Raw genomic sequence first — 107,735 nt, 5'->3', positions numbered from 1 at the left:
AATGGCCCACTCGACCCTGTGAGTCACAGCTGCCCCCATACATGTACTAAGGTTCCCTGTGTATGTCAATATAGACCTTTTTATGGTTTGCACAGGGATCCAACATGTTTCTGGATGCACTTGTGTACATTCTGTGTGTTTTGTCTTAATTGACTTGTAAAATATTGTGAATTTCAGAGGAGCACATAAAATCAAGTAGTGAAGGAATCTGCAGTTTATGTGGGTGTGACAGTTTTCTTGAGCAAGTAGAGCGTGTTCATATTTGTATTTACTGTCCTTGGCCTCATATTACTTTCAACCCATCTGCACATCTGGCAGTGACATCTGTCGTTTTTTTCGGTCAGGCAGAATCTCTGATGGTTTACATCAGCTGAGCCCCTTCTTAACCTCGGTCAAACCCAAAGACAGAAAGAAAGAGAGAGAGAGAGCGAGGGGGGGGGGTGACCCAGATATATAGGCTGCACACATCAGTGAAATAAATTATAGGTAACGTGTGTGGGGTCAGGGTGGATTACCCACACTTTATGCACATGATGTACACACACATTGGGTGTCATTCAAAATGCCTGTAGTTGTTCCAGGTCATATTTGGAGTGTGTTGATCCTCTTCTCATCTGTCATTGCATCAGTTATGACGTGCACTCCTCTGCCCTGTCTGGTTCAAAGGACATGCAGTCTTGTGATCAACAGATAGGAAGATGGTGTGGCCAGTGATTAATTTAACTTCGAACACTTCGTCACTGACTGGGTTAAAACAGCTCAATACACTTTTGAGTTTATACACTTAAACATTCCGTCTTTTCTCCCAGTATGTAAATAAGTCCTTCATTATACTACACTGACAATGTGATCTCTGTCACTCTCGGTCACAGGAACGCCACATGAGCACACCTCAGCTGTCCACGCAGCTGCTGCTGTGACGCCATCTGTGCACGCACTCAGTCCAGAAGCTCCCAACAGGAGTGTGAGAAAACACATTGTCTCTGAAACACACACACACACACACACACACACACACACACACACACACACACACACACACACACACACACACACACACACACACACACACACTAGCCCTACATGTCGTGTGTGAGCCTTTCAAGAGTAGAAGGGCTGCTTTCTGCAGGTTCAAAGGATTTACACATCTTATGTGACCCCAGACAAGGTTTGGACAAGAGTCTCTCGAGCGAGGTTTAAAGTCTGTGCTGCCAACGCTCAGTATTAACATGACGATGCTTAAAGAGGCTGGGTTAGTCAGGGTATAATTACAGGGTAATGCTGGAACTCCTGACATGTGTCTCCTTCACTATTCTGTTCCTGAGTGAAAAGAAGCCTCACAATGTTTACTCATAACTACCTTGTGCTGATTCATCACATGTACTTTTTATTCACTACTCAATGTTTAATGAACCAGGTTTTCTCATATATATATATTTTTTTAAAGCTGCCTTTCTTCCCTGAGCAGCTTAATAAGGCTTTAAAATGTGTTACACTACTGTCAAAAGCATCTTACACACACAACTGAGATTACATTTGAAAGTGAACACACAACAAAGCTTGGTAATGTCTCTCTGTACAGTTTTATTTACATGATACTATTCTGTTGTAATGCTGGATAGCAAGATTATATGTAATACATAAATAACAACACGGTTTGTTGTTTTTTCTTTTTTGTACAAATTTGCATATAACTAAGAATCAGAAAGGAAAAAAAAAACTCCAACGGATACATACAGTTGTCTTTTAAATGAAAAACACATCCTTACAGGGGGGACAAAAAAGAGGGAGTAACACAAGTCACAAACATACGTGGTTGAATGTGTCAGGCAGCCATGAAAACACACTTCTGCACAGGAATGTGCACACACACACTTCTCTACATTGCTCTAAAGCAGACACACAGACCAATAGCTGTTTAACTGATGAGAAGTTACATCTAATCTTGGTATCTATTATTTTTCATAAATCTAGCTCTGGCATGCTCCTGTAGTTCTGTAAACATGTGCTGATAAACCGGGTAGCTCCACAGACAACAGGGTGGGGCAACAACACACCCACTCACTCACACACACACACACATACACTGTGCTCAAATCAACGGTCAGTTAGCGCATAAAAAAAAAAAAAATCATGGTTCACATACCCTAGTTCCACAAATGCACTGAATACATGCGCCAACATCAGTACAATATCTATGGAAGAGGAAAAAAAAGCTAATAAAATATTACATAATTGTCTCTCAGCAAATAAAATGTCTGATACCCTAAGTTGAGTGATGCCAAATATTTCTGAAACACTAATGCAGATGAAAAGTATCTCATGCATTTATCCCATTCATTCATTCATGCTCCTACAATATTGTTGCTTGAATTCACCTACCAGGCCGGGCCAGTGAAGGGTGCCATCCTCCCTCTTAGGCCACACACAGTCCTGCACCAGGCGTCTGTGATTACAATATGGGCGCAGAGCTCCTTTACCCATAACCACCATTAAAAATGTTAAGAATTCAGTGAAACGTGGAGTAATTTGTTTGTCCCTGTCTAGCATGATACCTCCAGCCGTAATGGAGCAGCCTCATCACAATCAAACCGATCAAAGTCAACACAGACATGCTGATCAGAGGGGTCATTGAGGCTGCCTATCAAGATGATCTGCTGGGCTGGAAGCTAATGAAAACTAAGTAAAAGGGAAGACGAGAAAGCTTAACACAGCAGCTGTGAGGTAGGTAAAGCTAGGAGAGACAGAGACAAAGTAACAAAGCCCCTTGTGCGTGGCTGGGGACAGTTGTACGGTTCTCCAAAACGTGGACTGACTCCGGTACCAACGGAGCACAGGTCATGAATTCAAAAAAGGTTGAGGGAGATAACTAGTGTGGACTGTAACTGTGTGGTCTGAATGTTTAAAAAGACCCGCCAGTGTCTGACACATGACAGGCTCTGAGTAAAATTGTTTTTCGGTTTGGCACAAAATGGCGCCTGGTTTGGGTGAGAGGAGCACAGCATATCCTGGACATTTAGCCTGGATGCTTTTAATAAGACAATACATATTCTTAAAAAAAAAAAAAAAAAAAGGACTGAACAGCGGCAAAGTCACACCACAGAAAACAGAATAAAACAAACTAATGAATTAATCAAAAAAAGAGAAAGTGATCATTCATGCATCTCCCTCAGACAGGGTCTTTTTTTCTTCTTTTTTCCCCCATCTTTTTCTTGAGGTTGTAATTCTGTAAATCAAGTCCATTCAATCCTCACTTCTCCACTCATGTCGGTGCTCGTTTTTTAAGGTTCACACTCATACTCAAGTCTTTGTCAAAGTTGTTATCATCGATGCCGCCAAAGCTGTTGTTTTTTCACATCTATATTCTCTGGATCTTGTCAGCTACCACCACAGGGTTCTCTTTGCGGATCTTGGCAGCAGCCTCAGCCTTGTAATCATAGGGGCAGTTGTGCTTGTCCGAGTACCGGTGGATGCCACAGAAAAGGTTGCCACAGCGACAGTCGAACCCTGGTAGGACAAAGGTCAGTGGTCAAAGACTGAACAGGAGTGTTGATGAGAAGTTCAATCACTGCAATAAATTCATAGTGTTGCAACAGATGCCCCTTTCTGTCCCCCCTTCTTACCTGTAAGGCCCACCCTTTTGCGGCACATGAAGCACCTATTCTTCTTGGGTTTGGGGGTGTCACCCTTGCTTTCTTCACTGCTGGAAGAAGCTACAGGAGAAGGGCTAGTAGCAGCAGGCTGGCTAATAACTACACATAAGGAAAGAGAACAAGGAGAAAACATTGTTTTAATCATGCAGCTCTGGTATCTTTAACTTGCAATATTAGCAGAAAAATTACTTTTGTTTTTGTTCCTTGAATTGATGCAGACATATTTACAACTGGAAATTGTGTACTTTTATCCGAATGGATAGTAATAATTGTGATGCTTGTCTCTAAATTATTTTTGGCTACTACTAGAGAAAGCCTGCAGCAGGCAGCATCAATGCTGAGGAAGCCCTCTGGTGAAGAGGTATCTTTAAAAGGTCTATTTTTAGGCCTCCCCTTCTTCCTGGAGGCTGAAAATAAAACCAACAGTTTGGTTTAAGGTATTCAGCGAAGCATCAAAAATACAGTGTGGCTGCACTGGGCTTTGCAGGGCAATGTTTCCTGAAGAAGTCTGTCAGTGAGAAAACACCTACATCCCTGTCAAATACCTGCTTATTTATGTCTGCTTTTCTATTTTGTATGTCTTACCAGGCTCTAGGGATTCTGGCTTGTCCTCTCTCGAAATGCTCATCTCTGTCATTTGTTGAGTCACAGGAAGAGATCCTTGAATATTTCTGCAGGTTTAAATAAAAGGGGGAAACAGGGTTAAAAGTAGGAAAAGGACCAGTCGGGCAACAGTAAGCACATTTATCAATTTCAAGAAAGAAGGTTACCAATCAATAACAGTCAATACTGACCTAGACATGTCTGGTGAAGAGGCAGGGGAGGCTTCAACCTTGGCTAGACTGGCTTCTAGTATTTGGATGGCTGATGCCTCTGAGGATGGACTACCAGCGGAGCCTGGACATGAACAGAGTGAACGTTATTAGATTTATTTCAAAGGGCATGAATAACATTTCAAATCAGGAGTAGACAGTACAAAACATCTATAGTCACATGTGGATTCGGTGTATTTCACACATGTAGCTAAAAACAACTGTAGCGAATGCCAACATTTAACCATTTAAAAATCCCCTCATATACTGAACAAAATAAATAATGACAATGTCTTCAGTTGACATAGGTGTGTTGATATGTGTCAAACAGGTGCCAGTGTCACATTGCGAATGTTTGACCTTAATAATGTCTTAAGGGGTGAACACCCCCCTAACTGTGAACACTGTTATAAAGAAAACAGCTGTCTTTCATTACACAGAGTGGAAAAACAAAGAGGGAGGGCGGGGGAGGAAGGCTGGGAAAGAAACACTGGCTGGTCCAGAACTTGTATGTCAAAACAATGTCAACACTTTCTCAAGCCACACTTCTCTGGCTGTAAATTCATGGGTTGGAATACGATTACTTGTTTATGTTAAATACTCAGGGTCTCTGTTTTCTAACAAAACAAAACAATTTAAAGAATTGACTTACCCATAGGGCTGAGGGGGCTCATGCGGTCGCTGCTCTGCTGCCGTGACAGGTTTTCCTTGTAGCATACAGAGCACATACCATTGGTTCTAGGGTTGCCATAGAAACCACAGCCCATGGCACAAAGCATGGGCACCGGGCTCTGGTTCGTCTCTTGGGCCATTGCTGGACAGAATGAGAGAGGGACAGAGAGAATTCTTATTAGACTAAAGGACTAACATGCACATGCAAAAGCGTTCTTCAACATGAATAATCAATGTAAAATACAACCCAACATGTGAGACACAGGACACACATGTGCCTGTGAAGAGACACTGATGCCCTGCCAATCTGCTTCCAAAGAAGCGGGTTGTGCAAACAGATAAGAGAAGTCATAATATTAAAATGTGAGAACAACACATCCATCTGTGCCCTGCCATTTAGCCTGAATGCATTAATGAACTCCTCTCCACAGGAAGACCAGAGAACAAACAACAATCGCTGTGTTCTGCTCAGCACCTTGGCAGAAGCTCCCCTCTGTTCTTTCACACAGCTTTGTTCGCTGTTGTGTCCCCCTTTTCTTCCCCGTCAATACCCTCTTTTCACTACTCTGAGATCAGTTTTTTTTTTTTCCTAAGATGTGACCCAGCTTCTCTCATTTTTACGTCAACTTTTTGATTGAGGAAAACGCTTTCATTGTTCCCCTGTCTCTAAGCTGGCTATAATTACAAAGTTATATTCTATTTCTAAGAGTAAATGGTAATTCATGTTGTGTTGGAAAAGTATGACAAACTAATGCATCATCTTTGAGCATGATTGACACATGACGGCAAATGACGACTCACAATAACCAACACCCTCATCGCTGACTCACAAGCAGAAACTGGGTCACACAAAGAACAAACTGGCACTAAAAGAATACTCTGTCCTTATCAAAAGACTTGAGATTATGAATAAAAGAAGAACAAGGCAGGCCGACATCAGTCCTCCCCTTCCTCCTTGAGCCTTGCCACAAACAGATTTCAAAACTTCCAGAATCATGCGACAACAAGCGTGTATGTGCGTAACTTGGCCAAGTGTGAAACCCTATGACGTAGTAGACGCTCTGCTTTGTTGCCATGTCATCAGCAGGAACTTCTTTTACGGGAGGTGCTGACTTTGAGGCAACAGATCACAACCACCTTAATGAATGAACAAACAGACAGACAGGAAGTCCCAGATTAGTTGGGAAAAAGGATTCCTGACTGCTAGTCCGGCCCTAACTGGTTTTTACAAATCATCAGCTGAAACCAGACTGGTTTCTGTAAAAAAAAAAAAAAAAAAAGAAAACAACACACAGCCAGAATCTGTCACACGCACAGTCAGAATACCATATTTCCCTCTGTAAACAACCTTTAGCCCTTTGTCCTGCAACATGGCAGCTGCTTCCTTATGTTGGAATTAAGTACGTCTTTATTCTGGTCACAGACAGAGGAACAAGCAGGCTTAATGTTCCAGGAGAGGCTGCCAGTTGTTTCAGAACGTCCTGACGGTTCACTCAAGGTATCCCGACCTCACCAACAGACTTGTAAGTGCTATTAAATCCTGAGCCACCCCCTCCCAGGTCCCCCGCATGCTATCTCTGTCGTGTCAACAAAGGGTTTCCTTGGAAAAGCCCACAAAGACCTTCTCTCCCTCGACGTCACGTGTTAAACTGCTGAGTGCTCAAAAGGACCAGACAGGAGGACTGAGCAAGAGGCTGGGATCTGCTGAGAAGCTCGAAAGTAATTTTTCTCTACATGGGATAAAAACCGCTTCCATAAACTCAACAACCCCAGTTAAAGTAGACAGCTACACATGAACTGTAGGGCTCGAGCTAAACATGTACTTGACAGCTCCTCGTCGTTTAAAACAGCACAACTGACAAGATAAACAAGGCAAAGAAAGCACAAAGAACGACATAAAGAACGAATGACAAGGCCTATGTTAACTTACAGATTAACTGTAACAGTGGGCTTTGTGACACAAAGAAACAATGGACAGTGTTGCTCAGCTATCACGTTTAGGACAAGCCATCAGACAAACGGTAGGCATGTTTACCAAAACCTTAACTAAGACTGATCACAATCAGAAGATCAAATCCCTCAAGGAAACCCACATGACTTGAGGAGCATACTTCAGGAGTTTTAAATATCTTGCGATTAATTGGGCCTTTTAGAGAGAAAAGGAAAACATCTTGTTCAAGACATTTAACGGTTGGTTGCTAATGTTGTTAAATCAAAATTAAGGTTAATTTAAAGCTACTAAACTGCCCATTAAGGAAACAATTGTTTGTACCTTGCTATATGAAATTGTCAGAGGATTAAAATGTCCATATTTCTGCCTTTTACAATGTCTTGTCTATTGTAAAAGGCATCCTACGGGGGAAGTCAGGGGGTTTCCAGCACAGGGTAGATTGTGAGTCTCAATCATTACCAACAACTTCCTCCCACAAGTAATAAACTAAAAAAATGTGGAACTGGCCAAACTTGAATCTGTACAGTTTTGTTCCAGATAAGTGAGTGTATTTTGAAGAACATGTGTGAAAATGTCGTGCAAACAAAGGGGAGGACTGAGCTCCTGTATCAGCTGCAGGCTCAGCTCATATTTCAGGCCCTGTTGGGCTGAAAACTACTGAGTCACACTCAGGGACAGAAGAGAAAAAGCCCACTGATGTTTTAACAGACTGTAAATTGTTCTTTTTTTAAAAAGTGAAATAAGGTGTGTAATAATGACCAGAGGCCGACAGGACGGCTACAGCAGTCATGTTTTCTGTATTAAACCACAGTCTAGACAGAGTGGTCTCTGCTCCCTTTGTTTCTTCCTTTGTCTACAATCTCTCTACTTCCTGTTTAAGACATCATTTTGTAGCTCCTCTTTCTAGCCACTTTTCTAATAAGTAACCATTTTGTGTTTTCGACGATGCACTGTGTTCAACCTCGATTATACAATGACTCTTAAGTACTCAGAAACGACTTGGTGTTGCCACATAGCTCTTAACACCAAGCAAACCTCGTTTTCTTCAAAGCTGAAACTACTGCAAACTGAGCAAAGCTCTCCTGGCAGGTCATTTAATATTTAACCAAAAGCTCTGTAGTAATTTCAGAGGAACTCTCTCGCTCTAGTTGCCTATTCGGCTTATGAATTTTCTATTTCTAGACAGGAATTAGCTGGCTTTGGTTCCCCATCCCCCAGCTCGGGGCAAATAGAAAAACAAGAGACAGCTACCAGCAGTATCTAGCTCCCTCCCTTGTTTTTCTCCTGAACCAGACGGAGTCACGTTTGAGGGCTTGTGATATTCCCAGTCATGATGGCGGTGTTGGTTGTGACAACTTCCAACGAACAAAAGGCAAAGAATAAGCTTGTTTATCGTCACGCACACACCACCTGACCTTTCAATCCAGCGTTAAAGGTCGCCATGACCGACAACGAGCCTAGGTAAAGACCCCTCTTTTTTATGTTTATCTCATAAATTGAACTCACTTCAATTTTCATCCTTGATAAGAAGAAAAATAAAAATAATCCAAGATCATCACCTGCTAAAAATCGATGAAGTGTCTCGCGAGACGACAGGGAAAGTATCCTGGCAGAGGAAAAAGGTGGATTTCAGGTGTTGGTAATGTCCTTTTTCTTTTACTGGTGTGTATGTGGCGTTGTCCTCCGTTTCAGGCAGGTTTAAGTGGGTTATTTCTCCCTTCCTCACCCTCCTTCCTCTCTTCCTACCTCTCTCTATCTCCCGTTCCTTCTGGATGGATGTTTGTTTCCTTCTTTAGTAAGAGGAGTGGCGGATGATGTCACAGTCAGAACAACGTGTCGCCATTGGCTGCCCGCGGAGCCCCCGAGCGCTGTGTACAGTTCTGCGAGGGGGTAGTCTGGAGTGCGCATGCGCCAGAGTTGCATTATTACACATCCATTCGTCATCCTCCTACAAGGCCACGCATCTTTTTTTATTGAGCAATCCACCTAAATGGATGGAGCAATGAACAGTGTTGCTGACATGACTGAATAAAAAAAAATAAAAAAATAAAAAACAGATGAATGATTAAGAGGGAAGGTGATGTCCCGAGAATGTCTTTTTTTCCACAAATGTCCCATTTGAAATGGATATTTTTGTCCTGCCCACCCTGTATGATTATTTTTGCCAGAGGAGCAAAAGAGGTGCAGATTTATCACTTTAAAAAATAAACAAGCCAGTTTGTTGTAGCAGAGCTCAATAGTTGACAATGGGTTGCCCACTCAACAACCCACCCGAACTCAGACACACACACTTTAAGTGTTGAATTTAAGAGTGTAAACATGTTGTTTGGGGTGAAACACATCCGATAGGTAGGGTTAATTGACTATGGTGCGATGATTTAATAGGTAACATAATTTTTGGCTACTTATTACATTTATAATTCTGTATTTCATCATTTAATCTTTTATTTATTTCAACTCTAACTTTATCATAACCTGATCCCAGACATTTCTGTATTCCTAATCTGATCAAATCTCAAACAGCTCTTAGTATAGTTCTATGTTATATGTACACACACACACACACACACACACACACACACACACACACACACACACACACACACACACACACACACACACACACACACACACACACACACACACACACACACACACGTCGTTTAGAGTGTAAACATGTCATGAGGGAGTGGGAGTAGAGATCGGGACAGTTTCAGGATGTACATTGGTTGTAGGCACCACTGAAGACACTTTGTTTTATTTTAGAGTTTAAAAAAAAAAAATTCTAATAAAATTCATTGGCAGTTTAACAGCAAGCACAACATTATATAAATATTTAAGCCAATAAAATGATCCACATTTCTGTTTGGGAATAACACTGTGGCATTGGGGGAAAGGCTTTGTAATGGTATTAATAGGCGATACATTTTAATGTACCTTTATTTCAACTGTTAAGCCTTATGGTTCTACACACAACCATATGTCGTTGCCTGCACAGGTAGACTACTTAGTTTTGAGTATATACACTTGTGTGCCTGCTGTGAGCTTAAATGCTTTGCATAGGAAATATGAAAACGTTTCCCTTCTCTCACACATACTTACTGTCATATGTGCTGTTTAGTTTACCCTGCAGGTCTAACAAGTCCTGGCATATTCTTCCACCTCGTCAGGATAACGTCACACACATCCCCAGGCATTGCCGGGCACGCTCAGCAGAAAACAAATACTTGGGGTAGGGCGGCTGGGTGTTTTTGTGTGAGTGAGTTTCAGGGAACATAATGTCATATATCAGTGAGTGGATTCTTGGAAACTTAGTACCCTAGTACAGTTTGGAAACAGCATACACAGTCTGCTTGCTCCAGTTTAAACCAGAACTGAAACTAAAGTTGCAGCTGAGTGAAAGCAAAAGTAGGTCCTGCTGTCAAAGATCCCCTAGCCTTCTTAACACACAAACACAGATCTTTACCAACTGTACTTAGTTTGTATTTTCCTTGTTAAGCAACATGAAAAGGAACAGATGACATGTTTATTTATTTACCTCAAGAGTCTGAAACATTGAGCAACAAGTTTTTAAAATACATGTTCAAACCAATGTGTAGTAAACAAAGTGTAAAATGATGCTTTCATTTGCCAAATATGAAATAACTTGTCTTCAAGTAGCTCTATCAAGAAGCTTCTGTTTTAAAAAGAAATCATGTTTTACTTTAGTATTTTATTCTTGTATGTATTTCTTAATCTACAGATTTTTCTTTTGGGGGCTTGTTTTCAGGATTAATAAAAAAAAAGATATAAAGATTTAAACAAATTAGAAAATTAAACTTTTTCTATGAGAAACAGGACAAGAGTTAAGTAGACCTGGGAACTGTGAATTGATCCATGGCGATACTAATATTTGTGGGACAACCAAACCAGTCAGATTGTTTATCTCTGATAAAAACCAGATAAACAAAGCTGGTGATTATCTGAGCTGCGCTTCGTCGTAGGAAGGGCAGTCAATCTTAAATGTAGTTCTTTGTTCCCAAGTGGAGCAAATAACAATAAAAGAAGACATATTATTACTACAAGGGCTTGAGCAGCTCATTCACATTTACAGTGAATAAATCAGAGAGTTATTCAGTACCACATAATGTTAATGTCTTTCAAGGCTTCATTCAAAGAGACAGTTTGATTACAGCGATTTAATTTGCCTACACAACCAGTATGAGGGGAGGATCCTGGAACATTAATCAAAGATAACAGGGACAGTGTAATCAAATAACGCAATCAAATGATGGGAAAGAAATTCACAGATACAATTGGTGGTCATGGTTTGGATTTAAAGTCCTGCTTGAAGAGTGGTTAGTCAGCTGTGATAAACACTCCTAATGTTGTATTTTGATGCAAATTGTCCTAAATGTATCAGACACAGTAGTGTGGTTCTCTTATTGTCCAGATATAAGCTTTTCATATATGAGTAAGGAAAGCACAGTGAGGCAGGGGGAAGGCGTTCTGTGTTTTACACTGAGGTCTTTGTAAGTGTGTGTGTGAGTGTTTTGTTTTGTTAACACAGCCCTGTACAGAGGAGCAGAAAAGAAGGAGTGTGTGTAGTGTATATGTCTGTTTAGTATGTGAAGGTTCATGGGTTTCAGTGATGGGAGGGAGCAGTTGAGGAGAGAGTGGGAGGTATTGAGTATCATAACCCATCCCCCTCGCTGTCATAGCTCAGCTTCTACATGTGTGTTTGTAGGTTTCAGTACCCCTGTGTGTATGTTTTTATGTTTGTGTGTGATTGTGTGTGTGGGCTTTTTGGTATTATGGTGCATGGCTGTATAGAAAGGAGAAAAAGCGGGGTGATAATTCACCTCCACAACCATGATGTGTGCACGTGCGGGGCTGAGAGTGACAATGTTGCCATGACAACAGATGCATACAATTTGCAGCGATGCTTTTTGTTTTGTTTCAGTCTGCCCCTGTTTGTGTGTGTGTGTGTGTGTATGTGAGGATTACTTATGTGAATCTGTGCCAACAGCCTGTCTGTAGTTACCAGGCAGATATTGGCCAATCCAACACACACACACACACACACACACAGAGGCACGGTTTGCCTGTGGCGTCGGCGTGGTGAGACATTGTTGATAAAGGGGCTGGTGGTGGAAATGGCAGCTTATCCATTTACATAAGCTGTGTGCAGGGCTTGATAAGCTTTGCACACAGGCTTTTTAAAACCATTGCTCCAAAACCTGATTCCCCACCCTGCACCATCCACACATTCAACTTCATGCAGCCCCTCAAGAAGGGGTTGACGACGTACGTGTATGTGCTATGTCTGTCTGTCTGTGTGTGTGTGTGTGTGTGTGTGTTAAGGTAAGTAAAGAAAAACATTACTTGAACAGAGGGGGCCTGTCTGTATGATTCAGGGAGATCAGGGGTAGCTTTGTTGTAAATCCTAGGTACTTTCAGCTCCATTCACAATGTGGTTGATGTAATCGTTGGGAAAACACAGGAGGAAACATGTGAGGTTGAATACACTGGGGTCACATATGAGTTTAAATGTAAAAAGGAGGATACAAGGTATTATGACAGAAAAATAAAGAGACAAAGCATTACAGAGATAAAGAGAGAAATAACGAAAGAACAACAAAAATGGTATCAAATGAATGTAAACTGCTGATTCAGCGCCTATACTGACCATTCAGTCCCTCACTAGTGCTGCTACACAATTCCTCTGTCTATGAATGTGTTTCTTGTTATTTCTCACCAGGGAGGAGTCCCCCACAAACTTTCCCAGCAAACTTAACTCTGCCCTTCTTCCTTTCTCCCCCATTCCTCTTCCCACACACACAAACCTCACCATATGGGTATATCTAATGCTGGAATAATATGCATTTAAATGTGTGTTAGTGAAAGTGTGTGTGTTGGAAACTTACAGAAATGCTGGCATATTTGCATTAAACAGTGTGTCCATACTGCTGTGGGCTACATGAAATAGTTGCCATTTAAAGTTACCAGCATGCTCTGAGAGGGTTTGCAGTTGATGTATGACTCTATGTACAACCACATGCCTGTGCTGAACAAATGTGGACCCCTGCATGTGTGAGTGTGTGTTTACATGTGTGTGCAGCAGATGTCCTGTGTTCTGTTCTGTTCCCCAGACTGGTTGGTCTTTGTTGCTGCTCCCTCGTGCAGACGGGGCTGGCCACGTGCTTCTCTGTCTGCAAAGACAAGTCACGCCCACCCAGCTTTAATCTGTCAATCGCAGCAGCCAAGCCCCGCCCCTGAGTCTGACAGTGACCGCCCCCGGTGTTGATGACGCTGTTTTACTCACGCATACTTACCATGCTCTCTTTTTCTCTCTTACTCACTCCCCCACATCGGTTTATCTGTCAATGTGCCGCGGACACAGTGTAAAGTTGAGCAACACACTTTCTGCTGTTTATCTTTTGTTTTGTCTAGCTTTCTCTATTGCTCTCTTTGTGATAAGAGCCGAAATGTCCTTCCTGAAAGTGTTTCTGTCTTCCTTTACTTCCATACTTGGAAACAAATTCAGTTCTCTGCAGAAACAGGAAGAAGGAATTTGGTGGAGAAGGAAAGAAGGGAGGGAGATCTGGGCAAGGGCTAGCTTTTGAAGAAAAGGCACGTGGCCTGGGGATGGGATAATGTTTCAGTAATTACCTATGTTTATTATTTTCCCCCTTTTATGGATGTTTTGATAGCTTTGTAAAAAAAAAAACAGGCCAAAATCCCAGGAGCATATTCAAAGTGGTGTGCTTTTGAAGTATCTCTGAAACTGAAAAACGAGTCAAACCTTCTGTCGAAAACCAATAAATTGTTTGTAGACATAGTTCCAGGTAAACACCCTGTATCACATAGAGGCTTCACATGATACTGTCTGCTTTAGATGTTTATAATGACTAGTCTCTGTATGCAGTGCTTGTCTCATATTGAATCCCTTTGGCAGAAATGTGACTGTGACCTGAGGCACACCTGATTAACCTGTACTCCCCTCTCAGCTCCCCTCCCTCTCTGACAAAAACAACCAGGTTTAACCCTCGGGGGGCAAAACTCCCTGCTGCTTTACATTTAGTGTCAACAGTTGTGCAGCTGAGGAGACTTTATTGCTTTACAAAGTTCACATGGGTTGTTCGTTATCGGCAGAGAAAGGTTCAGGATCTCTACAGACGGTTTTTGAAGGTCACAATACTCTGAAGTGAGTTAAAGCAGCAAAATAGGACTTTAAGATGTATCACGTATCCTTCTAGTTTCCTTCATATGATCAAACTTCCACATCTGTGTCTATTTGTTTTTTAACCTTGAAGCATTTTATAAAGAATGTATATATGGTTTGTAAACACAGGCGTCCACTGACATGGTCCTGTTTTTGCTGCCTCTCTCACCTGCAGCACTGGAGCAAAGGGGATTTGTGACAAACAACTCATCTGTTACAGAGTTTGTTTGACACATACTGAACATGCAGGCCATTTTTGAACCCTGTCATCATGCCATCTGTGAAAAGCCTTCAGGGTGATCGCGGCTTCACTGAACATAATAGCACACGCACACAAACAAATTGTTTGCACAGAAACACACTCTCACACACCTCCTGCTCAAAAATAAACAGAAGAACACAAGGTAACAAAGAGTAAAGACAAAGACACCGACATGATGAACTGTAGATAACATTTTATCGCCTTTTTACTCATCATAAAGACAGCTGCTAACTACCATTACACATATATTGTCTTCTGTAGGCCTATGTCATACATAGATTATGTTTCCGAAACTCCAGTTTTTCATGGACCTTCAATGATTCTGTTATAGGCCTATACAAACCAAAGAAACCCAGGTTTTATTAGATAAAATACAACCGCATACTCTGCTTGAAATAGTTTGACTTAAGTGTGTATTCATACTGCATGTTAAAACTGCTATAGAGCTTTAGGGACTTTGTTTTTTTTAAATGACTACTGATATGTGTAACACTGTGAGCAACTTAAACAACGTTTCTCCTCCACATTTTGGTAGTTAAGGCAGAAATCTCAGAGACCTGGACAAAATTAGCAAAAGCTAAATATCACAGGAGGTAATTTGTATTGTTCTATATATTCTCACGGAACAACCCTTTAAATAAAAAAATAAAAAACATGTTAAGCCTCCCATTTTACCAATTTTAGTTTAAAAGAAAGATAGTATAAATCCACAACATCCATTAAGCCTTGTGTGGCTTCTATGTGAAGTCTGTAGGTTATTATTCCCCAGGCTAACATCACAGCTGTAGGCTACCGCAGCGTTTTACAGTCAGATGTATCTTACAGTGTGTTTTGATGACTCTCTGCTCATGTGGCCTTGTTGACCTCCCTCACCTCTCCGCTCAGAGTTCCGCTTAAAGCTGCAGCTAACTTTAGCAAGAGGAACCTGATTCTGCTAACAGGCCAACCCTCCCTGCCCCCATATCTCACAGCAGTCGATGAACATCCACACAAACATGTTAACATGCAGTCTGTGATGCTCGGGGCTTTCTCCACACGTGAACTAACCCCACAAACATACATGCAGGAGAACACAAGGCAGTTGAAGATAGAAAAAAAATCATCTTTCGGGAGGCATAGATGTCTCTTCCTATACTTTCCAGTGCAGAGCAACATCGCCCTCTGTAGGTGAAAAGAATTTGAACTCACCTCTGCCCCCAAAGTATCCTCTTGCCATGGTTATCATCAGTGTACCTCTCAAAGTAGTGAGATATTTAGCCCCCCTGTCTTTGAACTTTGACAGATTCTGACAGTAGACTTGAGGTCTTCGGACACTTTGGAAAAATGTACATATTTAATCTTAAATTTCCTTTCTTTTTCCTCGTTATTTGATTTGATGTTGAAGCACCTTTGTGACTTTGTCCATGAAAGGTGCTCCCCTGTTTCTATTCCATTTTCTCAAGTTTTGTACCTATGTACATTTTTGAAAAGACCTTTCATTGTACATCATGCTCATACGTGCTCTCTTTGAAGTATTAACTTCCAAGAATTTTAACGACATAAAAAAGCTGATATCTAAGTTTGTTCTGTACACTTTTCATTTCTTCCAAATACATTTATTAAATTGTATTACATATTATATCACATATTGTCTCCTGTCAAACAAAGTGATAGAATTATAATTGTAATTTTTTTTTTTTTTTAAAGATTTATTTTTGGGCTTTTTGTGCCTTTAATGAAGAGATAGGACAGTGGATAGAGTAGGAAATATGGGAGACAATATAGGGAATGACATGCGGGAAAGGAACCACAGGCTGGATTTGAACCCGGGCGGCCCGCTTGGAAGACTATAGCCTCCATACATGGGGCGCACACACTAACCACTGCGCCACCAGCACATTATAATTGTAATTTTATGAATTTATTTTTACCAGTGCCAAAACAGACCAAGTGAGAAGTACATTGCATACCTAACCCTTATACTTATACCTATCTTAATACAACAAAACAAATAAATGTAATAGTTTTCTATGTGGGGATATTTTTTGTGCTCCTAGTGAGTCTCCTTAATGTGACGGTAATTTCCACCACAAATTTATGCATCCATGAATTCATTAAGATGACTCAGATGGTTAGAAATATTTCAGCAACTCACCCAGACACGCAAGACTGAAACAAAATCTGTGACCCACTTTACCAGCCAGGATCCAAACCCCTTTGTGAAATGTCAGACTTGGCCTTCAGTTTAATTTAGAGAAAAACACAGCAATATAGCTATAATTTCAGAGCCCAGTGCACTGATAGAATACATATTTTTCACAAACCTGTAAGACACATAATCAAAGACAAAACTAGTTCATTTAAAGACAGGAATAAAGAAAGATGAAGAAGTGCGTTAAGAGAAACCTTTAGAAGTTACTGATATGTCCGTCTGTACAAAATCTATAATCTGTGTTTAAACTGATAAAACAGAATACAACTGAATAAATAATATCAAACATACATTCAGATACATGAAGTGTGCAGGATTTTTAATGTCTACGATGAACACACACACACACACACACACACACACACACACACACACACACACACCTGCATAAAGGCAGTCATAACTGTTTTGAATAATTGATCACTAGTGAAATTGTGTGGCTCTAGGGTTTCCATGGTGTCATTGTTCCTGTTTCGGGTCGATTGGTTGCGAGGAAAATGTGAACTTCTCATGCGGGCTACTCATCATTTACATGCCCTTCAATAACACACACACATGCACACACAAACATACACACACACACACACACACACACACACACACACACACACACACACACACACACACACACACACACACACACACACACACACAGACACACGCCTATTTCCCATGGCAGTGTGGATAACCTGTGTCCTTCCCTATGAGGATGCAGAAGAGGAGAGACTTTCTGAAACTCTGCAACTTTATTTACGCGCAGTCTACTGAAAGCTGGGGAGAATTTTTTTTAGGAGGACGCAGGATCACGAGAATGTCTCGGAGCAGTCTCATCACCTCTGAGAACGACAGTAAGAATATTTTCATGGCTAAATTGCTCTGTAAATTTTAACATTTGATGACTCTATTTTTATGTGCAGTACATTCAATTACAATTAGTTATATATATTAGGAGAATTATTGTTAGTCATATGAAGAAAGTTCCCTTAAGTCTTCTGGTTTCTGGTGTGTCATGATAAAGTTGGCAGCAGATTCAAATTTTTACAGACACATCATTTTTTTTATTAAACATTCAGTAAAATTAAGGAACAGAAAAGTAAAAAGTGCACCAATTAATTCTGGATTTCTAGTTTGAATCATCCATTAAAAGACCACCAACAAACTACCCTAAACAAACACATTTATCTACCTTAACTTTGCATCCTCATCACTCAGTAGCATATTTGGGATCTGGCCTCTGGCCTCTGGCTGTCTGTGTCCTTGTGAGCTCAGCCTTATCCCTTCATTAGGCCTTTGTTTGTCTCCTTTGTGCCCCTCTGCTGCACATGACCGTAATGACCCATGTGCTGGCCACTCCGGTTACATTAAGGACACACATCAAAGGGTGGACTACATAAATATCGGTTCAATTTGTCAGTGGTCCCCTTTGTTTCACTCTTTACTGCAGGACAATAGTGCCAGGTACACAAAGAGGAAGGCCTGGGCTCTATCAGTGAAAGGGGTCAGTGTTTTATTGAAGCTATAAAAGAAATGGACTGGATTTATAAAGCCGAGGTCATCAGAGGAGAAGGGTATTTGTTATCTTATAGACAAACAACACTTTAACTAATCACACACGATAAACATAGAAAAAACATAATCAATAACCTTATCATTTCTAATTCAAACAACATCACACAGTGAGCTGGGCTTCAGTAAAATGGAATGTGACTGGTGAGGAGAGACAGAGACTGAGACTTATCTTTGTCATGAAAATGAAAACAATGCAAACCGTCAAGAAAATAGATTTGCACATCCGTCACTCCCTCAGAGATACTTCAGTGAGAGAGAGATATCAAATCCAACTCTACTCTTTTTTGATTTGATTGCCTGCAATCATGCTGACAGGATTTAAAGCATTGTCAAACAATGTCTCATAATCCCCAATCGTTAGCGCGACAGTGTATCAGATATCAAATTGAAAGATTTATAAATGTTGATCTGATGAACGGGGGAGTAATTTGAACTTGGTGTAAATAAAAAAAAAAGAAATGGCAAAATTTAACAATCTGAAATAAAAAGTTTTCATAGATATAAAACAGATGAAAATGTTCAGTTTGATAACCTTTTTTAAGATTTGTATTTTTTAAACTTTGGCCATTTGTACAGATACATTTTTTCTCTCCCACAGTTGACATAGGACTGGAATTAACAGGTGAGTATCTAACTAATACATGAATCACTACAGGTTCTTTTGTTCAGGCAACAACTACTTATTATGTGATGTGGAAGAATTTAAAACTTAAATATCAGAATCGCAGATTGTTGAACTCTTAAATATATTTTGTGTGTGTTCCTAGGGTATGTAGGGGTAGTCAACAATACACATCTATCCCTTAAGCTCCCCCAGTTCCATCTCCTATAGCCAGTATAAAACCTACAAGCCATTTCCCCTTCTTTCATGAAATGCTTTCCTACATTCTAATTAGAGCTTGATAAAAAAATATCTGTTATATCCGTTGAGAAATATAATATGGTTTGCATACTCAGAAATAATTACTCAACTCAGAGAAACAAAGCTGGACCACTAATGCAACGATTTGAATGGTGTTCATGTGTATTGCAGCATCAAAATAATAGAACATGCTAAACCTTACAGGGGACGAGGATGATGTTTCCACTTTGCAAGAGGGACAGGAGAGAAAAAGACACAGAGGAAGAAGAAAGGCTGGTGAAAGAGAGAAGAAGAAGAGACCACGAAGGAACAGAGAAGCATCTGCAGCAGGAGAGGCCAAAGAGGAGGAATCACAGGCCCAGCCTCAAAAAGGAAAGAGGGGCAGGAGAAGGAGAGAAAGGACTGAAGCAGAAGAAGCAGAAGGTAACCAGAGGGGTGAGGAGAAGCATGCTAAAATAAAAAGTGGTAAGGCAGAAAAAACGAGGAAGAATGTAAGAAATGAGAAAACACAAAAAAAAGATCAGGAGGAGGAGGAGGAGGAGGAGGAGGAGGAGGAAGCTGGTAGTAGAAATTCCAAGAGAAAAAAGAGACGTGCAAGCGCCAAAGAAGAAGAGAAGGAAGAGGTTGAAAGTAAACATAAAGTTAAGGAGCAGACACAAGAAGTAAAGGAGAAGAAGAAGAAGAAGAAGAAGAAACACAAGAAAGTTGAAACAAGGTGAAGTTTCATCCTAAAAATCTCTCCTGCTGGCGTAATCTGTGTAGTCTTCTCATTCTGTCAGATCTTCTGTGGGTCTTTGCTGCTATTGTTTCATGCACAAACACATTAAACACTGCACTATTTCTCAGTTCAGAGCAGGACACAAGCGAGGAAGAAGACAAAGATGAAGCGGACAACGAGGAGATAGGGGTGAGGCCAGAGTCTCTGACACCGGAGGAGCTGGAGAAACTGAAGGAGGCGGTGGACGAGAGGAAGAAACTGATCCAGGGACTGAGGGGGAAACCGTGGCCCATGAAGAAGAAACTTGTGACTTTACGGTAAATCTATATTGATATGCACTCGCAAGGATAATCTGCAGTACATCAAGAGACCGTTGTTTCAATTCATATCAATTCATTGTCTTTCTCTTAGGGAGTCTCAGGAGTTTGTGGAGAAATATGAAGGAGCTTTGGGAAAAGGAAAAGGAAGGAAACTCTATGCTTACAAGGTCATGATGAACAAGGTTAGGAATCACAATCTGATTTAACATCTGTATTAGAAGAATTTGAACAATTCTGGACCTATTATATGATGCAGTTTATTTGATCAAGTTTCTTTTGCAGAAATGGATGAAGTTCCAACGAGACTTTGAGAACTTCAAAACTGCCTGCATACCGTGGGAGATGAAAATCAAGGAGATTGAAAGTAAATGTTGACATTTACTGTTCAGAGATATTTTGCACATTGTCTTAAGTATCCTTGACTTCATTTTTAGGAGATAAGAATGATGTCGCTCTTACTGTACGTCTAGCTCCAACTGGTCTGATCTCTCATAGTTATTGCAGGTGTACCATTTCTTCTTTTGCTTCTGCCTGCAGGTCACTTTGGCTCCTCGGTTGCGTCTTATTTCCTCTTCCTGAGGTGGATGTATGGCATCAACATGATCTTGTTTGGTCTGACCTTTGGCCTTGTTATGGTGCCAGAGGTACAGTACATGACTTTTATTCATCGGAAACAAGTCATAACTTCTTTGTATTGTATCTGTATGTAATTACCTTCTCTGACCCCCCCTTGCTTGCTAACAGGCACTGATGGGCCGGCCGTATGGCAGCATCCCAAGAAAGACTGTCCCCAGGGCAGAAGAGGCCAGTGCCATGGACTTTGCTGTCTTATGGGACTTTGGAGTCAGTTCATTTAATCACACTTACCTCAGGCTCTTTAACTATCATTCTGTTGTATTATTGTAGTGATATATTCAAAATATTTTGAAAACTTCCTTGTTGAAGATCACCTAAACTGGTGTTTCTGTATGAACAGGGTTATGCTCAGTATTCAGTCCTTTTCTATGGTTACTATAACAACCAGCGTGCCATTGGCTGGCTCAAGTTCCGTATGCCTCTATCGTACTTCCTGGTTGGTGTGGGAACAGTGGCCTACAGCTACATGGTGGTCATAAGAACGTATGTTGATTATGACTACGTACAATGAATATGTCTCTCTCTTTCAGGGACAGTTATATACTGAATCTGTATTTCTGTTTAAAGGATGGCCCGTAATGCTAACGACTCAGGGGTTGGTGACGATAACAGCTTTAATTTCAGCTGGAAAATGTTCACAAGTTGGGACTACCTGATTGGAAACCCTGAAACTGCAGATAATAAGTTTGCCTCCATTACCACAAGTTTCAAGGTCTGACAACCGACTGTTTGTGAACCAGTGTAGCATTTGATCCTATTACCAGGATATCACATGTACCTTTATCATGTATATTCTGCATATACCTCTACAGGAAGCAATCTTAGAGGAGCAAGAGAGCAGAAAGGACGACAACATCCACCTGACTCGTTTTCTTCGTGTACTGGCAAACTTCCTGGTCTTGTGCTGTTTAGCAGGAAGTGGATACCTCATCTACTTTGTTGTCCGGCGCTCCCAGAAGTTTGCCCTTGATGGACTGGATACTCACAGCTGGTGGGAGAGGAATGAGGTAGCAATTAGTTATGAGTCACAGAGTATCAAAGAGGAAGTGTATGAATCAGTTTAGTAGTGGACAAGACTTACAGAAGAAGTTCACAATAGAGTGGCGTGGTTATCATCATTTGAAGAATTTAGCCAATGGATGATTGACTTGGAACATTGTCATTAGAGGGAACTTTGAGTTGTTTTGGTTCCTTACTGTCACTCTGCATGCTCAAACACTGTGTTGGCTTCTTAGGACGGCAAAGTGGAATATTGTCAATGTCCATAGATAGAGCAGAACTCATGGCTTACCTGGTCGAAGCACATGCCCCATGTATACAAAATCAGTCCACACCTCAAAACCCCCCAAAATTAACATCAGATTGAAAAAAACAATTGCATAGCTACACCATAGTTTTTCCACCTAGTTTCTGTCACTAGATGAGTCTCAAAAGCTGTTTTAATTCCATATACAATTATTTTATATTATTGCGTATCAGCCCCTCTCCTTATCTTTGTGGATTACTTTGTGGAAGACCGGTGCAACACAAAATCAAAAACAAATGTTTTGTACATTTTGAGTGTTTGTGTTAACTCTATTCTAGTCACTTTTCAGTAGAAAACATTATACTCATCAAGATATACCCTCAAGAATAATGTACATGCACACTTTATGTCACCATACAAAGAAACAGACACGATTTGACAGTCAGTCCAACTTTGACAAAAAGCTATCCTCATTTAATGCAGATCTTCAGTCATCTCACATGTCATTGGAGGTTACATCCGTGCATTGTATGTTCCTCAGGTTAACATGGTGATGTCATTACTGGGGATGTTCTGCCCCATGTTGTTTGACGTCATCAGCACCCTAGAAAACTACCACCCTCGGGTGGCCCTGCAGTGGCAGCTGGGTCGCATCTTTGCTCTCTTCTTAGGGAATCTTTACACCTTCATCATCGCACTCATGGATGAGATCAACCTCAAAGTGAGAGCCAGAGCATGCAGATGAGTGAGATACTTTTGAGTTTACCTGATGCCTAATTTGTGGTGTGTATTTTTTGCAGAGGGAGGAGGAAAAGATAGTGAAATTTAATATAACCATGTGGGAAGCCAGTCTTTACAATGGTACAGTGTCAGAAAATAGTACAGCGTTGCCCATCACTATCCAGCCTGCTGATGTTCCCAGAGGGCCGTGCTGGGAGACCATGGTGGGACAGGTTAGTGTGCATGTATGTGTTTTGTGTGTATTACTATTGTGTATAGGATGATATAACATAACGCACAGACATTATGAAATATAATTGAATAGAAACAGAATATTTTATTGAACTATGCAGGATATTGGATTATGTTTTGATTAATTAAATAAAGTTTTTAGTTCACAAGTCCCTCTAAACTCCAGGAGGTTGCTTAGAGTATCTTAGTTTTTAGAGAGAGCCACAGAAGGTGAAGGGTTTAGTTGTTCATATCATATATTGAAATATATGCTAATAAACTCTAAATATACGCTAATAAACTTTTATGAGTGAAATTAAATATCATGCTAGTGACCAATCTGGATCATTGATTTTAATTCATTGCAAATAGCAGCAAGGAAGAGTACAATCAGATTGACAAAAACATTTTTGATGAATTGAAGACCAAACATGCAGCACTGCCAAGGGCACTACTGTTCTCATGGCAAAAGTCCACTACTGTCTTATCTGAACAAGGAGCTGACTCAGTCAGATAGAAACAGATTTTTCTGATGTGTGAAGCATTAGAGCAAAGTGACAAGACAGAGTGACAGATGTAACATGAAAGTTGTTTGGTCTTTAGTCACTATCTATGACTTGATCTCTTTTTCAAGCAGGGTTTCTGTTGGGTGTCATGCAGGGCTGCACCACATACAAACATTCTGATGCATGCAGGTAGTGGCTGGGATCAACTCGAGGCTCAGATAAATTGTGCCCAAGGTTTTTCCACCATTAGTTTGAGAAAAAACTGAGTCTGTGCTGAGAGAGTCTGGTTGTCTTGCATGAAGAACATGAATAGGGGTATCATCAGCATAGCATTGTTTGAGAAGCCACAGTAGCAGGGAATCAGAACAAAGGAGATTATAGAGAAGAGAATGGAAACAATCATGGATCCTTGTTTTACACCGGTGATAAAAGACTCCTGGACATGAATGGTCGCTCTGTGAGGATCGACTCAAGCAAGAGTCCCGCTGTTACAGAGATGTCTACTTCAGATACGGTAGGGTGGACAGGAGGATTTGATTGTTAACCATGTATGGACTATATATTCTTCTTCTTACCTCAGGTTTTCATCAGAAACAGCAGTGCAGTGTCTAATTTTACAGACTGGATTGGATCAAGTAGCCTAGATTATTTTGAAGAGACTGCTTTGGACTGGCTGAAAAAATAGTATTTATCATGTGCATCATCAAAGATATTGTAATTGCGATGGCTTGAAGAGGTTAGGGTAGATGCACTGTGGGTGATTCAGGTGCTCTCGTCGATGGCCTTTATCTTTTTTATTAAAGCGTAACTTTGAAAAACTTAGCTGATAAAGAATGCAAAGGGAACAGAGGACTTTTAAAGTAGGGAAACCATTTCTTTATGTCTGTATCTTGTTATTCTAAAATGCACTTTTTGCAGCAGTTAAACTTGAGGTAAACAACATAGAAAAATTGTTTATGAATGCAAAATTGTCTTTTATTAAAGCAGTTTATATAACACAACCCATTTTCCTCCTGTGACAATCTTACCACTAAATCTTTCTCAATGAACACAAACATGGCAGAGACAGCCTATTAATGACTAACATGGACATGCATGTTAAAAATGTGTTGACTTAGGGATAAAATGTTAAGTAACAAAATGTGAATTCTGCAAGGTGATGATTATAAATGATTACTTTATGCTTTGCAGGAGTTTGTCAGACTGATCATATCTGATACCATGACAACCTACATCACGCTGTTGATTGGGGATTTTCTGAGAGCCGTGCTTGTTCGTTTCCTAAACTACTGCTGGTGTTGGGACCTTGAGGCCGGATTTGTGAGTCATCTGTTCCTACTGATTACATTTACCGTTCTGCTGAGATTTCAAGTGCGTAAATTATGTTTTTATTGCATATTAGAATTCTGCATCTTTCTCTAGAGTGGAATTTAAATGTTGCTTCTGAAAAAAGGAGTCACAGCAGAGTCATTTTTGTCTTTTATGAAGCCATCTTACTCTGAGTTTGATGTCAGTGGTAATGTTCTGGGCCTAATCTTCAATCAAGGAATGATATGGTAGGAAAAAATACTTTTGTTTTTCAATATATAAGTTGAAAAACACATGTTAAGCGTGCTGTAAATTTACAAGTTTTCATTAACCATCTTCTGTAGCTTATATGTTTGATGGGAAACCATATATAATGATGAAAAGCACCTGTATTGTGTGTTCCCTTAACAGACTTTTTGTTTAACATTTTCCTGCAGGATGGGAGCTTTCTACGCCCCCTGCCTGCCTGCCCTGAACGTCCTTCGCCTCCACGTGTCCATGTACCTACAGTGCTGGGCTGTCATGTGCTGTAATGTGCCGCAGGAAAGAGTCTTCAAGGCCTCTGGCTCCAACAACTTCTACATGGCCATGCTCCTGGTCATCCTCTTCCTGTCCACACTGCCTGCCATCTACACCATCGTCACCATCCCCCCATCCTTTGATTGTGGACCTTTCAGGTAACAATGCCTGTTCAAAAGTATGATTATTATTATTATTATTCATATAACTTGAGTGGGATCATTCCTCTCTTGTCCTTAGTGGGAAAAAGCGTATGTTTGATGTGATCCAAGAGACCCTTGAGTCGGACTTCCCTGCGTGGTTTAGCAAAGTGTTCAGCTACGCCTCTAACCCTGGACTGGTGCTGCCCTTTATGTTGCTGATGGTGTAAGTAACATTGAGCGTCACACTGCAACAATATGCACTTTATGCACAACTCAGGATATTTTGCATAAAAAACAAAAACAATTTCCTTTTAGTGGAAAAAATAAAATGAAGAAATTACTTTGTTCTTGTATTTTTCAGATTGGCCATTTATTACTTGCAATCCACATCCAAAAGCTACAAAGAAGCTAATGTGGAACTGAAGAAAAAACTACAAACGGTAACTCAAAATCAGATTGCAGTTTTTCCTGTTCTCCTGAGCCCATTAACAACCACTTTAATTGCTTTGTTGGAAAAAAATAATGAATCATTTTCACATATATAACACTCAGAGTCAAGTACTCTCAAAATTGAGGAGGTTTCAAATATGTGTCCTCCATATTTGAATACCTTTAAGCTACTTTGAAACTCCCCAACATTGTATAGTTTTACAAATAGACTGACTGGCCATTCCAGTGCCTGTCTGTAGCTACAGTATAGTTGTATTTGTATCATGATTCCAGCAGAGAGCAGCAGAGTAACATCTCATATTCATCCAAAAGCAGTGGGTCGGTGATGAACAGGTCATCTGTGTTGTTGGTTAAAAGCAGATGATAAATAAAAGGAAATGTGGCAATGATGTGCATCCCAATATGCCTACACAAAAAATTAAAATGTATTTGTTAATTTCTCAGCTTGGAAATTGTGCTCTGTGTGGATGGAACAGTTTTTTACAATCAGTTCTATATTTTTCTTCCGTGTATACTTGTGTATAGCAAAATGAGGAGAACAAGAAGAAGAACAAACGAGCAGCATTGAAAGCACAGATGGATCTAGAGGAGGCCAAAAAAGCCACATCACACGGTGATGGTCCAGAGCATCAAAAGAACAACAATGCCTCACTAAAAGACCAGGAAGGTGAGACTTCTTAAAGTCAACATTCAATTAGATATAAAGAATGATGTTAGACAAACATAATCTTTATACTAATTTAAAAGATAAGATTAGATTTAAAATACTTATTTACTTAATTTTTTTTGTCTTAGTTGTGAGTTACAAAGAACAATTGTCATTTTTGTGAACATATAGGGATGCTTAGCCACAAAGTAATTGCTCCAGTAGACTTTCACAGATTGAATACCTTAAGATTTATTTATTTTATCTAATGTGTCTTGGCTCATACCAACAATGAATCAATTATCTATCTAGCCTAGCGTTAGCTGTCTAACTTTTCCCAATGCTTCTGCTAACAAAAACATCTATTTAACGAACCGATATAAGAGGCAAAGAGCTCTCAGGCCGGTTCAGTCCACAGCAGAACATATTCTTGTGTTGGTATGAAGCAGACACTTGTGGAAATTCAGTAACTCTTGTGCTAGTGTTTGCATTTTTGCCATTTCTCCTCTACTCTGCTAATCCACTGCACTCAGCCTAAAGAAGCCCTATTCGTCAACAGAACTGTCAATCATAGCCTTTTATAGACTAACTTAACTGATAACAAAAACCCTACCCAAAATAAAAAAATTGACTTGAAAATCTGTTAATGTGGTTTTTGAGCCATTCTGAAGCCAGTCAGTAGGGGGAGCTCTAACATTGAACAATCAATGTTTAAATTCTTTACACATAAAACATTCTGCACATATCCCCTAACCTATGCCCCTGACAGACAAATTGCTTCCTTTTAAATGCCAATACATGGATCTGGGGGTGGAGCGTCTGAGGACGCACCAAAGTGAGGGGTATACTTGCCTGGCTGTTGGGTTGAATTATCTACAAACTTTCTCGAATATGACATTCCAAACTTTAATATAGTGATGCTACAAAAATATCTATGCTAAATTGTTTTGCCCTATCGACATCAATGATTAATAATCAGGTTTTCTCCTCTAGTAGACTGGGAAGACAACCAGGGAAATGGGCCAAGACTGTATCGTGGTAGGAATGAACGCAACCCTTCTGCTCTCCGAATTAAAGAATGTCATCTCCCAGCTACCAATGCTCCTGTGCCCAGGTCACATCACCATGGCAGCCATGGCGCTCCTGGGTACCTGCCCGGTCTGCCTCTGCAAAGTGAACCCAGGATGTACCGGGTGCCGAGCATGCAGAGACACTGAGGGAGTGAAAAACAGAATATGCAGACATCACTTAAAATCAAGCACTTTATTGAGAAGTTCATACTAGGATGTTCACTGTGAACTCAGAGGATTGACAAGGCTGATTTGATTGCAGTTAGTCCACATTGTATCCAAAATCAAGTGTAATTATAAAATTGTGTTTCCATGTAAAAGAACTCTGAATGTTTTCAATGGTAGTTGTTAAATCTGCTTATTAAATAAAGCTTAAACAAAAGCAAAATATTGCTGTCTTTAAAAGTGAACATTTCAGTTCTTATGCCTCAGTGTCTTTTGAATCTGTAAATTAAATTTGAAGCTTAAATTGGAAAATATTTTTCCATATTGATTAAGCTAACACTTCTTATTCAGAGCATAAAACAAACAAATACAATATTTGTTATCAATGGTGACAGAGTTCTACATCTTCTGCTTGACCTTATTTTTAACACCAGAACAGCTAATTAGTCCAACTAAATTATTAAAGGGACATTTTTAAAACAGCTGATTTCAACTTAGTTGTGTTTTATGAAAACTGTATTTCTTTATTCATGATGAATATACATTTAATTTGTTTAAAAAAATGATGTGACATGCTTTGTAACTGTTACAATCCTTAGTTGATCCCTTACTTCTTTTAGTTCAGCCACATTCAAAACTAAAATAACCACATTGACATATACAGTATTCTGTAGGCCTTTTACTCTGAATCACAGAGCAGTTGTCCTTAGACCTATGACACGGCCAAAGTATAAAACATTTATTTGACATGGAGGCCATTTAACATAGCCAGGTTTAAACAGATCTGTGTCCTGACTTGCAAACCCAACTTAACCCTTCTTTTTCAAGAGTAAAACATCTATGACACACTGAGTGACCTCTGAGCTTTGAAAATATTTATTTGCTGGATGGTTATGACAAAATGCTATGCGCCAAAAGGTCATACTTGAGCTTCAGTCAAAATCCATGTATTAGTCTCCTGACCTTCATTCTTGGATTCTTGTCTCGTATCATCTGATAGCCAGACTGGCATATCAAGTCTACTTATAACTAATTCTGCTTTGCACTTGATGAACACATTGACAATCCTGTAAGTCAGCCTGCCATGTAGCTGTCAGTCAAATCTGAAAGTGACAGTGTTGCCTGATTAGCGAAACTTAATTTTCATGAAATTCTATAGCTTCATAGTCATTCAGAGTCTTGATTAAATGAAATTGAATATGCATGCTAAGGGTTGTAGGTGTTGTATCTAAATCATTTAAGACAACAAGTGAATAAGCTCATAATGCCGCTGACATCACATCACAGAGCCAATCAAATCCACTTCCATCGATGCTCATGATCAATTCATGGCTGGTACTCATTAAATATTAATTCTGCAGTTATTTGAGAACTAGAGGAAGGAGTTTGTCCCCATGGTTTAATCTTTCATCACAGGCCGCAAATTGTCAATCACATTATTTAATGAATACTGATGAGATGGTAATAATAGGGAGACAAAAGCTTCTATTAGGGACTTGGAGTCAGAAGCTGCCTTGCTCGTATTTATGCAGGTAATCCCACCCTCCTCCTGCCCGCTGTATCACCCTTCTACTGGAGCTGTGTTTTGGCTACATCCCAGTACCCTCCATGATGGTACATTGTGGTAGAAAACTGAGCCATGACAGGTTGCAGATTACCGGATATCTCAATGTTTGCTGCACCATGATACACATCACTTATTGAACAACAGTAATCAAAGAATACAGTCAGATATTGTTGCAATGCTAGCCCTGATTTGACTGTTTGATTGTGTCCCGTTTTATTTTTTATTAAATGCATAAATGTGCTCTAGTAGCCCACAGTAAAGTGAGATAAAATGGTGAAGATAGAGAGGAGTACATCCCACAATATGATGCTAGGCTCAAACATTATGGCTGAGTAACATCAATGCAAAAATATCTGTAAAATAATGTGAATAATAGAGCAAATATTTGATTAGCTATTAGCTAGCATTTGAAAAAAGTTAGCATCATGTTAGCTCAATCAATTCCTTTCTAACATAACTGTTTGATAGTGTTACACGAAACAATAAAAAAAGTTGTTTGTATTTTACCTAAACAATACAGAATAGAATAGCACAATAAATATAAATAAATAATTAAGAAATACATTAAGGCTTTTTGCATAGAGGCTAGGCCATTTTCAGCTAAAATAACACATTTCATGACCAGTGAGCTAGCCTACTAAAACAGTTAAATTACCAAGGAAGTTTTTACATGCTAATGTTAGCTGTTATCTAACAGTCGGCTAGCTCACTGGTCATGAAATATGTTATTTAAGCTGAAAAATGGTCTGATTGATTGCAAGTTTGACATTTTAATGATCTTTTTTAAAACACGTCAACTAAGCCTTGAACGTGTTATCAGAGCAAAAAGGCCGGCATAGTAGGCCTACAGTGAATTGAATGACTGCAGGAAGTTGAGGAGCTGAAATGATCTCGGTGGGGTTAGTTTGCCTTCTAGCTAGAAGCCTTCAGGCCAAAAATCATACATCCCTCACCAGTGTGTTGTTCTCTGTGTTCGCTGTGTAGCAGCTGACGTCTCCTGTTTCCTCCTTTATTATTTAAAAGGTCACATCTGACATTTCAACATAACCACACAGGTATCAGCTACATGTTAGAGGTTGAAACACATAATGTGGAAAGGGACAGGCAACACTGTTCAACCCTTACTCTTAACTTTCACCTTGGCTATAGGCCTACCGTCAGCAATTAAAAACAAAACTAAAGCAGGGATACATATGAAGAGGAAATGTTTTTAGTAGCCTACAAACCTTCCTTGTTATGTTTCCTCAATTAGCCAGAACTACATGCTTAAAATATTGCTAAAGTGTCTTGATTACCTTTTGTTGCCTTCTTCACCAGAAAAGTCTTTATGGCTTTTGTTCCCCCTCATTTATAGTGTCACAAAAGGATGTGTCTTCCTAATGAAAGATGACGATGACCTATAGCATTTTGGATTGAAATGTGAGTTCCCTTAAGAGACAGACCTTAAACATGTTAAACTATCCTGAACAAAATCCATTTGAGGCTGAGTGAGAATGAGAATATCGAAGGAGTAATGCTGTGTGCTATGGTTGAACCTCACTACCACAGAGGACAAGTGGAAAACTTTTAAACACAGTGGCCTGTTTCACTTTTCCCTCAGGGTTACTTAAAGATTCATCTAACTTTGATGGGGCTGACCTTTATGTTTGCTCTGGTGTCTACTTACTGGGTCACAACTGAGTGATGATGAGTAACCATCAGCATTTCCCTTAAGATTATATACTGTATTTTGTTTAATCAAACTTAAGGATTTGGGATCAGTATCAATTATCTTGTTTTTGCCAGTCAAAATCAATTAACTGACAAGCCCATTGTGTGTCCATTTTGTTTTCTCCCCGGCCCCTGATTGTGATCTAATGGACTCTGTGTGTCTTTGCCGGTCGTCAAGGAGCCCAGCTTTTGAATAGAGGCACACCTGTTCCTGCTTGTGTGTGTCAATATGAGACGGTGTGTGTAAGTGTGTGTGTCTTGGTTTTTTTGACACAGGACCTTCACAGATGTGTCAGCCGCTTGTACAGAGTGACTCATGGATGTGGAGGAATTAGAAGTGAGAACACAAACTTAAGACAGAAGAGATCGCCAAAACTAACAGAGACCCAGGAATATGCCTCCAAAGAGGAAGGACAATGTTGTTATTAAAGTGGAAGATGGTAAGATATTTTTTTTTTATGTGAGCAGGCATATTATCTTGTGAAGCTTAAATAACTTTATTATTGTCTATGAATCTGTATAAAATGTAAAAGTCTTTGTTAGCTGGCAAATATATATTATTTGAGATTCAACCCCTTAATTTTGTGTATGGTTTTTTTAATTTTTAATTTTCCCTGTCCACAGTTGGGATGGATGTTGATGCTGTGATAGATAGCGGAAGTGAAGGTGAGTTTTTTTTTTTTATAGAAACAGTTGTTCATTTCCCTTCTGTCAATTTCTTTTACAACTTTTCACCAAATTTCTTCTTTGTGCCATTGATCGGCTTGAAAATATACCAAGAGCAACATTACTGTTGCACTATTGATGTTTTGCAGGATTGATGTTTTAGCTAGTAATATAAAATGTGCATTTGTCACAGAGGAGGCCAGAAGGAGAGCTAAAAACAGAAGAGTCAGACCACAACGTAAAGCAAAACGGGTCAGCGATGATGAGGAGGATGAAGATGAGGAGGATGAAGAACCAAGGAGGAAAGGACGAAAGAAAAAGGCCAAGCCCAGGGACAGTGATGAAGAAGAAGAGGAAGACAGTCGGAGTGTGAAGAGCAAAAGTTCAAGGGCCTCTAGGAGAAAAGCTGCGAAAGAGGAGAGTGAGGAGGAGAGCGAAGACGACCGACAGAAGAAGAAAAAACGAGGGAAAGGAGTTTCCAAACAGGAGAAAGAGGAGCAGAATAAGGAGAAGAAGGGACAAGTTAAGGGGAAAGAAGGGAAGGACAAAGGTGGTGAGAAGGACAGGAAAAAGAAGAGTGGGAAGTTTAGCAGGTGCAGTATTCTCTGAGAGCTTCCTCTCACTTACATGCGCGCTCCACACACCTGTATTCAGTCTAAAGCAGTAACCCTGACAGACTCTGGTGATGAAACATTGAAACAGTTGAAAACAGTTGTATTAATGACATGAATGACATAATAATAATTCCATATTTCCCTACTGCATATACAGTATATTGAATTGTTAATGTAGCATGGTGAACACGTTGAAGTCAGACAGACTTTTAGCTGCTCTCAGTTGGTGTAGGCACATTAGTTTATTCATTATTTACCTCTGGCTTAAAACAAAGGCAACAGAACTAAACATCCACATTTCTGTCCTGTTACAAGACATTGTTTTAACTTTTAGCTAGTAGCAGAAGTCTGATTTCAGTCCATGCACATCCAAAGCATGGCTCCTAAACCTGCAAATTTAAATAATTTCATAAAGTTGCTAACCCTTTTTTATGGCTACAGGCTTTCCCCAGGTTGGCCATTCAAAACAAATGTTAATACATTTGTGTAGGAAGAAATGGTTAGACTTCATATCATACCAACTAGCTCTTCTCTAGCACAACCTTGAATTTTTAGCATTGCTAGTTTCTTTGGAGGTTGCATTATGCATTACAATTACTTGAATTGAAGCTTAGGCATTATGGTCCCATGCTGAAGTTTAACAGCAATAGCTGCATTTTTACTTTTTATGCAATCTCATAGTAACAGGTTAACATGCCAGAATGTGTTAATTAAAACTTAACACAGAGCGAGTACAGAAGAGGCCGAAATAAATTATGAATAATAGTAAGGTGAAAGTATGACATGTCCTTACTTATTTTTAACACCTCAATATGCACCAACATACATTGCTTCACAGCAATAAATGTAGAACTGAAAATTGAGTTTTAATTAGCAAGAAACATGAACCTGACACAATTAAAAACATTAATTTACAAGATTAATCTTATAGTGTCTATTTGTTGGATAGCTCACCACTTATCTGTGAATAGGAAACTAACTGTTGAAGGCCTCAGCATTTGACAGCTCTTTCCCTTTATCAGCTCTTCTTCCTCTGACTCTGACTCTGACGACCAATCGCTGTCCGAAGGTGAGATCGAAGCCCTAAAGGAACAGGTAGAGGAGAAGAAGAAACAGATTGCTACTTTAAGGAACAAACCTTGGCGCATAAAGAGAAGACTCGTAATACTAAAGTAAAAAGAAAAACAGTTGCAATCTTTTAACTCAATCTTTTAACTCTGCCTCCTTTGTGCTCCTTTCCTTTTTTTGTTTTGATGTTTAGTTTATTTTGTCTTTTTGATCCTTTACTATTATTTAGACGTGCTATCCTTGAAGCCTACCATCACTCATGTCATGTACATGTGATGTCGATCTTGCATTATTAAAACTTTTTAAATTTGGCTTTAGATGTTTGGTACTTTTGTTTATAAGTCCTGTGAATTGTGGAAACACAAAGAAGTCAGAGCAGGTTTCTTATAACCCTTAATTGTCAAAATGCAAATCAAGGCTATACCTCTTCTAGGAAACACAACATTTGTAGAACTCAACTCTGCCTTGAATGACATGCAAAAAATGACTCACACACACACACACACACACACACACACACACACACACACACACACATAGCAATTACCTTAAATCCCCACCTGTTAAAAACCTCTGAAAATGATTACATGCCTAAATTCATCAAAGCAATTTCCTATTACGTTTTTTTTTCGATTGCTATGACAATTTTTTCAATTTTCCTAAACTCTTAACACACCAACACACGAAAACACACAATTGGCAAAACAGTTAATTTCATGCTCAAAACCACCCATTGTAAACTAGTCAATCACATCACCATGTCATAAAAAACACTAACATCAGATGGAATAATAGAAACTGCATTACTTTACGTGTCAGATCTGCCCTTATACAATAGACAGTATATTGTATTGATCATAGATTGTGTTTAGCACTGCATTTTCTTTTGAAGCCTCTCTAAATTTCTGTTTTGTTGGGTTAAGTAAATGCATGTGTTTTGATTCTTTTGCTGCAGGAAATCAAAACAAAAAAGAATGACCCATATCAGAGTAGCTTTATAAAATACGGTTTATGAGAAGAAGAAGACAGACAGGTAGTATTTCATTGTCAGCAATCACCATGTTGATAATGGCAAGTTCCTGTTCTTCATTTAGGGGCTTTCCTCTGCCCCCTGAGGGAGGTACAGTTACAGTTAGAAATCAGAGGCTTACAGTAACTGTAATACTAGATAAAAATTATTACACTTTGCAGTAGGATAAGTCATTATACAATATCCTACCTGTTGGTTTCTTGAAAAATCTGGATGTGTCCCGTCTAAAATTTGACTGTACTCGTTCACCAGCCATTCTGTATGCTAACCCATGGTTTATGACATGGTCTATGATAGTAGCTCTTATTTCATCAGTTACCGTAGCTCTGGTCCTTCTTTGAGCGCCACCACACATTCTAACTCCTCTCCCTCTACCTTATCCTCGTCCAGGTATTACTCTCCCTTGCTGTTGTCCCACTCCTCTCCCATGTCCTGGTACTCGTCTGCATTTTGACACCCTGGACACTTTACGCGCTGACACTTTACTCATTAGACTGTTTACATTTTCTACATTTAGAATATTTATACTTTTTTCTTTTCTTATCTTACAGTATATTTCTACATTTACTGTATATGTATTACTGTAGTAATTTTTGAGTGTTTATTGTGTGGCCTTGCTTACTGTAACAGTTTTTGTCTGTTGAGCATGTGACAAATCTTGAATCTTCCTCTCCCTTGTCCTGGTACTCGTCTTCCTCTCCCTCTCGAGGCATTGTATTTACTTTCTTTATGTTGCTCTATATTGTTCCTTTTGCACACAAGATCAGCCCAAAGATGTCCTTTTTTACTGTATAACATATGGTCATGCGATTGAAAGAACCTCAACCCCTGAGTGTGTTCCTATGGGAATCAGCTGTGATTTATATTTTTACATAACTTCAATCAGCTGTTTCTCAGTAGCAATGGAAACAAATACAGGGGGTATATATGTGTTTCAATCTCCAATATGAACAGCTAGCCACTTAGACTTTAGCCTATAGGTTAGGTTTAGAACATGATGTTATTTGTTCTGACATACAATATGAAATCATCAGTAAATTTGGCTGTAAAAATCCATTGTTTTGGTCTTGGTTAAGCTTGTGTGTAAAAGAAGTTCAAATTTGTGTTAAATGTATGCATTTTGTGTCTAAGCAACAATAAATGTGTCAGTTGCATAGCCTTCAGAGATGGATGTTGTGCTAACTGTGGTCAGAGTTTAGGAAAATTGTTAGAAGTATTGAAAAAAGTGTCATAGCAATCGAAAAAAACTGTAATGTAAAATTAATATACACAGCAGCACAGACTAGACTGTTTGTAGTTGAGCCTGTTGGAGATGTTCCTCTTTGTGTTACAAGACTGTAAACACATCCGGCTAGCTTGGCAGGGCAAAGGCTAAGTCTACTGTTGGTCAGTGTGTTTGTACTCTGTGAGTATGTTTCTTTAAGCACAGATCATTGTAAGTAATGGAACTGGATAGGTGCACTGCCTTAACTTTTTCATGAGTCTGACACTGTTTCACGCATGTTGTGGCTTATTGACTCACTAGCTGCCAAGTCTTGATACTGTATACAGTGTACCATCAATCAGTAAACTATCCAAATCCTGAAGCTTTAACAATCTGGTACTCCTAACTCATTTGTTAATAGGTCACGCTTTTCAGTGAATTTAATTGGTTGGTGTTTGTGTTACTGTTTTTAGGGAGGCTCAAGATTTTGTTGAGAAATATGAAGGAGCTCTTGGTAAAGGTAAAGGCAAGAGGCTGTATGCATTCAAAGTCATGATGGCCAAGGTAATCTGCTCCAAAATAATTCAAACATTTTCATGAGTTTGACAGTGTTAAAATAACCATTATATGCCTTTTTTTTAAATTTCAGAAATGGATCAAGTTTAAACGTGACTTTGAGAACTTCAAAACAGCCTGTATACCCTGGGAGAGGAAGATAAAGGATGTGGAAAGTTGGTACAACCATATCTGAATAACTGAATGTATAAAATAACATGGTATAGAGTTTCTAAGTGAAGTTGTGTTTTCCTAATTGCAGGTCACTTTGGATCATCTGTGGCGTCCTATTTTATCTTTCTGAGGTGGATGTACGGTCTGAATCTGGTCCTGTTTGGGTTCATGTTTGGCCTGGTGATTGTGCCTGAGGTACAGTCTCCTTCACAGATGATCTTAGCAGGTATAAGCTGATGTAGCTGATACTAAACATGCTTTCCTTCTCTTTTTTTCACCTTCCTCCCTCTCCTCTGTGTTTAGCTCCTTATGGGTCTTCCATACGGCTCCATTCCCAGAAAAATTGTACCTCGAGCTGAGCAGGACACCGCCATGGACTTCTCCGTGCTCTTTGACTTTCGAGTGAGAATTTTAGCTTTATTTATTATTTTTTACTCAAGTTATGTCAAGACTACAGGTGGACAATATTACTAAAACACGAGTAAAAGATAGGCAATGTTAAATACTGATGTTTGATTTTTTTTTTAAGCTATCCTAGCATCACAGATGTAAGGCTTGAACAGTCGGTTGGTTCCATTTATGGTTCCAAGAGGATAAATCTTAATAGCTTTGTTGATCCTCTGACTTTTCTATTCCCCCCCCCCATCATCGGTTTAAAATTTCACTGAGACACTGATCAGGAATTACCACGAGCCTCCTCTGCTCTTTGAGTTTTGTGCTAATTAGCAAGCATGTTTGCAAGCTAGACTGAAAAGGGGAAAATGATAACCGGTAATTAGCATACCTTAATAACCTGTTCGTATCTTCATTGTGAGCACATTAGTTATGCTAACATTATCATTTATCTAAGCACTATTGCTACATCAAAGTGATACTGACAATTGTAGAAAACAGAAAAGTTCCATAACTAGAGATACCTATAATGGACAACTGATGTTTCAAACACGAGTCTGTTCTACCAATCTATCGTCTTTCAGGACCATTTTTCAAAACACCCCACTTTACAGCATTAAGAAACATGTTTACTTGATTTCTAGTATCCCCATGACAACTGACTTATTGAAAGCTCAAAGTTATGAATATTCATTGACATAGCAGCTTTGATTGGTGGGGGCCACAAGCTGCCTGCTGGGCCTCATGAGCTAATTTGAGTCCCTGCAGTTCCCCAATTCTCCTAATTTGGTTACCCCATTCTCCAAAATACCAAGACAATGATGGTCAAAGTGACCACTCAAGGCTTCAAAATATTAATTCTCAAAACAACAGGTGACGTTAAGGAGCTGTTGTCTACTTCTTATATACAGTCATGGTGTACATGGTGTATGAGTGTTCATTTATTTTTATTTTGCGTAACTCATCAACAGGGATACTGCAAGTACTCCTTTTTGTTCTATGGCTACTACAACAGTGAACGGACCATTGGGGTGCTGCAGTTCAAACTTCCACTGTCGTACCTGCTGGTGGGAGTTGGCATCTTTGGATACAGCCTGATGGTTGTCATAAGAACGTAAGACAAGACACATACATTTGAGCAATATCATCAATAACACCCAAATAAATATTTTAGTCTCTTTCATAGGGATATTTCTAACAACTAGTTTCCCAGTCAATTAAACGGAAATTTAAATTCTGGCTAGTCGACTACACCAAAGGTGAGAAAACTGTCATATTTCGGTCTTCCTTGCATCCAAATGCCTGTGCTGCAGTGTCGTAGTCAAGTCACCAAACCTCAAGTCTGAAGAAGAATTCTGAGTCCAGTCATAGTCGAATCCCTGTCACCTGAGTCCGCATCCATTCATTAATTAATTTAATTACGTTAAATGCGTTTAGCTGACCCTGAACATTCTGTGTGTCCGGGTTGTAGAGCATTATGGCAGTATGGAAGTATACACTAAGCAGATCCACAGCCCAAACTAGTGGTGGGTTGCTGTGTTACAACTTAGACACAACATTTGACCAACATTGAGGGCCTACATTAACAGAAATATTAAAGGTGCACTATGGAGTTTTGGTGGTTAAATTTGAAAGGTGGAGAAGTGAAACTATTCTATGCTATATTTTCTGAACTATATACACAAACTTTACTTAAAAAAGGGTACCTCGAACAATGTTTAAAGCTTAAAAGCTACCAGGAGCTTAAAAGCTACGGTTCACTGTTGCGGGCCCCCCACCATAACTTATCTTCAAACAGTATTACAGGGACCAAATTTTCCTCTGAGGACAGTTTGTGTATAGAGTTATGAACATATACCACAGAATCTGTACACTTCTCCAACTTTCAAATGTCTCTACCAAAACTACATAGATGCACATTTAAGAATTAATTGAACTGACAAGTAATTGTTGGTGCAGACTAATGAGGGTGACAACATTTAACTGTTTAGTCGCTCACATCCATACCCTGTTATATGGTCTTATCTTTTTCCCTTCTCAGGATGGCTCGTAATTCAAATGAAGGGGGGGATGGGGCAGAGGAGGGAGAGTTCACCTTCAGCTGGAAGATGTTCACCAGCTGGGACTACCTGATAGGAAACCCTGAGACTGCAGACAATAAGTATGCCTCCATTACAACCAGCTTCAAGGTTAGCAGGTGTGTGTTGAACTGTGTGTGAGTGCATTGAACTTAAACTCCTATACATCAGCAATCTTAGATGACCAGGATGTGAAGAATAGCAAAAAAAAAAAAAGTTATATGTTTAAGAGTTTGAAATGACAGGAATAAGAAATTTAGCCCAGGGAAGCAATGTGTGAACACAACAATGTGCAATTTGTCCGTCAAACTGGTTTAATTTTGCCCGTTTGTAGGAATCCATCGTAGATGAACAGGAGAGCCAGAAAGATGAAAACATCCATCTACGCCGGTTCCTTAGGGTTCTGGCAAACTTTTTGATCCTGTGCAGCCTAGGAGGCAGTGGATTTCTCATCTACTTTGTGGTGAAACGTTCTCAGGAGTTTTCTAATATGGAGAACGAAGATCTCTCGTGGTTGGAAAAGAACGAGGCATGTCAAAGCGAAACCTTTTCATTTTTCCTACCCTTGGGCTCACAGTCTTTCATGTTATCCTTTGAAGAGAAAACAAGAACATCTGAAAGTTAGGAGAGATGAGGAAAATGACAGAAAAAAAGTGGGTTTCTAACGCCACCATTCTCCTGCTCGATGTGTCAGGTGGAGTTGGTGATGTCTCTGCTTGGCCTGGTGTGTCCTCCTCTGTTTGAGACAATTGCAGAGCTGGAGGACTATCACCCTCGTGTTGCCCTCAAGTGGCAGCTGGGACGAATCTTTGCCCTCTTCCTGGGAAACCTTTACACCTTCCTCTTCGCCTTGTTTGATGAAGTTACAGCCAAGGTATGACAGAAAAGCCAGTATGTGTTATTCTGTGTCATTTTCTGAATCGTCACCTTTTAAAAGCAAAAGTTTGTACACTGATATGCTTGCAAATGGAGAGTAAGATGAGAAGATCAAGAGATCGCCTCTTTCAACACTGCAGCCAGCAGTCTGTTAGCCTACAGTAGCTTAGCACAAAGACTGGTAAAGGTGAGGCAGCTAATCTGTCTCCTTGCTCAAGCACAATTCAAGATAGCTAGCTATATAATATTCTTTGTTTAATCCATACAAATCATTTGAAAGGACATTACAAAGTGTCTGAACTGATGACTTTATCACTGTTTTATTTGATCTAAAAAGTGCCTTTTTTAGTTTGTACAATATATCTATTTTACATACAAATTTGCAAGTGCTACATTTTGCAGAATCTTTTTCATGTGATGTTAACTAGTTGTTTCCACTCTTGGTGCTAAACTAAACTAAGCTAACAGACACCTGGCTGTATGTCATATTTTCAAGATGGATGTGAAAGTGCTATCGATCTTAGCACAAATTATAGGCATTTCAGAATCAGATGGGAAAATGCGGTTGTTACAGTTGCTATAAACACAATATAGCAGTAGAAATATAGTTGTATACAAATTAAATATTCATAAAATAGAATAGGAATTTAAGATATCAAACAATAAGTACAAGAAATAAGCAATACATACAAAAAGATGCAAAACACTTCATTCATTTCAAGCCTAAAAACTATATCATCCCCTAAAGGGTGGCTTAGTGATAGAGTGTTTGTTTCTCAGCCAGACGGTTGGTGGTTTGATCCTCAGCCCCTGCAGTCTACATGCCACAGTGTCATTGGGCAAGCCACTGAACTCAGAGTTGCTCCCAAAGGCATAGTCATAGCTAAATGTGTTTGAATGTGTTTGAAGTCCTGAGAGGCAGTTCTTTATGTTGCACGTTAACTTAGATACATTTGATATTCCTTGTCTTGTCTATGAGTTTTTTTTGGTTTTCCTCAGTTGGAGAGCGAGAAGGCAATCAAGAATGCCACTGAATGGGCTTTAAATCAGTACATTGCCAACTACAGCTCCCACTACAACACTACAAACGTGCCTCCCCAGAATGTTGACCCAGCCGACACCCTCAGAGGACCCTGTTGGGAGACTGCAGTGGGAATAGTCAGTAGTGTCATTTCATAGCCTTATCATAAAGAAGACACACAATTTCAGAGCTCCTTGGCCTGTTTTGTGTTTGTTTTAATCTCTTTTGCTTCTAATGCTGTGTAGGAGTTTGTGAAGCTGATCGTATCGGACATGCAGGTGACCTATTTGTCCATCCTGATTGGAGACTTCATACGAGCCGTCCTCGTGCGCTACTTGAACTACTGCTGGTGCTGGGACCTGGAGGCTGGGTTTGTGAGTACTTACAGTGTGTGTGTCAGTGGGTCAATGTGTTTCCTGGGACTTGTGTTTATTGTTCATTTGTTTAAATCATGTAAAAAAATGGAATTAATTATATATATATATATATATATATATATTTAAGTGTAACCTCTGTGAATCGGTTGGCACCTGAATCCAACAAAACACTAAGCAAGTTCAATATCCATGTAAGATAAAAAATAAGAGTGACATTTTAGTACAAATAGCTACCATGTCTTTCAGTTATTATTGGACATTGTGTTTGTATAACTCAATTTGTAAAAGAATCCAAGTCAACCTGATACCACACAATGACATCTGGCAAGACAGCTGATATCATCCCTAACATCATCATTTAAACAGGACACCGCAATGGGAACTTAATTACTGAGACAGAGAAGAAGGGCGGACGACAGAAAGAGAGAGAAGCAAACGCAAAGTGTAACAACCTAGTTATTGTTGACTTAATAACCATGTTAAGCATGTTTTTGGGTTTATTTCAGCCTTCATACGGAGAGTTTGACATCAGTGGAAATGTTTTAGGACTGATCTTCAATCAAGGAATGATATGGTGAATGACAACACAAGCTTTTTTTTTTCTTTATTGGATGATTTCTCTAGCTCATTAATCTCCTAATTATCCTGCATTTACTAATAAATATGTAAATTGTTTGACTGTTAATATTGGAGCCACATTGTTGCAAAAGTTACTCAAACTTATTACTTCAAAATACTAAACAGAGACTCATTGGATTTGACTAAATTAATGTTTAAAAGTTGACACAGTATTTTTTTAATAGTGATGCTCACCTTGCTGTTTTTTTCTCAGGATGGGAGCGTTTTATTGTCCAGGTCTGGTGGGTCTGAATGTTTTGCGTCTCCTGGTCTCGATGTACTACCAGTGCTGGGCCGTGATGTGCTGTAACGTTCCTCATGAACGGGTTTTTAAGGCCTCGGGGTCTAACAACTTCTACATGGGCCTGTTGCTGCTTGTGCTGTTCCTCAGCCTGCTCCCTGTTGTCTACACCATCATGACTTTGTCCCCATCCTTTGACTGTGGACCGTTCAGGTCAGTAAGAGAGAGAGGAGACTAAAATGGTAAACTGAATGATGATGAATTATAAAATAATCTCACAAAATTAGATTGTTGGGCTAGTTCATGATGAATTCATCTGCATGTTAAAATATCTCTAATCAGAATATAAACTCAGTCAATCTTTCTCAAACATTATATAGAGTTAATTAATCAAGATGTCCAAATTAGACTGAATAATGCCCCCCTCCTCTCACAACAATATGGCGTTATAGATAGCTTTTAGCATGGTCACTCTGCTAGTGGACATTTTCCGTCACATTTCTATCTTTCCCAGAACAATTGGATGGATTATGATGGAATTGTGTCTGCATAGACAAGTTTCTATATAGGCCCTACTGAAACAAGTAAGTCTAATGCTTTTCCGATCATACTCACTGTCAGTGTGTGTTCATCTAGAACGCTAACAAGCTGAACTGAAGTCATTTTAGAGAAACAAAATACCCCAAAAACTTCTAGAAGCATATTAGCATTTAATGTTTATCTTGTAAGCAAACTCTCATTAGCATTTAGCTAAACTTTGCCGAAGTAAAGAAGGCTATTTAAGACCCTTTACCATGGCTATGTCTTGTCTATGATGCAATTTCACATGTCCATCTCCAGTAGCTTAAGCTATTTTCTATGTAACAGAGCTAGTGGTACTTTTATGTATATTTGTTTTTACATTGTTCATTACAAGTTCAATAGGAATATTTCATGCAGTAGTAGTATGTTTGTTCCATGATACCGTTTTTACTTACCGTACTGTAGCCCTTAGAGACAGTCCTCAAAAGAAAGCTTATATTTGTTGGCTTTACTTCCAAGGTACTGTTTACAAACACAAATGTATTTTAGCAGGACGAACCATATTAATTATTATCTCAAGGTCATTTTGATCTCTGGTCCTTCAGCAGGTTTCTAAAGCACATAAAAATAACGACTACTACTACTAAAAGTCTTATATTACAATTTGTTGGTAACTTATTAACCAAAAATGAATTCCCCTCCTCCAGTGGTCAAGAGAAGATGTATGATGTGGTCATGGAAACTATAGATAAGGATCTACCCTCCTTTATAGGGAACATTTTTGTATATGCAACTAATCCTGGACTCATCATGCCTGCTGTCCTCCTCATGGTGTGAGTATCATTCAATTGTTTAATACTTTTCTACAAATAACAAATTACAAATTACAAATTACAAATTACAAAGGGCCGTTCAATGTACAGGAGTTGAATGGAAAAGTAATAATGACATTCAAAAACATGATGTGGTCTATCTTGTAAAGTTTGACTACACTAAACAACTGTACAGTTCCATGGTTATTACTACATTTCACATCTTTTATGCATTATGTATACACTAACTGGATTGTGTGCATGATTGTCTTTGTTTGATTACAGTTTCTTTTCAAATATTGTCATGGCATAGTGAGATTGTAAAGGAAAATGTTTCTGTACAAGATGAAATTGGAAGCAATTTCTTGTATGCAAATTGCTTTCTCCCATTGTGTCTCATCTTGTTCTACCACAAGGGGGCACCAGACTCAGACATACTGAAATATAAGAGTCTGATTTGTTCTATTTTGTGTCCTAAATTAGTTTAATTTAAACATTAAGATAATAAAAATACCAGAATCAGTTGTTGAAAGTTTAGTCACAGAACTTGAGGATCTCTTGTTAAGAGTGTTATTTACTGGCTATGGTCTAAGATACTGTCCCGTTTATAGTGGCTCTCACCTTAAAGATTTATAATACTGTATAACAGGTTGGCCATCTACTACCTGAACGCGGTGTCAAAAGGATACCAACAAGCAAACTTGGACCTTAAAAAGAAGATGAAAATGGTTAATAGTGCAAATTATTCTCTCATTATTTTTCAATCTGCTAAATATAATATTTGATAAAACTGAAGACTCTCATGTTTTATTCTTGCACTGTTTAGGCTCGGGATGAGGAGAAGAACCGCAGGAACAACAAGGACAGTACTAATCAAGTAATGAAAGACTTAGAGGACCTGCTCCCAGACAAGTCTCTGATACCTCCTCCAACTGAGGAAGAGCCACCCCCTCCTGGTAAACACACACACTGCACACACCCTTGCATATTCCTTTACTGCATGTGCTATCATACTATTTGCATTCATTTTTCTTACTTTCTGTCTCTTAGATGTTGTGATTGAGAAGGGCAGCAAGTCTCCTAAAATTAAGCCAGGTGCAGCAGGAAAAGGGGTTAAACTACAAAAAGATGTGTCATTGGCTGCCACAAACCCCAGAGCTCCTGTCAACCGTGCCCCGGGGCCACGGAGAGCCCCTCCTGGAAATGCCAGAGGGCCTCAACCTGGACCTGGGAGAGGAAGAGGTCGGGGTGGGCCTCCAAGACAATAAGAGTCATGATTCTTGGACTGAAATCCAACACATAACAACCAGTATCTGCTGACCTCTGAGGTCATATTCCTACTATCTGTGCCACTAGAAAAAAAAACACATTTTATAATTCTGTAAATGAAATTGATTGACAGATTAACGCTTCTCTTTTAGAATAATGATATCCTTACATTTATTTGCCTTTATTATAAGCATTAAAAGCAGTAATTTACACATACCAATTCATAAGGTATTGTTTGCTTCCACGGCTAAACAGGAAGGATTCATCTGAACACGGGATGTAACATTTATCCATGTTTACTTGTGAAGATAGCAACAGATACATTTATTCAACCTGGGGATGCTCTAACTCCAGTGCAGATGTATTCTCCAAGTCCACACCAGAGCAGGTGAGATAGCACCACAACAGTAACTGAACAACTACCCAGAATCAACGGTCACTTGTGTAGTTAAGAAGCAAGGTAACAGTTAACAGAGATTATTTAAACTGAATGATATAATGTGGGAGCCATAATAGTACTGGTACAACAGTATATATATATGCTTAACTGAAAAGGCCCAAAAAGTTCTACAATGAGCTTAGTGAGGAGTTAAAGATGAGTTGGGACATTGAGTAAAGAAGATGGAGTCAGACATCACTGGTTTAACTGTATTCCTAACACAACTACAGAAAATATCAACGAATAAACAAAGACAACAGCTCAGAAGCTTCATGTAATACAGACAAAAGCAGGATCACGTTTACGGCTTTGCAATCAGTTAATGGGTTTCTGTAATAAAAATGGTCAACAATTTAATTGAGTAAGAAAACTCTGTAAATAGAATGATTCATGTATTTTTTTTGTATGACATTGTCCAATTAAAATTATTATTTTTTGCAAAGTGCTATTTAAGTGGTTACCTTTGAACAAAAAGTCTCTCATTACACAACAAACACAGATTCAAAAGGCATGCTTTCCACTTAACAATAAAATGCATCTCAAATAATACATTAGAGGATTATCGATGGATGAGAGTCAATATAGTCAGACTAATATAAAGAAAACAAGACGTTACACAGATGAGAATACAAAAGAAATATGTATATGAGGAGAAACGACAGGAATATATGATCATGGAGTGAAGCGGAACTGATAATGCCTCCAAAATATACTGATGCCTTCTGATTATTTACATTTTCTGAGAATTAGAAGCCATTGGGTAGAAGAGACATCAAAATGCAGAAAAAAAAAAACGTCCTGTGATATGACAGCATTAAGAGTTCTTCTTTGAGACTTTGATGGTGACCGCCTTAACCTCCGTGTACTCCTGAAGAGCGTATTCCCCCCTGAAAACAAAAGGAAAACATGCAATATGTTAAGAAGAAGTGATGCGTTTATGTGTGATGTTTTCCTTCCATAAGTAATAATGAGTTATCAAGAGATGGTGAGGTAGCCTGTAGGCACGAATCAGTGAAAACAAGTCTCTGCAACTCATCTCTTACTATAGATTATTAAATAGTTTATTTTAATTCACATGTATTCCCAACAAAAGCATGCCAGCACTGACAGTGTAGTGAAGGACAGAGCTATTTGTAATAAAATGCAGGACTGCACCTTTTTTTTTTGGAACATTGCCATTAAATTAACAATATAAACAGAATTGACTATTTGCAGGATGATACACTGTAAAATAAGAAATCACATTTATGACCCCTTTCTCTTGTCAAAAGACCTCTGACTCATTGTGTGCCTCCATTTCTGAAAACTAACCTGCACCTCTGAGTGTCAGCCATGAAAAATCTAAAATAATATCTAATGGTATCACTCACAGTTCTCTGCCATTCCCAGACATCTTGAAGCCACCAAAGGGACACTGTGCACTCATGGCATTGTAGCAGTTCACCCTAAAAAAAGGAAATAGAAGGTTCCCCTTAGTCCATAAAATCGCAGGTTGTAATTTTACACAAGATATAACAATGTAGGGGGAAAAAAAAGGAAAATTAGATTATTTATCAAATTTTGTTCTTGAGCTACCACCCCTGGACTGCTACAGCTACTTTTTTGAGTTTGATTCCTACCAGACCATGCCAGCCTGCAGGGCGGAGGAGACTGTGAGGGCTTTGTCAATGTCGTTTGTAAACACTCCTGCTGCCAGGCCGTAGTGTGTGGCGTTCGCCCTCTGGATGACTTCATGGACGCTTCGGAAACACATGATCTGCTGCACTGGACCAAAAATCTAAGAGGGAGGGTAAAGTGTGGACAAGGATGAAAAGGTAACATGAGGAGGAATTTCACAACCAAGTGAGAGATTTAGGACTCAGATGATCATGGGTAAGATCAAGTGGGCTTCTGTCTGTGCAGGTGTTTTAGAACAGGGTACCTCTTCTTTGGCGATACGCATTTCATCTGAGACATTTGAGAAGACAGTGGGTTGGATAAAAAGCCCCTGCTGATCCCATGAGAAGCCCCCACACTCAAGAGTGGCCCCTTCCCTCTTCCCGCTCTCTATCAGCTCCATTATCTTATCAAACTGCTTCTGGTCGATCTGCAGAAATAAAGCAGCTCAAATTATTTTTCTGAAGGTATTTTGGGTCATCCATTTAAACCACTGTTGAATAAAAAGAGTTGCTGAACTGTCTCTTGTACCTGTGGTCCTTGGTCAACCCCAGGCACTAATGGGTTTCCTAAGACTTTGGATTTGGCTCTCTCCACACTGAGGCGGACAAACTCTTCGTAGATCGGCTCCTCTACAAACACCCTGGATCCAGCCAGACAGCACTGCCCCTGGTTAAAGAACAGACCACTGTGGGCCTGCTCCACTGCGTACTCTACTGCAGTGCAGACATGAACACAAATGAAAGCATGAGACTATGTAGTTACTAAGCTTCATTTACGACCAGGAAAATCTAAGCAAGTTGTTTTTCATCTACACTTAAAGTGCAGTAACATGTGAATCAATTAAATGTACTCAGTCTAGTCTGCTGTCTCTACTGAGCAGATCATCAAACCTGTTTAATACCTCTTTTTCATACAATATTGTTCCTATAGATGAACAACCATTTTTAAAGCCTCTTGTCCTCCTTATTAGTACAAATAATCAAATCCCTGCATTCAATATAGAATATGCACACAATCCACATGGTAAAGGCACAAAAAGAATACTTCATTAGTATTTATAAAGTAATCCTTCACTACTCACAGTCACAGTCTGCAAAAACAATATTTGGGTTTTTTCCACCAAGCTCCAGTGTAACTCTTTTAAGGTTGCTGTCACCTGCAGCCTTCTGGATAAGTTTCCCAACCTGGCAACCAAAGACAACATCAGATACACAGTAACACTGCAGTGAACAAGTTCATAGAAATAGTTGCAAAGACACTAAAGCTGTAGAAGACAAAATAAGAGAAATCTGATGAAATTGCCATTTATTTCAAAGGATACTAACAGCAGTAGATCCAGTGAAGGCTATTTTGTCTATGTCCATGTGGTGGGAAATGGCACTGCCTGCTGTATGACCATAACCTGGCACCACATTCACCACACCTGGGGGAAATCCAGCCTGAGCCCCAAGAGAAGTGGAAGAAATTAAATACATGACTCATCTTTAACTGGGACACAATCTTAGTCCTCTACTTTTTACAATTGCAGATTTTGGTTAATTGTTTTTGTCCACATATTCTTTGTTCTTTTATTGTTGGCAGACAGGGGAGATAATAACTCAGGCACCTCTTTGATGAGTGCAGCCATGTGCAGTGCTGATAACGGGGTCTGCTCTGCAGGTTTGATGACTACAGTGTTCCCGCAGCAAAGGGCAGGAGCGATCTTCCATGCAAACATCATCAATGGGAAGTTCCACTGAAGCAAAAAAAACTATATGTTTTTTGGTATTCAAGTTGCAAGTTCTGTTCACATTCATCTCATGGTTCATACATGCTACACATGGTTCTTGATTTTTGAGGTCTTGGATAAATACTTTGCCAAATGTATCCATGTTGTTGATTTGAATAAACAAGTTAACATTATTGCCCATGCTTAACTAGTCAATGACTGAATTCCTGCACATGTAAAATATAAATGTAAATTAAAGTTTTTAATATTTTGCCTAAAACAACAGATTATTTTACACAGAAGTGTAAAAGCGATAATGCTGGTCCTTAATAAATTGAAGCCTTGCTCATTACAGTTTCCATAGTTTCTGTTGAATCACTGATTGAGGTAAACAATGTCATGCATCAAGTCTTGTGTTTATAGGGAATGCTGTTTCCACTTACAGGAATGATCTGGCCACATACTCCAATGGGCTCATGCCGTGTGTAAGTGAAATACTCTCCATCTAAAAACAGAAATACAGTTATTGAAAACATGGCAATATCTAATAAAAATCTATTCTTTAAAGTTGTTAGAACCCATAGTGCTTGTGCCGACTAGTGAAAAAAGTGTTTCTCACCTACAGGGATGGTTTTGCCGTGAATCTTGTCTGCCCAGCCTCCATAATATCTCAAGGTTTTGATTGAGGCCAACAGATCTACAAAATATGCCAAGAGGAACACTTTTCCAGAGTCCAGACTCTCTAGTGTCTACGAATACAAAAGACAACAAATATTGGGCTTCATTCTTTCCCCTACAAACAGTTTTATCTGAAACAATATTGTAAACCATAATTCACTATATGTTTGCATGTTTTTCTCACTGCCAGTATTAGCCGGTCTCGCTCCACTAAGTCAGCAAGTCTGTTAAGTAGTTGACCTCGGTCTGAGGCGTCCATGGATCGCCATGGTGACCCTGACTGGAAGGCAGCTCTGGCACTACTCACTGCCTCGTCCACATCTTCCTACAAGAGGTGCAAGATGAGAGTAGATCACAAAACTTTACTCAAGTCAGATAAGTTTTACTTGCATGACCCCAAATCCCATTTCACAAATTTGCCTTAAGAACACTGTCTGTCCATAAACACCTGTTTCAGATAAGGAAGAGTCAATAAAAAGTATTTTCATTGGGGAAAAAATGGAGAAAAAAACTATTTAGACGCCTTTGCATCTTCATAGTATACATACTCATGCTCTTTTACTTTAATATACTCACTTGGTCGGCCTCCTCCACTTCACAAAGCAGGTTCCCTGTAGCAGGATTATAGACAGGAAGCTTTCTCCTGCTGCAAGACTCCTGCCACTGGTTATTGATGAATAACTGTGATAACAGAGTGAAATTATAGAAGAATAAAACCTGTAGAAACAGCTTCCTCAAGTACATTTATTCCTCATGGCGGAATCTCCCACACAGATTAACTGAAAAGAGATCAAAGACCGTCCTAAACACACAGTGCAGTGTATCAGCTCACCTCAGCCTGATACAGTTAATAACAGGCTGCCTTTATTTATAAGGGAATCCTTTTATTCCTTGTTATATCACATGAGCAACATCTGCATGCTATATAGCTTAAATAGTATTTACAAGAAATCCAATCAAACAGAAAACTAAATGACCTACATACCCTATGCATTTCACTATAGCCCTAACAAAGACCAAACTGGAGTTGTCTTTTCACTGTTAGAGCTAACCTTGGTGTATTGAATGGGGGGATCTGGGATGGGCATGGGCAGGGCATGCGGCTCAGCTCCATCTACATGCTCCGGGTGGTTGCATCCGTTCTCAGAGTTCATGTTGCCATTTTTTCTCACTGAAAAACACAAAAGGAAGACATTGAGCTTGTTTCTGTGCATACATGTGTTTATCCATACACTGTTCTGCATGTGTATGTGAACAGTTGATTGTGAAAGTTAATATATGGACTACTGAGTGAGAATAGCTGCTTTCCCACACCATAACCCTGTGCTGGAGAGAAGGTGTGCCAAATTAGGTACTGGCAACGTCAGCAGGGTAACACCACAGGGTCAAGGGTCAAGACTGGCACTGTAAAGTCAGGTTCACTCTGAGCTGTGGACTGGACTGACCCTGTCTGAGGAGAGAACATCGAAGAACAGCAGGAAGCAAGCCAAAGGAAAATACCAAGAGAAGTGTGCTTCATCATATTTGCCAGACAGCTCAAAGCATTGAAGAGAGGAAGGAAACAGACAAGGGTACGATTACAAAAAAATGATTTAGAATATTTCACCTTACATGCAGAGGCATATGGAACAACTTTGTAGCCTAAATCTTTAGTTTCCTGTAATCTAGATGAATCTATAAATAGTATTAAATAACCTTAATTATAGAAAAGGAAATTGACAATAGTCCATCTCCATTTACAATATAAAGCAATTAACTTAAAATTAATGTGTTTAGTTTTTAGTAATCCCAGTAAATAGAAGAAATCGACTTTTACAATAATTTCCCTAATAATTAATACAAAAATTGAAAAAAAAAAAAGTTTGAATATTGTGCTGAATTTTCAGTTCGCCACTTCTTCTGACCAGACTTAGCCTGACTTCACAGCTCTTAAAAACTGTAAGCTACTTGACTTATGTTAAATGAGTTTGACGTAAAAGGTAAGGCAATTAAACAAGCACAGTAGGCTACTTAAAATAAACAAATGTAATTCAATGATCTTTGGATAATGCATTAAATACTAGAAAGTTAAGAAAATTAGCAGAAATAATAATAAACAAATAAAATAAATGAAATCTCAAAAAAATAAAAATAAGACTTGTAATAGAATAGCCTACAAATATTATATAAGGTTGAGTCAAAGACAGTGCAACAATAAAGTTGTAAACCTATGATAACAGAGTGAAAGTGGCACAAGTGTAAAATCCAGTAAAAGCTTACCTGTAGTTTTAAATACAAAACACATCTTTTTTTTCTGTCAGTTTAAGGGTATAAATTAAACGTTTTTCTCACCTGTGGAATATGCAGGTGGGTTTCCTCCGGTTGGAGTAGTTCCCTCCCCGGTCACCGGCATGTTTCCGCTCTCTAGTCTCTCCGTCAGTGGACAACAGCCCGCCGAGCAGCTTTATAGACCCGCCGCTCTCTGCTCTGCTCCGCAATCAAGAAAGCTGCAGCATCACGCACGATCACGCACCGGGAGTCCTCCTTGGTCCTCCGAGGGTCCTCTGCACGCGCCAATCACCGTTCAGACGGAACCAATCCCTTCACCTCACGTGCCCCGGGCGGGAGGCGCGCGCACTGCTTTTAGTCATGAAGAACAAGAGCCTCTGCTTAGGTCTATAGTAAGTTTTTCCTAAAACGTGCCCAATTTATTGTTAATTTAAAGACATTTTTAGTTTGCATTTTATGCTTATTAAATAGTTTTGAGTCAGGAAACGCACGTTCAAGCTAACTGAATTACTCGATTTATCTTAAGACGACTTTAATTTCAACCCTTACTACTGCTAGTAAACTTTGTTGTATTTTTAGACGTATAGGCCTGTACCATATCTATACATTTCCCTTTCCCTTCATTTTTCTTTACTTTCATGTTCCTACTAAATGTACTTTTCCCTCTTAAACCTCAAGGTTATCTGTGTCTATTTTCAAGATGTTCCAAATAGCTTAAAGTAGCCTGGTGCTGTGCGTGTTTTAGTTAATCTGGTCATTTTTCATTAATCTTCATCTTTTATGTTGTTTGATAACTTTTGTTTCCAAAGGAAATTATGGTAATGTAATGACCAAGTCCATATCCAGAAATGATAAAATAATAAGAATAATTCCAAGTGTTACTTTGAAACTGAAGCATACAAAAAAGGCCTTCTCGAGGCAAGACATTTGGACTTTCCTGTGAGGTCATAGCCATCCTCCTGTTGTTCCTTTTGCAACATTTGCAGAACTTCCTGTCCTCTTGCAGCACAGAGGACGAGCTCATATTATTGGGAAGATTTTTGCTTTGATAAATTGGCCTCCTGCTGCGTCGCTGTCTCCCAGGAACAATGCGAACACATAACTGTGTCTGGTGCGCCTATTTTGATCTTGGCTGTCTGGAAATACACACATCCCTTTGAGAATTATCCCCAGGGAAAACACAACCTCTTTAATTAACCCCCATTAAATGATGGAGTGATGCAAACCACAGAGTAAACTACTATTGTGTTTAACTTTAGTCCTCATAGTATCATCCACAGGTGTTTAAACAGGCAGGAAAACAATCTGTGTGGAGGGTAAAGGTGGACTAAATGTCATGCAGCTCAAAAAATATCACTGTATGAGTTGCCATATTAGGAATTGGTAATTTCTTCCCGTAATATTGGTATCATATGAGTCCCAAAACTCCTCTAATAGCCTTTACTAAAACGTATTGTAGTCCAGTTTGAGCATGTCTGCATGATTATTTAAAAGTTTTCAGTATTGTAGGCTATGGGGGTCAGGTCTATAACCACATGTAATCATGTTTTACAGTTTGACCACAAGCAACACCTTCCCTGTCTAAAACAACTAACTATCTAGTCTGGCTTCACAGAGTCAGTGTGTCTCCTTCTGTCAGCCCTAATGGCGAGACTGGATCGCCTCAGTCCGGAGAGGACTTGTAGTAGCGGGTCAAAGGAGCTGTCGCTTGGCCTGACAGCACCGGGTGTTCCACAGTTGAGCTTTAGCTAAACTGACGGTTGGGTAGAGATTTTGAGAGAAAGAAAGACAGAGATAGTGAGAGAACTAGTGAGGAGGACTAATACAGGCATGAATGAAAGTTAGGACAATGAGGATTAAGATACCAGGGAGAAGATGGAGAAAGAGTGTTGGGAAATAAAAACCTTTGGTATAAACCACATTGTAATGGTTTGAGAGGGCAGTTAACTCTGCAGTTGTCTTTAGGTTAAACATATTTCTGTTCCCAAAACAAATAATCTGTTTTTTGCATTTGTTTGTAATGACATATTAAGAGCTAAAACTTTAAACAACTACAAGGTGTTAATACCAGCTGCATGAATGTGGAGCCATTCAATCATCCTTTGTTTTGTAGGCTGTATCAAAGAGGTATAGAATCATCTTGATTTTGTTTCTAATTAGTGTGTGAGATTGTTTTGTAAGATTGTGTGTTCAGGTTTTTTCTTGTACAATCTGAGGTGTTGTGGTTGTGTTGATACATGTGGCAGCCTGGAAGCATGACCTCAGTCCAAACCTAAGACTTGTCTGGTCCAAACGGTGGAGGACATGATGTCAATCCAGACAGACAGCGAGACAGACAGAGAGCGCCCCCTTGTGTCACATCAACAGAAATAACATTGATAAAAACAATGCTGGGGTCTCAGACCTTGTGATCCAGGATGTACTCAGATCCTTAATTTAGGATTGGAAAAGTACTCTAAATTGTTTACTATACAAAAAAATCTTATTATTTTAGAAAAATGTTAAATACTGGATGTTTTTTTGAAGGGATGCTCATACACTCATATTTTTATGTTATTTTTGCCATCCTTGTATATAAAAATATTTATATAACAGAAAATCCCTTCAAATTCTTACAAACTAGTGTACTGTAATGTTCCCTCTGTGAGGGACAGAGGGAACATAGAGGAGGGGCCCATGACGTGAATGGTTCCAGTCTGCGGTCAAATGGACCGATGCGGTCACTGGCTGGCCGGGACGTACTCTTCCTTCACACTGAGCCAACTTTGTCGCCATTTGCGTCTCCCTATTGTGAGCGTGCAGCAGCTCCCTCTGCAGGGGGCCCGGCTGCTACTGAAAGGGACGTCCCTGAGTAAAAGCTACTCCAACCAAGAAGTTCCTGCAGACCAGATCTCAGACTTCTGCCTGCTGAGTGTTTGGACCCCTGCTCTGCTGTCTGTTATCTGGGTCTAAATCTCTCAATTTTTAATCAAATTTACACCATAAACTGCATGGTAAGTTTTTGAAAAAAATCTTTGTTTCTTTCTATTTTACTAGTTGTCTTTTTTACTTTTAGTAGGCTACTTTTTCAAGTCACAACCTTTTTAATTGATTGAATTTGATCAGCACCTCTTTCTTTTATGGTGTTTGCAGTTTACTTGGCAAGATGAGACTGACGTTTGGGACTCTGTCTATGAAAGAGAACTCTTGTGCCTCCGTGTCTGGTGTCACTGTTGCTCTGTGTCTTCTGACCCTCCTACTGATGGCCCTCAGGGGCCGAAAAAGTCACTACAAATACCCCCAATTAAATCAAACAAAATATCCCCCTCCACCTGGCCCAACGCCATGGCCGCTCGTTGGTAATTTGCTTCAAATGGGGGACCAGATTCATCTTTCTCTGACCCGTTTGAGGCTCCAGTATGGTGATGTTTTCCAGGTAAATAGTAAATACAATAACAATTATTGAATTTTTTTCTGATGGATAGAGAACAAGTGTAAATTATTTAATCCATATGTTCACCATAGATGCGCCTTGGCTCTCTGACTGTGGTGGTCCTGAGTGGCTACTCCACCATCAGACAAGCACTGGTTCGGCAAGGAGAAGCTTTCGCTGGAAGACCTGATCTGTTCACCTTTTCTGCCGTAGCCAACGGGACCAGTATGACCTTCAGTGAAAAGTACGGACCGGCCTGGATGCTCCATAAGAAGCTGTGTAAGAATGCCCTCAGGTCATTCTCACAGGCTGAGCCCAGAGGCTCCGGCGCCAGCTGCCTGCTGGAGGAGCACATCTGTGCTGAGGCAGCAGAGATGGTCGAGGTGATTCAGCAACAAGCTGCAGCTAACGGGGATATGATAGGTGTAGATCCGGTTAAGGCCCTGGTAACGTCAGTAGCAAATGTTGTCTGCGCCCTCTGCTTTGGTAAAAGGTACGACTACAACGACAAGGAGTTTCTCACTATTGTTCACATCAACAACGAGGTCCTGAGGATCTTTGCTGCAGGGAACCTGGCAGATTTTTTCCCTGTGTTCCGCTACTTTCCGAGCCCATCTCTGAGAAAGATGGTCCAGCATATCCGCAGGATGAATGGATTCATGGAGCAGAGCATCAAGGAACACATCAACACCTTTGATAAGGTAAGGCGGCCGGCAGGGGCAGATATTCACATTTTCAAAGGAAAAGCAGAATTTCACACTGAGACATTTATTTATGTTTATTTTTAACCATTGCAGTTACTTATGAGGCTATAATTATCAGGAGACAAAATCACTTCCACTTCCTATTGTAGCCATTTATTCTGACCCATTTGATTGAATCTTGTGTTTTGGTTATTGGCATGGAGTTTTAATGGGCACCTGCAAAAAATGGAAAGTAAAAGAAAAAATGACAAATTCAAGGGTTAAAGGGACATGCAGTGCAAAATATTTATTTAATGAAATGGAAAAACTACCATGCCACCATAGAAATGTGTTAATGTATTAATATCTTAAAGACTAACCAGTCACTGGCTTTTCAAACACTGGACAGTATTCATATTCATAGTTCAGAAAAGCCTAATGTGGGGAAGGTGTGCCTTTAGGTGTTGTTTTCTTTTGATCTGTCTGACTAATTTGTCATTTACACTTTAATCTAGAATTTCATTCACACAGAAATAGCTGTGAGTTCAACTGTAGCCAAAAAAATAACAAACAAGTTCCCTTGGAGGGACTTTTGTTCTTGTGCAGAGTGGCTAAAATGTTTGCACGCACTCTAATTAGGAATTAGCATCCCACTGGAAGACACGTGTCGAACCATAACTGATTACTATCTCTTTCTTAATAATTGCTGTTATTAATTTGAAATGTGTGTTATTATGTTTTCAATATGTTATTAATTTATTCATTTCCATCTCTCCAGAAAACAACCTATAGTCGCTAAAGAATTCTGGATGTTTCAATGATGATGAGATTGATTTAAGACTGACATGAACAAAATCAATTTAAAGTATTCTTTCATGTTTGTGTGTTTGCAGAACTGTATCCGGGACATTACGGATGCTCTGATTTCACTTTGTGAGGACAGAGAAGAAAATAAAGATACGGCCATACTTTCCAACTCTCAGATCATTCACACAGTCATAGACATCTTTGGAGCAGGTTAAACACTATTGTGTATCCTCACTGATGATAAATAGTGCTGGCTAAGACTGTTTATATTAATGTAGATTATTTTGATGTAGATATTTTGTGTTGTTTGCAATTTTCTAAAGGATTTGACACCATCATTGCTGGTTTACAGTGGAGCATGTTGTACCTGATCAAGTTCCCCGACGTCCAGGCTAGAATACACCAGGAGATAGGTACTGTTTTAACATGAAAGTTATGACTTCATGTGTGTTTTTCTCCAATATTATACAAGTAACACAATAAATCTTTACAGTCAAAGAGGATGGTCGATGGCAAATTATATTAAGTAAGCATCTTCATATGCTCATCTTATCTTCAGTGAAATAATTGATTAATCGATGCCATTCTGAATAATCAAAACACATAACGTTTCCAATTAATGATTAGCATCACCAATGTAGTTTTTTTTTTTTAATTTGGCTTCACATAAAGTAGCACTCAATATATAAAACAGAGATACGGATCATTACTAAACTAAGCTCCTATCAGTACAAAGAAAGCGTTCAAAAGGCCAAAATATGTTTTCAAGGACTCTGTGATAAGAATTCATTATGCACAGGAGGAGCTAGGCAATATCTGTTAGGAAGTATCAAACTTTTCAGGCAGACTCAACTAAATGACCAATCTCGTGCCCTTGAAGAACAGTTAGCCACTGGATAAACCCACAAAAGATCGGTCCAATTTGCTGACGCCAGAGCTACTTTTGAAGTGGGACAGAACTGTCTGTTCTGAGGCACGTTGCATTTTCACACAGAGAAAGAGAGGGGGGGGTGGGGGGGGGGGGGGGGGGGCGAGAGCAAGGGAGACACTACGAGGAGACAGGGTGAATCAGAACAGTGAACGAGGCACAAACAGCCTGAGATAGAAGGAAAGGTTAGAGAGTTGGTCCCGGCCGGCACAAAGGCCGAAACACGCAAAGCATTGATTACACATAGTTTAACATTCTTCAGTAATGCATCACTTTAATTAATTTATCATTTTAACAATTCCTCCTTTGAGAAGCCTTATTACCTTAACTGGAAACATTATTAATGGATTAGTCAGAGCAACATTCTTGGAACTCCAACTTTTGTCATTGTGATTATATGTAAAGTGCCCGATCATGCAATATTAGAAACTCCAAAGAAACAAAACTCAGCCTTTTTTCAACCCCCAAGCACAGCTATTTTTTCAAACAGAAAACTTTTAAGTTTTACTATAGTCTAATTAAAACTAACTCTAATCCAGTTACCTCAGAAACCTCTTATATAGACTAAGAGTTATTTCATTTAAATTCAGATACAACTTCAGGGTCCTTGCATTCAACACAGCTCCTAACACTTATATAATAATTATAGTAGTTATATTACAACATGGAGTCTCATTTAACTACTGCCCTTTTATAAGCAATTTGATAAATCTTTCTTGTAGAATAAAATAAAATAACAACAAACTATGGTTGAATTGCTCAAATTTTTGAATATCACTTGGATGCAACTTTTTTTCTGGTTGTGGTTTTTTCTATTGTAGATGAGTACATTGGCACAGCCAGACTGCCTCTGTTTTCAGATAAGCCCAAGATGCCATTCACGGAGGCGTTCATTTATGAAGTTTTTCGTCATGCTTCATATGTCCCGTTTACCATTCCTCACTGGTAAGCACTTTAGTCAACAGTACATTCATATTGAAAGTGCGTTGCTGTTAATTTTTGCTTTTCCCTTTCAGTACCACGAGAAACATCACCCTGAATGGATATTTCATTCCCAAAGATACTTGTGTCTTCATCAACCAATTTCAAGTCAATCGTGACCTGTGAGTATAGTTATAACAGTCCTCATAACATATTTGAACTTTCAAAAAAGGAAAAGGTGCCTGTCTCTTTTCAGTATGGAGGTTTTTTTTTACTCCTAAACCATTTTATTGATCTTCATACTTACTTCTTAACAGTGATCTTTGGGGTGACCCGGACACATTTCGGCCTGATCGCTTCCTGGGTTCCTCAGGACTTCTCAACAAGGAGCTGGCAGAAAAGGTCCTCATCTTTGGCATGGGGAAGAGACGATGTCTTGGAGATAAATTTGCCCGTTTGGAGATGTTTGTCTTCCTGACCACTCTGCTCCACGGGCTGCGGATAGAAAATGTACCAGGGCAGGAGCTGGATCTGAGCACTGATTTTGGCCTGACTATGAAACCACGTCCATACAGGATTACCATCTTTTCGAGGGTGTAGACTGTCAAAAATTCCAAATGATTCTCTGTATGGAAGTTGTGGAATATCACAACATACATTCAAAGTATTACATTTAATAGCCATTGTATTTGGCTTAACATGTTAGTGCCATAGAGTTACATTACCTCTATTGATAAAAAGATTGGAATTTCTTTCTTTGGGAAATGTGTTTCTAAACCGAACAAAAAAAGGGAAAAAAACTTTTTGTGCAAATGTGTACGGTTTTAAAATTATCTTAAAATAGCATTGAATATAAACTAACTTTATGTTTGTATTTATGACAATCGAGGGTCATTCAGAGTGCTTCTTTGCCAGAACTTTGAAGCGTGGAGTCCCACCGCCTTCCTGTCCCGCATCACATTAAAAATGAAACTAGCTTGAAAACAGCCACTCATTAAAAGCCTTTATCTAAAGTTATTAGTTACAGTTAAACACTAAGGGAGGAAGAGAGAGGCTGTTTCAGATCAGTGCTTCAGGCCTCAAACTGTGTTCATGCAGGGTTCATCTTCACTCTCGTCAGCCCGCCTCTTCTCTTTGTTTCAACTCTTCTCCTATCTCCTCCACATCAGTTAAGAGTTCTTCAGTAATCAGTTTCAGTTCTCATCCCCCTTATGTCTTCTTCCTGTCCTCATCGCCCTTCCCTTGTTCCTCCTCCTCCTCTTTTTATTTTAGCTGCAGGCAAACTCTGTTAAGCTAACACATCTTCTGTCATTTCCAAAGTCTCTCTCAGCGGCCTTCTGAGGAATTACGCAACAAATATATATTAAGACATACAAGTCCCTCGTGTTTTTGAATATCCTCATCCTCGCCCATCGGTACTGTGACCTCCCCCACACTAAGATAAGATATCGTGCCAGACATCTTTCAGGGATGTAGAGAGAACAGAGAAAGTGTGAAATCGGCCATTTCTAATTTTATAAGCCAAATGTAAAGCATGCATAGGAACAAAAGAGGAGCTAAGCAGGAATACTAATGAGAACTTCATCCCTTAATAGAAAGTTTTAAGTCATTTTGATACTATCATCCATCCAGAGAAAGTGTACTGACTTCCCTTTTTGATGGCGCAGTGGTTAGTGCGTGCGCCCCATGTGTGGAGGCAGTAGTCTTCCAAGCGGGCGGCCTAGGTTTGAATCCAGCTTGTGGCTCCTTTCCCGCATGTCATTCCCCACTCTCGCTCCCTGATTTCAGACTCTATCCACTGTCCTATCTCTACAATAAAGGCACAAAAAGCCCAAAAATAAATCTAAAAAAAAAAGAAAAAAAAGATTTTACAGACACTTTAAATGTCGGACATTGAGTAGTTACACTCGGACAGAAGCAGAGCATTTCCCTTACCTTTTGGTACTTAATTCACTCTAGGACCATTTCTCTCTTATATTGAGCTCAGGATGGTAGCTTAAATATTGTTATAGTTTTGCACTGCTGTTTTCTGTTCATCTTGGACACCAGTGACTAACAGGACCAGAGCAGGTGGCATCCAGGAGAGAATGGTGGGAAACCTGACTGACAATAGAACCGTCTGCAGCAGGGTCGGAGTTACCTTTTCTAAACACCAATGATTGAAGCCCTCACACCATAGACCCCTTGAATAAACTACACACCCTTACAGAAAACAAAGTCAAGCAGTTCACCTGGAGGCAGTATGGAACACGGACTAAACTGGACGGAAAACATGGATACAACGGAAACAGCAACAACCAGTCAGCAAAATACATCTAGGACGCACAGCTGTGGATGATCCAAGGTCACCTATCATGGTCTATGAATCCATTGAGAGGGAGGAAAATGCAGTGGGGAAGGGACCAGTCGCAAGTTTGCACTGCATTAGCAGGTGAGACAAGAAGAGCTTCGAGCCTGGTAGAGCAATACAGTGCTGCCGTGCACTTGCAGTTGCATTGCAGTTTGTGAAAGTGACAACCTAGCTTTCCCAGCAGGAAGAGCACCATAAACAACAGGAGCAGTATGATGAGATTGTGAACCCACAAGAGAAGGAACACCAAACTTAACTCAACTTTAATTTATAAAGTACCTTTCATACATGCTAGCGTGCAGCCCAAAATGCTCGACAAAAATACAAACAGGAAAAAAAATAGAAAAATTGCAAATTACAAAGAAGAAACCAATACGCTTGGCGGAATTCAGGTGGCTAAGACCACCTTATGCAACAAGTACTCCCAACTCACCCAATTCAACATCCTTGGAAACATCTAAAAAAAAAAAAAAGGCGCAGAGATTACAAGTTATTCTGTGAAAGAAGATTTCCCCCATTCAAAAAGAAAGGCAATATAGATTTCCTCAGGTTGGTGAATTCTATATGGTTGTCTGGAAAACTTGGATCAAAGTAGTAGAGCGGAGAAGGGGGGGTTTAAAGACTCTCTGGGGCCGTCTAAAATCCAGACTTACAAATCTAAGGTGGGAGGCTTTGTAGAGCGAAAAAAAAAAAAAATTCAATCAAAAGAGCACCCCAAGGTTTTTCTAGTAATAATACATCAGTGTTTTCTTTAAATTGACAAATGAAAATCTTACATATTGAGACAAGTCTTTTAAAATTAGACACTCAAAGCGATCAGCACCTGCAGGGCGGGGGACAGTGTCTTGTGTCAGTCTGACTCCTGCTGTAGTTGAAGGGAGAGCTCCTTAATTCAAACAGGGCTCGGCAAAAATAAAACTTTTAGATCGGCTCACTGTCTGAGCAAATTTAAAGGGGTTTTGTGTGCAAACAAGGATGACTCTCTTCCCCTTTCTTAATGGCTTTTCTACATTCATCCTTGTTGCCATCGTGTTTTCTGACTGTTACTTTTTCTGTTTGTGTTACCTTGGTGTGATATTCTAATTAATGCCTGCTCAATGCTAGGTGTAAAAGTTACTCCCATGTGCAGCTCAAACAGGGCTTAAGTTCAACTGGTGCACAGGGTATACCTTTAGGTTGGTCATAAGTTTCATCTCTAAAATGGACTTAATGTTACACACAGGCATATGCCCAGCTGGTGCACTTGACTCCAGATCTGTCAGAACAGAAGAACTCTGGGATACTTGTGACAACTGCACAAGCACTGGAGAGCTACATATTTGAACAACTCAAAACAAGAATATCCCACTTGGCTCAACAGGGAAGGTGCCTTGCCCTCCAGAACCTCCCTTCCCTTTGTTCCCATTAATCCCAAGTAGACAGATCAAGCAGGTGGTATAGAAAGCAAGGTTCGCATCTGCACCGGGACCAAATGGCATATCATTCCAGGTATATAAGAACTGCCAGAGAAGCATTTTTTTTCATGGTGGTGGTTGCAATAATCATGATGAACTTCCTGTCCAACCACTAAATTAACACTAAGGGTACCATGGTTTCCTGGTTGCATTGAACTTTCCCCACAATGTTGTACATCCAAACACCTAAAGAGGTAGCCAAGTAGTTTGGCTGGAACCAACAAATGCCTAAGGATCTGTTCCACACTAGTTCATCTCTTTAACTTCCTTCACCTCCCAACAACCTATATCCAAAACTTAGTTTTTACTTAACTCACTCACATATCTGCTTCACAAAAGCCACTACTAGTTGGCAGCCGCTCTTAAAGAGCATGATGAGGGGTTATCAATTTAGCCAATCCTTTACTTGGGATACACCCTTATCCTGGGTTTTTGTTTCACAATATCTTTTTTGTTGCTGATTAGTTGTAAATGTACTGACGTAACCTATTTTTATAAACTGTTAAAAGTTGAACACAGTAACAGCATTTGAATAGCTTACCATGAGTGTTGCATTAGAGCAAAAATGACTCATGTTAATCTTGTGAATGTTATGGAGTGGAAAGCTGAACGTTTTTGCACTAGAAGGCAAGCAGTTCAAATATATTTCTCTGTGCTAAACTTAAACTTGTGTTCATGTGTGATTTGTGACATTGTACGCTAAGCTGATTGTCTGATATTACAATTAGTTTTGAGGCCAGTTCCATTGCTAAGTTCATTAAAATGTTTTTATTAAAAAGTTAAATTACCTCTTGAAAATATTTCAGTATTAGACTATTCCTCTTTATCATCTTTATCTTTTTTTAAACATGGAAATAATAGAATTAGTTAACGACAAATTATGAGTGACTCTAGTTTTGTCAAGTTAAATGCTGTATTGAATGTTCACTCCTAAAGATATGTTTGCATGGTAAATATTAGTTCGTGTTACCTGACAATAAAGTGGTAACTCACAACTTTGATGCGTCTGCATAATTTCTACTTTAAAAATAATAAGTGTAATTAATATTTTTTGTACTATAAGACTCTTCTTGATAAATTCCAAAATTGTCTAAAAAAAACCCTAAGCCATTTACTGTTTCAAAGAAATCATTGTCACTGTGTTGCTATGTATACAAATCATGTACAGTGGTAAATTGGTTTGCATAGATTAATTAACAAAACACACTCAGAGAATGAGACCTCAGCCCCCTCTTCTCTTGCTCTCTGTGTCTTTGTGTTCTAGTCCACAGAGCACAGTATGGCTCAAACTATAGCCGACATTAAAGAATAACAAATCACAGTGAGCATGTGCTGAGTGGCCTCTGATCTAAAGCAGCCAATAACATGAAGCATGCAAAGCCAGCAATCGCAACTCTAATGTGGCATAGCACTTGTGGGGCCCGCAGTACAGATTAAAATTGCTGAACAACTAAGATTTGGCCCACATGCAGACAAAAGATGATCTACTTATAGAAACTGTTCACAATCCACAATCAGCGTAGACATGCCTCCCTGGCTCAAATAACCGAGTTGAAGCCTCATCTCACAGATTGTTTAAGTCTTAGCCAAGATGAGACAAAAAACTCACCATTTAGTACCATAATCAATCTTTCTGTAACTCATCAGTTAATTATTCTATCAACAATAAACTCTATGAAGTTCCATTTGAAAAAACAAGACAAGAAAAAAACCTAGTTTCTTTTGCACATTTAATGTCTTTGCCTTACAATGTTATGTTACAAACGTTATCTTTACCCGCTTTATAAATCTTTTATTTAAAGAGCCCAAGCCTAACTGAAAAAACAAATATGCAATAACAACCGGACAGGGCCTTTGCGTGTTGGAGTGTTGGTTCCCAGTGTTAGGATATGACCCTGTAACAGTATAGGAACAGGTCGGAGCCCTGGAGACTTAACCTCTCAAGCTCTAATGGACAACAAACTCGATGCCTTTTTTCATAAACAATAGGAATGCAAATTGAATGACCATCTGACTTCCATTTGCCTCTTCAGTTACATGTGGGGCCCTGTACTGGATTGTGGGGGCCTTATTCTATAGAAGCATGCAGGCAGCACCCATTAGCTATCTGCACGCAAACCCATGAACGCAACAGTGAGTTCACTTAGTGATGTCACCTCAGTAGTGCTTTTACTTTGAGTACTTTAGTTTTATTGTTTTATTTATTTCCTGATAAACGTTGGAACATGTATTCCCATAAGGGTTAAGCTTTACAAACTATTGAAAATCCTCTTTAGATATCTGGAAAATATAGAGTTAAAGGCTTCTTTTGATACTTTGAGTTAAATATGATTAAGTATCAGGTAACTAAAAATATATTAAATAATATTTATATTGATGCCTCTATATGACTAATTAAAGCAAACAAGACCATCAGCAACAACACTGAGTATTTCTATAGAGCTATTTTTAACCACCGTTACAGCTGCCACCATGTTGATGTCCAATGAGGCATAAGAGCGTACACCAGGAACAGCCTTTGTGGAAAAGATTCACAGTGAGTGATACAGTTTTCAGACAATACGTCTTATACAAGATCAGCAAAGCCATAAGGCTACTACATTGTCCACCAGGGTTTCCAAGATTTGCACAAAAGGAAAGTTCCTTACAGCAGCTTTAAACAGCTCATGTTTACAATTCATGCTGTTGGTGCTGCTGTCTTGCTTCAACCTGGATATACTGTGGAATACTGTGGAGGCAGTGTGTGCAGCAGTGGTGGTTCTAGACCACTTTCACTGAGGGGGCCAAACTGGGGCCAGTTGTTTTGTCAGAGGGGAACATTAAACCCAGAGGGAAAAAAAAGACAAAGATGATCGCTTTAAAAAAATAAAAAATAAAAATAAATAAATAAATATATATATATATATATAATGCCAAAAATAGTGCACATCATTAAATACCATGATTTATATTTGTTTCAGGTATTTGATACTAGATTGTGAGTCCTGTTGTTGAGTCAAATACTGTGTATGTGTTATTAGGAGGGCTCTTCCTTTTGGAGGGGTGGCCACAGGGCGGACCAAGATCAGTGTTACAGGGGCACTGACCCCTGTTGGCCCCTGCCTTGAACCGCCAATGGTGTGCAGCACTTAAAGTCCAAGGAAAATGTCCCCAAGAGACAATAAATTATATTGTATCATACGTAATAATCAAGTTAGGCCACTCAAGAAATTGCTCTAACGATGATCCAAATGTAACACCTTTCACTGCACTATTCATCCACACAGTTTCAGACAGAGAACAATTCAATCATCGTCCTCCTCCACTGTCTGTCCTGATCTCAGCTTCATGATCACCTATTAGAAAAAGGGAATTGATTAGTTTTTGCTTGTTTGTTTTTTTTTCACATCAAAACATATTTTTGATGCTGTCAGCTGAAGAAAATAACAGTGACAAGCACCTCTTTCAGCTGGGCTATCTCTTTGCTGTCCACATTTCTCTGAGCATTGTTGGTTATGGCTTTCACTCTGGTTGCGTAACTGGAAGTTTCAATAAGTCCAGGTGTTAATTAGGAGTTTGTTAGCATTGAAATAATTTTAAAAGGCTATCCTCTCTTCTTTTTTCTCTTACATGAGAGATGTGAGTGTCTCATCCAGGTTGGATTCTGAAGGAGAAATGTTGACGATCATGAGGGTTTTGGCGTTTCCACCCAGGGAGTCCTGCATCACCTGAGAGAGATGAAATGCTGATATCACATGTGTTTGATCTTTAGCTCAGAGTTCAAGCTCCTGACTACACAAATTACCTGTGTCAGCTTGCTGTTTCTGTACGGTACATGAGGCAGTTCAGCAGACAAAGCTGAGATCACATCACCCAGAGCGCTCAGAGATTTGTTAATGGAGTTTGCCTCCTGCAGAGAGGAGAAGAGGAGAGTGTAGAGAAGCCATAAGAGATATCTGATGACGAGCCAATCAAAATTTAACATGTGATTTAACCTTAAGCTGGTGGTCTTTGGCACCAGTTTTAGCTGCTCGCTCACTACCTGCCAGGTCCACCAAGCTCAGCTTCCCTGTGCTAACACTCCCGTTGGTCAGATTCCTGCTCTCCACCATGATGCCAACTATGAGATGGGAGCGGGAACTCTCTAAATTCATCTCTTTGGAAACAGACACAAAAAGAACAGCCCGGAATTGACTTAGTTCATTGATAATGTATATTTTTTGTTTCATGTTCTGCTGTTCTATCAAATTAACTTCATTGATATCTGATTGAAAATATCATAGACTGGTGATTGTTTCATGTAATTGATTAATTGTTTCATCTATTATATAAATCTAATATTATAAGTGCAGAAAGAAACTGCAAATCCTCAAATATAGATCTTTTTCCAGGTTAAGGTTTTTAAGGTTATGCCTTTGAATGTTAACAGATTGTATCATTTAATCATTAAATTATTTCAGCTCTTATCAAGTTGCCAATATTACAGGTCAAACAAAAGTACAGTAACCCATGAAAATATAAATAGAAAATGTGACTACTCATTTAATTGTAATTATTTGGTTCCATCTGTCTTTCGATAGTGTTTGAAAGAGTGTAAGTGTGTGACCTTTTTGCAAATTTGCCAGTATCCAACATCAATAGACTGTACTGGTATTTAGTGTAAGTGGATCTTTATTTTAGGGGCTCCAAACTTTAAGTTCATCCTGTAGCTCTGATGACTTGAGAGCATCTAGAAAACAATGTTGCTCCTCTTTATCCCCTGCGCTAATTCACATATTGGCAACTCTCCGTAATGATGTACCTACTGCCGCCCCCTCACACTGACTGTGAGTAACAGGATTAATCCAAACCATTTAGCAGGGCCCAGTATGAACTGGGCACCATGGCACGGTACAGAGGACTCACTGGTGGCGGAGATGTGTCGGTTGGCGCAGGCCTGCTGGAACAGAGCATAGAGCTCCTGAGTGCTGGAAGCCTCCTTTGTCTCTGCTCCTTGTGCGAACACAACCCCCTTTTTGTTCCTCTTGATCTCCACCCGCCTGGCCTGGCCGTGGGACTGGGCCTGAGCATGGGCCTCTCCAGCCGGGCTCACAAAGAGGTCCTGCAGTCTGTCGTTGTACAGCTCCAGCATGTAGGCAGAAACCTGAGGAACAAGGAAGACGTAATGTATGATGTGTCTCATCTCTCAAATTTGATTAGGTCTTATAACCCTCAAAATCTGTTACCTTGAAGTCAAATTTGGAGCTGTTCTCTTGAATGAAATCAAATATAGCATTAAAAGATCTTGGCATGATCCCTAGGTTCTTCTGCTCCTTGTCCCCTACCATGGTGAAGGTCTTCCCTGAGCCCGTCTGGCCATACGCAAAGATACAGACATTGTAACCATCAAGAGCCGACTGGATGAGCCTGTGGGAGAAATATATCCCAAACTACTGAGCTGGAAGTGGAAGTTGGTCTGGTAGCTGGAGAGGTGCCAGATCACTTCCTGAGCACTGCCGAGGTGCCCTTGAGCAAGGCACCAAACCCCCTCCCCACCATCAGATCAGGAGCGCCCACTGTGGGCAGCTCTGTCACTCTGACATCTCTCCATTAGTGCATGTCCATAGGATCCTGTTTGTGCATGTGTGTGTATTTCAGCCTATGTGTGTGTTGCATGACTTACAGAGTGTGAAAACAGAAATTTCCCCTTGTGGGGATCAATAAAGTAAATCTTAATTTTAATTTTAATCTGAATCTTAATTAAGCATTGGCCATCCTGTAGAACGTATCATGTCCGTTACCTGTGGGTGTCGTGAAACAGGTCTTCCTGAGAAGCTGCAGCGCTGAACACCTTGTCAAACTGAAACTCTCTCTGCCCACGAGAAGTTTCAACAGTGACAGAGAAATCATCGATTTTCTTAACAACGATGGCTTCATCCTGATCCTGTGCAACTTCAGTTCGGCTCACTGGTCGAATCCGACAGAACACTCTGATTTTACCTAAGAAACAAATAAGACAGGAAACATGAATTATTTATTAAAGTAAAGAGTGTGATAAAATAAGAACACCTTACTTTTTGGGTGTTTCATTTTAAACATTACCAATAGAGCTGGTTAGATTTTACCTTTCATGTCTTCCACCATATTGTAGTACTTCTTCCTCAGCGTCCTTTCTGAAGTGTAGTTCTCAATTATTTTCTTATTCTCCTCTTTAACTTGCTTCAGCTTGTGAGAAAAGTGTTAAAACACACAAATAAGCCTTTTACTCTATGCATAATGAACCCAGTGGCTCATGGCAGCTAATTTCATCTTAATATCCCACCATAAATGAATCAATGTTTTCTGTGGAAGGACCCCTTTGGAACTGACCACAGATTGAGCTGTGTAATAAAAGACCAACCTGTTCCTGCAGCAGGAGGAGTTGCTGACCAACACTCTTCACTCCCTCTGTGGTTCTGATTGTCCCTTTTCCCAAGATGTCCTCCAGTTCTGAGACCTCATTGCAGTCTGAGTAAAACAGAGATTAATACCACTGATTTAAGTGATGCACCAAACACTCATGTGCGGACAGAACCATACAGCTGTTGCAAGACTTACAGTATAGACATTGAAGTTACAGCATTACAGTGAATAGTTAAGTTATTTCTGAATAAATATTGTCAGTTTAAATATCTATCTATTTAGAACTTTCTTATTCAGGTGATTTCAGATATTTAGTTACCGTATATTGCAGGGCTCTCTCCACTTTTGATGCAGTCCAAAGCCAGTAGAGAGACCTCAAATCCTTTAATTGTTTCTCGTAAAGACAAAGCTGACTCATGTCCATCTAAACTGAAAAACAATAGGATCAGCTGTATGATTATAACAAATAAAGCAGTAGAAGGGATGCAGACGACCTTAAAAAAATGTAACCAGTCACTTTTATATTTACTGATATTGAGATTCATTTTTAGATGTTAAAAATATTGCCATAATCTCTAACACTTCTTGGTCGGGTGTTTTGTCCTCTCCGTCATAATTGTCTTTGTGTGACACCTGTAGATGGTCTAGTTTGTCTCTGACTTCAACCAGAGCGACCCGGTCCTCCCTAATCATGTGATCCAGAAGAGCTCTGGTCTCAGCCGCTGCACTGCAAATAGCATGAGCCTAGAAAACAGAACAGGTCACCAAAATAAACAGTGAGTTACTTCTTTCTTCTGCCACCTTCAAATGAATTTGATACACAGGAAGTTTGTAATAATAGTAGTTATTAATAATAACAACAATAATACTATTCTTTTTATAATAATTGAGCATCACCTTGTGTATGACTGTGGGGAGCAAGATGCTGCAGGGAGGCAGAGGGACAGGGGGAACAGGGCTCCTCTCTGCCTCCAGCAGTTCTGTGAGCTCTCTCTCTCTCTGGTACAGACTCTCTTTCAGCTCCTCCAGACGGGCTTTGGCCCCCTCCAGTGGCTGATCTGAATCATTGCACTCCTACATATAAATAAAACCACTTTAAAGGGTCAGTCCAAAGAAATAATAACATCTTTGTACCACAGGAAACAGGCATTGCATTTCGGTTTGACTCTGTACCTCGTTCAAACATGTTTCATATCATAATAACAGATTGTAAGTCTAACCTCATCTTTGCAATGCAACTTTTCTCTACATTTGCTCCCCAAGACAGTGTAAAAGAACGTTTCATTTTGCGGTTTTGCTGAAATAATTACTATCTTAACCATGTACTTGAGACAAGAGCAACCCACCACAGTTTGTTGTTGTGTAGACAGTTCTTCATTCTTTGAGCTTTCACCTTCTTCTGAGGCTTCCTCCTGCTCCTGTGATAAAACCATCAACATCTCTTGGACCTTCCCTACTTCTTGTCTGGCCAGCTGGAGTTCCTGTATTGCTGGTCAGTGTCACAGGAAATAGTTTTAATTTGCAGAGGCAAGGGATATTTGCAGGCCTTTATCATGGATGTTTTGCAGACTCACTGGAGGCCTGGTGGTTGTGAAGGATATCCAGCCTGTTGGAAAACAGCTCCAGCATTTTGCTCTAAAAGGGAGAAAAAGTTTATTCAACATTTTTGTAATATACTTTTTTTTAAAGTTTGTACTAAAATATGACCACAAGGCAGAGCTACAGTTCAGAGGAAGAAGTAAGAGGTTGTAAAGGCTGCCAGCCTCTTATCCAACCTTTTCTCTGTGCCAGTGTAGAGCTTCCTCTTTACTCCTCCTACTCTCTGCTCTCCTCTCCTCCTGTAGCTGCTCGATCTGTGCCGTCAAAGCCTGCAAGAAAGAGAATCAAGCAATGAAAGCAATAATTAAAAAAAAATACCTAAAGCGATTTAATGGTTCAGCTATGATCTGTGACGTGCAGTAGTATGATGTCACCACCTGTAAGAGCAAACATCACTGACCCCAACCTTCCTCTCCCAGTCTGCGTTCTTCTTCTCCACCTTCTCCTGATAGACATCTAGGATTCTCCTTAGCGTATTTAGTTTGTTCTGGTAGTGAGATCTGATCCTTTGCACAGTCCACTCCTGATTGCACAAGAAGGCCTTTGTTACTGTTTATATGAGCAATCTCTCAAACACACAGAAACACACTCACCTGGTTCTCTCTTGCTGTGACCCGAAAGTTTTCTTCCAGCTCCTGCACCATTACCAGGTGTCTCCTCTTCATTGCCTCCATGTCCTCCGCTATCTGTATTAGAATGGAAAGAACACACACATACACAGAACATATATATTAAATAGCATCCTAGTAGCATAGAATGATCAAATGACTTTGAGAGTCACACCAGCAGCATCAGGGCACCATGTGAAAGTGAAGAAGAACACGACTCAGTGTCTGACACTGGCTTCATTGTTTGTTTGTGTGCTCTAATGATGATCAATGAAACACAGCTTTGAGTCACATGTCTTAAAAAACTTTCTGTTTCAAAACAAGTGATGTTTTCCAGTAATTATGTCTGGAGGTATGTACTGATATTGCTTTAAATAGAAACCTAAAGATGTTGGAGACACAATATTTAATGTGACCTGAGTGATGCAGAGTTCAGCTGACTGGTATGGGATGTAGATCTTGATATCTTGCGACCTCTCTGATTCTGCAGCCTGAGCTGCATCACTGCTATCTGACAGCTGAGATTCTGACAAACCTGCAGAAATAACCAGCTGTTAATAACAATAATGTTATACAAAGCATACAAACAAAAGTGCAGCTAGCTTTATTTCTTAAACCTTAACAACTCCAAGCTCTATAACAACTTTCCTGCATATATTTCTTTTTCAGCACCTTGGTTGGCCACTTGTCCTGGGTGCTTATTGCGATCGGCTCCAATCCAGTGTCGGAACGCAGCCCACCTCTTCATCCACGGTGTTTTGTGATGGATGACAACTTCAACAGTTAAACAAATGCATGGGAACAGTTCAGGGAGTGAAATATGTAGTAGAGGGGGAGAAGTTACAGCAACAGCAAGTCTTAACACATGCTTCTATTGCCTCATTATTTGTAATAGAGTTAATGTGCTGGGTCATTAAAATAGCACCGAGCCCCATTTAATAGTAACCTGATACACAACATGTAATAATTATACTATACAGATTTATATGAATCAAGTTCAAAGATGCATTTGACTGGTGAAAAGTTATGTGATATGTGAGATTTACTTTTTTGTATGACTGCTCAGTTCATATTTAATTATTTATTTTACAGAGAAACTACACTTAACTCACTCATTGTGTCAGTGTGTCAGTGTGTCAGTGTGTGTGTGTGTGTGTGTGTGTGTGTGTGTGTGTGTGTGTGTGTGTGTGTGTGTGTGTGAGGGGGGACAACTGGATGAAGTCAAGACAGTTATTCACAATTTTACTTGCCATTTTTGTCACGTTTATGTTTTACTGCATTAATCATTTACTTGCATAATGACAAAGTTTTCAAACACAAATAAAACACATAAATCTCAATGCATATTTTTAACATGTATTTATTAGACTTAAAATACGGTTTACATCTTTATGATTTAGTTATGATGCTGTTTGTTATCTATTTGTTTACATTTCCTAAAATTACACTTTTTCTTGAATTGCATTTTATTCAAATAAGTCTTTAGTTTCTGTTTATTTAAAAATAAAAAGATTGATCTTCTGTGTCTTTAGGTTAATTTACAATATTGACACATTCCATAAAATTCTTTCCCTCTGAATATTTGATCACTTTCTGTCTCCTTCAGACATATCCCACCCTCTCCCCTCTCTGTTTCCTCATACAGGAATGTGGGCGTGTCGTCATGCTGCTACTTTCCTCCCAGAAACACCTTTTAGTGAAGAAACAGAGGTTATATCAGGAATTACAGAGAACAGTTGGAAGGAAAAACAACACTCGTCTGAAGGTGGCTTTGTATTATTATTTTTTTTATTTTGAGTAAATTTGAAATTTGTAGAACTACACCTATGTACAGTGGGTACGGAAAGTATTCAGACCCCTTTACATTTTTCACTCTTTGTTTCACTGCAGCCATTTGCTAAAATCAAAAAAGTTCATTTTATTTCTCATTAATGTACACTCAGCACCCCATCTTGACAGAAAAAAAACAAATGTAGAAATTTTTGCAAATTTATTAAAAAGGAAAAACTGAAATATCACATGGTCATAAGTATTCAGACCCTTTGCTGTGACACTCATATTTAACTCACATGCTGTCCATTTCTTCTGATCCTCCTTGAGATGGTTCTGCTCCTTCATTGGAGTCCAGCTGTGTTTAATTAAACTGATTGGACTTGATTAGGAAAGGCACACACCTGTCTATATAAGACCTTACAGCTCACAGTGCATATCAGAGCAAATGAGAATCATGAGGTTGAAGGAACTGCCCAAGGAGCTCAGAGACAGAATTGTGGCAAGGCACAGATCTGGCCAAGGTTACAAAAGAAGTTCTGCAGCACTCAAGGTTCCTAAGAGCACAGTGGCCTCCATAATCCTTAAATGGAAGAAGTTTGGGAAGACCAGAACTCTTCCTAGACCTGGCCGTCCAGCCAAACTGAGCAATCGTGGGAGAAGAGCCTTGGTGAGAGAGGTAAAGAAGAACCCAAAGATCACTGTGGCTGAGCTCCAGAGATGCAGTAGGGAGATGGGAGAAAGTTCCACAAAGTCAACTATCACTGCAGCCCTCCACCAGTCGGGGCTTTATGGCAGAGTGGCCCGACGGAAGCCTCTCCTCAGTGCAAGACATATGAAAGCCTGCATAGAGTTTGCCAGAAAACACATGAAGGACTCCCAGACTATGAGAAGATTCTCTGGTCTGATGAGACCAAGATTGAACTTTTTGGCTTTAATTCTAAGCGGTATGTGTGGAGAAAACCAGGCACTGCTCATCACCTGCCCAATACAATCCCAACAGTGAAACATGGTGGTGGCAGCATCATGCTATGGGGGTGTTTTTCAGCTGCAGGGACAGGACGAGTGGTTGCAATTGAAGGAAAAATGAATGCAGCCAAGTACAGAGATATCCTGGAAGAAAACCTCTTCCAGAGTGCTCAGGACCTCAGACTGGGCCGAAGGTTCACCTTCCAACAAGACAATGACCCTAAGCACACAGCTAAAATAACAAAGGAGTGGCTTCGGAACAACTCTGTGACCATTCTTGACTGGCCCAGCCAGAGCCCTGACCTAAACCCAATTGAGCATCTCTGGAGAGACCTGAAAATGGCTGTCCACCAACGTTCATCATCCAACCTGACAGAACTGGAGAGGATCTGCAAGGAAGAATGGCAGAGGATCCCCAAATCCAGGTGTGAAAAACTTGTTGCATCATTCCCAAGAAGACTCATGGCTGTACTAGCTCAAAAGGGTGCTTCTACTCAATACTGAGCAAAGGGTCTGAATACTTATGACCATGTGATATTTCAGTTATTCTTTTTTAATAAATTTGCAAAAATTTCTACATTTCTGTTTTTTTTCTGTCAAGATGGGGTGCTGAGTGTACATTAATGAGAAATAAAATGAACTTTCTTGATTTTAGCAAATGGCTGCAATGAAACAAAGAGTGAAAAATGTAAAGGGGTCTGAATACTTTCTGTACCCACTGTATATATGCATATGTGTGTGTTTAGGGGAGGGGGAGGGGTTTATTTTGTTCTAACCTGCTGATCTGTCCTTGTATTGCTCAAACTGTGTGTTGTGAATTATGGGACATGGCCTCTCCTCCTGCAGCTCTGGTACACTGCCCGGTAAATCCTCTGGCACCAGTGCTGCCACTGGGACCCGTCCAGGCTGCAAGGACACCACAGGGTCCTCAGGACAGGTAGACCTGTTAGTCGGCTCCCAGGCGCCTGACAAAAATCATAGATACGGTGCATAAAAATAAAAATAAAAAGCTAACAAATGTAGCTCTTCAATATTTTAACTCCTGGATTCCAAACTAGGAGGACACTATTGATGCTGGGAGACACAGAGATAAAAAAAAATAATAAAGATGGATGAAGATGAAGATGGAACGGTTAAGAAGGTATGCTTAAAATAATCTACAGTAGCAGCAGAGACAGTTTAGAGATGATGAAACATCTGGACAGAAGATGGCAGAGATTACAGGCATGAGGCTAGGCTTATAACCAGCAAACCTCTGCATGCATAGATGTGAACGCATGCACATATGTTAATCTAAAAGTACACAAAGAAAACATTTTGACATTAATTTCTGCAACAGCTGTAGTGTCTATTAACAGTAAAGATAACCTTGCATATGTTGGTCTGTTGTGTGTGCCTTTTAGTCTGGCTTACCCAGATCTCCAACCAGACTCTGGCGGGAACAATGTGTTACGTTTTTACTGATGCCCTGAATGTTCTGCAGCTTCACAACGGAGGCAGCCAAGCAGCTGAAATATTTAAACCATGTCTAGCTCCACGTCTTCCTGCAACATATTTAACCCTCAGAACAGCTTCCTCGGCTATATATAATCAGATTTTGGATACAGAAATGATTGTAATTGTAAGGCTACCACTATGCAAATGAATAAAAGGGAAAGCATTACTGTACAGTAAAAGCATGTTTTCTAGGTTGTTAGTGTGTTCTAGACTCACGTTGTTTGCCTGCAGGAGCCACAGAGTGATGTCTTCCTACTTTCTTTCCCAGAAAGGTCAGAGAATAAGATCCACTTTCATTTCCAGAAGAGTTCACATACATTGTGTACCTTACAGTTTGTTGGCTCTCACTTCTGCAAATGCGTTTGAACTCTATTGATGAGGAAGTGAGACGAGAACTGGCTAAAACCTGCAGAGTAAAAAGGTTTAAGAAATTATGTCTGCAGTATGAACTCCTGTTCAACTCCATATAAGTTGCAGATGTCATAGAGCTCACAGCAGATTCACTCAGGGAGTGAAATCCTTTAGTTAGCCTCTCCAGGATACTTTAAGCTACAATTTTCTCAACAGGAAAAACTGAAAATCCCCAAGGATTTACCATGGTCTATTTCTGTTTTTTAAATTTATTGATTTCATGATGCTATATAAGAACAAATCCGACATGTCACTTTGCAAAAATGGGCATAATCCCAGATCTTTTACTGCAACGTGGGTTGAACTGACTAAAAACTGACATTCACATAAAAAGTCTCAGAAATAAAACAAATGTACAAAATCCAAAACAGATGTGAATTACTCCAAAACAGATGGATGTAGGAACCATGCAAATATAAAAATAATAGAGTCAAAAAGGCCTGATGATAAAGACCTTACCTGTTCTGGTAGCAGACCGGATCCCTCCAGAGTGATTGGATGCAGTTTGGGTGCTGGTATGTGTCCATCCTGATCTCTAAGGAGAACCAAACTCTCAACAGTGTTTAAATATTAAACCTGCAGAGATGGAGTTTCATCATGTACTGGCCTAAACCCTTCAGAGCCTGCAGGTAAAGAGATGCCCAAACAGTCCTCAGGTTTCCCATGTGTAAGATACAGATTGTAACTGGATGCTCCCTGTCATATACTGACAGAAACAAACATAAACACACACACACACACGCACACACGCACACACGCACACACACACACACACACACACACACACACACACACACACACACACACACACACACACACACACACACACACACACACACACACACACACACACACTGACACAATGAGTGAGTTCAGTGTAGTTTCTCTGTAAAATAAATAATTAAATATGAACTGAGCAGTCATACAAAAAAGTAAATCTCACATATCACATAACTTTTCACCAGTCAAATGCATCTTTGAACTTGATTCATATAAATCTGTATAGTATAATTATTACATGTTGTGTATCAGGTTACTATTAAATGGGGCTCGGTGCTATTTTAATGACCCAGCACATTAACTCTATTACAAATAATGAGGCAATAGAAGCATGTGTTAAGACTTGCTGTTGCTGTAACTTCTCCCCCTCTACTACATATTTCACTGCCTGAACTGTTCCCATGCATTTGTTTAACTGTTGAAGTTGTCATCCATCACAAAACACCGTGGATGAAGAGGTGGGCTGCGTTCCGACACTGGATTGGAGCCGATCGCAATAAGCACCCAGGACAAGTGGCCAACCAAGGTGCTGAAAAAGAAATATATGATCCAGTCTCTTTTGAGTTGTTAGTAGAGGAAAAAGAAATAAAAAATAATAATAAAAAAAATTTCAAGGTCAATATAACTGCTTTCAATTGGCTTCATACTCTATTGTTCTTCTCAAAGGCTTTCTGAGGATTTAAATTCTCTTTCAGACCAACAGACTGATTTGAAACATTTGTACCACAGCATCACCATCTATGTAACACACCTTACTTAGAGAGAAATCCACCCATGATGCTACTTTAATGAAAAATCTGCTTTTCTTAAACTGAACATAAACCCTGCCCTGACCATATTCCAACATGACTGAATACAGTGTCATTTTACTCATTAAAAATAGGAGATTTTAGGGGCGCTGGTAACCTAGTGGTTGGTTTGTGCACCCCATGTGCGGTGGCTGCGGTCTTCTGGGCAGGCGGCCCGGGTTTGGGTCCAACCTGTGAACCCTTCGCTGCACGTCATCCACGACTCTCTCTCCCAGGTTTCTGACTCTATCTAGTGTCCTGTCTTTAAAATAAAAGCATAACAAGACCCCAAATAAACCTTAAAAAATAGATTTTAGTCTTATTCAGCAAATAAAATTCAAAACTACGAATAGATTGGTCACAAGAGAAATTTTTATTTTTATTTTTTTAAAGGCAGTTAATGACACAACACTGGAAATCAGGCCTATTTCAAAATGTTTAAGGACGTCATGAGTGGCCTGTCTTGATTGTCAGACTCACTCCTACACTGTGCAAGACAGAGTATGAGTATGACTCGACTAAGATGATGCAATTATCAGTCGAATGTATCATTATCCTGTCTCCTAACCTCAGCGGTGAGAAAACTTTACCCTCTGTTGTGGCATGTCGGCAGCAGGTAGCGTCAGGCCTCAGGCTGTGCTGCCATGACAACATGCCACACCTTAAGACAACTCATGATGTCATCACACCAAGGAAAGTCTCTATTCTAGAGGAATGTTAAAGTGGTCTTTTGTCCGCTGTATCTACACCTATAATGCCAAGGTGCTAACTTAGATACACCCCAGCTCATTGACTGGATTGTTGTTTCAGGTACGCTCCAGATAACATTTCTGCAGAAGAAGATATAATAACAGGAATGTCAACAGATAGGTCAGACCTCATTCTTCTTCAGGCCAAGAGCAACAACATCATACTATGAATGGATTTAAGCAGTTGGTTATTCCTTTTGAGAGAGAGGGAAAAACACAATATGTGTCCATAGATCTCAATAGCACAATCAACAACTTTTTATTTATATTCCACCAAATCATGAAAAAAACAAATCTCAGTACATTTGACAGATTGAAAGTGCTGCTCTATGAAAGACTGACACTTCTCTGGGCTTGTACTAATTGCATTAATAGAAATAAATGGTTTAAAAATACTGATTGACAAAGCAATTATTTTACTTTTGTGCTTAAACTGTGCAGCTAGGAAAGTGAACATGATTCATTCCTTACTGGACAATAATCTTTTTTACTTTTTTTTGTATAAAATTCAAATTGTGTCAATGTTCATATTGGAAAAAATAGCTGACTCAAGGTTTATCAATCAAATAGGCTATAAACTGTCAAAAAAAAAATCTAATAGCTTTCACAGACATGCCCCAGGCACAAATCTGCATACATCTGTTGGCAGCTATACAACAGATCATGTGCACATTGTGTCCAGTGACCATTTTGGGAACGTCGAACTGAAATGTGATGATAAGAACAATGGTCAAACAAACTGAGTCGTCATACACTTACATCTCCAAAAGTCTCAATTGTCCGTAAGTTATATTTGATTTTCACGAGACCTCTCTCTTCTAATATAAGCGACAGCCGCTACTTTACTCTTAAACAGAACCGCTGCTTACTGTGTTGAAGGAACACTTCCTTGTTTACGCACGGTGTACGCAGCTGCTGCAGAGGAGTATGGGTGGACCCGTTACTAGGTGGGGTTTATCAAGAGTATAAATACAATCTCCCTGTCTTCACAACGTCCCTGGAAACTCAGTGAGACTAACTTCTTCTCTCTTAGGACAAACGGTAAGTCATTTTCCTTCCGTAGAAATCTCCATTGTTGTCCCAAACTTTTAATTTGAGAATTTGAAAAAGTTTGACACGAGACGTGATAGTTCTGAGCCATCTCTGCCACACAGTGCAGTTGCAACCTATGAGGGTGTGGTTGGAAAAAGAGCTGCGACAGTTTTAAAAACAATACAACAATTGAAAAGTGATGATGATTTAATTAAGAATTAAATATGAAAAGTAAAGTAAAGGAGAATGGATCCGTAATGAAGACTTCAATAGTTGTAGCATACATTTACAGTATATCCATATTACAGTTGTGCTCGTGGGTGTGGCCAGACTGTCTCCACATGCTTGCCATTATAGAAACCTACATTAACATAAACCTACTGTAAATATTGCAGGAAAAACTGAGCTCACAGGAATTGATCAAGGAAAAAAAAGTTGTATTCTTTCTTTATCAGTTGCTAAGTTTTAACAGATAACATACACTAACAGAATGGGTACAACTGGGTATGATAAGACTTTGATTTAATCCCAAGATGCTCCATCTTGTCTCTGCTTTCAACCTAAGATAAAGTAATCATATAAGCAAATAACATGTTTTCTCTTTTCTTTTCTTCGTTTACAGGCAGACTCCAAAAGGTCCCACCATGTCTTTCATATCAGCCTTCTTGCAGCAGACGATGTACATGGGCATGCCCGATGACTCAGTACGTACTGTGACTTTGTGGTTCTGTTCCAGTTGCTAAGGCCAACAACTTTTTTTTCTTTTTTTTCTCTTCCTGTGGTATGTTCGGGTGGAAAAATTTATCAGGCGGAGTTTAAAGCAAGAGAGAGAGAGAGAGAGAGAGAGAGAGAGAGAGAGAGAGAGAGAGAGAGAGAGAGCGCAGTGTGGAGGATGGTGAGGGAGGAGAATAAATGAGTTGAAAGTTTAACGGTGGAGGGAGTGAAGAGAGAAGGAATTTCTCTGAGCAGAAAGATAAGATGAAAACTGTAATTAAAGGGAAAGGGGAGACTGGACTTTAGCATTATCAGTAGTGAGAAACATGACCACACTAAAGTCTTGAGACTTGAGTGTGAGAGTGTGAGTCATACATCGTAGAAGCAGGAATTTGAGCGCCTCCCTTTATAAACTCTAACAGAACAAAATGCTACTTCTGCTTTCCCTGCTTTCTCAAAGTAAACTACTAAAGTTGTTTGTGTCAAGCTGGCATGATTTCAGACTGTGTACTCCAATTCTCCTCTTGTTTCTTCTGTGGCTTACGTTTAGAGGATTTTTAAAATGACATTGTAATGGGATTCGGATGAAAGGAGGTGTTTGAGCACTGACCACTGGGAAAGGGCCAAAAGAGCGACATAACATCTGTCTCAATTTTCTTTCTTTGTGTGTGTGTGGGTTTTTTTTTTTTGTAAATAGCAGGGTGGATTATTACTGGCAATGGCAAGGCCAGAAAAATCAAGATAAAAATAGCCTTTGACTCATCCAAGGCACTTGGAAATGCACTTTTGCAATGATGCACACCACCAAGGAGAACTCAAGTATTTACCAAACATACACTAATCCGTTCTGTGCATCTTTTAGGTCCTGAAGAAAGAGGGGACGGTGACTGCAGCACCCAACTTCAGCCCCGATGGAGATGCAGCAGTCTTGGAAAAGGCCATCAAGACAAAAGGTAAATAGAAAAACGCCTATATGGAAGCTTTTGAACGTGTGGCAACATGTCATGGCCTCACTGTCTCTTGTATGCCACTACAGAATCTGCTTTACTCACTTTAACCCCCTCTGCTGGTCATCATGCACCATTACTACTCACTCCTCTCTTGCATGGGCCCTAAAGTGACACAGACAACTTTAACCACCACTTCATTACTTAACAAAATGGCTTGTGTGCAGGTGTGGATGAGAACACCATCATTGAAATTCTGGTGAAAAGGAGCAACGAGCAGAGACAGCAGATTAAAGAGGCTTACCAGAAGGCCAGTGGCAAGGTAATAAGAAATCAATAAAAATATGTACACACTTTGTATATTCTTACATAGCATACATGAGATGATCAGACTCCATGTTTGTTGATTTGTTGTTTCCTTGTAGGCTCTGGAGTCAGCTCTAAAGAGTGCTCTGAAGGGAGATCTGGAGGATGTGGTTTTGGCTCTGCTGAAAACCCCGGCCCAGTATGATGCCTATCTACTGAAAGGAGCTATGAAGGTACACGCACGCACGCACGCACGCACGCACGCACGCACGCACGCACACACTCATACTCACATGCACATGCCTTATCATCACCTGTTATTTTTAGGTACACAGTGACATCCACCCACTTCCACTTATTCTTTTATTGTTTTCTTATCAAGAGGTTAAACGATGTGTTTTGTTTCATTTGGCCAAGTGAAGAGCAGATCATTTTCCCCTGTATAAATGTGCTTGTACTTACATTTTTTAAGGGTGTAGGCACAGACGAGGAAACCCTGATAGAGGTTATGGCTTCCAGAAACAACAGAGAGATTCTGGATATAAAGAAAGCCTACAAAGAAGGTGAGTGCCAGAAAACTTTCAACAACAGCGCTCGTTTTCTTAAAGCTGGTGTTTTGCAATAAAAAGGGTAAAACATATGAGGGTATTGATAAAAATACTTTTTTTTCATCGTTTCAAATACTGGATGTTTATGTATGGATTTCTTTACCAAGATTACAAAAAGGACCTTGAGGACGACATCAAGGGTGACACTAGTGGAGATTTCAGGGCTGCACTCTTTGAACTGTGCAAGGTCAGTATGTCTCCACATCCTTTCTTTTGTTTTTTGATGTCTTTTTAAAACAAGATCTGTTACAGGATTTTGAAGCCGTGTTTAGTACAGAAACTTTTCAGTGACTGCACCGGGATGCATTAATATCTGATGCAACATAACACTCCCGACTGGGGCTTTATAGTGACAGTGGTTTATGAAAGCTAAACAAACTCACTCCCTCATTTCATGCTTACACAGCATAGGGTCAACAGTGAGTCCTTTTATGACTTTATCTAGGCATCTTAAAAGGTCAAATAGACAGTATGCTTCGCATTCTGTCAAATTTTGTCTGTCATCTGTCTTAAGCTGCATATTAATACAATTAAGAGAAATGCAAACTGTTAATAAAGCAAGCTGCAGTGTGTCAGTGTTAGACTTGTGGGGAAATAATAATAATAACTCAGTCTTTTTCATTCTGCTTTTTTGTGCTTTTAAAAGCCGTTTAATAGTCTTATAGAGATGACCACTACTTATTTTACATTATTCATCAATATTTCTGTTGCTTTTAACTATTTTAGCTTCAAAACACAGAAAAGTTGAGAACATTATATTAATTAAAATTTAAACACTATCGATTCTTATAGCTTAGAAACTTTGCACACATTTTGTGGTTCAAACATGCAGTAAACTAGAAGTGAGGATTGCTCTAAAACAGGAGAAGAGTAATTATGTCACATGTCTTATTGGTGTCAAACACAAAGTAGAATACTTAAGCTTACAATCATAAATCTCATACAATTCTTAGCAATTTGTATGAGTTGTGTTCAGCACTGAAATAGTTCGGCTTGTCTTCATCACAGGCCAACAGGACTGAAGGAGTGTGTGAGCAGATGATTGATAGCGATGCCAGGGCCCTGTACGAGGCCGGAGAGGGGAGGAAGGGCACGGCCTGCTCCGTCTTCATCGACGTTCTTATCACCAGGAGCGCCCCACATCTCCGGAGAGGTCAGCTGATTGTCCCCCTGTCCTGATCAGAAAATTCTGTTTTTTTCTCATATTGTTCCACATTAATACTTTTCTTCTACTTTGACTTCTTCAGTGTTTGAGAGATATTCTAAGTACAGCAAAGTGGACGTGGCTAAAGCCATCGACCTGGAGCTGAAGGGAGATATAGAAAGTTGTCTCACTGCAGTAGGTAAAGGAACAAACCTCTATTTTAACTGTATGACTTGAATTATTATCCAGTGATGTATGCATGGACTTACTTTAAATAATTTTTTTATGTAACCATAGTAAAGTGTGCTGGCAGCAGGCCTGCGTTCTTTGCCGAGAAACTCCACTTGGCCATGAAGGTAAAATACATATCAAACTTCTGCTCACAAAACTTTTGAAAAATTCACCCTGGATACTGAGCCCTTTGTCTTTCCAATTCCCAAAATTTCCAATTTCCAATTTTTTCTTTTTTTTGCGCTTCAGGGTAAAAGTCCCCGAAAAAATGCCCTAACTCGCATCATGGTGAGTCGCTCTGAAATCGACATGAAGCGGATCAAGGAAGAGTACAAGAAAAACTATGGCAAAACACTCTACCAGGAGATTCTGGTGAGGAAACACCTTACCACTGATAACATCAGTATACCCCATCCTAAATGTTCTTCATGTTTACACGCTACCTGTCTGTCTTTCAGGATGACACTAAGGGAGACTATGAGAAAATCCTGCTCGCTCTCTGTGGGGAAAACTAAGAGCGTGTCAACAAGATCAAGGCTCATCCAACTGAAGATCCAGCAGCGGGTCCAGCTGTGGAAAGCCACTGATATATGATAACACATATTGTGCCCTATGAGGAGAATGGACAAGACAAGTCTCTTTGTGACTGTCATGACATTTAGTAGATATTTACAGTATTAAGCAAAGATTTACATGGAATCATCACCGCTTCAGCAAATGTTTTCTCTACAACTACTTTTAAAGCAGCACACATGGATCTGCAGCAGTGGACCAGTACTCTCTAAAGTAGACTTAGCCTTACACTCATTAGGTTCTTACCTCTGTCGTCACAGTGCAGCTGCTTATACATATATATAAAGATCATCGTCTTCCGATCTTATTGCCATTGCAGCAGGAGAAGTACCCTTGAAGGCACATGGAAATCCTGAAGTAAAAAGCTTTTTGTAAAAATGCCTACTTGTGTGTTGTTGGTTCTTTGCACATGCACATATCAGACAGACATGAATGGCATGCTATTGTGTATCTCTAAATAATTAAGCAGTGATGATTATAGTATTTGTCATTATAGCAAAAACAGATTACAAAAATAACAAATACTGCAATCGTCTTGAAGAACAATCAACTTCATATTTGGGCTGAGAATCACATGCAAATCCGATATTTAGAAATTGAAAATAAAAACATTAACAGGAAATGACTGAATAATATCTAAATATTGTAATGTTTAAAAAAAGAAAAGAAAACTTGTGTTGCCATCATCACCCACAGAGCAGATTGACATCTATCATACAGCTGCTGAAATGGCAAATAGCCACAAGTATCATTAACCAAACTCTTTATTTTTGTTAAAACAAATCAACTCTCTCTCTTTAATTTCATCTTCCCATTTTAAGCCAATTTGTAGGGCCTATGTACTCCACCAAGGAAACTATTGTACTTTTTACATATCTGAAAACATGTATTTAGAGTCCATATATGACATGATGCTTTGTTATATTATAAGCTTTGTTTAAACATTTAAAGAGGGCATATTATACCCCTTTTCTACCTTTTAAAAAAAGTCCCCTGTGGTCTAAATGAAACATCTGTGCTGTGCTTTGGTCAAAATATTACATGAATCAAGCACCAGAGGAGGTTTGTGACCCTGTATAAACCAGCTCTCTCAGAACGCTCCGTTTTGGTGTGTGTGTCTCTTTAAATGCAATGAGCCCCCCTGAGTTTTCCCAGTAGACATCAATCCTCTGTAGCAAGACTAAAAATGGCAGACCTGCTCAAAAGTTTTGTTCTAGGCTGGAGTCCATGGGTGAAGATATCCGGTGAGGGAAGGGCTTTTGTTTTTACCAGAATCCAACTTGTGACATCACAAGTTGAGCAAATTTGAAACGGAACACTTTTCTCTGTGTTGTAAGACTTATGCAGACCACAAACAAAGGACTGGATTGATTTATTTCACATTTTGTGGGTCGGTAGACAAATATAAGTTACAAAACACTGTAAAAGTGGAATTTTCATAATATGTCCCCTTTAAAGTTGCCACATGTAGCTGTCGTAAGTTTATAGCTCAATTGGTAAAGTAGAGCAGGTGACCCCTACAGATGCTACAGAGGAGCAGGTCATCCCTGCTCTCTCTTCACATGTCAGCTGTCTAAAAATTTGACAGGCAAAGGCAAAAGCAACAGTATTTTTGCCTAAGATTGATGAGTAAATTAATCCACAGTGGAAATAAACAAATTCACATTTTCAATTCAGGACCCTGGAACTTGGACTCTGGTTTTACTGTGTGGCAATTTGTAGCTGCTTAGACCTATACATCTAAAAACATCAGGCAACTTTTGTCCTGGAATTACAGTGATTAAATCTTTACTTAATGAGGGCACATAGGGTAGACAAATTGTACATGTGAAAATATTTAAGTCGCACCCGGTAACACATTCTTCAACTGGGGGATGCTGTCACCAAACCTGGCAACCTCACACAGACCTCTCAACTATAAACAAGCGGAGCACCTTCACTGGTCTGCTGAAGCTAGGCTAACAAACTTTCTCTACCAGTATGTGTCAAAATGTGTCTCATAACAGATACGAAGGATTTGTATGATAGCATTATTGGCCAAACTTGTATTGTCCCGCGTACAGCATGTGTTTGAAAGAAACTGTTTACTAATATTAGCATGTCAGGAGGCTAGCTTGCTAACAGTAGCTTGTTAAAGTAGATTGACACTGTGAAGTTTTCTTCATAAATGTCTGCAAAATGTGAACGGTGCAAAGTCCCGTTTTTGTTTGATCCAAAGGAAATGATAAAAACAAACGTGTTGCCAGTCATTTCTGACACTTTTATGGTTATTAATCGTTTGACTTTGAGGAGCTAACATTAGCCAGGTTACTGGTAACTGAGCTGGGCACAGAGATGCATCCTTTTAAGGATGTTTGTAATAAAACACCCCAGTGTTTCTTAAGCAAAATGATGAATTCAACACTATTTAAACTGAACTACACAATGTCTTTTTGTTTCAGGTGAATTTGTTCATCTGGGCCAGTCAGTACATCGCAGTATCACAAATCAATGCTCATATCCTGACCAATGGACCGCTGCAGAGTCTGCTCAGATAAAGACGGTCTGTTTTGGAGGTAGATCATGAACGACAAACTAGTCTTCCTGGGCTTGTTGTACTTTGTACAGGGCATCCCTTATGGTCTCCAGTCATCCCTGCTCCCTGTCTACCTGCGTGGAGCTGGTCACTCCCTCACCCGCATCGGCTTCACAAAGATCCTCTACTTCCCCTGGGTCCTCAAGGTGCTCTGGGCCCCTTTTGTGGACCGGGTTGGCACCAAGCGACGCTGGCTGGTGGGGACAGTTTCTGGGCTGGCTCTGACTTGCCTCTCCAGCGCTGCCCTTGCCCCAGAAGCACATATCTGGGGAGTAGCAGCAACCCTGCTGGCCATGAACACCTTGGCCTCTGTCCAGGATATCGCTGTAGATGGGGCTGCGGTGGGGTTGCTTAAAGGTCGTGGAGAGCTGGGGCTGGGAAATTCAGCACAAGTTGTAGGTTATAAAGCTGGATCGGTGTTTGCAGGAGGTGGGCTGCTGGCAGTAATTGACGTGGCTGGATGGAGCTGGATGTTCATGCTGTTGACATTTGTGTACGCAGGCGTGGCTCTATTTGTGTGGGGGGCCCCTGTGCTAGACGAGGAGACTATAAGGGGCCAGCAGGGAGAGGGAAGCAGGAGGGCAGGGCAAGGGGCGGACGCTATGAGGCCATGGAGGGTGTGGAAGAAGCTGCTGGCAGTGCCCGGCACCCCTTGGACAGTCCTGTATGTGCTGACATACAAACTTGGTGAGTCCTATTAATAAACACTGGTGTCTGTTAAGATCATTTAACTTCAAGATATTTAGATGTTTTGTTGTGTCTCATCAAAACCCATGTTAAACTCAGTTTAAAGGTTCTATATGTAACTTTTTACATATATAAATCGTTTTTTATCGCCCATTAATAAGCGAAAGGTTAACTGATGTGAAAAAGTAGATGTTCACTGTCTATCTGTGTTGCCTGTATAACATTTTTCCCCGAGTCGTATTTTCCACGAAAGCTCCAGGAAGTGACATTTTATGCACGTTCTCAACGTCCTCCTCACTCCGCTTACAGAGATCAACAGTACAAACTCATCACACACTCCCACTACAGCCAGAGGCCGTCTTCCACTCACTTCTATCTGCCTTCTCAAAGGCGGACAAACTCATCACACACTGTCGTTTGTAGGATGGAGAATGAATCTAATCTGGAATCTGTTAGTACAAATAAATGACCGGCCTCAAGCACAACACAGACTTCTTCACAGGCTTTCACATGTGAATGACCACTTACCTACTTTGTAAACATTAAGCCAGTAAATATCCAGTCGGCCGATGATGATGCTCGTTTGTGTACGTACGAGCACATTTGACGAGCAAGCGAGCGAGCAAGATGTTACTGGTGCAGTTCACCTGTGGCTTGCTGTATCGCTACAAACGCAGTATTTTTGAAAGTTACATCTAGCCCCTTTAAAGTATTCTTAATAGAAAAAAATTGCTCATCCTCACATATAAAAGCTGGATTAAGCCAATGGTAGAACTTTTGTTTGAAAAATGACTTAAAGGACTGATCAGTTATCACAAAAGAGTTGGAGCTGTAGGGATTGTGTTCAAATGATCCTGGTGGTGGACACAAGCACAAATGGTGTATTTTAAAAATAAATCAGAATAACAGAATAAATAGGACACATAGACTCTTTTCTCAACACCGCTTCCTTTAAATTGGAGATCTGTTTCCAGAATATCAGAAAAAAAAAGAGAAAGGAAAAGAAACCTTTCTTGAATCCATCCAATTGTTCCTTAAGTTCCACTTCTCCAGTTATGGTCCTGCATTCATGAAGTTCCCTGAACATACCACTAGATGTCTCTGTTGGTGTGTCCAATGAAGACTAAACTCAGGAATGAGTGTATTGAAGAAGTTAGAGAAGTTGTCACGCCTTGAAAATGTTTTTGTGTCTTTGCAGATCTTACATGAGCATTGTCAAACAGTCTCTGCTGAGATAATGAAGTTGTTTTAATGTCACAGTAAATACAAGTAAAAAAAACAACCTTAGGCACTTGAACAAAGAAACAATCTAAGCTTGAATGCATATTGAGTTGGGCAGGCCCTTTAGGTGTGAAGAGTTTGTTACAATATGAAACTCATATTTTTAAGTAGTTTTGGATCCGTCAGGCTGGTGTGTGGGAGAGAGAGTTGATATGACCAGAGTTTGGTGTTTGGTAGCAGAAGGGGATTATGTAAGGATTAGTATGTCTTTGTGTCTGTTGCGTCCAGAAACTGAAATGGAAGAAGACGCTTCATATCGTTGTGTGTTCATGTGTGTGCGTTTATGTGGGTGGTGAGAATATAATTGTCTCCTCCCATTTGCATAGTGTATGTGCTTGGATGTATATGCCTTTGTCTTTAAATTGTGTATGTGTGTGTGTATGTCTGTTTTTGAGAGGGTGTTAAGGATGGCTTTGTAATCGGATGAGTCCCAGCAGACGACACTACTGGAAAAAATATGAAGGCTGGCTGGACCCCCTAATCTGTCTAGGGAACAACCCCCCCCCCCCCCCAACACTCTCTCTGCTGCACTTACACTCAAACACACTGGTACTCGTGATTACAACAAGATTATGGAAATTGTTTTCCTTGTCATTGATTTATTAAGAGTTTATCACTTGTTGTCATTTCCAGTTTTATGTTCTCCATTAACAAAGTGTTCCCACCTTTGCAGGGAAAAAGGATTGTGTAATTTATTTTGTAGTAGGCCTAGATGTGCCGGTATAATTGTCTATGTGAGACAGTATTGTTTTTGTTCAAGGGGTGTGTGGGTATGTTTGTGCGCCACCGGTGATCTGCCTGTCTGAACCCCCCCTGTCTGACACACAACACACACACAACACACACACACACACACACACACACACACACACAGAGAACCTTCTCCCTCGTCAATCCCTAATGAACTCTGAGTTTGTGCTGCATCCAACACTGCACTGTGGCCAATCATCGTGTCTCAACTGTGACCCCTGTGCCATCTGAGTCCACAGGCATGATGAAAGAACTGTTTGGATGGACTCAGCAGGGCCAGATGAAGGGCAGGAGGGGGTGGGGGGTAGTGGGTGAAAATATTAGTGAGAAAGTTGGTTAAAAGAGGAGGAAGGCGGGATGTTCCGAGATACAATTAAGCTCAAATGATGGATGCAAACTAGGGTTGCACAATTAGTTGCAATTCTTTCTCAGGCAGCATGTATACTTTTTACATATTGAATGGAGGCCTGTTTATACAGGCTGTGCTTTTACAACATTTTGATGAGGATGATGAAGCTCATGCTAGCTCTCTGTAACTCAGATTAATTGGTTCTAAGTTAGTGTTGTAAAAAAAACATGAACAAAATCAAAAGGAAGTTATTGAAAACTCTGACCTATAGGTTATATAGACTCATTATTTTTATCCCACTTCATATCCCTTTTCAGTATTGCACAATGTTATTGGCATGGTATATTTTTATCATATTTTGCTGTTGTTGTCAAACTTTAGGACAGGGGGGAATTCAAATTAGAAAATTATTCAGTTCTCTGCATTTCTCCAAAATGTTCTCAGGTGTACAAACACCCCTCTGAGAGAGGCTGATTCATTTAAAGAATATAAAGCTAAAATACTCTACATTTTCTGATGGAACTAAGGAAGGAAACATGTTTTTTTAGGGTGAAATGAAGGAGTTAGAAAAGCTGCTTGCAGAATATACTTTATTTGTCTATTTAATGAAAAAAGCTTTTTTTAAGTCAGGTTGCCCTTTTCATCTCTAATCAGATGTTTTTTCTTGAACCATGCGACCCCAATATTGTCATAGATCCTTCAGTCCAGTCTGCAGATCAGCATCAGTGACATGAAGGCCAGTGGTCGTGGGTTAAGGTGGCTTTTGAGAAGGTGATTCAAGGAGATATAAAGGGAGGTAGAGTGGGGAAGAAGAAGAAGAAGAAGAAGGAGAGTTGGGGAGGGAATGGAGAATATTTTCCAGAGGGAAGAAGGACTGCAGGGAGAGAGGCTGGAGGAGGAGATGAATTAATGAACATCCACCACATGGTGCCTTTGAGAGAAAAAGAGCAATAGAAACAAACACGTTTATCCATGCAGAGATCTTCTAGATGTTTGAAGAACCTTTTTGGTTTTCTTACTTTATTAATCAAACATCAGTTAAATTAAAGCACAAGGTTGATGTTCATTTTAAATTTAAATTCCTTGTTTAAGGGATCAAATCTGCCTGTTAAGCTGATTTAAAAACATCAAATAAATGAATAAATCAAACCTTTAGTAGCACAACTGTACACTAAAAAAGAAGATGAGTTATTTTCATTTTGTGTGTGTGTGTGTGTGTGTGTGTGTGTATTACCACACGTCAAAAGGCAGCTATCATTTAATTATTAAGATGTGGTTACTGTCTTGTTCATGTTATGAAAATACTGATAAGATACTATAAGATCAACACTAGAGTCTATTCTGTTTTTTCTCAACAACCAACACTTCTGTATATGTGTATTTATTATAGGGAAAACTACTTTAACCTGGAATACATTTTCAGATTTGAAATGTGAGTTACATTGGCAAGTTCAAAACTTAATTGAACAAGTAAGAATGGTTAATTTTTCTTGGGGACCCTGGATTGATATTGTTTCATATTTTCTCAGAAAAGAAACAAAATAACAACATCTTACTGTCAGGTTTGTATTGGTGGCAGAGATGGAGGTTGTCCATGCTACTTCTTAGTTATAGAGTGTTTTTTTTCCCATGTTCAGGAGCCCTTCAGGCCAGAAGAACTCCTCCATGTACATAGATCTGCAGGAACACCTGGTGTGTGTGTGTGTATGTGTGTGTGTGTGTGTGTGTGTGTGTGTGTGTGTGTGTGTTTTTCAATAGACTGTGCATAAGATATTATGAAAGTGTACTCTCTGTTTACTGTTTGTCCTCAGGGATCCTGTGGTGCTGAAAGGTGTGTGCATGTGTATGCACATGGACATTTAAACGTGTGTGTGTGTGTGTGTGTGTGTGTGTGTGTGTGTGTGTGTGTGTGTGTGTGTGCACACTGTGCTCTAACGTGTTGTATGTATGAACTTGTCTGTTTACCGCGCTCTCAGCAGGGAGTGATATTGTCGTTCTGCAGGGGGACTACGTGTCCTCAGTGATCTCTGCTGCTCTGCCAGCCCTTTTGTCTAAGCTGCTGCACGGACGTCAAGATTCGACCCCACCGTCCCCATTGACCCCTCACCCCTCATCTCACCCTCCTCTCACCCCTCATCTCACCCTCCTCTTACTCTTATCCCACACTGATCCCTCCTGATACTGCCACCCAGCCCCCTCCAACCACACATAAAGGTGTTGTGCTCTGAAAAGTCAGTATAGTTGCAAAACCATAAAAATATCTTGGACGACAGGTCTTATAAAAATGAGGATGATCAATATGAGGTGCTCTGTCAAACATTTGGTACCCAGTTAGATGGGTGTTTGTCTGTGTCCTTCATTCTTCTGAGAAGAGAGACAAATAACTTCTAGAGCCACCAGTTAGTAAGTTAAACCGAAGTGCTCTTTTTCTTAAATGAAGATATATATATTTTTTGTAAAGTCACAATAAAAGAAACAACCCTCTGCTTCTCTTGTCAGATTTTGAATGAATTGTTGCCTAAAGCGTTACAAACACTTTGAACAGAATCTGTTAGACAGCAACAGAAATCAAAAGTGAAATCACCAAACTGTTCCATGTTTGTCTTTGCTCATAGACAGTAGCTTTGAAGGAAAGCAGGTTTTCTGTCTTTGCTGTCTTTCTTTCAGGATGATGGACTCTGCTGCTGTACTTGCTTGAAAGTCTATTAAACGATTTATGTCGTCAGGACCCCGATAAACAAAACATCCCCGCTTTTCTTCTTCCTGTCACTTTCTCGCTGAATGTTAAATAGTTTTGTCGGTTTTTGCTGTCTGCCTCTAATGTAAACATAAACACACACAGCCTGCCATCTCTCCTCTGTTTCCCCTTCACTAACCTCATAACAATGTCTCTGTTCATCTGCAGCCCCCTCCTCTTCCTCTGTCTTTATCTGTCTCCATCCCTCGCTGCGCTCCTTTTTCTCAACTCTTGTTAAACTCACATCTCCTTTTATTTATTGCATATAGTGCATTATGATTGTCATTGCCTGCACTACATCTCAACTGATGTGCCTCTGCTGTCTCTCTTTAAATTCTTGTTATCACTGACTTTCTCTTGGTCCCTCTTTTCTCCCCCTCTCAGCGTCTCTCTCCTTCCCCTTCACTCTGCTTGTTTAATCTTTGTGGTTGTCTAATGAAATCCCTGCTGAAATGGACAATTGTTGCTTTGAGAATATTTATAGAAAGGAATAATCAGTGTGGTTGTGTTTGTCTGCATGCCCCCCATCCCCCCCCTCCATCCCCCGCTCTTTAAAGAAATAATTAGTTGAAGGCAGGACTGTGAACACTCTGAGCTTTGAGCTAAACAACAGGCAGACAAGATCGGCGGCACAGAACCATGGGTAAACAAGCCAGGCATCATGGGTACCACTGCTGCCAGTGTTTCCTTTATTTGGACTAATATGCTCACAGCGCAGACGATACAACTCAAGACAGTTCAGCAGAACAGAGACAGAGATTACAGTGTGAATAATACACACAGAGGGTGTGAGTGTATCAGCTCACACTGGACGACGTGTAATGTGATGTCTAATTTAAGTCAGTTATCTTGGGTTTGACTTCTTTGATGATTTCCTGTATTTATACTGACAACTGTACGATGCTGTGGGAGTTTCAAAGAGTGAAGGGAACCTTGAAGATAAAGAGGAATGACCTTTTAATGACATAGAGCTGTTTATTAACTGATAAATCATTCAACTTAAAACAAGACAATTAAAAGTCAACTATTTGAAAATTGTTTTGTAACTCAAATCATTTAAAAAGTGAATATGTCAACCATGTGTAACTTCACAATGTAGGGACCTACACATGTACTGTATAGGTTCCAGTTTGAATAATGTGCACGTTAAAGTACAACAAGAGTCTTTGGGTTTTGGTTGGTTTGGCAAAATAATCCTTTTGAAGAAATCCCTTTAGGTTATATTGAATTATGATGAGATTATGTTTTTTTTTTTTTAAGTACTGAATGATTAGATGTTTGGCTGTATAAATATTTTTACTGTGCATCTCTAATTGAATCGTTGCTCACTGAGTTGATGTATTGATCCATACCTATGTGTTGTGACATGTTAGTACATGCTCTCTCAACTCTTTAGCTCATTTCAATTCAATCAAGGAGAAAAACATCTCAGTCCATCAGATAGATATGTGGTGTATATTTCAAAAGGTTAATTAGATTTACACTAACATCTTCAACATAGTGGTCCGCCTCTGTAATAACGACATACATGGCAAACACTGAAACATGAGTGACAGAAGTAAGAAACGTGTTTCCTACACGCACAATTCATATTTCCTTCCCCACGTTTCTGCCGGGTTGTCACGCCGCCATTACAGCGGTGACACTCCCGCTCTGCTACTGCACTCCCGATCACTGGGAGCCCTCACAGCTTTCTCTTATTATTATTTTTTTCATTTCAGTCTGTTTCATCTGCCTTTTTTTCTTTCCTCTTTCTCTATTTTTGTTTGTCTCCTGGCTGACTGAGTGAGTGAGTCGTCGGTTGTGTTGTGTCGTCTTTGACAGCAGTCTGGGAGCCAAGCTGTCAGTCACGCAGCTCCTTGGTCCCACTGTCTTTGTGAAGTCAGTCTCCATTAATATAATAATGGCGTGTAGTCGGCACCACTGAATATTTTACTGTAATGTTCAGCAGAACATTACCCCCACATTCAACGCCTCACAGAGAAAGTCTTACTGTCTGACAGAAACTTTTTATTTTGACTGAAAGGTCTTTGTGAGGTCTGTTTCATCTGTGCAAGTTTCTGTGTTTTTGTTGTGTTTTCCTTTTTGTGCTTTAGGAAAAGTGCTAGGCCCCCGTTTGATAAAGTGACTGAGGGGATTCTTTTTCTTGTCAGGCATCTATTATTGACACTTTCCAGGAATAGGCCTAGGTGCGCAGAGTGTTGGTGTGCAATATTTGATTCTGCAGTAGTCATCTCAGGAAGAGCATGTTTTTCAGTCTTGCAGGCTAAACAGTTTGATACTAAAGTCTTCATCGTATTAGACTCATTAGAACAGGCGTGTGTATTCTGGGAGTGACTTACATATTACCTGTAGGTGTAAAAAATAATCCTAAGTCATAGACCGTTCTGTACATAATACTTTTTGTTTTGTGTTGCATTGGCTTTTGATTGTATATTTTCACTTATTTTACCATCAGTAAATTGGACTGGAAAACCCATTAATATCAGATTCTCGTCTTTCCTCCTTTTTGACCACCTTTCTGTCGGGTCTCTTTGTTCCCAGGTGAGCAGGGGGCAGTGACCATGTTTCCTCTTTTCCTGTTGGATCATCACATGACCGCCCGGGAGCTCGGCTTCTGGAACGGCGTCATCGCCATGGGCTTCTCCATCTGTGGGTCGTCGCTGGGAGGCCTGCTGCTCGCTCAGTTCAGGTAGCCTTTAGGAACATCAGAATTATGGGTATTTCTGGATTCACATGACAGTATGTATGACAGTAGTAGAAGGTGCTTATCAAAGCTGTTCAGTCCTAGGATTTGTTAGATTCAAAATGATCTTTGGTGCTAGAGGATCATTACATTAAAAAAATATATAAAACACATAAAAGTCAAAGATCGAGATTGCGATCACCCATTGTTTGAAATTCAACAAATCAGTATTTTCATGGATTTCTCCACTTCTCACTACTAGCCACACTTCAAAAATACTTTAAATTTATATAGTAATTTACACCATTAAAATATATAAGCTATTAGCTAAAATGGCTAAAGCTAAAATATATATAATGTGTAAAGAATATATGAAATATGCAGGACACTATTTTCCCAGAGCTAAACCTGACGTCTTCAGTTCAGTACTGTCATACAAAAACACAAAAGAAGAACATATTTGTCTTTAAGAGTCTGAAATCACGCTGTTTAAGGTTTTTTGTTGCAAAAAATTGCAAAAGAGACTCATCAAAATCTTAAACATTGATTTTCTGACCAGTTTTTTATGTTTATTGACTAATTAACAAGTTTTTCATCTGATCATTTCAGCTGTTTCATTTACCGACCTCTCAGACGTGTGAGCTCTCTCTGTGAGTTTTTCTTTCCACAGGGAGGAAGTGTATTTTTTCATTTAGAATCAAGTCAGTCTGAATCTCAAGAAAACATTAGCCAAAACCTTCCTTCAGAGGATTTATATTTGACTATATACTGGACCAACAGATGAAAACAACTGATATGTCATGGGAAGGAGAAATCAGACCATATGATCTTATGTAAAAATGGCTGAGTTTCAATTCAGCCATAACCCCCCCCCCCCCCCCCCCCATTCCACGTCCTTGTCTTCTTCCTCCTCCAAGCTTTTTGTTTTCACTGACTCCTTCTTACCTGCATCTCCTTTTACCTCCTCACTCTGTGCCTGCTCTTCCAGTTTTTTTAATTCTCTGCCTAGGCTCATCTCGTCTGAATCTGAGTCTGTGTGTGTGCGTGTGTGTGTGTGTGTGTGTGTGTGTGTTCGTGTGTGTGTGTGTGTGCGCGCGTGTGTGTGTGTGTGTGTGTGTGTGTGTGTGTGTGTGTGTGTGTGTGTGTGTGTGTGTGTGTGTGTGTGTGTGTGTGTGTGTGTGTGTGTGTGTGTGTCTTTCTGCCTGTCTGACTGTGTGTGTACAGTAATTTAAGTAAACATAGCCTTGTTTGAGAGCTCAGGGACCCCCTGTGTCTGGTGTGTGGTGTGAGAACAACATGAGCAGCAAATCCATCACACAGTCTCTGGAGTGTGCGCACACACACACACACACACACACACACACACACGTATACACACTCCTCAGGGTTAACAGAGACAACGCGCAACTCTATCTGAATTTTATTTGCAGATTTGACAAATGATACTACAATTTAAGAGTTTCTTAATAATCAAAATAGCTGTGTTATAGTGCATTATTTTACATTAGGGTTATTAGATTGAGTGATTCTGCTGAAACTCTGGTGTTTTCCCTGAATGTAATTATTCTGTTACACAGTGAAAGAGAGCCAGTTAATGAACAATTTCTATACTGCTGATGTTGAACATTTATTTACAGTAACTTCAGTCCCATTTGAATCTAGTTTAGGATTCACAGTCTGTTAGGATGTCGCCTTTACATATTTGCCCCCTCAGCACAATGACACTTTGCCATTTGACCGTCATTGCGTAAGATTGTACGTCTGCTCACACTAGGATCACATAGAACAAGTCAGCCTGAAGCCAGTATGATGTAATGAACTATAAATAACAACTCTGCCCTTATAGAGGATAGTATGTTAACACACTATAGGTTCCTATAATGTTAAAGACCCCTCCCATAACTATCCAGTTTTGATCTTTTTAATATGTCATGTTGTTCTGAAATAAGAGTCATCAGAGAATGAAAACGGGCAGAAGACAATGATAAACTGATCACAGTCTGAAGACACAGAGAGAGGGAAAGTCAGCTGCTTCTAACATCGTTTTTATTAATGATCAGGGAAAAATAACTGTTGGGGGGGGGGCTCTTATTATGATCATAGGTATAGGAACTGTAACTAAATGTCCAACATATTTTTTTCCTTTTATCCATGTCAGGAAAATGTTTTTGCTATGAAGCCAACTTTATGTATAGTTCCTAAGGCCAGAACAGAATCAAGTTTTGGAGGCAGAAATATATATGAGGGATATAAGGGAATTAAATGTAGCACTCACTAATATGGAAACAAGTTCAGACATTAATTAATGAAATTAGACCTTTGTAGTAGATTGTTCTTTTTTCATTATAAAGCAAAGCTACTCGGAATACAGCTTTCGTGATGTCTGTTAAAGAGTACGTCTAGCAGTCATCATCAGGTTCAGTCTCTGGTTGTGCCAAAACTTTAGGTATCAGTGTGGGTTAAGACATTTACTCAATCTTTATGCTATTAATTAATTGATCGCTCTTTAATTAACACTCGAGTATTAAAACTCCATGAATGATTCAGTAATCTTAAACAGAGAAGGTCACCTTGTTTGACCTGTAATTAAAGCTCCTCTGTCAGACAGATCAGTTTGATATTTGAACTGATGAATTACTAAACGGTTACTAATGTACTACTTTTCCAAACACTATAATAATTACGATATCTCTCATATTTTGCTGACACATGAAATGATTCGAACATTTTAACTTTTTTGGGTAAAAAAGATCAAACTTGACTGCAAATTGACAGTGTCCTATTATATAGAATTAGTTAACGTAGATCCACTCTATGGATGCAAAGTAAAGATCAAATCAGCTAATTCTGAATGATGTTATGAAAATGAATATTTGTGGTTATATACAGTTATGTACTTCTCAATGTCAGATAAGCACTTCTCTCCGAGTTACACAGTCACACACACACAAATACACAAACCCTCAGAGAGAGTGGTGTCCAGCAGGCTGTGGGCCCACCTCTAAAAGCTCAGTTGGAAGGTTTATCCTCCGCTCCATCAGAATCAACTGAGTGGTCAGTGAATGACCCCCTTTACAACCGCCAGCAGCAACCTGAGAACACGGCTATTCTTATCTGGGCCCGGCCCGTGTGAGGTGGCAGCCAGGCAGGTTCTCTTTCTCACACAGAAACACTCACACACACACACACACACACACAGACACACACACACACACACACACACACACACACACACACACACACACACACACACACACACACACACACACACACACACACACACACACACACACACACACACACACACACACACACACACACACACACACACAGCATCTCCTGAGAGTGCGTGATATGAAAGGCTGTCATTGAGACGGGAGGTAAAGGAGCAGCTGAGAAGAATGTGTTTAGCATGTGAATGATGCAGGATTGGTTTCCAGTAGAGGTAAGAGGTGGGGAGAGGCTGGAGGGGGGAGAGATGGTGAGTGGAGATGATACCCAGAAAGAAGGAGGGAGGAAGGGAGGGAGAGAGAGCGGGTCTGAGAGAGAGATATACATTTTCAGAAATGAAAAGGCGTAATAAATAGATTTCAGATGATTAAAGAGTTCAGGAGCAGTAACTAAAGAAACAGACATTCAAGGAGTCATCTTGTTAGAGGTCTTAGAAACTGAAACTTAGATAATGATTACATTATTTGATATTGTTTCATCTGTTCAGAATTTGCCACTTTCCTTTTCCCAACAACTAAATAACTTGTGTTGGACTGTTGGTCTGATGAAACAAGACAATTGAATGGTGATTTTTCACAGCTTTTTGACATTTATTAAACAAACAAGTTACTTCTGATACAGCCCTAAATGTGATTGGATACTGAAGAATAACTGGAAAAACATCAATCAACAACAACAACCTGTCATCGTCATGGGAGGCACAAAAGAGAAGTGTCCAAAGATGAGATTGTTACTTATTCCTCGATATATTTATTTATAATCGTCCAGCTAGATAATAAAAAAAGATACGGCCTGTTTGTATAATTTGATGCTTTATAAAGTGCTGAGCCTAAACCAGTTTTCACTTTAGCACACGCTAACGTAACACCCTCACAGGGTTTGATGAAGGCCTGTTCAGCTCTTTGAAAACATGGTATTTGAAATCTTTAACTTTATATGATGGTCATCTGTATCAGCAGAGACACAGGTTCAGGTATCATAATCAGTATTATGTATAAAATGATATTCTAACATTTCTTTAATTAGCTGCAGCATTAGAGCTTTCTAAATGTTTAACAGAGTATAGTAAGAGAGGATTAGAGTATGATAATAGTAAGTCAGTGACTCAGCAAGTAAACAGCTTAAAAGTGAGCAGGGTCAACCAGGGCAGACGGGGTCTCCTCAGGTTAACTACACACAGCTTGTGTGCTGGATCCGTGTTTGTACACCAAACAAACATGATGAAGCAGGAGAAGAGCTGAAACTGTTTAACTTGACAGGAACTTTAAATCTCCATCTTGGACTGAAACTGTTGAGCGTTTTTACTGGGTGCACTTCTCAAACTAAATTAGATATTCTGCTTTGTGAGACGGGGCCCCTTCCTCCTCTCTGCCTTTTTTATTTTTTTTATTTTTTTTACACATAAAATAATGACATGCACAAAAAAACATAAACAAACACTCACAGTCCTTTGAGTGGCAGGCATCCTCTGAGTGATTGGCACTGTTAATCCCTGATGTCACACAACAGTGTGAGTGCTTGTGTACATGTGTTTGTGTGTGTGTGATAACAGTGGTTAATTATCTTCTTCATGCTGGGGAACTCCTTAGGTTATTGATTACGTCACGAAGCAAACCCACAGGGGCATGATTTTCTTTCACTAACAGGGAATCAATTAGTGTCTGGGGACTTGTTTACTTAAGCACGCATGTTTCTGTGTGTGCGCGTGCATTGGAGTGTGTGTGTGTGCGCGTGTGTAATTGTGTGTGAGATGAAAAGAAGTGTGGAATATCATTAAGTTTAATGGTAGCAGCCTTGAGCCTCTTTCACCACATACTGTATCATAATACTTCTCAACATGTTAAAGTTGGTGATCATCTGTCTGATACTCTCTTGTCTCTGTCCTCCTCTCAGCATCGGGGCTATGATGAGACGAGTGTTTGTATTAAGAACCGTCAGCATGGTCTTCCAGAGCTCTCTACTCACTGTGCTCGAGCCGTCACCGCTCCTGAAAGGTGAGAGAACATAGTTTCATCACACATAACAGCAGTTCGAGTGACCTTGTTACTCTTAAGGTCTTCTCCATGAATATTGTATCAGCTCACCAACATGTTGTTTATTTTATTCTGTGTATTTACATATTTAACCTTCGCAGCTCCTGATCCCACATACATGCCGTCCTCATTTCACCTGCTAGTCTCTTGAATAAACACACAAAGCACACAGGTACATGTTAGTACATGGCTTTAGGTTACTCATGTACCATGTTTATGTGGATAAACACATTGTTTGAAAACAAAGCTAATAACAGAGTCCACTTTAAGAGTTTATGATAACATGAAGTGAAGCTCAGGCTGCTTTACATGAGAATAAACACTTTTTATTCTGTTGGGTTGTACTTTTATGGCTGCTGTTTGAACATATTCATTTATCAGATGTAAACAGAATGAAGTGAATACCAAAACGATGAAATCACACGATGCAGTGCACCAATTAAATTCTAAACTCGTTCAGGAAGAGAGAAACAATGATCACAACCTCTTAAATATGTTCCCTATAATGAGCACAACGCTGAGCCAAAACCAACTCTCTGAAAACTTTGGACGTAGGACATCCACTACTCTGCCACTGTGTGGTGTTTTCAGCCTCAGGATGTTGATGACATAATGTCAATGTGTGTTTTGTAAATGTTCCAGTGTGTCTGCTGACAGATATGACATTAACATTCTGTCTTCAACAGAAATGTGTAAAATGTTCCCTTTAGCATCTCACAGTAAAGGTTCTTAATATTTCACCTTCATAAGTGAAGTCTTCTTTTTGGTTAGGTGATCTGAAACATTTAAGTTAAAAAAAAAAAAATCTGCTTCCCTTATAATAAGTCGCCACTTTGTTAGTTCCCTGCATCTTTTTTGGTGCTGAAAAAAACACATCCACTGTACAATTGGTTTGCTTTTTTCCTTTAAAATGTTTCACATCTTCAGGTCTCTAAATTGTATCAAATTTAACAGTTGCACAAGCAGATATCAGTCTTAGGTAAAACTACTCACATTTCAGACACTGTCTACCTCTTCTGGGAGGATTCAAGCAGACTTCTTCTTAAAGGCAGTGTCGTTTAGTCGTTTTGAAAGCTGAAAGAGGCCATCGTTTTTTTTTTATGCGGGAATGAAGGCAGCTATTTTCACACATGGACCTTAAATGCGTTTATAGTGTTGCACTTGGTGTTCACAAAAAGTGACAGAAATATTTGTGCAAAGAATAAATTAGGTAGAAAGAGAGAGAGGTTAAAATCTTGCTTACTATCTGACATGCATGACTGGGGCTTAAACATTGAATTGATGGTGTCAGAAAGATTCAGAAATGGACCAAAAAGACAACGGCTAACTGCTGGACTACAGGTCGAGCCTTTGAGCCAGGTGTTAAGTAGAGGGAGAGTGGGTGATGGAGAGGATATTGATAGACAGATGCTCTCTCTCTCTCTCTCTCTCTCTCTCTCTCTCTCTCTCTCTCTCTCTCTCTCTCTCGTTCTCCAGAGGACCCTTCACTTATTAATGTCTTGAATGATACATCTGATTCTGAAACATAGCTGGTCTCTAAGCTGTTGGGATTCAGATCGTCGTCATTCATCTCTATCAGAGCTGTCTGTTCCCCTATCAGGCCTCTCAGACTGAAAGTTGAGCCCCCCTCCCTTCCCCCCCCCCCCCCACCTTCGCTGTTACCCCAGAACAAAGATTTTAGAAAAACTCAACCAAAAAAAAAGAACGCGGAAAATATTTTTCAATATTACATGATAACCCTCCGCTTCCCACTCTCCCAGTCTGATCATTCGGTGTGACTCCGTCATTGTTGTGTCTCTGACTGAAGAGTCTTATTCAGGAAAAGCTCTGGCGGCTTGAGTGAATAATTCAGTGTTAGCGGGAGCAGAGACAGATAGGCTCTGTGGTTCCTCTGTGTTTCCCAATATCAGCGCTCTGCCACGTCCCCTCAGAGGATACACTACATGTGTTTTGGGGACGAGTTGGGGGGGGGGGCACTTCGGCAGCTTACTGATTCTCCCTGCTTTGTCTTGCTGCTTTGAATCCTACATCGAATAGTATATTGAGCAGATAAATTGATACACCTTTAGCAGAAAAACTTCAGCACACTCAGACGTGTTTTGCTTGATTTCTCTGGTGTGTGTTCGCTCCCTCAGGTATGGCCGTCCTGAGCATGAGCGTTCAGCACTTCCTGGGCGGTCTGATCACCACGCTCACCTTCACCACCATGATGCATTGCACTCAGAGGGCAGAGGAAAGCATTCAGGTAAATAAGACATTATTCATACATGTTACATACATGTATACATGTATCTTACTCTCATACAAGTATGAGAGTAAGATATTGTTCGTGAATAATTTGACTCTTTTATCACTGTTTTTTTTTTCACTTCAATTGTCTCGTCCTCCACTGTTATGTAATTTCCTGTGGCTTAACAAACAGACAACAAAGTGTGCTTTTCTTTTCTCATTCTTTCCTCCCCTTTAACTCCCCTCTATCTTGATTTGATTGTGCTGTTATATAATTTTAGGTCATTTCCTTTGGTTGTCAAAGGGAGGCCATTGAGGGAAATCCTCAGACCACACCTATCGTCACCTATACCTGTTAGTTGTCATCAGCTGTTTCCACCAAGATCATTTCAGCCGTGGTCTCTTTTCATTGCCTCTCTTCTGTTTTTTTTCTTCTTTGCCCCCCCCCCCCTTAATTTTTTCCCTCTCTCTGGCATTGTCCCTCTTACAGTACCCCCTCACTCTCATGTCTTTGTCACCCTGCAGTCCTTTAAACGCTCTCTTTTCCTCTCCTGATTTTCTCCTCTCCTCTCCCGTTTTCTCCTCTTTGACATAACTCCTTTTGTCCCGTCGTAACTGGGCCATCGGTGCCTGCAGGTGATAGCTGTTCACACAGCCATTCAGACGTCACTCAGTCAATCTCTCAAGGTGACAAATTATCATTTAAATTGCTGTCACTCTTAAAAAATGAAGAAGAATGGGGTGACAAATCGCAGGCTGTCAAACAGAAATAAAGATCTAGTTACAAATAAAATAAAAACAGAAACAATCGCACACGATGATGAGAACAAGGGTTCATTTGAGATGTTCTCATGACACATACACTGTTTGCTCTTTAGTGTGTCGGTGTGTGAATCAGTGTGTTAGCACACACAGGAGGGGAGAGTATTAGCCCCCTGTGCTGGTTGTGTGTATGTATGTGTCTTATTCAAGGTAGTGCTATCCGGTGGCAGAAAGCTGATAGCATGAGTGCTTGTTAACGATCCCCAGGAGAAAGAAACCCAATCTGTTCAACAAGTTGCTCAGAATAAAGGCACTCCACTTAGCTGTGGTCACACAGAGCTCTATACCTCAGTGTGAAGACCACTACAGCACAGAGAGTCTAAACTCACCGCAAGTTTCCCAACTCTCAGTTCATTTGCCTTTTTAGTGAGAAATGTTAAAATGCAAATAGAAGGATTACAACAAATGTGTTTTTAGGGTGTAATTACAAGTCTATATATAGGCCTGCACAATATGAGAAAAATAAGTGATGACAAAGTTCATTATTCCGATAACGATATGTACAGTAGTGCAATAACACAAAAAAGTATTTGCTATAACTCACAGTTTCTATGTATCACCATAACAATAAGATTGCGATTAATTTTGCAGCCCAAGTAATATTCATGCAAGAATAAGGAGACATGTGAAGGGGTAGGGGTTTAGCTTTAGTTGGTAGAATAGGTTCCTCATTAACATACGGTAGGCTACAGTCCTCTTCATACTGGTCATAGGTTCAACTGCCGGTACTGTTGTAATTTGGTGCATGTCATCCCCCACTCTATCTCCTTACTTTTTGTCTATCTCCAATCGTCAAATCCAATAAGGGCAAAAAGCCCCAAAAATAATCCTAAAAACCAGACATTTACAGACATCACTTTGGACGATGGAGAAATGCGACTAACCATTTCATTAGTCTCTTACATATCTTATCTAAGGAATAAATAAAATGTATACAAGCAAGAAAAAGTTACCGTACAATCCCAATCCCAGCACATGAACTGAACTCAAATATATTGTTGATCTGACTAACAGAGTAGCGCTTCACTAAAGCTGAAACAAGAGAGTATGTCTACATAACTTATAAATTACTTTAACCATTAGTTCATCAGTGAAATAGAAAACAAAGAACATTCTGTCAATTTGCCCGTCAGAGACACATTTTATTTCATTTTTATTAGAGAATTCTCGGCTGTATTCGCTGCTCTTTGACAGACAGATTTAAGCTCTAAAGAGTTCAATGTCCCATGAATATTTTTTTCCAGTGGACGGTCTAGGTGCCACCAGAGTCCTTCTGTTGTCTAAAAGTTACCTGCCTTACCTGGGTGCTGAGCTCTCTGGCACAGGAGGGAGGCTATAACATGGATTATATAATCTCTCTCTCTCTCTCTCTCTCTCTCTCTCTCTCTCTCTCTCTCTCTCTCTCTCTCTCTCTCTCTCTGTTTCCAGCCTGAATGCCTACAGGTTGGGATCAGATAGTCTTCCTCGTTTGGCCTCCATCCATCGACTCAGGCCATGATCTCACACTTTCTCTTTCAGGCTTCAAGTCTTTATTTCTCTCCTCTTATGTTTCCTTTTGCTCTTTGAGGATGTTTACTGAAAATGAGCCTTTTTACATATCCTTTATTTCTGTATTTTTTTTCCATATTAAAAACATAAACTGTAAAGATTTGCAACATGATAAGTTTAAGTGTCACCTTTTGTAACAATGTTAAGTTCTCAATTTCAAATATGCTCTCTCCTTTTTTTGCTCCCTTCATTTCCTACAACTTGCCTTTATTTCCAAACTCTCATCTCCTTTTTCTGCACTTGCTTCCGTTTATTGTTTACCTCCTCTGCTTTGCCACGTTTCCCACAATTCCTCCTCCCCACTCATCCTCTCTCTTTCAGTCCACTCACTACAGTTTCCTGGCGACTCTGGAGGTGTTGGGGAAGCTGACGTTCAGCGCCCTGGCGGGATGCGTGGTGGATTGGTTTGGTTTCCAGGTTGCCTTCCTCTTCTTCCTCACCCTCTCGGCTGGGACGGCCCTGCACGTGTGGACAGCTACCTTCACTGGTGCTCTCAGGGAACACCAGCTCAAAGAGCAGCCCAAGTGAGAGCATGATCAGGGTCCTGATGAGGGGCTAAAAATAACTTTAACCACCAGTATTCAGACACCTCAGAAGTCCTTTAATACAGCTAAATAAAACTCTCAGCAAACCATTTTAGTATCGAGAATGAATAAGTTTACTTTCTTGTTCTGCCATTTCTTCAGGAGAAACCAGCCATGCTTTAAGTACTCTTATTATTACAGAGTGTTTCTTTTGTTATTGCACTAGCACAACTGGCCTTACTTTTTTATTTTGCATTAAATTGTCTTAATAAGTCTTAAAGGGATACTTCCACCGTTGAAACATGAATCTGTATTGACATTGGGTCATGTATGTAGTAGAAATGTGAATTAAATTTTAAAGTTGGTGCCTTCTTGGCTGAGAAAAGGCAGAAAGTGTCTTTTTGGCTCATGTGGATGAAAGACACCAAATCCCAGAATGCACAGCACCGCAGGCCACTCCCACTAAGGTCCTCTAGTTCAGAATCAGAAATACTTTATTAATCCCAGAGGGAAATTCGATCGATACAGTTTCTCCAAAATATACAATATAGCAGTAGAAATATAGAATTAACAACATTTACAGACATATTTACTTCAACACATAAGACCGTTTCATCAACTGATTCAGAGATTTCTTCCAGAATTGATCTTGGAAGTTCCTGGCAGAAAACAGACTCTATGTCTGTGTCCATAGGCAAACAGTGAGAGCACCGACACTACCAGTCCGCCCCAGCTCGAGCCGGCCCCGGCTCCTCGTCCTCACCGCCGCCGACAGGCAGGTATCATGTCTCTGCTGCTGAGCTGGCAGCGGCCGGCGGCGGCAATATAGCCGCGAGACGGTTGCTGCTGACAGGCCGGTCTTGTGTCGCGGATCCCGGCGGCTGGGCTTGCGGCGGCCGAACTCCCGGGCTCCCGGCGAGCAGCCGTCTCGCCATTATATTTATATTTTTTCGCCATTATCAGCTTTCTCCATAGAGCCTGTTACCATAGCTTCCAAGCAATATAGCAGACGTTAAGTTTTGATTCTGGGAGTGAGTTCCCACCCACTGATCTGTGATTGGTCTGTAGCTTCAGAGTTCGAAAATACGCGGAACTACCGTTGTAGTTTCACCCCGCTAACAGCAACAGCTTCCAGTGACACAAAAATCGTCATTTTGCGTCCCTCGAAGCTCCTTTTCAGACTCAGAAATACAAAGATTTCCCATCTCAGGGGAAAATGAGGGAGAGATGCACGACCATTCAAAAATACTACCAGGTTTCTAATGATACAAAGCTTAATGCAAATGGGTGAAGTATCCCTTTAAGTATTTATATAATATTAACTGTAGTTTGAAGACACGTGCAGATATAATGTAGGTTAGGATGAGCACATTTTTATTGGTGTATTGAGTTTTCTGGACAGGATGGGATCGTAGTGCCCAATAAGAGTGATGAAGTAATGCGTGGTGAGCAAAGCTGTTTTTATCATCTGAGCCATTTTAATGTTTGAATAAGCCAGCAATAGGAGCAGCAGCCGAAAGCAATACCCCTACTTAGTGATGCTCGTTTCATCATACGGGAATATGTCCATTCACCTCTGTTCTATGGTTTACATTTACAAGTTAATGATTCTCTACTACCTCGTATCAGCACTGTATGTTAATATTAACAGGAGGTGAATTTACAGAAGCTGCAACAAGTAGAGTATAAACTCATTCACAGTAAGTGTTTGAAGTACACACACACAGACACGCACACACACACACACACACACACACACACACACACACACACACACACACACACACACACACACGCACCTCGCTCAGTCTGAGGCTGAAGGGTGGAAAAATGTTCAGCCTCAAACATTGCAGGGTATCATCACAGACAAATGATCAAACGGTTCAATAAATTCTCATTTAAACTTGAAAGACCAATCACACTGGCAACATGTGTTATTTTGTGAACATGGTTCCACTTGTTTGTTGTTTTTAAATAATTATGTGTACTGTAAAATACACTGAACTCTTTACTGTACTGTACATGGTATGAGGTCATTTTCTCAGATATGAATGAAACAGAAGTGTAGAATGTTTTTCTTTCACTAGGATCCAACAGGAGAAAGTCTTAATCAAAATAATGTCTTAAAATTGATCATTGAGTTGAAAGGATGCAGGCAGCAAAGATAAGAATGGATACGTTTTCATTAAAGGAGCAATATGTAACTCTGACACGTAGTGTTAATAATGGGTACTGCAGTCCAAATTTGAAAACATTGAAAAGAGCTGTCCCCCCCCTCCCCTCCTCCTCTCTAGAGTCGATGCACATGCAGGTTGACATGTCGCAAACACGGGAGCCTCAGTGTTTAACCAGCTCTTCATCGGCATTGAAACCTTTTTGCATTCTTACCTCTCCATTTTTCAAAAAGTATCTCCAGTGTTTGTCCTTTTACCACGTTTCAGCTCGTGGAGCTTATTAGTAGAATGCCATGGCATTTAGGTTGGGTAGAATCAGTTCTATCTGAACCAGTTCACTTGTCCGCTTCCATCACTACAACAAATGTAGGGTTGCCGTGATTACTGGTCTCATATCTTGCAAACTGAGGGGTGTCCAAAACGCCTGTGTTAGGGGTGCCTTAAAACCGCCCCCTTTCTCTGGTCAAAACAAAAACAGACCATTCTTGACAAGATTTGAAACTTAGGACTTAAGATATAAGGAGGACATACTGGCTGCTGCATTTTTTTCAGAGAAGACAGCACATCAACATGTTTCCTTAATGTCTGATGATAAAGTAAGGTAATGTTATGATTTAATTCAGCAAATATCTTGCATATTGCTCCTTTAAGGCAGCACATTCAGCCAAATAAAACGGCCAGTAACCTGCTTTCATGTCATAACTGGGGGGACTTCATACAACATCACTGCTGAAACGTCCATGTAGCTGGGTTCTCTGTCTGGAGACACCAAAAATAAAGCTGCTGAGTGAATCTTAAGAGTCTGTGTGTTTTTTTTTGTTTGATCTCTGGTATTTGGCTTTTTTCACTAGATTTGACCACATGTTGTGTCCTCGGGGTGCGGTCCTGTGTGGTCTTTGAGGACAATCCCACCTTTGAAAATCCTCTGTAGAAGGACAACAGTGTCTCTCTGCAGCTCACTAGCTGAGGACTACAGGAGTGAATAGAGCCCGTGTCACAGGATCCACAAGTCTCAAGGCTGTAATAACACAACAAATACTGTGAAGGAGGATTAGGCCAGCTTACAT

General features: G+C 39.8%; 8 protein-coding genes across 10 annotated transcripts; 5 read left to right on the top strand and 3 right to left on the bottom strand.

The window, feature by feature from the left end:
- Window positions 1–1,564: 1,564 nt before the first annotated feature.
- zfand5a (zinc finger, AN1-type domain 5a) lies at window positions 1,565–8,861 on the bottom strand. 2 transcript variants are annotated; one of them, XM_020633056.3, is made up of 6 exons: window positions 8,595–8,861; window positions 5,118–5,279; window positions 4,448–4,550; window positions 4,239–4,324; window positions 3,624–3,752; window positions 1,565–3,507 (listed from the first exon to the last, which is right to left on the bottom strand). In XM_020633056.3, exons 2-6 carry the CDS (start codon window positions 5,275–5,277, stop codon window positions 3,359–3,361), a joined length of 627 nt encoding a protein of 208 aa, XP_020488712.1. In that variant the 5' UTR covers window positions 5,278–5,279; window positions 8,595–8,861; the 3' UTR covers window positions 1,565–3,358. The 2 variants fall into 2 exon arrangements, with proteins under 2 accessions (XP_020488712.1, XP_020488711.1); XM_020633055.3 differs by having other exon boundaries at window positions 8,648–8,861.
- Window positions 8,862–17,401: 8,540 nt separating this feature from the next.
- tmc1 (transmembrane channel-like 1) lies at window positions 17,402–28,232 on the top strand. 2 transcript variants are annotated; one of them, XM_065964595.1, is made up of 20 exons: window positions 17,402–17,593; window positions 18,913–18,936; window positions 19,381–19,891; window positions 20,023–20,211; window positions 20,306–20,396; window positions 20,497–20,578; window positions 20,752–20,858; window positions 20,959–21,057; window positions 21,191–21,333; window positions 21,418–21,562; window positions 21,663–21,857; window positions 22,638–22,817; window positions 22,897–23,049; window positions 24,745–24,873; window positions 25,042–25,109; window positions 25,299–25,538; window positions 25,621–25,746; window positions 25,885–25,963; window positions 26,499–26,640; window positions 27,616–28,232. In XM_065964595.1, exons 1-20 carry the CDS (start codon window positions 17,449–17,451, stop codon window positions 27,834–27,836), a joined length of 3,069 nt encoding a protein of 1,022 aa, XP_065820667.1. In that variant the 5' UTR covers window positions 17,402–17,448; the 3' UTR covers window positions 27,837–28,232. The 2 variants fall into 2 exon arrangements, with proteins under 2 accessions (XP_065820667.1, XP_029132986.2); XM_029277153.2 differs by having other exon boundaries at window positions 27,613–28,232.
- A 3,293-nt stretch (window positions 28,233–31,525) lies between these two features.
- tmc2b (transmembrane channel-like 2b) lies at window positions 31,526–44,658 on the top strand. Its single transcript, XM_029277154.2, has 20 exons — window positions 31,526–31,571; window positions 31,756–31,797; window positions 31,991–32,390; window positions 33,434–33,583; window positions 36,187–36,277; window positions 36,363–36,444; window positions 36,531–36,637; window positions 36,746–36,844; window positions 37,807–37,949; window positions 38,877–39,024; window positions 39,248–39,442; window positions 39,608–39,787; window positions 40,789–40,947; window positions 41,056–41,184; window positions 41,694–41,761; window positions 42,020–42,259; window positions 43,276–43,401; window positions 44,030–44,108; window positions 44,207–44,336; window positions 44,431–44,658. The coding sequence occupies exons 1-20, from the start codon at window positions 31,526–31,528 to the stop codon at window positions 44,646–44,648; spliced, it is 2,832 nt and encodes a 943-aa protein (XP_029132987.1). The 3' UTR covers window positions 44,649–44,658.
- Window positions 44,659–44,818: 160 nt separating this feature from the next.
- On the bottom strand, window positions 44,819–51,696 carry LOC109983374 (aldehyde dehydrogenase 1A1). Its single transcript, XM_020633068.3, has 14 exons — window positions 51,465–51,696; window positions 50,186–50,304; window positions 49,710–49,814; window positions 49,318–49,458; window positions 49,075–49,204; window positions 48,899–48,960; window positions 48,354–48,482; window positions 48,073–48,186; window positions 47,829–47,931; window positions 47,276–47,460; window positions 47,010–47,174; window positions 46,708–46,865; window positions 46,459–46,533; window positions 44,819–45,975 (listed from the first exon to the last, which is right to left on the bottom strand). Exons 1-14 carry the CDS (start codon window positions 51,523–51,525, stop codon window positions 45,903–45,905), a joined length of 1,620 nt encoding a protein of 539 aa, XP_020488724.1. The 5' UTR covers window positions 51,526–51,696; the 3' UTR covers window positions 44,819–45,902.
- A 2,347-nt stretch (window positions 51,697–54,043) lies between these two features.
- Window positions 54,044–62,943, top strand: cyp1d1 (cytochrome P450, family 1, subfamily D, polypeptide 1). Its single transcript, XM_065964564.1, has 8 exons — window positions 54,044–54,394; window positions 54,534–54,816; window positions 54,906–55,514; window positions 56,390–56,513; window positions 56,627–56,716; window positions 58,053–58,176; window positions 58,248–58,334; window positions 58,470–62,943. The coding sequence occupies exons 2-8, from the start codon at window positions 54,547–54,549 to the stop codon at window positions 58,750–58,752; spliced, it is 1,587 nt and encodes a 528-aa protein (XP_065820636.1). The 5' UTR covers window positions 54,044–54,394; window positions 54,534–54,546; the 3' UTR covers window positions 58,753–62,943.
- Window positions 62,944–65,365: 2,422 nt separating this feature from the next.
- Window positions 65,366–68,058, bottom strand: si:dkey-96l17.6 (uncharacterized). The gene is made up of 8 exons (XM_029277155.1): window positions 68,040–68,058; window positions 67,716–67,914; window positions 67,161–67,341; window positions 66,841–67,078; window positions 65,931–66,091; window positions 65,741–65,845; window positions 65,566–65,663; window positions 65,366–65,474 (listed from the first exon to the last, which is right to left on the bottom strand). The coding sequence occupies exons 1-8, from the start codon at window positions 68,056–68,058 to the stop codon at window positions 65,366–65,368; spliced, it is 1,110 nt and encodes a 369-aa protein (XP_029132988.1).
- A 10,329-nt stretch (window positions 68,059–78,387) lies between these two features.
- anxa1a (annexin A1a) lies at window positions 78,388–83,422 on the top strand. Its single transcript, XM_020632926.3, has 12 exons — window positions 78,388–78,528; window positions 79,142–79,223; window positions 80,096–80,186; window positions 80,408–80,502; window positions 80,606–80,719; window positions 80,959–81,049; window positions 81,202–81,281; window positions 82,103–82,247; window positions 82,342–82,437; window positions 82,536–82,594; window positions 82,719–82,841; window positions 82,928–83,422. The coding sequence occupies exons 2-12, from the start codon at window positions 79,164–79,166 to the stop codon at window positions 82,982–82,984; spliced, it is 1,011 nt and encodes a 336-aa protein (XP_020488582.1). The 5' UTR covers window positions 78,388–78,528; window positions 79,142–79,163; the 3' UTR covers window positions 82,985–83,422.
- Window positions 83,423–84,400: 978 nt separating this feature from the next.
- Window positions 84,401–107,460, top strand: mfsd3 (major facilitator superfamily domain containing 3). The gene is made up of 6 exons (XM_020632935.3): window positions 84,401–85,020; window positions 85,484–86,304; window positions 93,966–94,113; window positions 99,232–99,332; window positions 101,507–101,616; window positions 104,292–107,460. Exons 2-6 carry the CDS (start codon window positions 85,605–85,607, stop codon window positions 104,496–104,498), a joined length of 1,266 nt encoding a protein of 421 aa, XP_020488591.1. The 5' UTR covers window positions 84,401–85,020; window positions 85,484–85,604; the 3' UTR covers window positions 104,499–107,460.
- The last annotated feature ends 275 nt before the right edge of the window (window positions 107,461–107,735 follow it).

This window comes from Labrus bergylta, chromosome 2, assembly GCF_963930695.1.
Source record: "Labrus bergylta chromosome 2, fLabBer1.1, whole genome shotgun sequence".
Lineage (NCBI taxonomy): Eukaryota > Metazoa > Chordata > Actinopteri > Labriformes > Labridae > Labrus > Labrus bergylta.
The sequence above is the reverse complement of the archived record's forward strand: the minus strand, read 5'-3'. Positions and strand labels throughout refer to the sequence as shown.

Coding starts and splice junctions, on each gene's coding strand:
- zfand5a (XM_020633056.3), bottom strand. CDS start 5,277: ATGGCCCAAGAGACGAACCAGAGCCCGGTGCCCATGCTTTGTGCCATG. Junction 4,551..5,117: donor GAGCCCCCTCAGCCCTATGG/GTAAGTCAATTC, acceptor GTTCATGTCCAG/GCTCCGCTGGTAGTCCATCC. Junction 4,325..4,447: donor TCTTCACCAGACATGTCTAG/GTCAGTATTGAC, acceptor TTAAACCTGCAG/AAATATTCAAGGATCTCTTC.
- tmc1 (XM_029277153.2), top strand. CDS start 17,449: ATGAGGATGCAGAAGAGGAGAGACTTTCTGAAACTCTGCAACTTTATT. Junction 20,859..20,958: donor GCCTTGTTATGGTGCCAGAG/GTACAGTACATG, acceptor GCTTGCTAACAG/GCACTGATGGGCCGGCCGTA. Junction 21,563..21,662: donor CCATTACCACAAGTTTCAAG/GTCTGACAACCG, acceptor ATACCTCTACAG/GAAGCAATCTTAGAGGAGCA.
- tmc2b (XM_029277154.2), top strand. CDS start 31,526: ATGCCTCCAAAGAGGAAGGACAATGTTGTTATTAAAGTGGAAGATG. Junction 33,584..36,186: donor AGAAGACTCGTAATACTAAA/GTAAAAAGAAAA, acceptor TACTGTTTTTAG/GGAGGCTCAAGATTTTGTTG. Junction 41,762..42,019: donor TTCAATCAAGGAATGATATG/GTGAATGACAAC, acceptor TTTTTTTCTCAG/GATGGGAGCGTTTTATTGTC.
- LOC109983374 (XM_020633068.3), bottom strand. CDS start 51,525: ATGCCGGTGACCGGGGAGGGAACTACTCCAACCGGAGGAAACCCACCT. Junction 49,459..49,709: donor AAGTGGAGGAGGCCGACCAA/GTGAGTATATTA, acceptor CACCTCTTGTAG/GAAGATGTGGACGAGGCAGT. Junction 49,205..49,317: donor GAGACCGGCTAATACTGGCA/GTGAGAAAAACA, acceptor TTGTATTCGTAG/ACACTAGAGAGTCTGGACTC.
- cyp1d1 (XM_065964564.1), top strand. CDS start 54,547: ATGAGACTGACGTTTGGGACTCTGTCTATGAAAGAGAACTCTTGTGCC. Junction 56,717..58,052: donor TAGAATACACCAGGAGATAG/GTACTGTTTTAA, acceptor TTTCTATTGTAG/ATGAGTACATTGGCACAGCC. Junction 58,177..58,247: donor CCGTTTACCATTCCTCACTG/GTAAGCACTTTA, acceptor TTTCCCTTTCAG/TACCACGAGAAACATCACCC.
- si:dkey-96l17.6 (XM_029277155.1), bottom strand. Junction 65,846..65,930: donor CCAAAGACCACCAGCTTAAG/GTTAAATCACAT, acceptor TCCTCTCTGCAG/GAGGCAAACTCCATTAACAA. Junction 65,664..65,740: donor GAAACAGCAAGCTGACACAG/GTAATTTGTGTA, acceptor CATCTCTCTCAG/GTGATGCAGGACTCCCTGGG.
- anxa1a (XM_020632926.3), top strand. CDS start 79,164: ATGTCTTTCATATCAGCCTTCTTGCAGCAGACGATGTACATGGGCATG. Junction 80,187..80,407: donor AAAGGCCATCAAGACAAAAG/GTAAATAGAAAA, acceptor GCTTGTGTGCAG/GTGTGGATGAGAACACCATC. Junction 82,438..82,535: donor AAGTTGTCTCACTGCAGTAG/GTAAAGGAACAA, acceptor ATGTAACCATAG/TAAAGTGTGCTGGCAGCAGG.
- mfsd3 (XM_020632935.3), top strand. CDS start 85,605: ATGAACGACAAACTAGTCTTCCTGGGCTTGTTGTACTTTGTACAGGGC. Junction 94,114..99,231: donor CTGCTGCTCGCTCAGTTCAG/GTAGCCTTTAGG, acceptor TCCTCCTCTCAG/CATCGGGGCTATGATGAGAC. Junction 101,617..104,291: donor GGGCAGAGGAAAGCATTCAG/GTAAATAAGACA, acceptor TCTCTCTTTCAG/TCCACTCACTACAGTTTCCT.